At 42.4% G+C, this 144,179-nt stretch overlaps 3 protein-coding genes across 5 annotated transcripts; 1 reads left to right on the top strand and 2 right to left on the bottom strand.

The window, feature by feature from the left end:
• Nucleotides 1–40,576: 40,576 nt before the first annotated feature.
• Nucleotides 40,577–60,635, bottom strand: RBM5 (RNA binding motif protein 5). Its single transcript, XM_081851312.1, has 25 exons — nucleotides 60,480–60,635; nucleotides 59,468–59,523; nucleotides 55,194–55,419; nucleotides 54,576–54,734; nucleotides 54,372–54,441; nucleotides 53,863–53,936; nucleotides 51,691–51,774; nucleotides 50,817–50,877; nucleotides 50,597–50,662; nucleotides 49,316–49,476; nucleotides 48,803–48,900; nucleotides 48,522–48,609; nucleotides 48,311–48,388; nucleotides 47,347–47,419; nucleotides 46,878–46,966; nucleotides 46,414–46,492; nucleotides 45,861–45,952; nucleotides 45,107–45,268; nucleotides 44,488–44,634; nucleotides 44,335–44,409; nucleotides 43,479–43,658; nucleotides 42,768–42,842; nucleotides 41,954–42,051; nucleotides 41,739–41,868; nucleotides 40,577–41,220 (listed from the first exon to the last, which is right to left on the bottom strand). Exons 2-25 carry the CDS (start codon nucleotides 59,482–59,484, stop codon nucleotides 41,095–41,097), a joined length of 2,508 nt encoding a protein of 835 aa, XP_081707438.1. The 5' UTR covers nucleotides 59,485–59,523; nucleotides 60,480–60,635; the 3' UTR covers nucleotides 40,577–41,094.
• A 2,615-nt stretch (nucleotides 60,636–63,250) lies between these two features.
• RBM6 (RNA binding motif protein 6) lies at nucleotides 63,251–121,483 on the bottom strand. 3 transcript variants are annotated; one of them, XM_081851285.1, is made up of 21 exons: nucleotides 121,342–121,483; nucleotides 117,413–117,520; nucleotides 114,645–115,959; nucleotides 114,162–114,251; nucleotides 113,320–113,389; nucleotides 102,325–102,398; nucleotides 78,224–78,298; nucleotides 76,036–76,096; nucleotides 75,083–75,376; nucleotides 74,651–74,811; nucleotides 73,707–73,804; nucleotides 73,225–73,267; nucleotides 72,704–72,761; nucleotides 70,410–70,501; nucleotides 70,168–70,320; nucleotides 68,498–68,587; nucleotides 67,357–67,617; nucleotides 66,387–66,461; nucleotides 64,940–65,037; nucleotides 64,408–64,537; nucleotides 63,251–63,511 (listed from the first exon to the last, which is right to left on the bottom strand). In XM_081851285.1, the coding sequence occupies exons 2-21, from the start codon at nucleotides 117,454–117,456 to the stop codon at nucleotides 63,386–63,388; spliced, it is 3,408 nt and encodes a 1,135-aa protein (XP_081707411.1). In that variant the 5' UTR covers nucleotides 117,457–117,520; nucleotides 121,342–121,483; the 3' UTR covers nucleotides 63,251–63,385. The 3 variants fall into 3 exon arrangements, with proteins under 3 accessions (XP_081707411.1, XP_081707412.1, XP_081707410.1); XM_081851286.1 differs by having other exon boundaries at nucleotides 117,413–117,461; nucleotides 121,342–121,446; XM_081851284.1 differs by lacking the exon at nucleotides 121,342–121,483 and having other exon boundaries at nucleotides 75,083–75,370; nucleotides 117,413–117,461.
• A 3,843-nt stretch (nucleotides 121,484–125,326) lies between these two features.
• On the top strand, nucleotides 125,327–138,301 carry MON1A (MON1 homolog A, secretory trafficking associated). Its single transcript, XM_081851326.1, has 6 exons — nucleotides 125,327–125,845; nucleotides 130,716–130,860; nucleotides 133,147–133,614; nucleotides 135,495–136,260; nucleotides 137,175–137,322; nucleotides 137,790–138,301. Exons 2-6 carry the CDS (start codon nucleotides 130,737–130,739, stop codon nucleotides 137,928–137,930), a joined length of 1,647 nt encoding a protein of 548 aa, XP_081707452.1. The 5' UTR covers nucleotides 125,327–125,845; nucleotides 130,716–130,736; the 3' UTR covers nucleotides 137,931–138,301.
• The last annotated feature ends 5,878 nt before the right edge of the window (nucleotides 138,302–144,179 follow it).

The raw sequence follows: 144,179 nt of genomic DNA, 5'->3' as shown, positions 1-144,179 counted from the left end.
AAGAATTTCCACTTGTGGGAGGGACATCCCCCTCCTTCTCCCTGTGCATGCTCCATACCCTCCCCAAATCTGCTCTGGAGGGTTGAGGAAAGCTCTAGAACAGATCTAGGGAGTGCATATTGAGAGGAGAGGGGGGAAATCCTGTTGCAGAAGCAGAAATCCTTGTGCTGACGGGATTCTTTGTTGGATACAACCCAGAGACTGGGTCTTACCAAACAGGCCAGAAAATCCAAACTGCATTAGACCCCAAATACACAACTGGAGTGCTGCAGATAGATTCTACCAGAGGCAACCAGCTACCTTTTGTATCTCACAAGCCAGATACAATTACACCTCCACTTCTAGACCCCCTTAACATGGAGCAGATTTTATTACCCAGGTTAGATTCCTGCAATGAGCAGCATTTGGACTAGATGACCCCCAAGGTCTCTTCCAAACCCAAATTTATAAAATTCATAGAAAGCAGAGGCCATCCCACAAGAGGAATCTGTATGAGGGAAGCTAACAGGATCTCAGTGACAACTGGCTGGGACCGGGACTTCCGCAGAGGGCATTAATTCAGGCAGATGAAAACCTTACACATTCTTTTGCTCTGCTTTTCTTCTTTCCTCTCCCCCTGCCCCCCGGCTTCAACTCTTTACACATTTGCAATCTTGCAAATATTTTTACTGATTGCTTTGCATCTTCCGTCAGGCGGGTTGCCAGATGAAAATTGCATAACAGATGGCTTCCGTGTCTGGCTCAATGTGATCCCAAGATGTTCTGAAACAAGGCCCACACGTTATATTGGATGGAGTTGTTCTCTTACGGAATAAGGAAACTTCCTTTGGAGCATGGGAGATGCCTTGGGATGCCTGGCATCCTACCTCTTTTAAACAACATACCTCTGAGCTTGTGTGTGAAAATGCAGCAAAGGTTGTGAGCATTGTCACGTCCTCTCTCTTTCTCTTTGGGAGACACTGTAGGTGGGAAATTATAGCTTTAGGAAAGCAAACCATAAAGAATCCTTCGGCGTGTGACCCCCCACCCCACTTAAAATGGCGTCACATGATAACTGACCCCAACAACTTAAAGTTGGCCGAGTGGGTTCAGTGTAGAGAGTATAATCCAGCCCTCCAACCAGCATAAAACAAATGAGTGCTCTTGCCTCCAGGAGCAGTGCTTCAGCCCTCTAGGAATTTTTTTTAACATTGCCCTTTTAATTTGTGGTATAACAGACAATGTCAGCCTCCATTTAAAGAATGACAAACTGTTTTAAGTGTGAGTCTGGTTTGGGACTGAAATAAATTCAATTCAATTCCGTTCAACCTGTTTTAAGAACAGCAGCAATTTAAGAATAGGGCCCTCTGAAAAATTCAGTGAATAAAGCAGGGTAAACACACAACGAAAGTCTCCCAAAACTCTGCTCACTCAAGACTTCCTGTGGCTGAGGTTGGGTTTTACATATAGCAACATGGCACTTGAAGGGTTAAATTAGAACTTTGTATTATGGCCTAGAGTTAGACTCCACATACATAATACTCCAAATGAATTATGGTTGCCCTTATCTCAAATTCTTTGCTTATAATGCTCTCTTTCTCTCTACCGCCCCCCCTTCTCTCTCACACACACACGTTCTGCACATCCCTCCTATTCATTCCACCTTTCCCTTCCTCCGATCGTATTGACTGCTTATCCTGTCGCTGCCTCTGTCTGGCAACACTGGCCCCTTGGCTGGTCCGGGTGCTCAAGAGCAGCTGCCATTTCCTCTCCTTTCCTGGCAAAAGCAGCACAGTTGGCTTCTTCCTCCTGGCTTCCAGCTGCTTTAATAAACCCTTTGACGGAGGGTCTGGCCGCCTGCAAAATAGATGGAAGCCCAGGGGGAGCCAGAACAAGGTTGAACCACCAGATGTCTATAGACCACCAATGAGATCCCCCATAAAAGCTCAGCATACAATGGCTCAGATCTCCCTGCTGGCCACAGCCTTGTGGAGGTGCACATGGATTGTCCTCATGCTCTTGCATTGGCCAAACTTTCTCTTTAGGATGTCACCAGTTCAACTAAGCTTGGCCACTTTCCCCTGCCTTTGAGGGGATTCTTCCCGCTTCCCACATACCATTTACCCAAATGCCATGCTTGACTTGCATTCTGGCTATTGACAATATCAGAACGGGCTGATATTTCAACACTACTACCCATGGAAGCATATCCTGATCAGGGGTGAGGGGGTGGGAGCCAGCCTAGGCTTTCCAGATCAATGAGAACCCATTAAGGAAGGCATTTCCAGTCAACGGTATAGAATATAAGTTTGTTATTCGAAATCGAAGAGGGCTTTCTTCTCGACACAAACTGAGCAGGTTATCTTTGCACCGGGAGTGCAGTTAGGTAATTTCAATCTCTTGTCTTTTGGGGAACCCCACACACTTCTTTAGACAGTAATGTGTGTTACTTCACTTACTTCAAAATGTGGCAAACCAACTCTGATGTTGGGGACCCTCCTGCTTATGCTACTATGTGTGTGTGAGGGGGTAACCAAGCACAATTCAAAGTGTTGGTGCTGACTTTTAAAGCCCTAAACGGCTTTGGCCCAGTATACCTGAAGGAGCGTCTCCACCCCCATCGTTCTGCCCAGACACTGAGGTTCTGCGCCAAAGGCCTTCTGGCAGTTCCCTCACTGCAAGAAGTGAGGTGACAGGGAACCAGGCAGAGGGCCTTCTTGGTAGTGGCGCCTGCCCTGTGGAACGCCCTCCCAACAGATGTCAAGGCAATAAACTATCTTACTTTTAAAAGACATCTGAAGGCAGCCCTGTTTAGGGAAGTTTTTTTATGTTTAATGCTGTATTATGTTTTTAATATTTGGTTGGGAGCCAGCCAGAGTGGCTGGGGAAACCCAGCCAGGTGAGCAGGGTATAAAATTATTGTTATTGTTATTGTTATTGTTATTGTTATAACCTCTTCCCCAAAGTCCTGACTTGAGGGCACCACTAGTTACACCAACTAAGGAAAAGAAACCAATATGGGAGTGCATTCTGCAGGAAGGAAAAGTGTCCGCTACGTCCCCCACAGGCGTTGACCTCAATGAAGTGACGTCTCCTTCAGAGTTGCCCACACTGCTCTTGAGTGGGAAATGGCCCGGAAGCTGTTGTTCTCACCCTTGTCATGGGAAGTCAGTGTTTTTCATGGCAAGGTGCCAACGTCAGCTTCTCTTCCAAAAGTGAGAAAAAGAAACACCAAGTGTTGCGGTTCAGCTAAGTCCATTTTCTGCTCTGTGCTTCAGTCCTCAAGCACCTGACCTTCCCCCGCCTCCTCAGAACATCTGACTTTTTCACAGCCAAAATAGCAAAAAGTTTAGGAATGAATAAAGGCCACTTGGGGCTGTGTGTGTGCACTAGAGATCAGATGCAGGATGAAATTAATCCAATCAAGTCAGGATGGGGAAGCACCTTGACTGGGCATTTTCAAAATCACTTTGCTGTTCCTTCCCCATAAGGAGCTTTACAAATCCATCTTCTGAAAGGGGTGCCCTTTTGTTGCCCAAGATTACATGATGAATTTCTGGATCATTATTGCCATAACCATATGGAGGCTGGCATTCAGAACTATTTTTCAGCTGGAACTCACCAGAGTTCAGTTCTGGCACATCTCAGGTGGGTGCCATTGCCATTCTATTTTTTAAAAAAGTTTTTATTTATACTCTTCAAATTTATACATTTCATTAGTTTGTCAATCACTTTAACATTTCAAAGTTTTACTTCCTTCCCCCTCTTTCTGCAGTTCCTTCTGCTCATTTAATTATCTACTTTAAATATATACTCTTATGAAACTGCAGGTTATTACAATAATCCTGGCAATGTTTTTATCTGTTTGCAATTTATCTGTAAATATTCAATAAACCATTTCCATTCTTTTTCAAAAAGTTTGTTATCTTGGTTTCTTATTTTACCGGTAAGTTTCACCATTTCTGCATATTTCGTAAGTTTTTGTATCCATTCCTCCTTTGCTAGGACTTCTGCTTCTTTCCATTTTGGGGGCAAGTAGCATTCTTGCTGCTGTAATAGCATACATAAATAAATTTCTGTACAATTTAGGTAGTTCTGTCCCTATAATTCCCAAAAGAATTGCCGTTCTAAGAGAACAAGGGAGTGTTCATGGTGAGCACCTCTTTTCCCAGAAAAATAGCACTGCTTACAATAATGAGAGGATGCTAATATTCATATAAGTTCAGAAAAGAGGCTGATATTTAATGTACAACCAGTGCCACTTTCTAGTTCCAAGGCATGGGCAAAAGCAGTGTTGCCTGCTTAGCTATCACGGGTGTTCTCCGGCATTTAGAAGACCAGCAAAATTAAGAACTAATCCTCCAAGAACAATTATGTACAAATCTCAACACAGTGCTATTTCTAATCAAATCCCGGGCACATTCCTGGCACCTGTTGAGATGGAAGAGAGTTTTTATGGGTCAGCTCGTCCCCACCCTACAGTAATGTGTCAAAGTAGATTCCCCCATGCTTAGCTGAGCACTCAGGAAGAAGCAATAGGTCATTAACTTCAATGGAAAGCTAGACATCAGTGGGGCACACTCTGTCTAGAGCACAGTTGTCTGACGGGGCCAGACAAGAGACTAGCTCTTCCTACAGCCAATAGCTGCCTAAAATCAGTGCAAGTCTCCAACGTGAACCAATTCAAAGTTCATCTCACATTGGTTTATTCAACAATGCCAAGTCATGATTCTGAAAATCTACGCTGAGGACTGGACCCAATCTTCAGGATCGTCTCGTGATAACAGATGGCTATTGGCTGGCACTTATGCAGCTTTCTTTGGCTTCATTTTAATAGATGGCATTAGGGGAAACTAATCCAGTCGTTTTAGAGAGGGAAGGGAGCACTGCTGGCTTTGTGGAGCTATAGAATTCTGAAATCAGGAACATATGTGATATTCTGTGAATCCAAAAGAAACCTCCTTAAAATAAGGAGCTTCTGACATCTCTATTCAGGCTGCATTAGGCAGTCACTCAGATACCATGTGTATAATTACATTTGATTTGCCTGGTGATACTCACATAGAGGTCTAAGTAGGCTGCAGTGAGAAAGGAAAGCAGTGATTTATTTCAGTCACTTATACTTCCCAAGGGTTTTGCGCACATGAAAAGCAAGGGCAATCTGAGGTGGACAGAGGTTGCATCTCCCTTAATGGCTTGTATAGACAATCATATTTCAAGAGCCACATCGCCATGAACTTGAGATAGTAATGCAATAACTATGCTAACAAAATAATAGGGAGGGACCTTCTTGAAGTAACCTTTGGACCCTTGATTTTATTTTGAAGCAAAAGCAACTGGCTACCTTCCTCTGGATCTGGATCAGCGGTGGCAGGGCTGTGCCGTTTCCCACTGAAGCACCACCCCTAACTGCTATTTGCAATAAACAGTACCTTCATGGGTGGGGGGGTGGTGGAATAAGATCAGATGGCTTTTCAGCAGAAAACTGCTGTGGGACCCCAGTCCACACTAGGAGGCCTTGCCAGCTGCTTTTGCTTCTAAATTAAATTGCCAGTGCTGAAGACCCTTTTTAAAACCACATTTCATTCCAATGTCTCAATATGTTGTTTCCAGGCTTCCACTTTTTTTGGCCAAAGTTGTAAAAAACAAAACAAAAAAACCCCTGTTTTTGAGTTATTTTTTTATGGAAAATCAGCAAAAATGGCACTGCCAACATGGGCTACCATACATCCAATTTTTTGCAGCCATTTTTCCAATTCCCACCAGGACACTGCTGCCAACTGCATTATTCTGGGTATGTCCAGGAAATTCCAGATGTATGTCAAACCTAGCTAAATGCTCTGATCCAGCAGAACTCTTACTGTGTTTGTATGCTCACAGTATTAAACAGGGCTACAAAGTCACAAACAAAATGCCAAGTGACCAAGTTATAAACCAGGTTATTGCCCACCCCGCTTGAGAAATTAATAGAACTCCGCAAACCAGCTGCTCTTCATCCCTAGAACTCCATTGTCAAAGAGTCAATGCTCATGTTGAATTTCACAAAGAGGGCTCTTGCCTAAACTGTCTATATGGGTATACGGTGCTCCCTGGCTGGACCATTCAGGGAGTAATGCTGCACACTTATGCCATATTCCTAGACCTGCGGAACACAGCAGGAGCCTTAGGCTAACATCTCAGCAAACATGCATATAACTAGAGCACAGGCCTTCTGCTTTTGCAGACTCTGAACAGTAGGAAACTCTGCAATAATAAGTGCAACTCTAATGCTGGGTTGTACCTGAAACGAACTCAACCTGACCTACACCCTACCTTCTAGGCAGATCAGAGATACTCAAGCTATTGCTGCTCCCAGGGTAGGACTTTGGAAAAGATGTCTGGTGCCCCCACAGCTGCAGAATGAGGAGGAGAACCCCAAAATGCATTAAGGCTGCATTTTGAAACAAGTGAAGTAAGTAAGGAGATGGGAGCACCAAGACCGTTAAGTCCGGTGTCTAAACTTACCTTGCTAGCACCGCTGTCTTTCACCTGGGGATTTGATAAAGCTTTTCTTTCCAACAATGGAAATGTGAAATCCTGGGAAACATGCACTGGGTAGGGCGTCCTAAGCCTATATAGGCAACCTTTTAAGGTTTCCTTTCCATATATTAGCCACAGCCTTGTCCTCTGAGCATGGTACCAAGGCAGTTTCTTTCCAAATGCAAACCACAGCTGGGTGATCTCCAACGCTAATTATACTCAGAGTATTGGGTTTACTCTGCGTATGACTTAGTTGGATATCACCCATTAACAAAAGGTTGTATTTGTGTTTTTTTTAAAAAAAGCAATAAATTCGTAGCAGAGGGTGAAGAAAAATAAAACCCAGTGTTCCTAGCCAGGAAAGGAGGTTAAGCAAGAACTGAACCATAAAGAAATCACTTTTCAACTGTAACATAAACCAAGGCAAAAATAGAGGTTAGTTTGCGGCTCTGGTGACCTGAGGTCAAATGGCATCTTAGACTCTAGACAAGCAGGATATCAAACCCTGCAGGTGTCCGCTCTCCCCACAAGGGCCTATCCGCCCTGGCCAGGGCAGGGTCAGCATTCCAGGGCTCTGCCTGATAGGCTCAGGGTTTAATGACATCTCCATCCGATGGCAAGAGCCATCTAAATGCAGAGCTGCAGCAGGGTTGTGTCAGCCAGCCCTGAGCCTGAGAAATGATGTGTTCTCAGACACCACTGGAACCGGCTGCTTCCCCTGCGCATGCCTCCCCCCCCCCCCATATACAGTACACAAATCACACACATGCATCACACTGGGTATTTGGAAACCACAAGACATCCATGCCCCCTACTCTCCCGATTCCTTTCGCGAACTCATGCTGTGAGAGCAGAGCTGTGGTTTCCTGTAGCCTGTTGCCCATGTGTCTGGAGCTGAGCAAGCACCTTGATGGAACCACTGTTTGCGGGGGTTTTCTTCCCAGACTCTGTAGCCTGAAGGAGGGAGAGAGGAGAGGGATCATTGGAAGCTGTCTCATACTGAGTCAGGCCACTGGGTCCAGCAAGCTCAGTATTGTCTGCACAGACTGGCAGTGACAGTGTTTCAGATGGGGGTCTTTCCCCTGCCCTACGTAACCTATGGGACTCAGCTACATATATAAGGATAAAGCACTTTGTATGCATTATAACAGGGATGTGGGTGGTGCTGTGGTCTAAACCACAGAGCCTAGGGCTTGCCAATCAGAAGGTCAGCAGTTCGAATCCCCGCGATGAGGTGAGCTCCCATTGCTCTGTCCCAGCTCCTGCCAAACTAGCAGTTCGAAAGCATGTCAAAGTGCAAGTAGATAAATAGGTACCACTCTGGTGGGAAGGTAAATGGGATTTCCATGCACTGCTCTGGTTCGCCAGAAGTGGCTTAGTCATGCTGGCCACATGACCCGGAAGCTGTACCCCAGCTCCCTTGCCCAGTAAAGCAAGATGAGCGCCGCAACCCCAGAGTCGTTCGCGACTGGACCTAATGGTCAGGGGTCTCTTTACCTTTATGCGTTATAACATCATGACGCCAGATGGAGCTGTGGAGCTCCGTTTTTCGCCAACGGTACTTCCCTGTTTGACTTTTACAACGTTTAATTGAATTGCTTCTTTGATGTGTCTAGATCCAGCCCTAGAGATGTCCAGCATTGAACCCTGGACAGTTTGCATACATGTGCTGTACCACTGAGCTACAGCTCTTCCACGAGGAAGGAAAGAAGAGAGGGTGGAGGGAGAGAAAGAGATTTAGGAAGGGGGGGTTGCTCAGCCCTGTAGTTTAAAGTTAAGCAAATAAATATTTAATGTATTTCACATATATAGACATGACATATACAATAAAGACAGCAGAAAAACAGAAAAAGCAACCAGCATGAGAAGCAGAAGAGGCCAAGATACCCTTGTGAGGAGCGGCTCAAGGTGTTAATTGCCTACTTTCAGCTTCAGAGAAAGGAAACCAAATGTTTCAATCATTTGATGAAATATCACAAGCATCGCTGCTAAGGTAGGAAGATTTCAGCAACATTCTCTGGCTCGGAAAACAGCTTCACATTGTTTTGGCAACAGCTCTGTTGATTCTGGATTTCCCCATCCACCATACACTGGGCACACCCCAGCCCTGTTTGGTTTTCCCTTTAGTTTGTCTGTTTACTTTCTGGTTTGAGAAGAGCCTCTTTTTCACCTGCACAAGTGGCTGCCTGTTCTACTGGGCCCCGTCCATAAGATCCAAAACCCACATCATATCAGTGATGGAGAAAAGAGCTTAATTCAACTCTCAAGAGTTTCCATCAGACCCCTGGCCAGGAAGATTTGAAATCAAACATATTCCAAATTATTCCAATGAAAAAAGAGCACACTGCTTCACTAGTGCTTAAAAAAACCAAACCTTTTTCAGGAGAACTATCTGAAGATGTAGCTTGAGTATGTCACAGAAAGGGAAAGAGATCATAAACCTCAGAATGAGAAGTGAGAGGAATTTTAAAATGGGAAGAAACCAACGTTAGGAGTTTTTGCTTGTGAGACTTTGTCCATTTCTTGGTTCAATCAATTTGTAATGTAAATGTAAAATGGCACTGGCCAGAGAAGGATCATTCACCTTAGCGCTCCTTCTAGTTTTGCATCAGCTGTGATGAAATGTTTACATAAATGCAAGAGAGGCTGAAAGACAGTTTAAGTTGCATGAAAATACTTGCAATTAAAATCTCTTCCCTTTGATGTGTTTTGTTTTAAAGAGCAAGTTATATAATTCAGGTTATATAATTATTCATTGCTAGCTCCATCACCCCAAATCCCAACATTCCTGGTACCCAAAGAAAGAGTTGTTGTTGTTGGCATCTGTCTCAGGAGACAATGGAGTGTGCCTCTGGGGGTGAAGACAAACCACTGCATTAGCAGCACCAAAGTGATGTCCACAAGGTGCAAGCAGACTTTACCCTCATCTATGCATTTTTGTACACATTACATGACTGGAGAACTGCACTGCAAAATTCAAAGGAATGCGAATTTCAAAGGACACCTGTTTTGGTTTGATTCTTGTTTCAGAATGTGCCAACTAAGTAAGCTCACATTTAAATGTGAACCAAATGAAATTTCTCTCGCCTCCCTAAGTGGTACATAGCCTCCTTAGCTGGTTGGCCAGGAGGGAATGCAGTCCTCAGCCTGAAAAGGGTTCCCCACCTCTGCCTTAGATGTCCTAGGGCATGTTCAAAATAATGGCTCCAGAAGAACAGCTTTTGCAGTATAAGATGCTTTTGTGCATCTCTGGGACAACAACAACAATTGTGTTATTTATACCCCACCATCTGGCTGGGTCACCCCAGCCACTCTGGGCATCTTCCAGAATATACAGAAACAATAACAAAAATCATACATTAAAAACAACAAACAAGGATCAGTTTGAAAATGGATGGTGTAATGGATCCCTTCGATTGTGCCACAGGCCACTGGATGCCTGAATTACTGTTCATCCTAAGGCAACAGATACTTTGCAGATGAAGAGTGTGTAGAAAGAAGCTTTGCCCAAAGATTTGACAAGATACTACTGCTCAAAATGAATGAAATTTCAAGGGATGTGTGTGAAACAGGGTTGTGTGGAGCTCAGTGCTGCCTTTCAGGAGTTGGCTGACTCACCCTGGGAAAATGAGCCCTAGCAAATGTCAAAGCTGCCATAATGATCCCTAGCAAAAGGGTAACGACCTGCCCAGCTCCAGGAAACTTAGTGAGCGACTGGCAGCAAAATTGCAGGACTCAGTTCTGTGAGAAATATGTGCACTTTGTAACCTCAAGGGGAAAGACCTAACAGAGCCAGGTATTTAGAGAGCCGAATTCTAGATGCTGCATAACTGTCAGACCCAACCAACCCTTGGTTCATCTGGCTTGCAAGAAGGTATCAAAGCAGTCAGGGGTGGGGAAGCAATGGCAGGGTTGGGGGAGACAATGTTAGGAAGCCCCAGGCCCTGCTGACCCCAGCATTTTGAAGCAGCTCCTGGAGAACAGAATAGAGGGCACACAATGTTTGTAAAGCGTTAAAAGAGATGGTACAATGATGCTCAGGCAGCCATTTTTACCCAGAAACTCACTTTTGCTCCTTTTACTGAAGCAAAGAATTCTGCCCTTACGAGACTCTCACCAGTAATGGTGCATGGATTGCAAGAGACCACTCATTTTCAAACGACTTCTAGCTGGTTCCAAAGGAATTTGGTGAGCAATCAGTTTTATAAGCTAGGTGCAATAAATCATCTTGAACAGTGTTAGAGCAAGTATAAATATACAATATATGCAAATTCTCACACATCTTTGTGGCAAATCAATTACAGTAACTGTATACATTTTAACATGGTCTTTCTTTCTGGAGGCATTTTACGGTGATGTGCTAAGGTCCATACACCAGATCATGTTATTCACACTTTTTAATGCTGCCACTTCGCTTCTGAAGGAAAAGCAGCCATGCAAGGCTCTGATCTAGTGCCACATTCCTGAACCAGATTCCCCCCCCCCAGTTTTCCCACTGAAACCAGGGCCACGGCTGTTAGGTGTCCCCAAAGTTGGCACATGTGGTTTTTCTGTTTTCTCAAAGGTCTTGTTTGATCTTCTAAAAAGCAAAGGCCAAAATCAAAGGAAGCCTAGGTGAATCCACAATCCTTGCATAGTCAATTAAAATGCCTCAAGTAAATTGGAGCATTGTATCTTGCTAAAAGTCGGGATGTTATTTATGGCTAACAGCCAGAAAGCTATTTAGCTTGTGACTGAGTTATTATGTGGAGGAATTTTTTTAAAATGTAACATCTTTAGAAGAACAAAAATGGTTTTCTTTTATTTTGTTAAGCATCTCATGTATCCACCCTTGAAAACTGTGTTTGCACATCTCCTGAACATGTTAAAAACTTCCAGAGGGCTAGTCACACTAGTCACTTGCAGCAAAAATAACAAGGAACACCATAGTACCTTAAAGCCTAGGCTTGAGCTAGAGTCTCCATCATCTAATGGTTCTGTTCCTTCATCTGATGTTCATCTTAGTCCATGAAATCTTATGCCACAATACATTTGTTAAGTCCTTGGTTTCCTAGATAAAAAAGAAAATCCATTCTGTGGATAGCCGGTAACATGGCAAGTACGAGGTTTCATGGTTCTCAACAGTCTACACAGTGCTGAGAAAAATGGCTTCTTAACACTGAGTTTGTGGGAAGAATAAGAATGAATTCAAACCATCCATTTCTGAGCACTGCGTTTGTGATTTTCAGCCAGATCATGCTGAGTTTTCACTTGTGCTGCTATGTGCAGAACTGCCCAGTGCTGGAGCCATGAGCAGAAGTCAGCAGGGAGCAGATATCTGAATGCTATCGCCACTTATGTGAACAGACGGCTTCTCTGTGTGTCATCAGTGGGTCCCCCCAAGTTTTTAGCGCTCTTACAACAATACAAATACAATAACAATGAAACTTTGTGGAGTGGCACAATCAGATTACAATCACACAATGTAAACTGAGTGAAAACAGCACAATGTGTACAAGACTCTACTGCAGCACTAAGACATCCGGGATTCATAACCTAGCTGCTCTATAGGCGGGCATGGGGGCAGTATTATTGCTTCTGTTTATGTAGATAATAAATGAAAACCAAACCTTGTCAAAATGGTCCTGTTTAACCTGGCCTCTCACCACTCTTCAGTGTTTGGACAGGGCACAATCCCAAACTTTCCCTTCCATCTCAACATCCATGGCCCATTGGGGTGGGAAGCAATTTTGTGTGTCACCAATGTTTGCACAGAAGGTCTCCCTGCGTATCACACATTGCAGCTCAAAAGTCAACATACCCTGGTCAAATGGCCAGCCTGTGATGTGCAGAAATGGTTGTGGGAACAGGCCCTGAAAGAGCAAATCCCTTGCCTGTCTTCCTTACTTTTGCTTCCCGTGCTGACATTTTGCAGTGACTAACTATTAACGCATCCTGTTTGATTCTGCTTGTTGTCACCATCCCACGCAGCATCTTAGAGGTGTCAGGTAGGATAAAGATGCTTAGGTTCATCTGGTCTCAGCTCATAAAACCAAAGCCATGGTGTCCAGGAATCAAGCTGTGCACATAGCACTCCTTCCCAAAGGTCTCTCTGATGGATCACAGCACAGCCACCAGCCCATAAGCCCAATTCCCTCCAGCAGATGCCATCTCCGTATTGATTCACCAGAGCCATTTAAGCTCAGACCCCAAGTCCCCCCCCCCAAGTTATGGAAAGGTTGGCCCTTCCCAACTCCCGGCCCTGCAACATGGTTCATCCTACAAAACCCTCCCTCCGCCACCCTTCTCCTATGCCTATGCCTCTGTCAGTTACTTCTCCTTGCATGTTCCCGCTGTTGGAAATGTGTTTTTCCATCTTTGATTCTAAGCCTCCACAATGACCTCATGGCTTTGCTGCACAGAAAGAGCTCTGGACTTGCAAGAGAAAGGGGCCAGAAAGATGCCAGAACCAGGAATGCTGCGTGTAAACTTATCCCCCAGAGACCGGTTAGGAGACTGATTTAATTAACACAAGCAGCACATTAAGAGCGGCCAAGCAGTGTTCCCAGGTTGACACTCTCCAGACACCCTTTCGTCAGGAGAGCTCTGGCTGTCATCACCAGAACCAAATGCTCTTCTGACATGGCCTGGCTACCCCCTCGCTGGGGAGACAAGCCTATCCAGACACACAGGCTGCATTCAGCTCAAACCCAGGTCTCGGTGCTCTTGCTTGATCCGTGGGGATGACTTGTACATCTTTGACACCATCTTGAAGAGCCTCTGACTCCACAGGGGGGAAACAAGGCATTGACCAATGTTCAGCTAGACACTATGTGCAAAGGCCTAAGATGCCATAATGGGGCCTTGATTACCCGAACCTGAATGTGATTGCCTTATGTCAGGGATAGCCAATTTGGTGCCTTCTTTGAGTTCTTGAACTCTCTCATCAGTCCCGGCCAGTATGGCCAATGACCAGGGATGATGGGAGTTTTAGTCCAACAACATCTGAAAGGCAACAGGTTGGCTACTCCAACTTATAGTATCAGGATAGTCAAGCACTCTGGGAATTGGGGCAACCTCTCATTTTCCAATGAGAGAGGATAACACCAGCATGGAGGGAAACAGGTTGCAATGCCTTTTGATCCCATTGGCACTGTTTCCCTGAGTGAAACCACTTAGGGAGCAGCTCTGGCCCAGTCAAAGCCAACAGGTAAGACGCCACCTGCCACCTGGCAGCCACTGCTTTCTCTTGCAAGCCCTGCATGGTGCTTTCAAAGCCCCCCTTGCCTGGAGTCCACACACACACACCCCTCAAATTTGACCCACAAGGCTAGGATCCAATAAGGATCTGCCCCACACAGCCTAAAAGGGATTCCCTGCTCAAGGTTTTCAGAGTTTCAGACAGGGCTTTTCCCAGCTGCTTATGCCACACAATGAACCCTGGAACTTATCCATGGAAAGGATATGCCAAACAGCTGAGCTTCTGCCCTTCCTCAAATATCCAGTACTTTTTCCTTCTGGGCAGGGCTTGTCCAGGATATAGATAAAATTTCTTGTTATGTATTGATTTTGAGTGGATCCAGCAGCTCCACAAAGAAGGTCACTGAGGTTAAGTATCTAATTTCATAAACAACCGAATGTCTGACCACCAGCTCCATTTGTTGCCTCTGTTTCACTACCTGTGATTTTGAGATACCTCCCTGCCTTAGCCTGGGGCTATCTGCCAATAATTAATTGTTTGCATCTCATCAGCTCCCCACCCTGTCCTGCAAACTGCCATGCCAGGAATGCAGCACTCAGGATAAAGCACAAAGCCCACTTCTGCGCACGCACGTTATCCTCTGGAATGCTACATTTTTGGCACAGAATGTGTGACATGGTGAGCTGGCTCAGCGCATCACGCTGACAGAACTGCAGGGGTCATGGCTGGTGCGCTAGTAACTGCCTCTGTCACCAGGTGTGGTGTGAAGGCAATATGGAAAGTGGTTAAGTAGGTGAGAAGTAGCTGGGGAGGGGAGGACTGTGGAAAATATAGCCACTTGCATTTCTGAAGCCGTGCACAATTTGATCTGAGTCCACCATACACAATTTGATTTCCCCTGACATACCTATGCCTCTCCATTTTCGTCATGCTGTGCCTTAAGAACATAAGGAGAGCTTGCTGGATCAGGCCAGTGGCCCATCTACTCCAATATCTACCCTCACAGTAGCCAACCAGATGCATGTGGGAAACCAGCAAGCATGACCTGAGTGCAAGAGCCCTATGCCCTCCTGTGGCTTACATCAACTGACCTTGACGTCACGCATATATTTCAGATGACTTCTTTAATGTGCACCACACAGGCAGTTCTGTCCATTCACATTTGGGATTTGGGGCCTGGTCCAAGGGCCAGAAAAATGATTGGACCAGTTCTCACTGACTTCACTGGAATGCTCTGGGCCAGCCCTTTGGCGGGATGCAGAGGACGTGTGGTGCTTAATTGAGGCTGTTATAGGTTGGGGGGGGGGATTCATGTTAAAATGCAAGAATTGTCTAAGCAGAACGAAGGGCAGCAGCTGCACAAATATAACCTATATGGAATAATTGATCTGCTGGATTGTGCAGCTGGCTTTCTTTGTGAGCCGATCCAAAGTTCTCAAATTTACTCATTATTCCAAAAAATCACTGGCAAAATTCTTTGTGCGAGTCTCCCGCGGGAATTCTTTCGTGAATGTCTGAAGTGCACGCTGCTTCAGTTACACACATATCCGGTTACACACATCTTGGCTGGAACTATCTAAACACAACACAAATTCCAAATACTACAACGCGACGTTACAATCTGAAATTCATTTCCGCAGAACTGTTAATCTTCACCTTCTATTGAAAAAGCTCAGTTGCAAGGATTGAGGCAAATATACTGTGGCAAGGCCTGAAGTTGTCCGCTTTGGCTTTCTGACAGGGAAACCCTCCACCAAAGCTCTTCCTGCGAGATGAGGCCAGCACAGGTGAGGCCTGCTTCTGTGGATCTGGCAGGCCTGAAAGACCCTCGGTGCCTATTCCACAGGTGGCCAAGCAGAAAGGCTGTGGTGATGCTGGGCAGGAGAATCCATAGACCCTGTTTTATCTTAAAGAAGGGATGGGGAATCTGTGGCCTTCCAGATGTTGCTGGAATCCAACAGGTATGGCCCAAGGTGATTTGGAAACTGAGGCGAAACACAAGATTGTGCCTCCTCCACTAGGGGTGAGTGAAGATCTACATCAGGAACAAGTGGGGAATCAAATCAACCTTACCCAATGGTCGAACCTTTCGAGGGAAAGGGATCCGTCCTGAATCACACTGTGTAGGTGCAGAGCCCAAAAGACCTCAGATGGCAGCCCTTGCCATTTCCTCCCTAGGGTTGGGAGGAGACCAGCAGTGCCTCATATTCATCAAGAGGCTGCTGCAGAGGAGGCATTATGGGGGGCTGCTGAAAAATGCACAGCGGCAGCAGTGATGGGTGCTGCACTCCTTGGAGGCCGGATCTGCTGCCCCTGTGGGTCCTGCCACCCAAGACAGTTGCCTCATGGGTTGGCCAGCCCTGGACACCAAATCCCATCACTCCTCACCACTGGCCTTGCTGGCTGGGGTTGATGGGAGTTGGAGTCTAACAACACTTGGAGAAGGGCTATAAATCCTGGTTATGGACATAAGGAGGAGACCCCATTCTAGCTCTAGACCTTCTCCAGGCAGTGCTCAGAAGATGAGTCTCAAAACCAAACCAAGGCACTGGGACTTGGTTTGTCCTACAACTGGCTTCTCTGCATGGCTTTTTGAAATAGTACATGTGGCTATTTTCAGAGAGCCTGAGACTGACCCAAGACCAGCCACACTCAGACTGAGTTAAGAAGAACTCCTGCCTCAAAAGCAATTGAAAACCAAATGGAGCAGTGGGCTTTGGATCAGGTGGTCAACCTGGCTAACTAGGGCCAAGAGGACCAGCACACACAGAGTATATTCTCCAACACATCACGGTGAAAAACCGGGACAACATCTTTCAGGGCCACAGTCCCACATTAGTCTCGTCACCTGCATGAAATCGCAGCCCCCAAAAGCGCTTTTTGGGGGAGTGAGATGTACAGAATCACACAGGATTGTGGTGCCCAAAATAGCCCCTGTGCTCTTGTGGGGGGAAACGGGATGTCCCGGTTTTACCAGCACAGTTGAGGGATAGAAGAAGTCCTTGGGTAGAATGTGCTTTAAGCAAAAGGCTGGCTTTGGATGGCCTCCAAACTGAGCAAAGCTAAGGGGATGCAACAACCCTGAAACGCGGGGTGCCTCTTCGACTCTCTTCTGATGCACCTTGGGGCTCCCTCCAGTCCGACTGGCAGCAAACCAGCATTGTGAAACTCCCCCTTTTACAGCTACAGCAATAATAAATAATAATAATCTGCAGCAGCTCCAGTATGAATCACCAAGAGAGCTGGAAAGGGGGTGGGAATTCATCCGGGCAGCTTTGCGTGTCATGTGCAAAAAAATCACAGCCTAACCCTTTACTTACTTACTTACTTGGAAAAAAATGCTGTGAGGTCATTTGCAAAAGCAGCCCTTTCAAAGAGTTATATTTGGGGCTCCTTTCTGTGGCCATGGTTACTGTGCGCCACGCTCTCACTTTGCCTCAGTGGCATTAAGGCCTTGGGGTTCCAGGAGAAGAGGAGGGGACGGAGGGGCCTGCATTTCCTGCTTTCCCTTGCAAATCACCTCATTCTTTGGGGCTTCTAAATGACTGCAGCAGCACACCGACTCGCACAAAAGCAGGCTTGCCCTCTCTGTCAAAGACATCAAGCTAGGAAGCTGGGAATGAGAAATAAAGACAGTTTCCAAGAAGCACATGCGCACACGTCGGCCTCCCCACAGGGTGTCTGCCGCATTCCATGCTTGCGCCTGTCAAAAACCCTAAGCATGCCCTAATCGCCCCGCTCCTGGCAGCTTGTCCCAGAAATCAGAATTAATCAGGTTGTTAGACTCCAGGCGTACTTTCACTTCTTCGGGACACAGATTCTGCAAATGGAAAGTTTTATGTGCAACGCTTTATTTCTGTTTTTCTTCTCTTCCTTCCTAATTCACAGAAGAACCCAAAGCTTGATCCCTTCACTTTCTACGACGGCAGAGGAGAAGCCTCAGAACCACTTCCAAATTGCACTACTCCCATTAGGGGAAATCAGGGAAGGATTGCTAGAATAGGGTTACCAGACGTCCCCGGTTCCAGGGACAGTCCCCCGGATTTGCAAATCTGTTCCCAGATAAATTCCATCCCCAGAATGTCCCCAGATTTGCAAATCTTTCCCCTGGAAATGTGGCAGTGGCAGTGGCAGCCTCAGCAGTCTGGAGCCAGCCTGGTAGCGCAGTTGGCTCTTGCTGGCTTCAGGAGCTGCCCGCTGCCGCCCGCTATTTTTCCTCGCCAAAAGTCCCCATATGATGTGTCTTGTGTGCAAGGGAAAATGGTGGGCACCATGGCAGTGAGCAGCTCCTGAACCCAGCCAGAACCAACTGCGCTACCAGGCTGGCTGCGGGCTGCTGACTGCTGCTGCCGCCGCCACTGCCAAAGGGGAACTGGGGATGTCCGGCGCTACAGATCTCCTGCCCCCTACCCCCTTTGTTTTGACTGATTAGGGGAGGCTCGGGAGTTGCGGCCAGCCGGCCGTTGCCCAGTTTTTAAAAAACTCTGTGCATTTATGTTTCACAGGGTGCGAAAGAAGGGCTTTGCACCTTTATACAATATGTACGTGTGCTTTGGCCCAGGGTCTTTTGCCTCACCATCTCCACTACTGACTCCCTGTTGCTACTCAGCTTCAAAAAAAAAAAAAAAAAGTGTCCCCGGATTCACTGGAAAAAATCTGATAACCATATGCTAGCGGGTTAATTAAGATATATCCTGCAATTCCTGCACTTGGTCAGTGGATGGACTAGTTCAGCAGAGAGGGGGACCTCCAGCCCATGGTCCTAATTCCCCCACCTGGTCTCCCCATTTGTCCATTTAGCACAAACCATGCCCACTTGCCACATAACATGTGACATCAGGTGCAGGGCAGGTAAAGCTGCAGCGCCAGATTCAAAGAGAAGAATCAAGAGCTTATTCCAAGCAGACAACACAACACTGTTTACTCTGACTCCAGTGCACTCCCACCACTGGTGTCTGAAGCTGAGTACCCATGACACTAGTCACAACCCACAGGTTTCTTGTAGTCTTATAAAGAAATATGGCGTTTGATGCATTTGCCCTCAAACCAGCTTCCATCTGATTTGGGGGGAAAACATAAGCCGCAATGAAGCTGAGGTGTGTACATTTGAGACAGCCATTGCACATGTGCAGGTACCCACTTCACTGACTAGGAGTTTTGGGGGTGCAGCCATGGGGAAACAAGGAGGTGCACATCAGGTGAACACACCACCCACCAAAAAACCTCTCTTGAGTAGCTGGGAACTATCAGGAAAGGCCTGGGGTGTTTGTTGGAGTGCAAGCAGGGAGAGTACAGGGTTCCTCCCCCTAATTTTCTGTTTCCCACCCCTTCTCACCCTTTGGCATTCTCCCCTCCCCCAAAGGCCTTTCTGACAACCACCCCCTCTCCCCAAGCCACGCCCCTAACCAGCCCAGCTCTACCCCCTACCTGAGTGTTTCTGCCTGTCCGGAATGTGTGCTTGAACTCTGACAATGCGCTTTGCTTATGTGTGGTCATGTGGAGAAAACAGCTTAGCGTACAGAGGAGAATTTAGATGATTTGATGTCCTGCCCACTAGTAGTCACTGGCAGGAAGAAGAAGAAGCAGATCGTTTTATGACAAGTCCAGTTGTGAGCCAGACTGAAGCCCCCAGTGATGTTAACAAGAATGCCATGAGGCATTCTTACCCCCATGCTCCTCCCCATACCCTGCAGGAGCTCTAAAGCACCCCCCTCCTTTCCCTCCCATCTGCTAATTAGGTTGCTGGCTAAAGTGATGGCCGACCATTGGAGGTCTCCTCTGACCCCTTGCACTGACACCAACCCCTCTGGCAGAAGCAGACTGTCCAGCTCTAGGTATGGTGCGTGAAGAATGTGGAGCCAGAGTCAGAACGAAATGGAGATGAGGAGATAAGAGGGCTGAGCTGCTCTCTGGAAGGATCTCAAGTGCAGGCAGTTGCCTTAGTAATCTGATGGGCAGCAAGGAACTTGGGACATCTGTTAAGAGTTCAGCAGTATCTTCCTCCATGCTCAGCCTGGGCCCATGTGTAAATAAATCCTCAATCACAAAACACCAGCAAGGCTCCAATGACCTCACTGCAAGGAGACAGAACATGAGTCTACCCTGGCTCCATGGTGCTCTCTCTGCTTGGTGAATTGATGTCACAATGGAAGAGCTAACATTTTGGCCAGAGCATGATAATCCAACAAGACCATTCATTTGGACTGTATCAGTAATGCTGATTTAAGGCACTTTTTTTTTTTACTTTTTTCTTTCAGATTTAATATTGTGCTTGTGGTTCTAATATATCTTGTACATTACCTCACCCAGGGACCTTCAAGTAAAGGGCAGGTTACAAAGAGATAAATAACCGATAGAAAATGAGCAAGGTCCCAACTGAAGAAGAATGGCAACTTAAGCTAACAGACTATGTGCAGCTTGCAGACTTAACATATAGAATAAGAACAAGAAGAATATACGTTTAGAGAAGATTGGAAAACATTTATTGAATATATGGGGGGGATTGTGTATACCTGAAAACGTTGGCAGCATTAAGATAAATTCAACAGTGTAAATAAGTTTTGATGGATGCAATAATGGAATACTGTTTTTGTAAAATATGCAGGGATTCACAATATGCAAAACGAACTATGGAAAGAGAAGAAAGGAAGTCATTGATATTTGAAGGATGTTTAAATGAGTATTTTAAACTGTAAAACAGAAAATTTAATTACACACACACACACACACACACACACACACACGTGTGTGTGTGTGTGTGTGTGTGTGTGTGTGTGTGTGTGTGTGTGCATCCCCAATCAGAAACAAAGCTGCTCAATCCAATGCATATCTACCAGGTTGGACAATAGAATGATGGTGGTGGGTAGCTGCACTTCTTTTGAGCCCCAGGACTTGTTGCATTAGCAGGCAAGTGTGCTCCAGCATTAGGCAGTGTGTGGTGATTGAGATGGAAATGTGCAGAAGCCTCTCGTAGAAGCCTCTTCTGGAAGCCTCTCGTGACGTTCTTCCCAGTAGCTTTGTATCAGGGGGTAGAGGCCAGCGGGTGGGAAGAGATGTACACTGAAACATATGTACTTCCCTTCTCCGAGTCAGACCACTGGTCCATCTCGCTTGGCATTGTCTACATTAAGGTTACCAATAGGGCTCAGCATGCAGAAATCATTCCAGACAGGACAAAATGTCCCTTGTTCAAAGCCCTTGTTTCACGAGCAGCAGCAGCAGCAGCAGCAGCAGCCTCCCACTCTTCTAACCTTAGGCATCGCAAGCACAAAGGCCACTGTTACAATAATAGACTCCTCATGTCTGCACCGTTAGATCAAAGGTCTCCCTCCCGCTCTGCTGGTAGCGTTCTAAAGGTTAAGACTTCAAGGGAAGATTGAGTTCTAAATTTGAACTCATGTACGGGACAAACCTGCAGAGTTGCCTCCACTTATTACTACTAGCCGAGGAAAAACGTGCTCTTCCCTACTCAAAAACAAAACAAAAAATGTGTGTAACGAATGTTTGCTGAGAAAATGAAACATGAGTTCTGAACCAACAGTGACTTTTACAGATAAAGAGCTTTCGACAACTTGTTCCCTCTTAGTCATCATGGCAGTCATTTTAAGGTTTTCATCCTAACGCACAAATGTTATTTACAGTCTTAGGGCCAAACTATATGTTATGTCAACCATGTGGTTTGCCCAGATGTTCATGCTTTTTCCTTCAAATCAAATTAGCCTGTGTTCCTCATCCAGACTGAGAAGGGGAAACTGCACCTGCTGCAGGGGGGACTCTCATTCATACCCCACCCCACTCCCGGTCCAGTTCTGGAGAAGCACCCCCACAGCTGCTATTTGTGAAAGAAAAACCCTGCACTTTAACACCAACCATGTTATCAATGTAATGTGTAGTTTGACCTTTGCATACCTGTGGAAATCTAGACTTTCCTTCAAAATAGTCTTTCTCAAATTCCATTGCTTACATTTTGCTTGTTGGTAGTGTGGTTTTGTTGACTATCCATTGTGTTTCCCTCTCTGTGAATGAAATCATGGGCTTCTTCCTTGTTTCCTTCCTTCCTTCCTCATTTATTTTGCAACACATCATTGACGCAAAAATGGTGTGTGGGTGGTGAATTTATACATCATTTAGCTTTATTAGTGGTTCTGGAATGCTTCCCCTATGCTACCTCATTAGTGCCATCTTGCTCTGTAGGACTGCCCCGCCCCCTGGAACTTTGTGGTATGGAAACTTAAAGGATTTCACTCAGCAGGAAGCTACAGAACATGGATTGATCGGCAAGGAAGCAAGATGTCTGACTGAAACCTTTTGCAGGAGCAAACAGTGTCAAAAACTGGATCACCCCAACAGCATCATGGGCGCAAAACACCACAAATGCACAATAAACAGCATGTCTGGGGAACTCCTCCAAAGCCACAACTATATACAATTGCATATTACCATCAGGACTACAGGGAGGAGGAAGAGGATCTCAGCGAGGGGTGTAGCACACCAGGGCAAGCAGGGGATGGGTAAGTAAGTAAGTAAGTACGTACTCACAGGGTGATGGAGGATGGTGAAGGCATGGAAGTCAATGCACAGGAACCAGAGCAGCAGGACCCATCGCCAGAACCAGAGGGGCCCTAGTCTCCATGAATACGGTGGGCTCTGAGGCATAGGCAGCAGGAGTGGCACTCCAGGAGGCTGAGGCAGGCAAGGGCTGCCAGGTGGGGCTCGCTAGCTCTGGGAGGAGGTGTGTTATTCATCAGTTGGAATAGGCTTGGAACAGGTGAGGGTCACATGCCTCATCAAGCCAGATGCTGCAATCAGCATGTAAAGTACAAAAGGTGCTGTGTCTGCTCAGCTGCCCATGTTGATGGACCTCAGCTTGGATGGTACAGGATCTCTGCAGGACTTTGCTTTGGTTTGGACACTGGAGATGTGGATTGACCCTGGAAAAGGGGATTGGTGGAATGACTTGCTGCCAGGTAGGCCAGGGGTTAAGGACAATCACCTGTTGAATGCTCCCCTAGGTAATCCATTAGACATTAAATACTGGAACCAAGTATCACATTTGGTAACTATACACAGCTAATATCAGAAGGTTGGGTTTGATATTTCAAGTCTGAGGAATATTCAACATCAAAATGTGCAGAGGAGAAATTGGCAGGCCCATTTCAGCATTATTTGCCCTGTTTGATGGGGCGTTTGTGTGTGTTTTTAGAGCTCCGGTGTGAGAAATCACATGATTTGCAACAGCCTCTCCTTTTATTAAAACCAGATGCCTTGAGCCCCTTTGTGGTTGTGGAGGGAGGTTAAGAAGCCAGCCCTTTTGGATTTGTTACCACAAACACTGAAGATGAAGTTTAGGGGTGGGAAAAGGTTGCTACATCCCAATTTCAAGGCTCTCCGCTGTCAGTCACGAGGCTTGTGATGTTTTAAGCAAGTGCAGGTACTGCCTTTTGTAATTCTCTTTGAGAAGCCAGGGCCTAAGGCGCTTTTCGACTCGCGCCACAACTTTGCAGTGAGCTGGAGCGATGTGTTGCTGTAACTTCAAAGAATCTATTGATCCAGGTGGAGCGAGCGTAGACTGTGCCAGCACTTTGTAATTCTGTTTGACTCCCCCCGCACTCCCCAAGGCAGAAGTCATAGTTACGGAGTGGGAGCTGCAGAGGAAGGAAGGAGAGCCAAGTTGTTATAAACAAGGGAATGAGGACTCGGAACTCCTGGAGCCTATTTTCGTCTCCTGGTGAGGAGGTGGTAGAGATTAGTGGCTAGAACATGGAGAATTGGACTCGGCAAAGGCAGGCTTGTGTTCTCTTGCCAGCTCTTGCAGCTTACAGAAATCCATGGATACTAGTCCAGGGTCTAGAAACTAGCATTCTCAATTGCCCAGGATGGGTAAAGGACAACTCAATTCCCACCTCCTGTTCCACATGAAGTAAACACCGGGTTAGAGTGATGACAGGATTGACAAGGAAATTGTCTTTATGTTTTCTTTATTTCTAGAAAGAGAGAAAGTGGTTTTTAGATACAGAAAATAGAATTAGCTGGAGGTCTCTGTGGAGGTCACTGTGGGGTTCGGGGGGGGCGGGCGGTGGTTAACATTTAGCAGAAGCTTAATGAAATCCACAAGCTCTACCTCAAGTTTTAGACAATTCTGCCTTTCCCATTGCCTTCTGAAAACATAAAAGGTAAGGGAGCAAGCTTCTTCTGCCTCCTCTTTGCAATTCAAGCTATTAAGTTGTGTTGCACAAGAGGTTGGACCAGCCCCAGTGCCGTATTTACATATAAGCTAAACAAGCTATAGCTTAGGGCCCCACTCTCTTGAGGGCCCCCCAAAAAAATTAAAGGGAAAAAACAAATGGATGTACATTTCCAAAATGCAAGCTAACAAACAAAATAAAACCTATATACAGCAACAGTGTTTTGTGTTGTGTAGGCTCCTATGATGTAAGTAATAGGCCTATAAATTACCATATAGCATATATTCAACACTGAAAACAGCGACAATTTGTTGTTGACAAAGGACAGCTGGACCTATAAAGGGCCCCATTACCTTCAGTAGGTTAGGGCTTCATCAAACCTAAACCTGGCCCTGACCAGCCCCCACCTGCTGCCCCGATGACCCCCATCTATTGAGCATTCGTGCCAATCTTACTTGGAGGTTTCATTATATCCAATCTTTCTTGAGCATTTGTTGCAATTGTTTGCAGGGCAGTTACAGTGCCATGAACATTAGTCATACCGATTCACTCGCAGGAAGTTAATGCATCTTCCCCTCATTCACCCCACACTTTACAATGCCTGTCACTTTCTGAACCACAAAAAAGTCCACCCTCTTCTTCCTTTAAGATGTTTTTATTTATTTTTATATATTTATAAAACTATATGCTGCCATCTCATGCAAACTATCAAGATGGTGTACAAAGAGATATACGAAGACAATCAAAATCCAACATAAAAACAATACAAAATAGTCATTAAAACAAGCTAATCTTACGAAAATTAAAACGAATAGGCTGGTCAGCATAAAGGGTCAAGACATGCCTGGAATGTAACAGTGAGAGTGCCTACCTAATCTCTACTGGAAGGGTATTCCAGAGCATGGGACCTGGTGACACTAAATGCCTGACTGCTCTGTAAGGCCAGGTGGGTCTCCGTAACCCAGGGGCATTTTGTTGTGTCAGGTAACAAATGCTTTTACCTAGGGTCCATCCAGACCGATGGTTTTTTGCAGGTGTATTTTTTTCACGTATCATTGATGCAGCAATAGTGCACTAGAAATGGATTTATAATGGATTGTCCACACATCATTCCGATTTATTTGTTGTTCTGCAATGCTCCCCCAGTGTTATCGCATTGTCTCATTTCTGAGATCTGGGGAGGGGGAGCCTGGGAGGAGTCAATCTAACCCAGCTGTGCCCACCCAAATGCTTACTGCAGCACCAAACACAGGCTGTGGGGATAGGGTGGGGGTTGGCCAATGGTCCACAGGACTTCCATCACCAGGAAATCCCTCTGTCTTAAGAGCTGGCTGGGAGAGCCTGCACCTAATTTTGGGCCAAGGAAACGGTATACTAGGGTTTACAGTTCCTAGCAAGCAGTTCAGAAATGGACAACAACAGCAGTTGCTGTTTGGAACAGCACTTCAGCACAAACAAAGTAGGAGAACAAATCTCTGGAGAGTTTGATGTATAGCTACATGAGCGCAAATCATTTTGGATGCACCAAAGAAAGGATGCCTGGAAAGGTCCCTACATACATAAGCCCAAAGTTCAGGTATTCAATTAAATCCCTCCTGCAAAACACCAAGAGTCTCTGGAGGTGCCCTGGGTTATTCTCAGTGAATGTTCTGCACCTCAGGTGGTATGGCTCTTATCTTGGCTTGTTCTCACCGTAGCTGGTCCCAGTTGGAGGTAGAAAGCATGCTTCACTGAGGATGAATTCATGTGGGCACAATCCTAGAGAAAATGACATGCATAATATATAAATAAATCCAGCTGAAGTTTGTGAGCACTGAAAAGTGTGCTTAAATCTCACTGCTTTCAGTGGGGTAGAATTGCCATCATCTGGAGATTTTCCAGTAAGTTTCCCCCCTCTCTGTGTGCTGCTGTACCTGTGCTATCTGTGTCTCTCTCCCCCCGCCCCCGAATTGCAATGCTGTTTGTATTGTGTAGGAGTATTGTGTGGGAGCAGAAAATTTCGTGCTCTTTTTTTCTTTTTAAAGGGCTATGAGTGCTCATCTGTCTAACCAGCTAAGGGCTCTCACTGAAACAAGAACTCACTAAAGTAAGAATAAAATGTAAAGCAGATTAAAAATAGTTCTAACACTGCACCTGTGATGAGGGGTGGCATGTGCGCTACTTGTAAGCAGTGATGTCACAAGGACTGTCCAATAGTTGCCTGCAACAGCATCGCAATACGCATTCACACTTCAGCTGCACATGTTGTTGTTTTTTTCCTTTCTGGCAACTTTATTTTAGGGTTTTAGCAGGCACCTTTATTTGTTTGGGTTTTTTTATTTATTTGAAAAGTCCTAATATCAGCTAAGTCCTTCAACTAGTAGGTTGACTCACTGCAAAAAAAATGGGGGCCGAAATTGGGTCTGCCAGGGAGAGTAATAACAGAAACAAACATGTTGTTCTGCACAGTTAAGGAGGGAGTCTTTTGCATTCCTCTCTCCCCCCACCCTTTGTACAAGCCCTAAGACTTTCTGCTGCATTATAATGAATGCATCATAGTCCAATACTAGGCAGAAAAGTTATCAAGTTCATTGTTAAAGTTCTCTCTCTCTCTCTCTCTCTCTCTCTCTCACACACACACACACACAGAGAGAGAGAGAGAGAGAGAGAGAGAGAGAGAGAGAGAGAGAGAGAACATTCTAACACTGAACTTGATTGTCTCATGCTCATTAATTTGGTAGCAAAATGGAACCACAGTTGCTGTATAAATAGGGGTGGGCCTGGCACACAGAAATAAAATTGTTTGTAAATAACAAAAGAAACAAACTTGTCCCATTGGTTCCAGCTGGATTTAGTCATAATTTACTTTCTCTGCTTATCAGATGTAGATCTATGCCCAGCCAGATTTGATCTTCCTTCACATGGCAGATGCAGCAGATTACTTCTGGTGGCGAAATCTTATGGGTTATATAATTTGAGTTGATTCCAAACGGTTAAGGTTTTAGGTATTCCCAAGCAATTTAAAAATGCTAGAACTGCTTGAGTTTCCTGTTGTGAGATCCCCAAAGGGTTGCAGAAGGGACAGCCTGCACACCCATGAAGAAACAAAACAGGAGTGAACACTTTGTGTTCAGGTATACAAAATATAAGAAAAGAAGTGAGTTCAGCACACACATTTCCTCATGCACATGATACGCAGAATGAGAAATACACGTACATGAAGGAATTGAAAGCTGCAGCAAGATTAAACTGTGCAGGCCCAGCAATGTTTAGAGTCTGGGAATTCGATCTGGAAAATGGTGAATAGAACTAACCCACTAGTGCTACTGCATAAGCAAAAATGGGTAATTAAGAACCACACAATCTGGGACAAAATTTGGTGGCAGATAATTTTGTGAGCATCTATATATTCTGGGTGGCCTGTCACAGAAGCGTGGCCTTTCACAAATCATCGACACCAATCAAAGCAGTACTCAAAATGGGGTGCCCCCCCCCGAAAAGGACAATGGGCCTTTTAAAACAGTTTGGCACTCTAGATAACTCCTTCCTTGGGTGACTGGGAATACTGAAAACCTTTCTTAGTCAATCAATTGTGAAATCCCTTTGAAGCAAGAACACAATCAAGGAAAGACTAGACTTGCCGTCCTCTTAAGAGGGCCCACCAGTCAGAAAGCTAGACAAGACATTTATTGTCTCTATTAAGAGCAACAGGAAACTTCTGACTCCACCCAAACACAATGAAGTCCAGTGCTACCCAGTGACTAAATTTTGTAATGACACTATCCATGCACCTTGGCTCCAAGTGAATATGAAAGCAGCATTGGTTTGTGAAAGCTTTTCATAGCAGAAGCAACCTAATCAGTTGCACGTGGTTTCTCTGAAACCAGTATCTGCTTCCTCCCAATCTTAGTATTTCCTTTGTCCTATTCTTCAATAACTGCACTTCTTTAAATTTCTGACTTCTGACTTAAATGCTTGGCAATTCCAAAGAAATACAGCCATGTACATAGAATAGCCAGTTTCAAACTCATCATCTCATATAAACGCTTTGCCACAGTTGTCCGTTGTCACATCCTAGCTCAAACTTTGGCAAAGGAGGCAGCCTGTGGCATTTCCCAGGAATTGGTGAGAGGCAATGCCCTGGAGATAGGCCCCCCTAGCAATTGACACATAATGTTGGTGTGGACAAGTGTGGAAGAGGTCTCACAGCAAATCTGTCCAACAACCTATTGGTGTGGATGTTTCCTCCTGTTCATGCTTCCCTTGAAGGAGTTCATAGACTGATAGGAAAACACACACACACACACACACACACACACACACACACACACGGATAGTGTTACGCCCTGTTAGGGTCCCACATACTCCTCCCCAATGGCTATTTTTAAACTCTTAATGCAAGCGAAGATGCATGCAGACATCTCCGAGAGCCAGTGTGGTGTAGTGGTTAAGAGCGGTAGACCCATAATCTGGGGAACCGGGTTCGCGTCTCTGCTCCTCCACATGCAGCTGCTGGGTGACCTTGGGCTAGTCACACTTCTCTGAAGTCTCTCAGCCTCACTCACCTCACAGAGTGTTTGTTGTGGGGGAGGAAGGGAAAGGAGAATGTTAGCCGCTTTGAGACGCCTTCGTGTAGTGATAAAGCGGGATATCAAATCCAAACTCTTCTTCTTCTCCTCTGTCATATCATGCAATTTTGCCCCAAGTTGGATGCCCCAAAGATTCCAGTTTTGCCCTTGGGACAATTTGATTTGACTGACACAATCCCCATTTTCCTCTTCCCCTCTCTCACTGGGGACGCTTCCAATGTGTGGGAGGGATGGCCCCCATTTCACCACACCCAACAAACAATAGAACCTCCAGACTTTTAAAAGAGTTGGCAGTCTTCGTTCAGAACACTATCAGTGATTGCCCAGACTTGTTCATGGGGCAAGCAGATCATTAAGAACGAGCCCATTGTGGTGACCTGGGTGACATTATGCGTCAGAGCTCTCATTTCAACTCTCCTCTCTCTCCTCGCACATTTAATATTAGAAATGTTACGAATCGCTCTTTGATTGGAGCAGCCTGCTTGGAGATGGAGAAAACTGCCTGCATTAGTCCTCTCTCTTTGTTTTCCCTTTCTTCTCTCTTTACTTTAAAGAAGGAAAGTTCAAGGTCTGACTCATCTCCCCTTGCCAGGAGGAAGGTATTTTTGAGCAAGATCAATAGACCTAAAGAGAGAGTGAGATGAGGAAATGCATTTTATCGACCGGCTAAATCTCCATGCTGGGAAACTCTCGCCGTGAAATTATTTCCCTCCAGTTAGAAACAATCACCAAGAGAATCAAAGCACTTACTGTGTGCCTGGCTCTCTGCCAGTGGGGGTGCTGCAGAAGCTGCAGGACCAGATGCTTCCTGAAGGGGGTGCTGCTGCTACTGCCCAGGCAGAAAGAACTATCTTCTTTTATTCCACCAAGAGCAGAGCCACAAGACCACTAAGAGAAGTTTCCATTGTTACCTCGCTGGAGGCGGGACAGGATGTGCAAGTTCCCAGCATTTCCTCCATGCTGGAGATGCAAATTCCCAAGAACAGATCCATTTTGGTTTGAGACAACACAGTTTTCATTTTTTCATTTTATTTTATTTTGGTTAAAAAAAACAAACAAACCAGCTGAGGGCTGGATTTGTAGTCACCCTCTTTCCTGACTGGTTGACAATTCGGTGAGAAGGAACCGCGTGGGTAGGGTCTGTATTTCAACCCTTTTTGGAACAGGGGGGCTTCTACTGTTAAGTTGTGGGTGAACATATCAGATGACACAGCGATTCTTCAAACAGCTCTTGTTTATTCACAGGCCAGAACAGAACTGAAATGAAGGGTTCAGTCAGCCTGCTTATATAGAGCTCCAGTACAACGTTACTGTAACAACTTTCTAAAACTATCCAATCACTGAATGTCACTTTCGATCCTTCATTTGCATAACTATCTACAGTATCCCCCTGCTGGCCCAGGGTGAGAACTTCAGTACATAAGATCTACCTTGGGGAACACAGTGCCGTGCCACTTGGCAAGAACATATAGATGACCAGCTTAACACGTGGTTGGTTACACATCATAGCAGGCTCCCACTTTTGGCTAAATCTCACAAATGTGCATACTAGTGGGCACGAAACTGCATTTGTTGGCACAACTGGTAGTTGCCATGAGAGTTGCTGATCGCATGCAGCAATCTGTAGCAGCGCAAGAGACTCTGTGATAGCATTTGTCCATTATCTCCGCAGCAAGTGGCTGCTTTTAACTTTTGATCAAGCTACTTGAATCTTTTTGCATGATTGACGGACACCCGCTTTTGTCAGCTATTGAGTTAAATGTTTGGCGTGAGTTCTGTGCAGGGGAGTGTCTTAGTTTGATTGAGGAATTGCCAGAAAGTGGAAAGTTTTGATGGCTAGGATAAGAAGCAATGAAAAGCATCCACCTTTCCCTCTCTTGTCAGTTGTTGCTGGAGCTCCCAGGTAGCAGGGGAATTCGTTGCAAATCAAAAGAATGTGGAATTCTTTTGAATTTTCCCCCTGCACATTTCCCTGCTTTTCACAGCCGTCAACGATGATAAACAGAAGGATTATATTCAATGTTGTGTAAAAAAGGGGGGAGCCAGCACAAAACACACCATAGTTTCCCCCCTCCCCGCTCCCCCCCCCCGACTTTCTGATAGTGCCCTAATGCATTAATTATGAGACCCAGGTATGTATAATTTAAGATGTGTTCAATCTCCACTTCTTTGGAGTGGAACTTTACTTTGCTGAGGTTTGGACTAGTTTTCCATCAGATGCATTTGGAGCTCAATGTGTGATGAGATTGTAGCAATTGCTGGTAACGTCATGATAGCGTGTAGGTGGCTGTTTCGTCTTGTCTTCCTGAGCTTGATGAGTAGCTCAAGATGGCTGGGAAATTATCAATGTGTTTAGTAAAGAAGAAGTTTGAGCTGAGAAGGGCTCTCTTGTTTACACCCCGCTTGTCTGAGTCTCTAATTTGTTTTCAGTACACATCCTTCATTTGATGGATCTGTGCACAGATTTAGTTAGATCATATGTTTTTGCTTCAACACCAACTCTGGATGCCAGATGAAGTCAAACATTTTCTTGAAGTTAATGGCAAATATTTTTCCTTTTACATGTTTGTGGACTATGTTGCAAAGATACAGTCAGTGGTCCCACCCCCGTTTTCCCCCTTCCAGTGAGGAAACTAGTTTGACTTAATTCTGCAATTGATGTGTCAAGGATATTTCATTAGTATTTCAGTAGAACCAGGAAAGAGGAGACTTTTTTTTACTGATTGCTTACTTTAGAGAGAAAATGAATTCTAAGAGTAGCTGCAGACCCAGAGTATGAACCCAGCTTCTGCTACAGACATACCTCACAACACATCAAATACTACATCAAGCAGATTCCCATGACAAAGAGATGTGTCAGCCAATAGGTCTTTTGTCCTTAATTTTGGCTGGATTGAATTCATTGGATTAAATTTTCTATTTGATTTGGGTATCTGCAAACATGACATGAAGGCTGGCAACATCAACCCTGTCATGTGGGTTGCAGGTGACCACAGTGCCTGGAGACAGTCAGGTTGTGTATCCATAGCAGGGACCAGAGGAAGAATGACTGTTGGGAGGAGCACAGAGAGAAGGAATGTCGTGTTGCACCTGAAGCAGCAAAACTGGATGCCTTCACCTGCCCCAGCTGCAACAAAACATGTCTCTCCCATATTGGTCTCCACAGCCACAGCAAGTGCTGCAACCTTCCAACAGTTTGACTTCACCCCCGAAAGTGTACTCCACCATTGTCTCCTGAGACGGATGGATGCCAACAACTTAACAATTGATTTTATCATTTGCAAATACAGTTTAGCTTTTAAAGACGGTAAAATCAAAGGCTTTGAAATGCTGCAGGCACTGGCATTTTAGAACATTCAAATCTTCCATAACTTGATATTTCAGAACTTCAAACTGTGGCAGACTGAAGGTCAGCTTTTAGTGAAATGGAAACTTTCAAACTGAGTGTACAAACACAAGGATAAGCTTATGAATTTAGCCTCCAAAATATACATTAGTTTACATCATCTATTTCTGAAGATGTTTACCCATGATGTAAGAAAGTAAACTACAAGGTGGAAAGTATTTAATAATGTGACTAGCTTGTTTGCTGTAATATAAGGTTACCAAACATCCCCGTTTCCCGGGGACAGTCCCTGGATTTACAAATCAGTCCCCTGACAAAATCCTATTATTCCTACTAAAGTTGAAAAGTGTCCCTGGATTCATTGAAAAAAGTCTGGTAACCTTACTGTAATATCTTACCATCCCTGGGTTGGAGACTAGACTCTGATGTGACTTTTCTCTATCTTTTCACTGTAGCCCATACAATTAGGTTGCGCTCTGTACCCACAGAGAGAGAGAGAAACGTTTACATGAGTAGAAGTAAGATTTAAACTCATCAGGGTCCCTTGTCTCTCAACCTAAGATTATTCACTGAGGCTATATGCACACGCTGTTGCCTAAGATGTTCAGCAATCATTCCTCAGCCTAAGACTATTCACTGAACTCACTTCCAGACAACCTGTTTATACTGATTTGTTAGCACAAAATTTGTGAGGAGATTATATGACGCTGACTGCTTATGAATAGTCATTCTGATTTGTTAGCAGGAAGGTTAGGCAATGTTGTATGCAGTGCATTTTCCTTGCCACAAAATAATTCATGGGCAAGGGTGTGTGGATTCCCACCGCCCCCAGTGGGTTTGCAGGAACACCAAATCCACCTTAATAGTGCAACCTGATTTTGCTGGTATGCCATTAAATCTTACCTGCAAATAGCAACAATCTGAAGGGGGCCTGGGACTATATGGACCAGTTGTTGTTCAATGGCAATTTCTCAGGACTTTTGCAGACTTTTCCTTTAGTAATAAGACCCTGGGGAAATGTCCAATTGTAAGCGCACTTGTTTCGCACACAGATGCTCTGAGGTTCAGTCCATGGCATTTCCAGCTACGGCTTTGAAAGACTCCTGTCTGAAACCCTGGAAGCCCACTGTCAGTTGTAGATCAGGGGTAGGGGGGATAGACTACAACTCCCATCCAGTGGCAGAGCTTCATGCTCCGGCACCAGGGGGCGGAGAGCTGGCGCATGCCCTGGGGGCATGGCACACCTCCTAGGGCCATGGTGCACCGTCTGCGGGGGTGTGGCACCCAGTGCGTTGGGGGGGGCAGCCACGATGGCACCCCACTGGGATCGCACTGCCAGTGACAGTGCACTCCCCCTGCCCCTACTTCCTCTGCCAGTGTTCTCATCATCCTTGAGTGTTGGCAGTGCTTGCTGGGGCTGATGGAGCTGAAGTCCAACAACATCTGGAGGGAAACTCTTGTGTAGACAGTGCTGAGCATGCTGGTCATTAGCCACTTTCTCACTGTAAGACAGTTTCCTATGTCCCCTGTTTCCTCCAGGAGATCCCCTTTCCTGTGCAGTCACACACACAGGCTCTGCATCTCTTCAGAGCCCTCTCAAGGAGCATTCTGCAGCTGTGATCAGGGAGCTTGTGCTCTGAACTTCCTCCTGAGAGGAAAATTTCTCTCTCTCTCCCTCTCTTTCCCCCTCCCTCCTGCCTGTGCAAGCCTTGAAAATTGTGGGATGGCCACCCATTCAGATCTTTTCTAACTGTCAAGAGAGCAGCTCAGGAATTTTTAAAAATATATATATTTTCACAGTGAGATTTAGATTTTAGTTTTTCTCTGTTAGGGATCTCCCTTGTTCTTTTTCCTGGATTCTTTGTGTGGTTTGGCTATAATTCATGGTTTTCCTGATTTGTTCCCCCTCCCCTTAGTTTTTCTGCGTACTGATGGTGCAGCAGTCATCTGTTAAACAGCACTGTGGTCCCTACCACTGATGGGCACAATTGTTTTTTGATTTGTCTTGGCAAGGAGCAGAACATGGATTCTTGCCCGTGCTGTTTAAAATCCACTAAGCAGCACGTTGCAATCACTCCCCGAGGCTTACAGCATCATTTGGAGAAGGAAGTCTTGGCAGGTGCTCCTGCCGAATGGCCCATTGAGCCTCAGATCCTGTCTCTGGAGATGATTCTGTGCTCGATTGGTATTCCTCTGGCAGTGACCTCTGAGAACTCCACCACATTGTTGGTTCCAGCAATGGCTTGGAAGCACACCACTGCCACAGTCTCCATGTAGTCTTTGAAGTACACCTGCCCTTTCTGTGCCAACAGTTTCTCACCAAGAGAAACATGAGTCTAGCATGTCACCTCAGGTCCTTTTTTGGGAGCAGATATTTGCCTAATTGCTCAATCTGAGCCAGCCAGTCCTGGTTGCAGTGGCAACTTAACCAACCACACCACTGGTGCTCATACTGGAACAGTGGCAGAGCATATGCCAGCGCTGTCCAGGGCATGGCAGGGAGTAGCAATTCATGATGTTATCAGATGGATGCCCAATAGAGAGTCAACACAAGCGTATAAACTCCATCCATCTAGTGCTCGGGCCCATGTCATTTGGGAAACTCTTCCCTTGTCTGTCCTTCTATCCAGCCTGCCAGGATCTCCTTCTGCAATATGTAACAGAGTATTGTGGTACATCAAGAGATTTGTGAGCCCTTCACTGACTAGTGGCAGGTGGAGAAGACATTGGACATCTGCTACGGCTGCATCCCAAAGAAGAAAATAAAGGATATTGTGGACAAGAGCCCACAATCCCTACCGGAGCTTGCAGCCCTTTTGCTTTAGTGGAATCGTCACAGGGCGTCTGAAGTCAACATAATCTAATCTTAAAACAATTGGGTCCAAGGGTTTTGCTGTCCCTCCTCTGCCAGCAGTGACACACAAATATATCAAATAGAATCATAGCATTCTATCACAGTAAGTTGTAGCTTATTGAAATAATTTCCCTCTCCTCCCATACACTGTCACACACATGCACACACCCGTACTTTCTGTGGAAGTGAGGTTCCCGAAAGTTAGTGAGAGAAGATGATAGACTTTAGGTCCTTTAAAGTGCCACTTGGGTTGGAGGAGTGGGGCTTATGTTCAATGGCTATTGTGGGTCTGCTACCATGGATAAAGCTATATTTAAGCTCATGGATGCAGTATCTGTTGTTGGTTGCAAGTTTATTGGTTGGTAAAGACAAATGTATCTTTTCTGAGCAAGCCACATGAGAAAGCGCTGTGTAGCAGGGGTAAGGAGGGACTGTCATTCTTGGGAATCTGCTGTCGCCTAGTGGACATTACGCAGCAGTGCAGACGACGATTCTGTGCCAAGCGCTATTCTACCCTGCCTTGTCCTGATTCCATAGATAGGCATTTGGGACACACCCAGATGGAAATCAAATTCATGGGTATTTGAAAAACAGGAACAGAAAAGTTAAGATAAACAAATACGAACACACACAAAAGATATCATTTCTTAACCTCATTTTCATACGCCTCGTTTCTTGGACTTCCCCATACCTCACCCTTTTTGCATCCTTATTTTACAGTTTTTCAACAACCCTTTTTGCCAATTAAATTTAAACTCATTGTCATTCTCAATTTCACCTTAAATCATCAAACAGTTTTAGCTGCAATTCTGCATCTTCCTTCCCCTTGACATTTTATCACTCCTCTATTTTACAACAGTTCTTAAGATATAGTTTAAACTTTTTCCAATCTTCCTCCACTGTCTCTTTCTCTTGGTCGCGGATTCTGCCGGTCATTTCTGCCAGTCCCATAAAGTCAATCACTTTCGTCTGCCATTCTTCCAGTGTGGGTAATTCTTGTGTCTTCCAATACTTTGCTAGAAGAATCCTTGCTGCTGTAGTGGCGTACATAAAGAAAATCTTATCCCTCTTTGAAACCAATTGGCCAACCATGCCCAGGAGAAATGCCTCCGGTTTCTTGTGAAAAGTACAATTAAGTACCTTCTTAATTTCATTATAAATCATTTCCCAAAAGGCCTTAATCCTTGGGCAAGTCCACCAAAGGTGAAAGAAGGTACCTTCAGCTTCATTACATTTCCAACATTTATTATTGGGCAAATGGTAAATCTTCGCGAGCTTGACTGGGGTCATGTACCACCTGTAAATCATTTTCATAATATTTTCTTTTAAGGCATTACATGCCGTAAATTTAGTACCGGTGGTCCATAACTGTTCCCAGTCCGCAAGCATAATGTCATGACCTATGTCCTGTGCCCATTTAATCATAGCTGACTTAACAGTTTCATCTATTGTATTCCACTTCAGCAATAGGTTATACATTCTTGATAAATTCTTAGTATTGGGTTCTAACAATTCTGTCTCTAGTTTCGATTTCTCCACCTGGAAACCAATTTTCCTGTCTTGTTTAAAAGTCTCCATTATTTGGTAATAATGGAGCCAATCTCGTACTTTAGACTCGTGTTCGTGTTCGTATTTGTTGATGTTTGTGTGTTGTTGTTGTTTAGTGTTAAAAATTGGAAAATTAATAAAAAATTATTTAAAAAAAAATAAAAGAAAAGTTAAGATAAACATGTGCTCCTGGATGTGTAAACAAATCACTCACAGAATGATATTATTAACCAAGAGAAGGGGAACACATCCACAAACAGCAGAGCTTATTATTGGGTGCAGCAATGGTGGTGGTGGGTTGTGGGCGTAAATTTTTATTCCATATACAGTGGTACCTTGGGTTAAGTACTTAATTCGTTCCAGAGGTCTGTTCTTAACCTGAAACTGTTCTTAACCTGAAGCACCACTTTAGCTAATGGGGCCTCCTGCTGCTGCCGTGCCGCCAGAGCACGATTTCTATTCTCATCCTGAAGCAAAGTTCTTAACCCGAGGTACCATTTCTGGGTTAGCGGAGTCTGTAACCTGAAGCGTATGTAACCTGAAGCGTATGTAACCTGTATATGTAAGTACCACTGTATATGTAATCTTCCCAACCAGCATGTAGACCCTTTTATCATATGTGGTCTGCATACGTCACATTGTACATTTTATTAGGTGGAAGGGATATTCATACAGGAGAAATGTTTGAGAGGGTGAATTATAGATACATTATGAGAAGCAAACAGATACTGTTAGTGGGATGAACAAGAGTAAACCAAAATGTTAGTGAAACACATGAAGGAAAAAAGAACTAGAGGGAAAAACAGGTCTGTTGATAGAAGAAAAAGTAAAATATTTGGGGGTATGGCTAACAGCAAGGAAATTAAATTTGTTTCAAGGTAATTATGTTAAAACCTGGAGAGAAATCAAGAAAAAGTTAGAAATATGGGGAAGCATGAAACTTTATTAGGAAGGGTTTTAGTCATAAAAATGAATGTTCTGCCAAGGATGACTTTATTTCAGACAGCTCCAGTGATTGGTAATGCAGGATGCTTCAAGGAATGGCAAAGAAACATAATAAAAATTATCTGGCAAGGGAAGAAACCAAGAATAAAATATAAAATTTTAATTGATGCAAAAGAAAGAGGTGGCTTCTTGCTGCCAGACTTAAGACTATACTATGAGGCATCCTGTCTTTGCTGGTTAAAGGAGCGGTTTTTATTGAAGAATATGCAGATCTTGAAGGACATATTTATGGCATGGGAAAACTGGAACACAAAGATTTCACCAGTGCTTTTTTTTTTCTAAAAAAAATGTTTAGGGTACTCTCATTTTCCTAGTCATATTGAAATGCCCAATGAGGCCAAACTTAGATTCACAAAATGTTTAGGGTTATGTGTACCCCCAGAAAAGAAGTGCTGGGTTTCACCAACCATATAATTAGTAAAAAAATTATATAGAGTATGGGATAAATATAAAAAACTTGCTGGAAAAGAAAACAGCAATGTGGCACTCACCAGTAGAAGCCATAGCGGTGGGAGAAAAAGAATATGGAAGTGGACTGGGTAACATATAGGGAGTTGCTAATAGAGGTGGAAGGGGAGGTTAAACTAAAAAAGTTTGAAGAAATAAGTGGAATATTAAGTTGGCCACAATATCGCCAATTAAATGAGATATTTTAGACAGATAAAAAAATGTCTTTACAACTCAAACCTCCCAATTAGAATAATCAAAAGATAGTGTCTAAAATGTATAAATTATTATTAGAATGTGAAATGGAAGGATGCAATGGTCAAATCATCAATGATACATTGGGCAATGGATATAGGTTATAATATTGATATGGCAGCATGGGAAAGAATTTGGAAAGATTTAAAATTTACAGCATGCTACACTTTAAAACTACATGGTGATGTATAGATGGTATTTGACGCCTAGCAAGCTGGCAAAAACGTGTAAGTCTGAATCCAATATATGTTGGAAATGTAAAGAGAAAGGAAACTTTTTCATATGTGATGATCTTGTAAGGTTGCAAAAGCCTTCTGGGAAATGATTTATAATGAATTGGAAAAAATATGTTTAAAAAATGTTTTTAATATGTTTTAAAAAAACCCAGCTTTTCTTTTAGGTGTACTTGAAGAGGTGCCGAAAGACAAACAATAAACAAAAACACATGTATGCCACCACAGCTACCCAAATAATATATGCCCAAAACTGGAAAGAGGAGCTGACCCCCATTTTGTGTACCCAGTGAGTGGTGTTCAGCCTCCTCTTCTGGGGGTTATGCTTCCTCAAAACAATCAGACCTAACTCTGGGGGAGCAGTGTTCATTTTTTGCCACCCAAGGTACTAGCACCGAGTACTTTTTAGCAGTTTTGGTTGATAATGAGAACTTTGCCCCTGCCCTCACATGTAACCTAGCTAGAATAATCCATGCCTTAGTAACCTCCCTTTTAGTTTACTGCAAGGTGCTGTATGTGGGACTGCCTCTGAACTCTCCAGGAACTTCTGTTGGTGTGCAAAACAAAGTCTGCTCCTGTAACAGGACTGTGGTCTGATCCAGCAAGGGTCCACTTTATGTTCTTATTGCTTCCTGTGCAAAAAACAGAGACCCAGTTCTCTTTTCTTTCCTCCCCTGATGTGCCCTGATGGATGTTATCCACATGGGCAAACATGAGATGCAGGAAGACGTGGCTGCTGTGCCATTGTTTCTGACAGCTCCATTCTCAATCAACTGACCCTACCAGACCTGCCAAGACAGGCCTCTGCCATGGAAATCCTCTTCAGAAGCGAATCTCATAACACTAGAAGAGTCTGCTGGATCATGCCAATGGCTGATCTGGCGCAGCATCCTGTTCTCAGTGTGGTCGACGAGATGCCTGTAGGAAACCTGCAAGCAGGACCTGAGCACAAGAGCGCTCTCCTCCCCTGGTTTCCTGCAACCTCTCCCTTCCTGAGACAGGGTGCTTGAGCCACCGACTAAAGGATGTCATCACTGGGAGGGGTGAGGTTGAATTGGAACCCGGATTGACAATCTGACTCTGATGCGGCAGCACGTACTCTAAAGTATGTAGGTAGAACTTGGCCTAGGGCACTACTTCAATTCAGATTATAAATCATAGTTGGAAGGGACCCAGAGGGTAATCTAGTCCAGCCCTCTGCAATGCAGGAATCTCAACAAAATCCTACATGACAGGTGGCCATCCAACCTCTGCTTAAAAGCCTCCAAGGGAAGAACACCACCTCTCATGTCTGTTAAACGGCTCTCACAGAAAGGTAATTCCTACAGGATTTCATGTTTTGTAACTTGAATGCATTGGTTCAGACTCTATAGTCTCTGAAGGAGAAAACAAGCTTGCTCCATCCTCCATGTGAGAGTCTTTTAGATAATTGAAGATAGTATCATACAAAGGCCAAGCAGTTCCATCTCCATGGGAAGGAAAGAAGGGAATAGAAAAAAGACTGGCAGCTAGCTGCCTGCTGCACTCTGGCTTGTGCTTCTCTGCAAGGATACAACACCTGGAGGGAACCTCACTAGGCAAAAAGGTCCACGCAGAAGCCTTCTATTAGAATTTAGAGGGATGCTCCAGTAGATCCTCCATCCAAGACAACACCAACTACTCACTTAAGGAGCGGAGCAATTCTGCCCTTTGCTGAAGTCCAAATTGCCTACTGCATCTGTAGCCAGCCTATTTGTGCTGGCTTCCTAAAGAATGCATTAGGGATTCTACAGACAGCAACTGAATAAAGCTCTTAGCCATGCTCAGGGGCTAGGGAATCCTCTGTTGAAGTGAACTGCACCACTGCAGCTCTAGCATTCAGTTTAATAACTCTCCAATGCACTTTACACTTGCTTGTATCTTTATTCAGGAGGAATGCTTTCTTGCCAAAGCCACCAGAAGTGGAGAAACAGAACCAAGAGAGACAATCCAGAGAAACAAGAGGTGAGAATAAAGCAAAGAAAGCGAAAAACCATCAAACAGGAGCAGAGAAGGTAGGAGAAACCACTATCCCATACTAGGAAGGGAAGGAAATTGATGTGGCAGTAGGGGACTGGCTATATAGTTGCTTGGGCATAGGATCCTGACCCATTTCTTTTACTGGAGTTCTGCTGGCACACTTGCAGTCTTCCTAAATCTTTCTTATTTGTTAATCCCCAGATGGATATATTCCCATAACACAACCCCAATTATGTGATAAGAGCTCAAATAACTTGGTTAGTGTTGTCAACAGGACTGCTGGTGTCATGGGAACTAGGGCAGTAGGTGCCATTTTTTGCATCCATCCATCCATCCTTTTCTCAATACTTCAGAGCAGGACCAAAGGTATTTTATCTATTTGTTATCATCAGCAAACAGGTAGTTAGACATTGTCACTTATTCTTTGCCACAAATCAACTTTCCCCGCTGAGAAACAAAATTTGGTTTAGGCTTTATTTCTTCTTGAAAGAAGCCTGGACTGGCATCTATAATCAAAATCTTCAAAAAAAACTATACAAAGACATTATCTTACAAAATATACAGGAAAGTTTTGCCAAAAATGAGAAACAGTACAAAGTAGGCAGATATAACAGTGTAAAATCACATTAACACTTCCTCAACTGCTCCACAGGACAGGTGTGGGTTTTTGACTACACAAATTTAATAGCATGACACATAAATTTACACTATATACAAAAATGTATAAAGATCCAGCACCCCCTTTTAATCTAGTTATGGTTCTTCCAACATGAAGCTGTGGTGCTTTGTGTTTTATGATCCACAAAGAGAAGCATTACACGCTGGAATTAATGGAAATCCTGTAACTAGAAGTAGTTAACCTCAAGCCATAACTAAAGTAACTGCAATGCCTCCAAGGTCATAAGGTTTTTAACAGTCTGTTTGGGGAAAAATAGGGTGAGATGTTTCATGCTTTTCTGCTTCCAAGATGGACGGTGCTTATTCCATTTCAGTGAATCGAGCAAACATAGCTTTCCGTACTGCATCTTTGTAAGAGTCTGCTGTAGAGACACCGTAAGAACTACCTTTTGCTCCTAGCCCAGCTCCCCTCATTCTCACTTGAGCCTGCAAAGAAACACAGGTATTTTAGTAGCAGCAAAACAAACATGACCACAGAAGTTACGTTTCATTCATCACAAGTCTCAATGGGAGAACACCCCACCTCTGAAAAATAATTTAAACTCACTTTTTAGCCAAACAAGTATGATCCACCCCCCCCCAAAAAAATATTCCTCAGGTATGCTGTCCCAATTCAGCAACCTTTTTTGGGGCCAGTGGGCACATTTGGAAAGTGCCATGAGTGTTATTCAGAAAACATCTGCCGTGGTTAACACAAAATGGCTGTCACATCCATAAAAGCAGAAAGAAACAGGAGCACAAAATGGTGTGAGCAAGTGTGTCCCCCAATGGGAAAAGGTCACCTAAATCTGTCACTGCCACACTTGTTCTGAGCATCTCTCCTCCATTCAAGAGAGATGGAAGCGTGGGCATGTTTAAGATTGTGTACTTAAGTGTAATTCAGATTTTTAAACCACTTTTCAACTATCTAGGATGATAACCATATACAACTCCTCCCTGCTTACCTCAATGGGGGCTGTGATACCTTGACATTTCCTTCCTAATCCTGAACCTTCCCTCCAGCCCATAGCTTGAAGCATTTTGTTGCCAATATTACTATGGTCAATGCCATCTTTTGTGGGCTGTTCATAATTCCTAAAAAACAAACACACAGTTAAACTAAGGAAAATTTAGAGAATTTAATTTAAATGTAAAATGGTAAAGTATTTCAAATACATACACAGTGCCTGCATCAAACACTTTTTTCCGCTTTGGCTCTGGTGGCTCTGGTATGCCGTATTTCTCACGTCTTTCAGCTGCTCTGTCTCTGTATTTCATCTGAAATTATATCAATTTCATCAACTTCTGAACTCATTGTCAACCCCAGCACATACTCTAGTACCCTTCTGCTTCTAAGTAGCAAAACAATGTGGCATCTATTGATGTAGGCAGCACAGAATGCAAGAGAGTCAAGTACAATACCCAAACAGTGGAGAAAAAGAGAAAGAACGGGTGCACATCATACAGACTGATCCCACTCTATTGCTACTGGATTCAATTACTTTCAGAATTAAGAATTGTTGCCCATTTTTAACGCTGACAAAATAAAGGGGGCACAACAAAAAGTTCTGAACCAGATTGCAACAGTTAATACATAAAGTACATGAATGGCAATCATTCTGCAGATTTTGGTTACATAACTAGTTGATCTAAAATCTTTATTCCCCACCCCAAAAGACACATGTGAACGAGATGTATTTTTTTCTGTGTTGCAGAAAACTAGGACACTGGAAGCTCCTAAATGTCAGGGGTTGGCAAGATATATTCCTTCCCCTTGAGATTTTTTCAACTACCAAGTTTCAATCCAGGACTTCCCATATTTTAATTATTTCCTTTTTGAGAACCATAGTTTGCATTTCTATCATTCCAATTTATTTTTGAAAGCAATAGAATTAACCCAAATCTTGGGGATCGCAACAGAATGGTTGTGGAATGATTGCCTGGGGGCTGAATGAACACCTCAAAATCTATTGTCTTGTTTACATACCACTTACCTCTCTCTCACGCATTTCCAAGGCTTCGAGCTCTTGCTCTGATAGTCTCGATCTCCTGTAGATGTCCATGTTTTGCTTTATAGGAAAAAACAATCATCAAAATTGAATAATTGAGACTGGCACAGGAAGCTATTTTTTAAAAAAATATTTTCTGATTTAAGACTACCTCACGGTTTTATTCCTAACAAGCAATATCCATAAGTAATAAAACACTGCAAATGAGAAGCTCAATGCCACATACTATTTTGTGTATCTAAAAAGACAGACAAAATTTGTGCCCCCCCCAATCATGTGGGAGTGGGATACAACCCTGTGGGAAGTATCCCAACAGGAGACATAGACAGGCATAGTAATATTAAGAGTGCACTCCAGCTCACTACTGCCCCCCACCCCGCAAAGCCAGAGCCATTCTATCATCAACTACCCTGTGGAAAAAATACTAACATTTTTTTATGTTGATATTCCTTATTGTGCTTTTTAAAATGGAGTTTAGTATTACTTAGTAGGTGAGATATAAGTAACTATAATTAAGACAAGGTTCGAACTACAGAGGGGAAAAAAGAAACTCTCCACTTGTCTAGAATCCTCCTGACCACTTTCCATGCTTCCACCCCCGCGCCAAGCCAAGAGAACAAGTTGATATTCAGTTATTTTGGGTGGCAACTATAAAATTCTGCAATATTGAGTTTATTGTTTGAAGAAGTTGATTACCTTATGAAGATCAGAGAGCTGTTGGTGCCTGACTAGAGCTTCTTTATTTGGAAACTGTCTTCTACATAACAAACAGGCCATTTTTTTCCAGTCTGTTAGTTTTTCTTCTTCATTTTCCAGCCTTTCCAAGAAATCCTCTTCATTATCACTGTCTCCACTATAAGCAGCCACCAATCCACGCTGGAAGAGGAGTAATGTCATTTTAGCCCAATAAATACAAGCTGCCAAGTTCTATCACACTAAAGGGCAGGTGATAGACAGTAGATTGTTATGGGCTCTACCAGGCTACTAGAGGGTTGATATAGGAAACCTCAGGCCACTGCTGTTCTACAGCTCAACATGCCTGACAAAGAGGCACCCTATGAACATGTAAATTGCATTTGTTTCCCTGACAAGATTAGAACTCTACTGAATGTCCCATATCCCATAACTCTCAGGTGTTGCTTTACTTCCTTTTTAGAAGGAACACCCTAAAAAGAAAGGAGTTACTGTAAAGATCAGTTTCCCAGCTAAGACCAACAAAGTTTCATCACAATGGCCAACAGCCCTTTTGCAACTCCAGAGATTAAAAGCGTCCCAAAATACTCCTTCCTATTTTCAGTACCTGTCTGCAAACTTCTAAATTATTGCATAAAGGACACAGAAGCCTAATTAATTAACATGTTTAGCTGAAATAAGACTGACCACTAAATATAAGCTTGCAAAAAAAAAATCGATTCTGATTCTTGCTCCATCACAAAAAGAACACGTGTTTCACAGCTCAAAGAAAGCACTCGCCAAAACTTATTTATGAATTAGGCATGTTAACAAAAAACTTAAACAACACTAATGTCAGTGCAAGTTTCTATTCACTCACTTTCAGTGGGTTATCATCTTCACCACCATTCTTTATAACTTCTGTTATTATCTGCTGTCTCTCAGACAAGGTACCCTGAAGAAAGAAAGAACTGTTAAGCCCCAAAACTGTATACAATATCCTTTTAAGATATTAAATCCTACCAACCTTTACCTTTTTCTCAAACAGAGCAAAGCCAGCATCAGCTGCTGCAGATTCTCGTCTTTCTTCCTCCCTTGCATTCAGAGGCTGAAAGCTATTCTTGAAGTTCTCCTTCTGTTTGTTTAGACTCTTAGCCCAACGTTCCATGTCTTTAGCAATCTAAATAGGAAAACATTGACATAAATTAAGTCTATACCAATAAAACAAATCTAATTTAGTATCTGCATACAATACCACATTTTCCGCACCTACAGATTTCAGGTTATTCACATGCAACTCAATTTTGTCAAATGAGTTATCAAACTAGTGTGTAAAGACATGTATTTGAAAATCTTTACATAACCAAGGTGTTTAGTTCGTCATTTAAAGGTTATATTACTAAATTGCCTAGGTTCACGAGAGGTGTCATCCTGTTAAGTGATTTGAGCATATTGGGACCCACTGATAGTGTAAACATGTAACCACACCTGCCTGCTTATGGTGCCAAATACTTTTAAGCTATCCAGTTTTTCACTTAATAATGTTAATAAGACATGCAATTTTCATTACGTGATTGAAGTAAAAAGAGTGTTTTGTGTTCAAACATGCAAACTTTGATTTTATCAATTAAAGCTGTCATTCTGATCATCACCTGCTGAGCTGTTTTACTCTTGGGCTTCTCTTTCTTCTCTTTCCCTTCTTTTGTGGAAGATGCATTATTCTGATGGTAAGATGTACCCTCTGCTGCAGGCATGTAGGTCTCTTTCTCACCATCCCAGTAAAGATACTGCTGTGTTATCGCATTGTAGTAATACTGGGGGGGGGGGGGAATCCATATCAATTAATATCCTATACATCAAGTTACCTTTCAAAAAAATAAATTTCCTCATATGCAACTCGTGTAGAGACAGATACCAAAACCAAGAACAAGTTCGAGTTAAATTTGGATTGTTATGGGTTCACATTATTAATCGACAGATTAACTCCCTATGCAGCCTGATTTTCTGAAATATTGTCTGTGCAAACATTGTTTCAGATAAAATAAAAAAACTCCTTCCAGTAGCACCTTAGAGACCAACTAAGTTTGTTATTGGTATGAGCTTTCATGTGCCTGCACACTTCTTCAGATTGTGTCAGATAATACCAAAGATTTGAAAGAGATACCAATCAAATGGCTATATGGCAGCCTGTGAACAGCACATGCATGAATGCACATGTCACTACTGCAAATTAATACCAAGTTGGACAATTGGTACTTCTACCACAGTACTCTCCACTGACAGTAACTGTTCAAGGCCTGGGAAACAGATTACTCTGACACTCTGTTTCCAAAAGGTATGCACGATTTGGCACAGGTTATGACCCCATGTTATTTTTAGTTAAAAAGAGCTGCGAGCACTGTTTACCTGGGAGTTTGGATCATAATAGAGCCCCGTTACAGGATCATAATAGAAACCTGATGATTCATCATATTGGTATGTAGAAGTATCTGGAACAGCTGAAAATTTAGAAATGTGAGCTATTATTAGCTGCGTGTGTTATATCACCATTACTTAGTAGATGTCAAGAAAACCACAAATCGCAACAGTAAATATGATAAAGCAGCAGTTGTCTGGCCAACTTGCTCATAATGAACTAGTCTCGATCAACCCTAGGTCTGAGACACCCACAGGTATCATCTGGAATCCTGCTCATAGCAATTCTGATAATCGTTCTCAACTCCCTTTACCTGTTTTCTGTATCACTCATTTCCTTCCAGCAGTGCCTTTGCCCTTTCATTTTGCCTCCCAACCCCCAAAGGTCTTGGATATTCTCACTTCAGGAAAACACTACAGCCGATTAAAAACAAGTTCATCCTACCCACATGGTTACTTTTGTCCTAAAAATGAGCACTATCAATACATATGAGTGTAAACTGCTGTCTATTTCCATTGATCATTGGAAGGGAAGTTTGCTTACCATACTTGGTGCCAGGGACCACGCCAGTTGAAGATGCTGATGGCACCTGCGCACTAGTGCCTGGCTGTGCTACTTGAGTCTAGGGGGGGGGGGGGAGAGACAATTTAAAAATAGGATCTTTAAAAGTTGCAACTGTTCAGTAACTTAACATAAAAGAACTTAACACTCAGTCCCCCTCAACCTGGTGCCCTCCAGATGGTTTTTTAACTACAATTCCCACCAGCCAAATCAGCATGGCCAAAAGCAGTTAACTGAAGCTGAGGTTCAAAACATCTGGAGTTCACTAGATCTTGAAGGCTGCCTTAAATGAACCTATTCAGTATACTACATACAGGTCAATACTTCCAAAATGGAGTTTATACATGCAAGCTTTACTAAGCCACACCAATATCTTTCAGCCAAATGTACCTTCCAAATTATTATAAGATAAAATCTCACTCCAACAGAATACAGATTATATTTACCGGAGAATCGGGAGAGCTGTTCTGTTGATTATATAACTGAGGACTCTGGGAAACAACAGCTGCTGTAGTAGCACTTGTCACTGGAGTACCTGGCAATAGAGTTATTAAAAGTTCAGCAAAGCAATCTGAAAAACTACAATAGCACTTTGTTACTCAACTAGAGCAGGCATGGCCAAACTTGGCCCTCCAGCTGTTTTGGGACTACAACTCCCATCATTCCTAGGTAACAGGACCAGTGGTCAGGGATGATGGGAATTGTAGTCCCAAAACAGTTGGAGGGCCAAGTTTGGCCATGCCTGAACTAGAGCATTTAGATTTTCTAGACTGTTCAAATGCACAAACTCATTGTTTACCCTTGTATGCCACTCTACTGAATGCAGAGACCAGCACTGAGTATTCCACACAGCTCTTGCACAGGAAAATGGGTAAGTAGAATTTTACCACAGTAATAGGAAGAGGAAACTGTTACCTGATATTGTAGCTGTATCTGTGTCCAATGTTCCTGCTTGATTCTGGTAAAACTGCTGATAATCCTGTGAACACTATGCAAAGAATTAAGACAAAATTACTTGTGTGGTACATAATATAAATACACAGGCTTGGCTCTTAACAGAAATAAATGTATACAAGAAAAGTCCTGGAAGTCATGCTCCCTGCCCTGTGGAATTTTTTCCACCCAGCTTTGGGAGGGCGGGCCTTGACTGACTCCAGCTACAAAAAGCTGAGGCTGCTGAAGAGGTTGGAGACCATTTTGGTTCTCTCTTTAGTGCAGACCCAGGGTCATCAGGCCTGAGCTGCTACAGCTACCACCCACCATGAACCACCCTTGGCAGGATGCGTTCTATGCTTAAGATATTCTCTTGTTAATTATGCTGTTTTAAATGTGCATTTTACATTTGACTTCCTTTAGCAATGTTTTCTTACAAAACGTTTAAGATATTTTTGTTGCATTAAATTTGCATTCTGTGGTTTACTGCCTTTGTAATGTTTTATTTTGAAATCTTCAGTTTCCTGTTATGTTGTTTTGAATGTATACTTTGACTTTCTTCAGTAATGTTTGATTCTGGATTGTTTTATTTGATGTTTTAATGTGTTGTAAACAGCTTTTGAGATTCCCCCTCGTTTAAAATATAAAGTGGTATAGAAAAGAAATGCATAATAATGATGATGTTTTCTGCCTCCTGGAGGGTTGGGGAATCTTATAGATGATCCTGTCTAAGGTTCAGCTTAACTGAAAAAAAAAACAAAAAAAAAAACCACCGGGGAAGAGCCCAATCCGATTCTGGGATGATTCATTATCCTCCCAGAAGCTCATTGCCCCCCATTTCATAGCCCTGGATGGGCTTTTTGGAGTGGGTGGGAAAAGAGAGGAAACTTTCTGACAACTTATTTCCGTTCACTTGTGAACCTAAGATAATATTAGTCATACGTACCTGAGTGTACTGGGTATAGCCATCCTGTCCCAGCTGGAGGTAGTTGAATTCAACTGCTCCACCTTCTCCACTTTGAGGCTATAAATTAAAGGATATGGTAAAGTAAATAAACCAAACCAAACCAAACACAAAGGCTGTTTAGATGGCTCTTAAAGTGATGGAATAAGGCAAGGTCATTTACAACAATCAATTTTAGACTCAGATCCCCTACCTGGGTTGATGACCACTGGGCTGCAGCAATGGCTGTACTAGCAACAGAGAAAGCACTGACACGATTACCATCTGGGAGAAGCAAATCCCTAAAAACAAGAAAAACATCTAAGAACATTTCACAGGCAACCTGCTATCATAAAAAGCTTCAAAACACCTTTTCATTTCTGTTTTATCACTGACATTTGCAAATATAGCAGCAATACCAATTTCCAATTATTTACCATTTGGAGAAAATTTGACATACGAAAATATGAAAAAACAGCAGTTAATGAAACTCACTTCCTGGCACTCTTGGCAAAATCCACACCAATTGTTTTGCCATCTATTTTAAGAGGTGGCTGAAGACTCTGCAAAATTTGCAACAGCTGAGAAGCATCCTAGAAAGAAATTACAGTTATTGGACAAAGCTCAAATTAAAACACAAAATTATTGCTCAGAAGGGCACTGAGCTAGGCAGGCACATCACGTGGGCTGCATACCTTTTTTTTGTCCTATTATGAGTATTAATGGCCTGATACAACACCTCTGACTGATAAAATGACCAAACGCTGTACCCTTCTCACCACATTTAAGAAGTGTTTTGCCCACTCATCTAGTACTATGTAAGCCATAAATGTGGTACTTCAATAAGATGATCCTCCAAAAGTTGCTTTAATTCCACTACCTCTACAAAGCTAGAGAAGGTGCAGTTGCTCAAGATGCTGCACATCTCACTGAACTGGAATACTTTTACTTTTTTCCAGTGACCATATACGAAATTCAGTATCAAAGTGAAATAAAGTATGTTCTCACCATTGCTGAAGACAATTGTACAAAAGCAAAGCCTCTATTCTGTTGGGTCTGTTTGTCTTTAATAAGTCGAATGTTATTTACTGCCAGTGAAGCATATGGTGATAGCGCTGTCATGATCGATTCCACTACTGTGTGAGGGGCTATGTTTCTGAGAATAAGAGCTAGGAGAACAAATAACAAGTTATTACAAGATGCTCCATATATTACCCTTTAAGTGTAAGAACACACCAAATTCATAAATTAAAAAATATTGTATTAATATTTTGTAATAACACCTAAGGTATATGAATATAACCTAGTCATTTATATGTTACACTCACTATCACAGGAATACATTAGTAAAATGTAGTTTTAAATATGAGTACAAGCAACCCCTGATTTATGTGGGAGTTGTGTTCTGGGTTATTGTACACAATGGTGGAGTGTGTATAAGCTTGCCCCACCCCCTCTTTTCTAGCGATTTCTGGGGCGGGCGTGTGTCCCTTGGAATCACATAAATCGGTTGTTGCCTATATGTTAGAACTTCTTAATATAAATATAAAGCTAGATAGGAGGCCTTTCCTATATGTACTAAGAATGGGGAGCAGGAAGAACCCAATAAAGAGAATAAAGTCTTATAGGAAATGACATGATTGCAGGGGAGGAAACAATGAGGGGGGGAGGGTTCTTGTCTACAGAAAGGGACCCAAAAAGGGGAGGGAGAGGCAGTGAGTGAAGGGAAAACATAGAGAAAACCAATTCTCAAAGTGCCAAAATGTTTTATTATGCTCAACATTTCATAATTAGAAAATTTATTTACCAAGAATAGCTTACAAAATCTGCAGCAAAGCTTTTTGAAATCTGAGAACATTTTGAAACTTGAGCCACCGATGAAAAAGAAAAAGAAGAGTAATGTACTAAGGAGGGGAAGCAGAGGAGTATGTGCTCTTAGAGTGGTGGTAGAGAAAGATCAGTTTAAAAAACATCAAAGAGAAAAACATGCTTGAAGACTGAGGAAGGCGGGGAAAAGAATGGGGTAAAGAAAGCCCTGCAACAGCTGTGAGGGCTAAATTTGGGTTTCAAGTGTCCTGAGCTAAAACGATATCAATACTTCTTATAAATCTCTGGGTTACTGTGCTTCAGCACCTTGGATTTCTGCCCTATGGTCTACTCTTCTGAAATGAAAATGAAAATACTGAATCAAATCTATGGGGATCTTGGCAGGAAATGGACTTTGTCTTGCAACACACACTTTGGCCGACCAATCCCACAGTATAACAGAAGACTTGAGACTTTACTCACTATCACAGTAGTAGTCTACAGACTGAACAGCCTCTGGACCTCCAGGTGGTACCTCCTGTTCTGAATCTTTATTGCAAATCAGAAAAAATAATTTTAATCATGCAGTAACTTAGGTTGTTACATCAAGACGCCTCTACTATGTCAGAGTAAGAATAACATGCATAACTTATAATTGTAAAATAAAAATATCTTTAGTTTAAGTTACTCAAATAGAACTTACCAAATTTATCTGCTCCACAACGGAAGCATTTTAGACGCCTCCTGAAGTTGTAAAGGCAGCACTAACAAACAAACAAATCCATTACATTTTTAGATCATTCAGCTGATGAAGCTTGCTGTAGCATACCACATCTATACCAATTAATTTAAAGTGAAACTGTTACCACATATAATCATAATCTGCAGCCTTCAGATACCAGTCTCAACAAACTTTATCCGTTCACACAAATAGCAATTCTGCAAGTAGCCTCTATAAAATAAACTAGCCTATCCTCTATAGCATTTTCTTGGCAATGCCCATCTTTCTATTGAAATATTACAGAATCACTGAATTTGGAGTAAACATTGTTCAGTGTTGAGAAGAGCTAGAGCTCACAGTTCCATCAGCTGCATGGGTCTATAGCCCTGGAACGTGCATTAAGAGCACAGAAGGGAAAACACACAGAATTTCTCATCGTTTTAGAACACTGTACCATCTCTACATGGAGCCAATAATCAGTGGCTTTTGCCTTTAAAGTTTGTTAACCTTTCTATTTTCTCATATTTATCTCCCGCTTTTCTTCCAATGTGGAACCCAGGGAAGTACACTAGTGGTTCCCAGAAAGGTCACCAAACCAGGCACTGAATACTAGACACAGACCTGCTTAGCTTCAGCAAGGAATGGCCTCACACACCTTCAGATCATTCCCTGGGTATGTATATTCTTGCTGAACTGTTTGTACTTGTTTGTGGCAAGCCTTATAATTTATTTAGATTTTGCTGTAATAACTCTGAATTTTAAATGTTACTAAAATTTAAGTCACTTCCATGGGTGTAGTCAATAATGATTAATGAAGTTAAAGAGCAACTAGGAAAGATATGAAACATTGCTTTACCTTGTTGCAAAGCCAGTCTTCAAATTTAGGCCTGGGATTACTGTAGTGCATTGCGATTTGTTTCCCTTGAATCAACAGTTTTTTCTGCAAAAAAAGCACATTTAGTTATTCCTGTATCACGGCACAGATGTCCATTTTCCCATGGCAGAGCACACTTCGGAGGATTCAGTGCTCATGAATTAAATGGACAACATATGGGGAGGACGTAGAGAACCAACCACCGCCTCCTACACTCTGCCCATTCAATCCTGCAGGACACGGGCAGTAAGAAAATGGGATGTGCAGTAAAAGTAAACGAAATCAGGGAGTGTTGATCAAGCTGCCAAAACTAAGCGCTGACATGGAACCAGGAAATGTCTCAAAGGAGACCGAGTCCTACTGGCATAGCAACACGCTTTTAAAAATATTGTCAAGTGATTGCTTCACTTCTTTCCCAACTCCAAACACCCTAGAAATTTAAAACTTCAAAACAAATGGATTGTTTTCAGTTGCTTTCTTCATGAAGCGCCCCTTGAAAGTACAGTAATTTCTCCCAAGAGGACCCTGGTTAGCTTCCTGGAGGCTGAACAAAAGGTCATGAACTGAACACACGTTCAGTATGAATTTTTTTTGACTAATTCATCGGTTCACATAAAAGCTTGTGTAAGAAATTTGCATTCTTCAGATAGTAGCTTTCTTCAAATAACTACAATGCTACTGAAATTTCACAATAGGGTACCAGTTCATTTTGCTCTCAGTGCCCCTTCAAAGTTAGATTGACGCTATAACGATTAGCTGCTTAAACGTATACGAAGAAGCCAAGTTTCTCAACTTAAACTTTATTGATTCCTACATATACATAGTTCCCCTATCCCTCCCCTAATTTCTGTAAGCCATTAACAGCTATTCATTCAGAGAGATGCACCTTTAAGTACGTCAAGATGTGTATGTTAAACCTAATTTTTAGCTAAAATATTACGTCAGAAAATAAAGTTCTAAATATAAATGGCATGAAGAAACTTATAGGGTGCAGATTTCATCCTTTTATTGCTAGAGTAGGCAAGTAAGGGGAAGGTTGAAGGACCCAGAACAAACTGGGTTATGCACACACAAGTTGCTGGCATATTTACACTAAATCATGTTTGTCTGACAGTTAGCAACAGGGCCACTGGGGAGACTTGACTACTTTTCCCTAATGCTAGAGGATGTGTGGTTATTTTTTGGAGTGAATTTGAAATTTATTCAGTAAGATGAATACTGATATAGCTTTGTATATGTTAAAAATTGTGCAGAGTTTACAAGTAAATCCAGTTAATGTTAATTCAGGCACCCATCTGCGCCACCAATGCATGCTATGAACACCATAAAAGTCATTTAATGCATGCAAGGATTAGGTACTCTTTCAGCTTAAGTGTTGTGGTGGTTGCCCATGATTTGAAGTCCAGAGAAATACATATTATACTCCTGGTTATTGGATGTCAGAAGTGGAAAAATTCAGCAAAAGATGCATTTTCAATCTTGTTTTTAAGCCACAATAATTGTATTTCTGCTCTTTATAGATTTTTAATATCTCCACCAGCTGCATAGGTCTAGCTTAACAGCAATTCAGTGGGAGAGAGGTTTTGCTATGAAAAACTGAAGTATTAGTAATCCAGAAGCATACCAATGCACTGGAAATAAGCAGGGAGATATTTCACTATTATTTTAATTACAATTTTTTGTTGATTACATTAGTAATACTCCACAATGTTCCACTTTCATTTGTTAAGTAATATTGAAAAGGCATATGCGTTACTATAAAAGTGCAGCTGCAGTTTAATAGACTGCCCTTTCACAGCTAGTGTTGGCATAAAGCACATACAGTATTACTGCATTCAGAAAAGCCTGTATGGTTTGAAACTTGAGAAGTTACTATGGAAATAATGTTTAGAGACCAAATCAGTCAGGTAAAATGCTACGTTATTATCAGAATAGTAATCTGCTGGTTTTATAACAGGCAGCTTGGCAAATCTACTGGGGCTCTCTAGCACTATAACACATTTTGAAAATTTTAACATATACAAAGCTTTTAATCTTTAGGAAGTCATGGTTTTGGAACAAACCACTCCTTCAGCCTTTCATTTATTCCTTTTTAAAAACTGTACAGACTTGTTCCATTTTCAGGAATAATCTAGACTTTGTGAGTGAAGCAACCTGATTGGCTTCCATCCAGCTGGTAGCATCTTGAAAGTGATAAAACTCCACGAAGGCGAAACCACGGCTTACACCTAGAGACAGCATTCAGATATAGACGGGATAGTTGTGTTAGTCAGTTCCTTTAAAACAGGTGAATCTCTCTCCAACTGCTTCATTACTTCATGACAAAGCAGTTTTATAAATGCGACGTCAACTCTGAATTTGCTTCTTGTTTTGCCATGGCAAGGAAACCAAGCTGCCTTAACACCTGAATGGGATCCATGTTTAAAGGTAACCATGCAATGAACTACTAAAGTTTAAAAACAAATTAACAGTAGGTGTTACTTACCATACCCTTTAATATATAAAAATCTGAAGGCTTCTTCCACTATCTATAGCCTTTCAAAAGGCTAAATTCCTTACCCATGGCAAACCTTTCATTCTGATTGTACTTGCAGGTGTGGGGAAAACGTTTTAGGCCTGGGGAAGAGGAAAGTACTGCCAAACAAATAGGTTAACATTCTCACCTGTCTTTCTCTTCATCAGCCTCACATCTGCAGGCCGAGGGCCTTCACAGGACTCAATGATCTCGCGAATCTGTATGCAAGTTTAATTTTTTAAAAAACTATTAATATTAAAAATCGAGTGCTTTTCAAGATTATATAAGCTGTTTCAGCATTTATTCTAATGCAATCCAAATATTCTAAAGACAATAGTTAAGTATTACTTACATCATAGTCTGTAACAGTGATAGGGAGCCCACGCAACATGATGGTCTTGCTTTCTTTCTCATCATTGTCATTTCGATAGTCATGCTCTCCATAGTCCCCATCAGAATGATATCCATCTTCTGATTTGTCACTATTACGCCGCTCGCGTTCACGCTCTCTCTGCCAAGTAAGCATGTGTTTTAGCAAGCTGACTCTATAGCAGTTTATCCATTAAAAAAAAATCAGGACTTGTGAAAATCATTCAATTCATATTCAAACAATCCTTTCTTTGCTTGAGAAACATGAGATACGTTTACTTTCTACAGTATCCAGAAAAAATATTGACCATACGAGCTCCATATAGTAAGTAAAGCTAGGAAGTGTACCATTTATTAACACAGGAAACAGCACAATACAAAAACACTCATTATGCCAGGGATAAGGAACCTGTAGCCCTCCAACAGTCGAGGTTCTCCAATCACCATCAGTCCCAGCCAGAATGGACAATGGTCAAGGATGATGGAAAATGCTAACCAAGAGTATTTGGAGGGCCACCTGTTTCCCATTTCTGCATAACAGTAACCAAAGTAAAAACATGTGTTGTTCAAAACTTTCCATGTACACAGAAATTACGCTCACCTCAGGACTGTCATAATCTCTACCATCATAATCTCTACCATCATAATCTCTGCCATCATAATCCCGACTATCGTAATCCCGGTAATCATCGTATCTGTCACTTCTGCGCTCCTCGCTAGATCTTTTATAATCAGAATCCCGTCGACGACTTCTGGAGTCCCGCTCATCACGATCATCTCTATCTATGATAGAGCCGTATCTTCCGCTCCGTTCAGTTCTGCTCACACTACACAAAGAGTTGGTCAAGTCAGACAGCTTGAAAAATGTAATTAATCAACAAAGCTTTTAACAGGGTCAGCAGGGTTATGCAAAAAACAATCAAATAAAGCCCCAAGTAGCCCCAACCACACTGGGACATCATAGTACAACGGCTTAAAAAGAAAGAGAAAGAGAGAGAAAGAGAGAGAGAGAGAGAGAGAGAGAGAGAAACACATGGCTATACAAGTAACTCCCAAATTATGTGGGGGCTACATTCTAAGTAATTGCACCTTAAAGTGAAATCACATATGCCATATTGGCCCAAATATAAGCCATACCTTTAAAATTCAAAGGGGGGGGGAGAGAGACAATACCCAAATATAAGCCACTCCCTTAAAATTCAGCAGGGACTCATACCTGTTCTGTTTTACCGTATGTCTGTTTCAGCAGAGATATCATAAAAGCCAAATTTTGTAAGGTTGCAAATTTAAGCCGCACTTAAACTTTTCATGGTTGGAAATTGGGGAAAAAGTGAGGCTTATATTCAGGCCAATACGGTATTTGAAACACCACTGAAAAAACCTGCAAACACCCCACCCCTTTTTGTGTTACTTCTGGGTTCAACGCAATGCACATGTGTGCAGTCACAAACATATCGGATGTGCCTAAAATGGTCACTGTCTGTAATTTGCATGTGATTCTCCCTTTTCATAAAGAGCTACCCAGGAATATATAAAGGTGGCCCAGGGTAATTTCAGGTACAACTTTGACTAATAAGAATTATTATGCACTTGTGACTTTATAGGGAGACATTCATTTTAAGAAATCCTAACAAATGTTAAATTGGGGAAAAAATCAAGTATTTTTTCCTGTGATTTTTACCTCTATAAAAAAAAAATCAAATTAATTGATGACTGACTAAGTAGCTATAGAAGACAGCATGAAAATTGCACTCTCTTTTTGCATGTATATAAAAAAGTAAATCTTGTAATTTGGCTGTTTTACACTTAACAAATAAAAGGTTACTTTAGGATTTTAGATTTCAGAGTTACAATCCCCAAACCAATTGCTAGGTAATAAGCTTTGGGGGAGACAGGACTTAAGAAAATGTGTACAGGATTGTGCTGTAAATTACTTAAGAAGACAACACAGTTGTAGAAATGATTGCTACATTAACTGCTTTTAAAATCTCAATAGCATTTCACCGGAAAACAAATTCCCTACCTGCCTTTTGGGATTTGTTTTTATAGTATTTGGGACACAGCTAGAATGCTAAAAAATTACTTAATATGCATCTTACTTAACATTTGTAAAGACAAAAAATAAGAAATCTATTTGTTAAAAAATGAACTCCAAAATCGTTAGCTTTCAGGGATGATTTAAATTTACAGGGATATATGTCCTTATTTACTGTTTACACTGATGTGGTAAAATATACAAATAGTTGGGTCCTAAGTATTGTACACTCTCTTGCTCAGGTTCTTGTACCTAACGTATTAGCTAATTTTTAGTTGTGTTAGTGTTGTGTATTTCTTTAATATGTTAAATACACAACTGTTTTTCTATGTTAATACATGCACAAAAGTGGTTCAAGTGCTTTATAAAAAACACTTTTATTTATTAAACACATTTTTACTCTTCCTTTCCATCAAAACAATCAAAGCAGCTTTTATTACTTTACCTGTGTAAAGTGAACACATACAGGGAAAGCATCAACACACAAGGACATCTGGCGAAAGGGGTTGTGCATTTAGGACCAGACTCAAAGATTACAGGTCCTCCCATCATCTTGTGACATATACTCTGAAGCAGGGATTGTATTCTAGGTTGCTTGGTTGCAGATTGAAAGCTAAGAATTTCAAGGTAGCTTTCTCTGAAATGCTACATATTCAATGTGCTAGACAGGCACAGGTGATTAATCTCAATGTATGGATATGACAAGTGATGACAGTAGGAGGGATTTAGATTTTTTTAGGCACTAGGGCAAGGGTCAGCAACCTAAGGCCCATGGGCCAGAAGCCCATGAAGCAGCCCATGGAGGTCGTTTGACCGGTCCATGAGCTGCCCCCGAACCGAGTTGCCCGCCCACGCACTAAACTACCACAGTGCGGTGACTCGCTTCCACGGCACTGAAAATCGCAGGGGGGTGCGGTCACGCGCACCCACAATCTGGCCCATGGAGGGATCTCCACAGGACTGATCCAGCCCAGGCAAGATAAACCTTGCTGACCCCTGCACTAAGGGACAAAAGAAAGTGTTTCTCCACAGGAGGCAGTGATTACCAACTGGGATGGCTTTAAAAAAGGATCAGCATAAATTCATAGAGGGCTATCTATGGCTACTGGCAGTGTGCTTTTTTCCATCCCTCATTGTCCATTTGCATTTCTTTTTGCCAAGTTTGTGTTCCTTTTTGTTCTGATTTGGATAGGACTTCTACTTATTTAAAGAAACCTTACTCCATATAATTATTTGACTTTGCTCATTAATTACATTGGCTTGATGGTACCCATTCTCACCTGCAATTTAGCTGAGCTTTTATTATTATAGTTTTGAACAACCCCCCAACCATTGTGACGTTTCTTCTTTTGAAGTCAAGTGTGACTATCTTAGCAATTGTTCACTTACATGTATGTTCAATTTGAAAGCATTATGGTCACTGTTTGTAGTCAATTCAATAACATTTACAAGTCACAAAAGGTGCTGGATGCCAAAGATCAAGTAGAGGGCTCACCACCCTTCTGTTCTTTTCCATGGCCAACTGTTCAAGGGCACTGTCATTTAGAGTAACTAGAAATTTTACTTCTTTGTTGTGAATGGATCTAGTGGTGAGCAGTGAGGCGACCAAATTTGCTGATCCCACCAAATCATTCAAGGTGTTAAGAACAAAAAGTATTGCAAGGTGCTCCAAAAGGATCCATCCAAAATGGGTAAATGGCTATTAAAATGGAAAATGCAATTCAACATAATCAAGTGTAAAATAAGGCACATTGGGGCAAAAAGTATCTCAACTTCACATGTGTTTATATAGGATCCAAACAGGTAGTAACCGACAGGGAAGAGGACCTTGGGGTAATAGTGAATAGTTTGATGAAAATGTGTGTTGTGCAGCAGCGGTGAAAATGCTGATTTTCATATTAAGGATCATTAGGAAAGTCACTGAAAATAAAGCTATTAATATCATAATATGGTTATACGAATCTTTGGTTTGACCATACACAGAATATGGAGTACAATTATGGCTTCTGTTTCTAAAAAGGATGTTGTAGAGCTGAAAAAGGGAGATTGAATATGATCATGGGGATGAAACAACCCCCTATGAGGAAAGGTTTCAACATGTGGGGCCTTTTAAATTTAAAAAGGGAAAGTAAGGGAGGATCTGATAAAGGTGTACCAAATTATGAATGATGTGCAGAAGGGGGATAGAGAAAATCATTTCTCACAGTACTTGGGATCATTCAGTGAAACTGAATGTGGGAAAATTCTGGACAATAAAAAATGTTTTTCCCACAGCATTTAAAACTATGGAATTCATTCCTACAAGATCTAATAAGGGCTATCTTGGAAGGCTTTAAAAAAAGATTTAAACAAATTCATGACACTGGAAGCAATATGCCTCTGAATACCAGTTGCCAAAGATCATATGTGGGCAGAGTGCTGCTAAAACCAAGTGCTGCTTGCAAGCTACCACAGGCATTTGGTGGCTACTGTAAAAACAAGATGCTGAACAAGATGGATATTTGGTGTGATCCAACGAGGTGCATGCAAGCTTCCTACACAATTTAGAACCCCGACTGTCCAGGTTTTTTATACTGTAGAGCAAATAGGCACTCTGCTTCAAAAAGGCAGAAGCAGGGGCTATTCAACTTGGGGCAGGGCTAAACAAGTGACCATGCAGCCGCCCTGGCCACACATGTTCCCATCATGCAAGTAACGCCTGAAGATTGCTAAAGAGATACATTTATATACCACAGATCTGGAACACATCAGGGAAAAAAGTGTTTTTCATATTTCATCAATCTACATCTCTGAAATTGCAGCCACCATTATGTAATACTTCAATATTTGCTTTTGCCTACCGTTTGTCAGAACCCATGGCTTGCCTTCAGTTCCTGCTTCTAGTGAATTGAGTTGTCTATTTAGAAGAAGAAGAAAAACAATCAATGCAGACACCGAACCGATCATTTTTAAAGCATAGTGCAGAAATGCAAGGCTCCAAAGTAAAGCCTACAAAAACCTGGTCAGGCACCCTAGTAATGAATGCCCCTCCAACAGCGTACTTTGAACTAAAAATTGGCTTTCAGTACCCTCGCTCCTAATGCTATGTCTGCAGCAAAAAAGAAAAACAGTAACAAGATAATCAGGGAATCGCTGTAAAAGGGTTACCTGCAGAGGTGTTAAAAGACATATTTAGAAATTCACAAAAAGTGACTCTTAAGGTACGCTTATGTTGGGAAGGAATAGAGAAGTCAGAAGCGGAATGGCCACGCTGGTCTTGGTTAAATTAAACCAGAAGAATCCTTTCTACAACGGGTGCCTCCCGCTGGGCATTGCAAGAGACTGGCTGACAGGGCGGCGTTTGATGGTGGCCGATATTCCGCAGCAGACAGAGAGAGAGAGAAACGCAGGACGCAAGCACACCTGCGGCGACCAACAATAGGGACCACAATAGCAATTATGCGGAGTTCGCCACTAAGGCAATGAAGGGGAGGCGGCGACTCGGAGGAAGGGACGGAAAGGCATTTAAAAAGACACCTAAAACTGAAGCTCCTTCCCACCGAAAAAGCATTTCCTAAGCTTTCCCCTGCTTCAGAAAGCGAACGGTTGGCACTCCAAACCGCCGCGCCCACCTCCGCGCCCCCCCCCCCCAAAAAACCGGGCTCCCTATGGCGCCTCTTCTCTCTCTCTCGCTCGCTCTTTGGCGCCTCTGAAGCTGTAGGAGGCTCCAGTTACGGCTTAAAAGTCTTATGAAGAGCAAAAAAAAAAAATTCTAATTCGTTATTCCCAAGTCAGACTAAGGACTCCTCCCGAGTTCTTCTCTACTGACTATATAGCCGTCTCCGCATCGGAAACCCGATTTTCAGTACCTACCGGGGAGGGGAAATGGGCCAAGGGCCGCCTCTGCCACCGCAACAGCTACAGCAGTAGCCACACCAGCTTCTGTCAAACACCACAAAATGGCGCTGAAGGGGAGCTCGCCGTCTTCTACCCACAATCCCTCGCGCTCCCCGCCTCCTCGCTCCTCCTCCTGGAAGCTTCCAGCGAGCCGCGAGCTCGAGAGGCAGCCTGGAGCTCCGCGCGGCCTGCTGGGTAGCGTCGGTGTGCTGGAGCCCAACCTTCGTTTATTGCGTTTCGCGGGGTGGGGGAGGGAGGGCGAAGAGCGGGATTGTGCCCAAAAATGTTCGTGATGGGACATCAGAGATGCGAAGCTAGACCCACCGCGGCAAGCTTGTCGCTCCCAAGTAGACCCATGACTCAAGCGTCTCCCGGGGTTTCCTCCCCGCCGGCCACGGAGCCTGCTTTGTGCAAAAGTGATGTACAGCGACTGCAAAGATCCCGCTGGGCCGACAACCATTTTGTGAAATTTACATCGCCGGCAATCACGGCCATTTCATAAAGCCGGCGAGCTGAACAGAAGTCTGGAGCGTGTGAATGCACCATGATGATGTTTAATTTTTTTAAAAAAATATATATAATAATGGCGAAATGATATTAAGTAGGCTTTCTAACACACGCCTTAATGGTACATAGCAATTCACATGCAGTCTATAGAAAAGCCTTTTCTGCAAAATTGCCACGTTCTGGAGAAACAAGCGAAGAACGTAATGGGTGCGATCCTGTGCGCATTTACTTGGTATTATGTCTCCTTGGGCCCAGTGTGGCTTACTGTTGAGGAAGCATATACTGTACACAGGAATGGGGAAACGTCTCGCCCGTCGCTCCACTGAGTCGCTTTGTAGCCGGCGCCGCCCCTCCCTCTCCAGACGCGCCTAGTCAAGGCGGATTCTGGTCTTATTTTTGGTCCTATTGCAAATACATAAACGGGCCTTACTAAGTACAGGGAAACAAAAGGCTTGCCGCTTGTTTACTCACCGTATGAAATGGCGGGGAAGATGGTCTCCACATAAGTGGGGCGAGAAAGAAAGCAATCTCCCAATTTTACCACCCCCCCCCGAATTCTAACCCTCCCCAAAATGGCTGGCGCGGGTGAGTAGAGGTGGGATGCCTCTCAATACCAAAATATCTCTCAACAGCCACTTTCAGGAGCGATACCTTACACCGCAGAATGACTGCGCCTGTAGAAATAAGAGTTCAGCCAAAACGGTGACTTTCCAAAAATAAGCTTTGAGCTACTATTTACAAAGGACTAATGCTTAGGGAACTGCAAGTGAAACCTGCAGCAACATTTTGTCATGTGTAGAGATCGTCCTGTTCCTGGTCTCAGCCAGCCCTGAGCTTCTCTAATAGATGTGGCCACAGTGGATCGCTTCCTGGCTGCCACACCTTTGGGGTTTCTTTCTTAAATACGTTTTGTATTTTTGCAAACCCCGGGATTCTCCCAAAGCCTGCCTCCTGTGTGTGTTGGATGGTGCTGTCTTAGCTGCAAAAGGACACACACTCTGAGAATGTGTCATTTTTGGTATTTAGGAAGGTTGTTTGAAATTCAAATTATCAACTTAAAGGGGGGGGAGCTTTATGGTTTCTGTACAAACTGAAAGCATTATTAGCTAAATGTGTAACCAAGCACATTAGTTGGGAAAGCATCCTAAACTTGTTTATGCTGAAGTTGGCTCCAGTGAGAACATTGGCTCTGAGCTCCAAGCACAACTGGATGTGACTTGGGACCTGTGGATGTAACAACAGGGAGGAAAATCTTACTAGAACTGCAGCAACTCAGGAGTTCAGCCACTCCCCATCATTTTTTCAGATTACAATCTCTCACCTGCACAGCCTTATTTAACTCTGAAGTAAGGCTGGTATCATACTGATGCATATATAGGTTTCCCCAGCAGGGATACAGTAGTGGGTGTGGAAGCTGTAAACAGGAAAATGGTGGCCTAAAATGGTTTGTGTATTTCTATTCCCAAACATTTGAATTTGCACATTGTTTAAATGCACCCCAGGTTAATAAGAATTAAACCCTTTGCCCGAAAGGAGGCATTTGTTGTAAAAGCATAGGTTAAGAGGATAGCATAGGTTAAGAGGCCACTCATCAAATGGGCGGAAAAAATACTAGGTTCTCATAATATTGTACCATACTACAGGCTGGAATCCTATACATATTTACCTAAGATTAAATCCCATTGAACACTGTGTGACTTGCTTCTGAGTAGCTATGCTTAGGGTTGCACTGCCTGTGGCTAAAACCAGCAGCATACCTGACTGGTGATCAACTATGATTCTTCTCTTCAGCTTAATGCTAAAATACCGTGTGGCTAGAACAGCTAGGAAACTTACAGTGCTTTAGAAATAGATGGGCTGCAGTGAGTATTAGGAGACTGCAATGTAGAGCTTGGTAATTATATATAATATCTGTATCCATGTATACTTGCTTTATTGTTTTGGCAGTTAATCTTATGCAGTTGCTGTTATTTTCTTTATACATTGTGCTGTATCAATTATTTTGGTAACATTGCACTGCTTTCGATTTCCCTTTCTGTTCTTATGAAGTCGTTTATTACTTCTTTAATATTTCCATGTTGTTCATTGTATATCAATAATCTTATTTTCTTTCACTTTATGAAAGAATAAGGCAATTATATAACAATGTACTATCATTTCAAAGGGATTTGAACAGAAACTATTTCTCCAGTAAGATTCAGCTCAAAAATCTGGAAAGAGGGAAAGAAGAGACCAAACACTGACTTTTTTGTTTTATTCCAAAAACAAAAACACACTTCAGCAGCAAAAAAACATTGATTCAAAAAACAAGACAGACACAAAGAAGGGCCGAAGGGTATGGGGTGTGTTGGGTATGGTGGGATTTCTTTCCAGGTTTATTCAAGTTCCTTGTAGCGGGCAAACATGACTCGCCGCACAGCATCTCGGTACGTTTCATTAGATTGCCTTCTGCTGGGCCTCCCTTGGGTCCCTAATCCTGCTCCCCTCTTTCGACTTTCAGCCTGGAAAAATAAAGAGAGAGAGAGAGAGAGATAAAAGCAGCTAGTTATACTTGCACCTAGAACATTCACCAAGTGCACTTCTTATCACTAGAGAAGGAATAAACATTGCTTGGCATGTTACAGACAGGTCCAGTTCAGGCATTCACCAAACTCATGAGGGTGAAAACTGCCCCTCCCCGCAAAAGCCCACCCATGGAGGCTCCTCATGTCTTTCCACTCATTGGGCAAAAATAAGAAAGGAGCCCCCATGCAGGGACATTGTGGGCAGGACTTGCCTGCACATGCACACACCCCTATCTCTAGACAGTTTTAGCCCTTTGTGTGTTCAAGTGAGTACCTGAACAATCAAAAGCCATTTCAAGCTATTTAAAACATAGCTTAACAATATTGCTTTGAGTAAGGATAATGTACAGAGAATACATAATTTAATACCAGTTAGCTTTGCCTAAAAAATGCTGTAAATAAGGACACTGAGTGTTTGGTCCTTTAAGTGGCCATGCTATGCCACCTCCATTCTTGGGGATTCTTTTCTGAATCCCACCTTCAGCACCACAACCCACCTTGCTCCAGTATTGCCAACCACATTAAAAAAAAACGATACCCCTCACTTTCCACTTCAGTTAAGTGCTCAAGACAGCTAACGTAACAGGAGTTAACAAAAAATATAACTAGAACAGCAATGTTTTCAAATGAAGACTCTGCTAATAAGGAGGACAGATTGACTTCCCAGGGCAGGATATTCCATATCCTGGGTGCTGAAACCAAGAAGACCCTTTACCTCACTTCCACTAATAGCACTTCAGATGCCAGTAAGCAGAGATATTGCAGGGATACTGTTCATGCTTGTAGGATGCAATAATTCAAAACAGTTGCCTTTGCAAACACAAGAATTTTACCTCCACTGGTGACGTCATGCCCTGTTCATTGCGACCCAGACCTGAACCTTCCTTCCAGCCCATAGCCTGCATCATACGGCTTCCTTTGTTATTGCTCTCCAGTCTTCCTCTATCTGAGGGCTTGTAGTCACTGCAAACAAATGTAAGTATGCTGGCATGAATAAACTTTCAGGAGCATATCTGCTATAGAAATTATTGTATAAGCAATAGCGTGTTTTATAGAGGCAAAGAAACTTTAGGAGCCGGGCTGTTAGCTGCCTCAAGAATGAGCATCTAGGCCAGGGTGCGTTAATTTTAATACTGTAGATCTATTCTGAATAGAACTTAGCTGGATACAACCTAAAGCGTTGAGAGGCACTTCAGTTCCCACCATCACCACCATCTGTCAATTCAGCAAAGCCGTTACTATGGCATCCCTGTAAGATAGTCATTGAGCCTCTAACAAAGAGAGACCACACTTTGCAAAGCAGCCTGTTTCACTGTTACGGAATAAGTTGGCAAAAACAACTTTGAGATAAGAATGTCCCAATACCTTTCAGAATTCCTGAAATTCTTCGGTCGTTTTCTCTCTGGAGAGTTCCGTTCCTCAAATCTCTCTCTTCTGTCACCTCCTTTTTCTTTAAACCTTCCCTTTATATTAAAAGGTAGAGTTAGTGAAGATGGCATCCCAGATTTTCCCTCCCAAAATGCATTCATTCACTAAAAATTATACATTTGTGCAACTAACCTAAGGAGTGGAGAAAAATTCCCCAGTACAGTGGTGCCTCGCAAGACGAAAAGAATCCGTTCCGCGATTCTCTTCGTCTAGCGGTTTTTTCGTCTTGCGAAGCAAGCCCATTGACGGCTTAGCAGATTAGCGCTATTAGCGGCTTTTAGCGGCTTATCAGCTTAGCGGATAAGCAGATAAGCGGCTTAGAAAAAGGGGGGGAGGGGAAAAAAGTCGGAAAAACTCGCAAGACATTTCGTCTTGTGAAGCAAGCCCATAGGGAAATTCGTTTTGCGAAGCGCCTCCAAAACGGAAAACCCTTTCGTCTAGCGGGTTTTTCGTCTTGCGAGGCATTCGTCTTGCGGGGCACCACTGTAGTCCCTCAGCACTGCAACAGAGCATCTTGCTTTATTTTCCAGACATTTCCAAACAAGCATCTACAAGAGCCTACCCATCTTATTAACTTATCAATGTAATATCAAAGTACAAGTATCAGCCACTTTGATCTTGCATCTCCATAAAATTGAAACCATTTGGTTATTTTTCAGGGTGTTTAATTTTCTTTGGAAGTGTGGAATGAAGTGCTAGCATTAAGACAGAGAGGGGCCTGACATTCAGATCCAAGAACACTGCTGCACACTGAAAGCAAGACTTTTCTTTGGGCATAAATTTAGCAGTCAAGAGTCTACATCTTCTGACAGATCCATTTTGTGTCTCTCCCTATCAAGGCAAGATGAGAGCCAGTGCAGTCTCTGTGCACGCTAAGAGAAGAATCCCCAGGGCTGGGTGTTTATAACAAACCATGTTCCTACACGATCAGGTTGCTTAATTCTTTCCCACTTGGAGCCTTTATTGGCACTTGACTTTATTTCTAAATAGCAGGTAGACTAATGGCACCCAGAAAAACAAGGTAAACAACAGCACTCTCCAGATGGCAAGGGAAATCTCAGGGAGGCACAGAGGTCACACAAAGGAAAGTTCTCAATATCAACTGATGGTGCTGCTTAAGGCTGTTACGGCATGACAAAAAATTGGATAGATGATGGATGATTGTTTAATTCACTTTCAGGACCTGGAATCTAGATACCTGCTGCACTGTGTGTGTGTGTGTGTGTGTGTGTGTGTGTGTGTGTACACACACACACACACACACACACACACACACACACACACACCCACCCCCAAGTAAGCATTGGTGGGGCACACAGGGAATTAATGTTTTGTTTATGCAGAGCCACAGCTGCACAGGACCATACAAAGCAGATGTAATTACCTCACGTTCTCGCCTCTCCAAATACGCAAGCTCTTGCTCCGATTGTTTTATTTTACGATGAATTTCTAGGTTTTGCTGTAAGAAGCAAAATGGATGAATAGCTTTTGAATTGTCTCACTTCATGCAATGAAAAATATTTATTCTAGCCATGTAAAATGTTTAGCCACTTCTTAAGTTTTGCGAGATAGTAGGATGTATGGGCAAACAATTGGAAATAAAACGAAGTGCTATACTGAATTCCAACAGCTGAGTACATATTACTACAAAATAAATATACCTAAGAGTGCAAAATGAAAGCAAAGAAACTAAATTTATTCATATCCATTCCATGTATTTCTGTTCCTAAAAAGACAGCTTTTCATTCTCTTAAAAATGGCCACCTGAGGCCTTGTTTCGGGTGTCATTGCCAAATGAAGCTTGGGCACCAACTTGATGGAATGCCCTCCCCAGAGTAACTCAGCAGGCAATGACTGTTCCCTTTCAGGTATAACCTGGGATTTTTAGGAAGCCTTTGGCTAATCTAACACTGTTGTTAATTTATCACTGTTGTTCTGATTTTTATTTCTGCTGAGAAGGGGATTGGAAAGGTTTGCACTGAGCTAATTTTTGGGAAAGAGAAAACAGGATCATAATGATCATCTAACACTTTCTGATATCTCCCACAAGCTCACATGTACCATCCTCTTTCCTCCGTCCCTTTTCAGTATGAACCATGGTTTAATGCTACACCTGCCTTGTGGTTAACACAATCTGAAACCAGGATTTGAATCTGTTTTCAGAAGCAGGCATAACACTAGCAGATCACAGCACTGAAAAGAGAAAGGAGTGCATTCAAGGAGGACACAATACAGGAAGGAAAGAGAAATCAGGAAAAATTACATCTTTGAGAGGCACTTGTGAAATATGGAGAAGTTTTGTTAAATGAAGTATGAATAGCAGATGCTCCTGAATGGGCTGCTTTTTTTCTTACTTTGTGAAGATTGGAAAGTTGTTGATGCTTGATCAGGACTTCTTTATTTGGAAACTGTCTCCGGCAAAGTAAACATGCTAACTTATTCCAGTCAGTCAGCTTTTCTTCATCATTTTCAAGCTTCTGTGGCCGTTCCTCCTGTTGCACTGGTGGCCGTGGAGGCTGTGGCTGTGGTTCCTCTTCCTCCTCTTCCTCCTCCTCATTGTCACTGTCTCCACCATATTCTCCTAGGAGTCCTATCAGAGGATTCACCACCTTTGGCTGAAGGGGTGGGAGGGGTGGGGCAGAATGAGAACCACATGCAAACCAAAGCCAATTCAGTGGATCTGAGGTCTTAGATGCCTTAACTGATGTATTACTGGTCTAGTACAGTTGCTAAGTGACTAAGCTACAATCAGGGAAATCCCTGGTTTGAATCTCGCCTCTACCATGAACTCACTAGGGGGGAAACTGATAGCCAAAATGTAAGAAGACAAACGGAAAGCGTGCCTGCATGCAAAATAGAGATAATTGGGAACTGGTATTATTGTTGCATAAATTTGACTTTGACTCAATCCCTGATTGAAACAAGAGACTGAAACGGTACAGGCCATTCAACTAGCTCACAAGTTGAATGCAACCTTCTGCTGCATGTGTAGACCAAATCTAAGTCAGCACTGCTGCCTCTTCTGTCTTGCACATGGTGCTCCTGTTGACATGTTGCTTTTTTTGATGCACATTACACAGACAATTTGAAATCTGTTACAATTTCTCCTCATTTTCAATCAATTTTAAAAAAACTGATATGAAGAGAAATGAAATCTAAACAACTTAGCCCATCAAGAGAAACACTAACAACAAAATCCTATGCATGCAAATTTATTTAGAAGTAAGCCCCACTAAGTTCAATGGCTCCCACTTGAAAGTAGGTTTAGGGATACAGTCCAAGAGGCCCCCTAACCACACAGCAGTCCATTCAGTGTTGCTGCAAGAAAGAGGGGGACAGGGCACTTTCTCTGCTACAATGCTAAGAATTGTGACTGACTAGCTTACTACAACATGCACCCGACAAATTTCAGCAGGACAGTAAGCCTCATACTTGATAAGATCAATAAATAATAATTAAATGTTCCAGATGACAAATGCCAAGTAAAGTCCTTACTGGGGGTGTACTCTCTTCTTTTTTCAGTGTTGGAGGTAGTGGTTTTTTAAAGACATCTTCTGCAGGAAGTTTTTCTTCTGGATTCTCATTCTGAAACATTAAGACTGGGAGTTAAAACTTATTGCCAGCTCGACTTCCCCACTGCCTGCCTCCAACCATTTCTTACTAGTACCTTTACAGCAACAAGCATAAAGGAGATACATGGTTTCTTGTCTCTCCTACTTTTGCTATCCTCAGTTATACTCTTTTGCATCTAAGAATGACAAACTGTGGCTGAGAGTCAGAGGGGTGTTCCAAAGGGATTGTGTAGCTGGTAGATACTTAGCAAACAGCGCATCAAAGCTGTAAGGAGGAACATGTATGCCAAGTGTTGAAATCTGCTACTGGCTGTATGAGATGCTGAAAATATGCTTTCAGCTCCTGTTCTTGAATTCAATTAATGTTGCTCTTCCCTCCCTGTTCAGATCAAGTCAAACTAGCTTTTAAATAAGGGCAAGTGCAATGCATTCATTTACTGGGTAACTCTTAGCACGTAAGATTCTCTGGAGATTACACCACAAGTATCAGACCAGATTGTTCATGGAAACTTGGTATTTTAGATATCCAGTTAACTACTGGAAAATTCTCCTATTTATTCAGGATGAGTCACAGGAAAACTGGAAGCTTGAGCAATTTGAGGAAGCAGCCTGTAAATCAAATTACAGTCCTTTGTCACTCTCAGAACTTTTATCTCAAAAGAAGAAAATAATACAGTGGTGCCCCGCAAGACGAATGCCTCGCAAGACGGAAAACTCGCTAGACGAAAGAGTTTTCCGTTTTGGAGGTGCTTCGCAAAACGAATTTCCTATGGGCTTGCTTCGCAAGACGAAAATGTCTTGCGAGTTCCTGCGGTTTTTCCCCCTCCCCCCCTTTTTCTAAGCCGCTAAGCCGCTTATCCGATAAGCCGCTAAAAGCCGCTAAACCGCTAATAGCGCTAAGCCGCTAAGCCATCAATGGGCTGGCTTCGCAAGACGAAAAAACCGCTAGACGAAGAGACTTGCGGAACGGATTCTTTTCATCTTGCGAGGCACCACTGTATTGACAGTTATACTGAACTATTTGTGCCCATTTATGGACTTACTAACACCTCCCTTGGAACTCTCAGTTCTGGATGTGAACTGGGCTTTGCTCTCTTGGCAACTTCAGGGACTAAGTAGGATTGTATGTTTTCAAGAGTGAATGGTCATTTTTAAAATGCTGTGTACACTCAAGTGGTGTGATCTGCAGTGTACCATCTCAACAGTCCAGTGAATCATAATATTTTCTACAAATAATGATTTTTATATTTTAGTCACTTTGCTTGCATCTTTTAAAATACACACTTAGGTTTAGTGGCACTTGGTTTCTGGATCCACAAACCCATGCCCTCTTTTGAAAGAGTGTTTGAGCTGCTTATTTTTATGATCAAATGAGCTTTTGTGCTCATGAAGAAGCTGGGTGCCTTAAAAGGATTATGAGTTTAAAAGGAAATTGGATTATCTACAGGTTAGGCTAAACCCGATCTATTGCATATTTTGCAAGTTCCTAGACTTGCCTAGCTGCAAAAGCAAGCTTTGACTATGGCAGCATTAATCTTTGGACCATGCCAATTTGTACAGTTCATAAGAATGATGATGGCGCAGATATTTTACCTTGGCCGACTTGTTTCTGTGTCTCTCTCTTCTCTCTCGGTTATCTCTACTGGATGGCTCATCTCGTTCACTTGCCCTATCCTGGCTCCTGCGCCTCCTCCCAGTATGTGGTGGTGGGGATGAAGATGCTTCTCGACCCATTGGAACATCTCTCTGGAAGGAGATATTTGGCACATGTTTACAGAATATTTTTTCCTGGCACTGGAATGGCAAAGTGAGCACACACATGCACATGCCCTCACCTGAGTATTGGGATCATAGTATACCCCTGTAATGGGGTCAAAATAGTTTCCAGTGTCTGGATCATAAATGAATGTGGACACATCAGAGGAAGCTGAGGGGGAAAAAGAAGTAAAGACAAACATCATATACTTCTGAAGATGTCAAACATTATTTAAATAAAAACAGAGATGGCCCAAGACATTCTGGTGTTCGAGGGGGAAGATTCCAAAAGGGTTGCCAGGATAATAAATATATATTAAACTAAATAGTGGTACCTCAGGTTACATATGCTTCAGGTTACATACTCCGCTAACCCAGAAATAGTGCTTCCGGTTAAGAACTTTGCTTCAGGTTGAGAACAGAAATCGTGCTCCGGCGGTGCGGCAGCAGCAGGAGGCCCCATTAGCTAAAGTGGTGCTTCGGGTTAAGAACAGTTTCGGGTTAAGTACGGACCTCCGTAACAAATAAAGTACTTAACCCGAGGTACCACTGTAACTGCTGTTGCTTAAAGATACCCTGAAACTCTGTCTTATGGTAAGGCCAGCCCTGAAAGAATGGGGTAATGCTTGGGTAGAAATTATCCTGCTCAGAGACTAGATGATGAAATTTCAACCTAAAAATTTAATAAGGACGAGGTGACTAGCACTGCACATCTCTACACGTTGTGCTCCAATGTATTTCTCTCCAAGGAGTGAGAAGGTGTCCCTTTTTTTGCTTGATCATTTCCTGAGGCCTCCAATAAGTGTCAATCCAACAGAAGAGAACCAGTCAAATTATAACCAAGCCAGATCTTGGGGTGCATGTAAGAAATTAGTGTTTGCATTTGGTATCACTCCAAATACCCTTTCTAAGCTGGTAATTATGTAGGGCAGGGAGAGCTAACTTTTCAGCCAAAGACATTCAGTCATCCCTCCAAGAGCCACTCAGCAGTTTCACAGAGCTCAGTCTCACACATACACACTCTCTCTCACACAAACACAAATGCAATTAAACACTGAAACATGTACCCTCTCATATACAAACACATGCAGAGCCACATACACAAAACCAGTACTTGCAGCACTCCCCACTCCAGCGCTAAAGGAGAAGGCAAATGCTGGCTTTTCATCTTAAAGACCAGGCGTAATCTTCAATATCAGTGCTATGGTACATAGTGCTGAGATCAGAGATAAAAGATTCCTATGGCTACCTTTTGGAGTAGCTCTCTAATAATAATAATAATAAAAATAAATTTTATTTATATCCCGCCCTCCCCAGCCGAAGCCGGGATCAGGGCGGCTAACAATAATCAAATAATCAAACAATCAAATAATCACACATTCTAAAAATATTTCATTATAAAAATTATTTGTCAAAATTAATTAAAATCAAATTAATGGCAACCAATTAAGCAAAATTCTGTGCAGGTTGCCAGAGGAGGGAGTCAGGCTGCGCCCTGACCAAAGGCCTGGTGGAACAACTCTGTCTTGCAGGCCCTGCGGAAAGATGTCAGGTCCCGCAGGGCCCTAGTCTCTTGTGACAGAGCATTCCACCAGATTGGAGCCGCAGCCGAGAAGGCCCTGGCTCTAAAGAACAAGCAGAGGGATTCTATCTTCCAATCACTCTCTAAAGGACAGATAGCTTGATCTCCTGATCCCATCAGGAGATAAAAGTTGTGGGGACCAATGTCTACTTCCTATGACTTGGTAAGCCAGATATGGCTCACAGGCAAGCCACATATAGCGCAGGGAAGCCTTACGATTCTACACTAGATTTGGCTGAATTTTTCAAGTCAGAAAAAGTTCTTGCAAGATTTTGCAGTCAGAATAAAAGTCAAACATAGGATCAACACGCATTTTCACTGAAAAATCTTCGATGTCCAATACAAAATCCAAAAAACAGGAAATTTCAGGCTGGTGTACACGTTTCATTTTGTTTCAAAGCATACTCAGCTTTGAAAAGTGCATTTGCAAAAACTTATAATTGTTATTGAAAATGTCAACAATTCTATGGTCAGAATTCAACCAAAACATCTTGTCAGCACAAGAATTTCCATTTGCACAACTAGACTTCCTCCTGTACCCTCCCCAAATCTGCTCCAGAGGGTTGGGGAAACCCCTAGAATAGATTTAGGGGGTGCACAGGGGGAAGAGGAGGGAAGAATGTTCTGTTGCACAAGTAGAAATCTGTATGCTGATGGAACATTCACAGCAGTGCTTTGCTGGATATAACCCTATAAGGAACATTTTTTAAAAATGGAATAAGGACACTGAGCTTTCACAAGTAGAAAGTGACCAGAAGAACACAGTAACAAGAAAATGAAGTTGAGTCTTACACTCTGATCTTCGCTTCTGTGAGTCAGCGCCTCTCCTGTCACCTGAGCCCCGCTTGCCCTAATACAGAAAAGGCATTTAAAAACACAAACCAAGAAAGCAGAACATCTGGTGGACATTTCCCCACAATTCAAAGTACTCCAGACTAATCTGCATGTATTGGGTTGTCATGCAATAAAAGGCACCGATGTATGCTTCTCTGACCTAAATGTGCAACTCAGGAAAGCCATTAAGTGGTCCTCTATTGACATCAAAAGGCGCTATGTCAGATCAGATGTGCATTACCGAAATGCCTACAGAAGAGATGACTTTCTTCTGCTCATCATGGAGGAAAACTGGAAGGGCAGTAATCTGAACCAATACTGGAAAATACAGGTAATTTCCCTCGTGGCAACTTCTATAGAATAGTTAAGAATGCCAGTAAACACTCATAAATCAAACTCTTCAATCCCTCAGTGTCCGCATAGCTGAGGCAGGAGTCAATTCCCTCAGAGTGCCATCACAGATTGTACTACAAGCATACCTGGCTATAGCGTGGAACATCACTGTGGTCTCCATATTCATTTCTAGCAACAGAAAGAGAACATCTGAATTAATACCAGTTGAAGTTTTCTGAAGATTCTACATACATGGCAAGTGTTACTTTTGCTTCACTCTAACGTTACTAGTTTCAGTGGGCCATTTGGTCAACAAGAAACTTGGCTGTATAGCTCAGTCGGCTGTTGCTCATGTTCACTATGACTACCTTCCAATGGCTTAGATGTGATATCACCACATTGTTGCAAAGGAACTATGAGCTGAGTTCACAGCCACGTTAACAAGGAGATTCAACTGCGTATCGTCATAACGCTACTGTTTTGTTTTGTTTTTGTAAACAACGTCCTCTGCAAAACTTCCCTCAAATGTTTAATCAAGCATCAATCTGAATGTTTTGATGCCTGGTGTAAAAGCATATGTTGATAACATAGAGTCATAATTGTGTATTTTTAGTGAGGTTTCTATTACCTCCTCTTTCCGGTGGCTAGGTTTACATCCACAGCACGGCCATCTATGCTGATTGGGGGATCCAGATCTTGTAAAACCTTCACTATGCGGACTGCTTCCTGTGGAGACAAGAATCCAGTTGGGGGTGGGGGGGAGACAAGTTTGAGCCACTAAGCCAGAAATAAGTTGTCACAATAATAATAATTTTATTATTTATACCCCCACCCATCAAGTTCCTCTAGCGGCCCTAAGTCCAAGTGAGTCCCACCAGTCCCCAAAGGAGCTCTCACTTTCCTCCTCTTGGTCACCAGTTCCCTCTGACACCAGTTGATCCGAGGCATACTCTTTCTCTTGGCCCAGCCTTTATGCCCTGAAGAAAAAGCTCAAACCCAGACTATGATACATAGCCACGAGGAGTTCAGAAGTTTGACTAACTATAGCTCAGAATTACAGGTGAAATCAAACAAAATAGGTACTCTCTACCATGGTTTTCTAAAGCAAGTCAGCTTCAAACTATGGTTTATGAAGCTGGCTTGTTTTTGTAAACCATAGTTAAGGTTAACCACAGTTTTGTGTTTGGAGACAACACTGAGCTGTGCTTAATAAACTATAAAGTAGAAGCTTTATGGCCACATCAGGAGGAAGAGCATCCTCTTAATGCATTAACTATCAACCACTGCTGGCTAGCCTTGGACAGAGAAGGCAGAAGAAGAAGTTCCAATATTGTAACTAAACATTATACAAAAAAACACAAGCCAGAAGGGGGCTCCGTCACATAAGAAGATAAAGGCACAGGAAAACATCGAGGGTTGCTCCAGATTTGACAGAATTGTTATTCCTCTCCTTCCCCATGAAGCACATGGGGGGGAGCTACAGGACGGGTGACACTGTTTGCACAAGTGTATGTCTACCATAGAATTGTCAATACTATACTGTGTGGTGGTGGGTGGCGAATGAAAACATACAGCATGAGAGTCCAGTTCAATGAAGCCATAGGTGTAGCCCATCCGACCGGCTTTGTTCTTCATGACACGCACACTTGAAGTAGACAAGCGGACGTAGGGTGCCAGAAGTCCTACAATCACTTCCGGCGGAGTGAAGCGAGGGATGCGTTTTAGCATAATTGCTGTTACAAAGTTACAAGGAGAAAGTGAAATATTAATTCAGGAGGAGAAATGTACTTCATCTTTTCTGTCATCCTGTGTCAAAAGCTCCTGGTATTAGGCTCAGCTGACTTGAAGACTACTCAGTGTTAAAATCAATAATGCTGCAGAACACAAAGAGTATTCTAAACTGCAAGCTTCAATTCAAGCCTCTTTTTGCAAGTTACTCAAGTCCAAGTATCCATTATGATCTCAGCCAGTGAGACCAAATGGTTGCAAGCATAATCTACTTACTTTTACTCTCATCCTCCTGATGTTTGGTTTCCATGGATTCTCTTCTTGAACCATGTTCTTGGTTCTCCCTTCGAGGTGGGTACAATTCAGAGTCCCTTTTCTTTTCTTGTGAAGGCCATTGTTCCCTACTTTCATCCTTCTTGGGTTCCGGTTCCTGAGGTTGACTTCCCTGCTCAGTGGTAGGTTTCTGAGGAGAAGGTTCCTGTGGGGGAGCAGGGTCCTTAAGAGGTTCTTCCTCTGGTGTTGGTTCCTCAGATAACTCTTCCTCCCCCTTTTCAACCTTTTCTTCTGTTACTAGCAAAAAGTAAAACAAGTGAAACCCTGTCTGCAGTAACCACTGTATTAAAACTGTTCTTTTAGTCCCTTATATGTACTAGTGAAAACTGTTTTCAGCTTAGCCGTCTACATATTATAGACTTGTTAGGGATTTACACCAGTGATAGGCAGGATCACACTAACAAACCAGATACAAGGATCAGCATAAACATGAGTAGCACCACTTGTTCCTCTAAGTCTCCATCATTAGCCTTTAACAGCTTGGGAGGTAATTTCTTCCCTTCCTCTCTCTTTGGTAGTGCCAGCTTGCCAACATAGCATTACTGAAGAGTCTTTAGATGAAACACTGCACTTTCAAGAAAAAAAAAAAGTATTGCAACTCATACAAACTTAAAGACTGTTCCAAGTCCAGACCAATCGCTCTGTCAAGGACAGTGCTTGACTAGTTTTAAGTTAACCATCTGCAGAAAGAAACGCAATAACTCTACAAATAACGCTGGCAATATTTGCTAGCACATCATAGCTGAGGAACCTACAGCCCTCCAGATGTTGTTGGTGCCAATGGGAGTCGCAGTATACAACATCTGGAGGGCCACGTGCATCTCAGTTTTTTATTCACTTAGCATTCACACTACTATTTGTTTATTTAAATGTCAATTAAACAAAAGTAGGCTCACCATCTCTTGGGAGTCTGCAGTAATAACAGGATGAACGATACCCTACTGTGGACACTTTACACTGCAATGAAAGAGGAACAGCATGAGGGAAAGACACTTAAAATGTTTTTCTCCATCCAATATACTTCGTAGCTCTTATACAAATGCCATTGCTTTGTTAAAGCATAAGCTGAATGTTGCATCAAAATGTGTGTGTGTGTGTGTGTGTGTGTGTGTGTGTGTGTGTACTACCAACTACATCTCCAGGGCTGTTGGCATCTGTCTGTTTTGAGAGACAATGGAGTGCGCCTCTAGGGATGAAGTGAAACCACTGCATTAGGCAATACATATGGTGGTCCTGGGCTGCCCAAATGACAAGACCTCGCTGATGTGGTCCAAAGGGAAGCAGAGCAATATGTTTGGCACCAGTTTGGCTGTAGGAGTTCCCAGAAGGAGGCATACAAGGCACCATCCGACCGTCTTAGGGCTCCACTCCGGATTTGTGTAGGGTTCACTCCTAAGCCTTTTCTTGTCCCAAAGATATTCCGCAAGAGAGCAGAGGTTTGAGACCAGAGTTTTCCTTCTCCAAGATTAATGAGGTTCTTCTTCCCAGGTTGTTGAGCCCCATCTGCCCCAATCTCCATGGTATTGTGCAGATAAAAAGCATGTGTTGTCATGCTAGTGTTTACCCAACTCTTGAAAGTGGCAGCTAAATGAATTGGGGTGGGTGGGGGAGGGAAGGAGGGAGAGGAAGGATACTTACAGAATGACACATTATGCTTCCCCTGCCCCCCAAATTACACATTATTGGAGAGACGCAAGCAGGCAGCTCCCATGCATTTGCTCATAGTGTGGTTTAGGCCTTAGGTAAGCAGCACCGGAGCCTGTGTCATGAAGAGGTCTTGAGTTCAATGGAACAATATCTCAAAGCTATTATCATCACTCCTCAGTGGCAACATCCAAGTCTTATGTTCTTCACTGAAATTTACTTGTAATAAAACCTGCTCTTGATCAAGCTACCTGGGAAGCTTATTATCTTCATTGTTTACAGCAGCCCTATATATTACAAAACATTTTGCAGTAGTGCAGGTTCCTTACTTTTAATGTCTGTTTTTAAAGTACTGCAGGTGCCAAATAATGCCCATTCCGCATTTGTAAGAGCTTGATCATTTAGTATGGCAACTCCTACACTTTGGAACTCCCTGCCTATTGAGATCAAGCAGGCGCCTTCACTGTATTCTCTCTTTTTTGCGCATACAGTGGTGCCTCGCAAGACGAAATTAATCCGTTCCGCGATTCTCTTCGTATAGCGGTTTTTTTCGTCTTGCGAAGCAAGCCCATTGACAGCTTAGCGGATTAGCGCTATTAGCGGTTTAGCGGCTTTTAGCGATCAGCTGTTAAGCGGCTTATCAGCGGATCAGCTAATAAGCGGCTTAGCGGCTTAGGAAAAGGGGGGGAAAGGGGGGGAAAACCCGCAGGAACTTGCAAGACATTTTCGTCTTGTGAAGCAAGCCCATAGGGAAATTCGTTTTGCGAAACGCCTCCAAAACGGAAAACCCTTTTGTCTAGCGGGTTTTCCGTCTTGCGAGGCGTTTGTCTTGCGGGGCTCCACTGTACTGAAAACACTGCTGTTTAGATAAGCCTACCCAGATACTTAGGAAGTTGAGGTAATATTAATCTGTTTTAGGACTTCAACTTTTGTATGTTTTAAAGTAGGGTTATAATTTTTTCTTTATTTTACTGTTTACCAAAGTTGTAAACCACTTTGAGGGGTTGTTTTTTTTTTCTTCTTACAGTCAAGTGGTGTATAAATTTTATGAAATAAACAAATAAATAAAGCAAATAAACGGGGGAAATACCTCTGGGATTTTTATACTAGACACCAATTCACAAAAGCCTCATTTAATTCAAGAAAGAATTCTCAACTCAGAAAGCGTCTGGTTTTGTGCACATTCCCTCCCCTGCCAATGGGGAAACCCTGGCAGCACCATCCCATGTGGGCTTAGGAAGATTCCACATCCAAAAAAAAATCACATTTATTTTCTCAGCAGAGGAATGGTACACATATACCCAGGACATTCTTAGCAGCTGGAGATCTCTCCCCCAAAAAGTAGCACACCAACAGGATAGCATTCAATACACTGTATCTGTGGTCTAATTCTCAATTCTCTTTCTGAGATAACTTGCAGTTCTCTTTCCATATACTCACACGCCTGCAGTGCCAGAATTCAGGCGACTGGCTGTATTCCAGAGTCACTTCTTTACCACCAATCACAAGGTGTCCCTATTAAAATCAAAAAGAGAAAGGAGAATTTACATGCCAAACGTAACAAAAACAAACAAACCTGAAGAGAGACTTTATTGGGGAAAGTCATATGGCTGATTTAAACACCTGAAATGTTGGAAATGAATGAAAACAAACAAGGAAAAGGTGACTTGCATTTCAGATACATCGATTCTATACTTCTATAAGCTGACAGAGCAAAAATCTCAAGTTAACTCTACAAAGAAGAGGCAAAATGGTATTGCCTTTAATAAAGGTTATACATGTGCGTGTTAAGAGAAAATGGAGATGATCAAACTAAGTTTTAGCCATATGCTACAAATACAGGCTGGACTTAATAAAGCAAATTTAATGGTAAAGACATTGTGGTAAAGAAGCCACTGCTTGTCTAGTTTGCCTGCCATGTCACTGTGGCACAGACATGTAACAGCATGTTTTAGTAGATTTTTGGAGTTGGAAGGGACCATGAGGGTCATCTAGTCCAACCCCTGCAGGAATCTTTCACCTTGAACCCACAACCCTGACTGAGCTATGTTGTGCTGATATGACTGCTACCCAGTCATATGAGGTACAGCTCCGAGGGCTTTCTGGCGGTTCCCTCCCTGCGAGAAGTGAGGTTACAGGGAACCAGGCTGAGGGCCTTCTCGGTAGTGGCACCTGCCCTGTGGAACGCCCTTCCATCAGATGTCAAGGAAATAAACAACTACCTGACTTTTAGAAGATACCTGAAGGCAGCCCTGTTTAGAAGATTTTTTAATATTTGGTGTTTTATTCTGTTTTTAGTCCTCTGTTGGGAGTTGCTCAGAGTGGCTGGGGAAACCCAGTCAGATGGGTGGGGTATAAAGGGAAAGGGAGCCCTGCCCATACGGGCCAGTCGTGTCCAACTCTGGGGTTGCGCGCCCATCTCGCTTAAGAGGCCGGGGGCCAGCGCTGTCCGAAGACACTTCCGGGTCACGTGGCCAACGTGACAAGCTGCATCTGGCGAGCCAGCGCAGCACACGGAAACGCCGTTTACCTTCCCGCTAGTAAGCGGTCCCTATTTATCTACTTGCACCCGAGGGTGCTTTCAAACTGCTAGGTTGGCAGGCGCTGGGACCGGGCAACCCCGCCGCGGGGATTCGAACCGCCGACCTGACGATCGGCAAGTCCTAGGCGCTGAGGTTTTACCCACAGCGCCACCCGTTATTACCCCTTACCTGATCCTAAATGGTGTGTGGTAGTGCAGAAAGTTTTAGGGCTTAAAAAATAATAATTACTTTTTCCTTACATGTAGCTTAAAACTTGGATGCATATTTATTTCATTGGCAAGCCAGATGCTTGACTTGCAGGCTGAACACAAGGCTTAAGCAATATCTTAAAACACGTCTCCTTTTAAAACTTTGTCAGAAAAGGTAGGTTACATCTCAAGAGATTCTCAGGAGAGCTCGTCTTATGATGAAAGCAAACAGGTGACACTTTGCCAGTTAGAATCTACTTATGAAATATTAAGCACTAAAAACTTGTGATGGCCTACATAAGAGGATTTAATGTTCAGCTGATAGGTGGTACTCGAGTTTATTAAAACGAAAGAAATATCCTGTAATCAGAACAGTCGGTTGCTTCAAAGGATGACTAGAAGAAAGTAAAATACCCGCCTCTCTACACTTTTAACCTGTCATCGATACAATTATGATGAAAAGGTGACGGCCACATATCTAGCACCATTTTAAAAGGAAGTGCTTCTGGCACTAACACATTGCTCTTTACCGAAATACAGAAACAAACAAAACCGGCACCTTCTTTTGACAAAACACAAAGGAACGATCACTCCAGAGTTCTGTTATAAACTCCAGTGGATTGGCGGACCTGCCAGAGCAGATAGGGTGTGTGCATGAAGGGTTACAGGAAGGGGGGGGGGAGTCCTGTCACATCTGATGGTACAAAACTGGGTCTTACCATATATGACAGCCCTTCAAATATTAGTTCCATGGAATAAAGGCAAGAGAGTCGTTTTAAGAAAAGCTCCCAAGATGGGCATGTTTAATGTCTATTTACGGGAGATATGCATATGTCCCATGACAGTAAAGATAAAAAGGTGCCTAGCAGATATAATTTGTTTTTCTTGATTCAATTTCCTACTCACTCCCTAGATAGATTTGTAATTTCCAACCGAAGTGGTATTCACAAGTGACTCCAATAATATTCTATTTAGCAACAAAACCAGTATTCCCCCCCCCCAATGGATATCCAAATCCAAACTTGTTCTCTATAATTTGGTTCAGACATCATCTCCCTTCAAGTTCCATTAGTCAGTTTTATCATCTGTGAGGATTCTGTGGTGAAACAGTAAAGTGTAGCCCCAGCAGATATCCTACTACCATATTTGAAGACATGCATTTCTGGAGTCAACCCAAACTAAAGCAAGCTATGACAGATCAAGCAAGTTAAACTAATTGTAAAGTTTTATTAAGCTAAGACTAAGCAACATACACAGATATATTGCTTCTAATTCCAGGTCAACCCTGAGTTTAGTTTTTCTTCCTTCCTTTCTTTCCCCACTAGCGCATTCAGACAACAGCCTTTTATCTACTCTGACCTTTTCCCTTCAAAATTTGAGGGTCTTTTCTGATTGGCTCCCTAAATTGTATCTTCCTCTGGGGATAACCTCTGGCCCGGTTGTTAGCTCATTTCACAGACAGGAACACTGTACAGCATGCCTCCCCCTTAACCTAGACTTTGTCAGACTCTGATGCTAAAACTCTGGTGCCCGCCTGTGCTCATTAATTTGTTAAAGGGTTGGGCCTATGCAAATTTGCTACTAAATGTCTGTATTGTATTCATCAAATCTTTTAGAGGTCTTACGCAAACATGTACACTTCTAAATAGGTACCAAACATTACTTCTGCTAATTTTGTTATTTCCAAATGCTTTCAGCTATCATGCTTACTCAAAGCATGATTTATCAGTCATATATTAAATGAAAATGCATGTATTCTTCTAGTCCTACACAAATGAAAGAAAAACCAGGAGCCTTTGTTTTTACAACAATTTTTTACTTAAGTCAGATTATGACAACCAAAGTATTTTCTGTCTATCAAGGCTAATTTGTTAACAGCAGTAATATACGAATTTCTTCGGTTCGTTGTGTTTTTATACTCTGATGTTCCAATTCAGATTTTCAAACTGAAGATCACAGTTTCGTTGCGCTCCACATATTCCTAAATGTGAGGTGGATTCCAACCTGGAAACAGCTGATCTCCTGAAACACAAAAATCATTCATGAACAATAACATAGCTATATTACTTATTAGCATATTTTTATATTACTTTATTAACAATCATAGTTACTACTTACCAGATGCAGTCATCAACAACAAGCTTTTCTTTCTTTATAAGAACCGCTTAATAGTGGCTGTGTTAGCAATGCTGCATTGACCTTGGATCCCTCAGAATTTCAAGTAGTCAGAAACTACATTAGCCTGCTCACCAACTTCTTGCCATCACAGGAAAACACTCCAGGGAAAAGGTGTTGGGTGGGTTTGGTTTTTTTGAACCCTTTTCTATTTCTATCTCAGAGACTATAGCTTTAAAACTCATTTCTGTACTTTAGCACATTTTTAAAGGAAGGAGAATGAAGCACCTAAGTGATGTTTAACATTTCACTTCTTATTTTAAGAATAATTTTTCTTATTACATTTTTATCCTAGCCTTCCCCCTGCTCACATGCCCAAGACGTGTCTTTATGCTGCTTCTATTTTCCATTCCCAAAACAGATTATACACAGAGATTTTCAAGCAGTCTCTGATACACTGAGTTTTATTCCCAGACAGATCATCACCATAAATGGCACATTCTGGTAATAGTCAAAGGGTGAGAGCCAATGTAGCATGGGAAGGCATCTGCTCACGCTAAGGAACTTCTCCTTTCTCTCCCCTCCCACCTGCAGCCCCCAACTGCCCTGGAGGGTTGGGGGACCCTCTGTCACAGATTTTGGGGGCACACAGGACTGTAGGGGGAAAGAAACAGGAAGTCCCATTTGCACAAGTGGATGTCACTGAACAAGTGGGTGGATATTACTGGGTATCAACCATACTCACATACTCTTTCTTTTTAAAAATAAGAAATAAGAAGAGCTGATGGGTGGGTGTGAAATGTACACCATTACATTTCTGGATTATAAAGCATTAATAACAAGGGCCAAATGACATGTTAAACACAGAGATGCATAAAACAGCTTCCGGCGCATTCCATTTTCAGCAGAGAAGCACAGAGAGTAAACCTTTTTCACCCACTACAACCACCCCTCTCCTTGCACTGCCAATATGCTTCTAAAACCCCATGAATGAGGTGAGGAAAAAGTAACTGGGGAAAAGAGGCACGTGCAGGTAAGTTTAAGTGCAGTACAGAATTGTCCTTCCAAACCTGCTTTGCTCTACAAAAAAGCAACAACTAGGAATTAAATACCTGGAATGTTGTGAACTTAATTTCAAAGATCTGATATACACACCCATATCTCAAACTGCTTTGAAGATCGTCTCATGGCATGTAATATGGATGAGTGGGGGGACGGACGGACTGCTGCTTAAGAAAAGCAAGCCTAAAGTTCACTTCCATATACTAGCAGCTGTGTGATGCTTGGTGCCCTTGCCATTGTTTCGTTAATTGAAATCTAGATATGTGGTCTTAATACATCTTCAGGAATTAATCATTCAGGTTTAAGTGTAAATTGGTTTACAACACAGTTACCATACGACTGCCATTTTGAAATAAAAATTAGTGTCAAGAAATAGTATTATTTTCACAGAAAAATCCTTCTGAATTGCAATGTTAACAGAAAATGTTGCCCAACTCTTCACACTATATCTTAAAATACTTTCAAAATCCATGTAGTCTAATGCTCAGGGCTAAGGTTGATTAATGTTGAATCATTCCACAACTTTTAAAAATGGATGGCACACTTTGATCATTACAATTTGGGCCCTATTAATAGAAACCCGCACAATGCGGCTTTCCACTCTCCCACCCACCCACAAACTGGCTTGGGGAAGATCAGACAAACCCCCAGAACAGCATGTGGCGGGAAGAGAGGAGGGATTGATGCATGTAGTAAGCTGAAATGTTTGTGCTGATGGAAAAACTGAAAGTGTGACATTCCTCCCTCTGTTCTCCCTATCTGATGGCTGGCTGCTAAATTCATCAGCTTGCCTTTACATCAATCCAGACATTTGGGACAGGTGATAACTACACAGGAAGGGGTGAGAAGAGGAAACTGCTGCCTGTTTAACCAAGTGGGTAACATGTTTATAAAACTGTACACAATAGGACATGCTAGCACCCAGTTTCTTCAGGTGTTCTCCCCACCACCACTCTGTTAAATTATGGCAAGGGTGCATTACTGAACAGAATAGGGAAAGCCTAGAGTCAGTGTCAAGCTAAATGAGGGTGTTTCCAGGCAGTTCCTAATACTGTGAATTTTATATTTATATACTGTAGGCTAGATGTGGGATGTTTCACACTGTCTCGCTTTGTGTCTGTGAAGATCTTGCTATCTTTTGTCCACGCTAGTATCTATGTCATGCTGGAGTTAGGTTAGGGTACAATTCATTTGAACAGCTCCTATCTTTAAATTTGTCTCCTTTTTTTGCCCAAATCCTCTCTGGCTGGTCAGTTCAGCATGAGTCTTGTGCTGCCAGAAACTCTGGCTGATCACTGTGAATTCTCCAGGGCTTCCAATCCAGCAGAAAAAAATCCTCTTTCTTCTGTGCTCCACACAGAGGAAGCTCTTTTACTCACACAGGGAAGATTTTGAGGGAATTGGATGGGAGAGCACACACATGAATGCCAAAACAATTAGAGATTTAAAGCAACTGCAGCTGCTATTCAGTGTTGGAGACACTCTTACAAAAAGATGGATAATTAGTCTCCTTAAAGCAAATAAGAAAATGTACTTATTACCACAAATGTGGCTCTCAAAAGTCCTTCTAAATATTACTAAAACCCTTTTCCCATTCACCACAATTTTAAAAGGCAGTGATAGGAAACTTTTTTTTAAAAAAAAAAAAAGCATTACAGTCTTAAAGAAGTATCACACTTGTTTGTTTAAGCAGTATATTTACTAATAGCTCAGGGTGCAATCCAGTCATCGTTGTTGCTGTTGTTAAAATTTGTTAGTCACTTTATATTGCCCAAGGCAACCCAAAATGATTTACAACCAAGCCCCCCACAGATATATTAAAACCAAGTGCAGAGCGTTTTACATTAATACATCCCACCCATTTCTAAAAGCTCACAGATAGTTAAAGACCTGGTTATAGAGATGTTTTTGCCTGGTGCCTAAAGATATATAATGATGGTGCCAGGCAAGCTTCCCTGCGGAGAGCATCCTGCAAACGGGCAGCCACTTATTGCTTAGGTGTTCCCAGAAAGGCTTCTGATCCAGCAAAAGCCTCTGCTAATAGAAGACCCAATTTGGGGGGCTGCAGGGGCACTGGCAAAAACTGCCTTCCTCTCTTAGCAGATGGGTCCACTGAATCAAAAGCCCTTCTGAGAGCACAAGAGCACCAACTGGATTCCACCCTTAATATTTAAACACCTTATAACCAAAATAGCATTTTAGCACTTGCTTTCAGACATTTTCCCATTTTGCGTATGGCCACTCCCTAATACAAATATGTTTTCAGCCATTTTGGGGTCTTCTCCGTTTTTGTAAAAGGTAAAATTTGGAAACGTTCCTATTGAATTCAAGGGGACTTATTCCCAAATAAATGTGTAAGAATGTAAATTCAGGAAATATTTTACACTTCAACACCTGCTGAGCAACCCTCAAACATATGCCTTAAACCCTGTCAGCTGCAGAAAAATCTGGAGTGTGTTTTAGCCTGCACATCTTGCTCAGAAGCAGCACTTGCCAGGTTTACCAATACTCAACATGGTCCTGTGTGAAATAACAGTGCATTTTAAAAGACACCAATGCACACATCCCGATCGCTGCACATCACAGGGGAAGAGAACTTCTAGTGGGCCAGTTTGTATGCCATTATCTTCTTCTCAATGAGGAAGTCCAGGTTTCATCAGAACACCACTTAATTGAAGTATTATGATTGGATATTTAATTGGATGTTTTTTACTGGAAAATCAATAAAAATGATTTTTTAAAAAAAAGATCACCACTTGAAAAACATAGGGCTCAAATATACAAATTCCAGAATGCTCTCCAATGAAGAATACTTCCAACACTCCTTTCTCTTGCTTGCACTCTGAGAAGTGCAAGGAAGTGGTTGAAATGCTGGCCAAAGTCATGCTTGGGAAGGGGCAAATCACCAAAGTCATAATAGCAGAGGAAGGTTCTCCATGCTGTTCTGGTATGGAATCTTAACAAACATGCTATAATAAAATTTAGTCATAGACACATACAGAGAAGCAGCAGACATACACAAGTTACAAATGGAGCCACAGTTTGGGGCTCCTGGGAGAGAGGGCATTAATCACAGCAAAATGTATAAAAAATAGAATTTATAGCTCAACATCTCCTAATTTAGATTCTATTTTCAGTCACCCCATACTATGTGGGCACACCATTATAAAGGACTTACTGTGATCATGCAGATAGGAATTAGATGGATGTCAAAGGACAAAACACAGGGTCAGCCTAACAGAGCATTTCAAAGATTTGAAAATGGGGGCAGGGAGAGGTTCCTGGACTTCAGACCCAACCCCCAAAGATTGAATGTTCACTAATTTCAACTTGTACAGTGCTACTCCCAAACACTTTGTCAATGAAGAACCATTGTATTTTCAGTATATACTATTATCAGTTCCTCATTTAGCCAAGATAACCATGCCAAGGCACACAGATCTTTAGCAGTGTGAACTCTGCTTTGTATCTCTCTTGCTCTTACACTGCCCTGTGATATTACAGGAAAGAAGACATAGCAGGAAAAGGCCACCTCATTATGACTTACTCTAGTTGGGCCACTCCCAAGGCTAATCCACTGTTCTGTGTTACAGAGAGGTAGCCGTGTTGGTCTGCCATAGTCAAAACAAAACAAATTCCTTCCAGTAGCACCTTAAAGACCAACTAAGTCAGTTCTTGGTATGAGCTTTCGTGTGCATGCACACTTCTTCAGATTTCGTGCATGCACACGAAAGCTCATACCAAGAACTGACTTAGTTGGTCTTTAAGGTGCTACTGGAAGGAATTTGTTTTGTTTTGCCACTGTTCTGTGAGGAGACCTTCTCCAACCCCAAATGCCTTGTGGTAAATGATCCTGATGACTTCTAATATTGTTTGGTCAATGGGTGGTATTCATCTAAGTTTTACTCAGGGCAGAACCACTGAAATTAATGAACATGACTAAGGTAGGTACAATGATTTTCAATTGGTCTGCTCTGAATAAAACCTGAATACCCCCTTGTTTGTGGTGGTGGTCTTTTTTTAAAAAAATGCTGTTTGTAATCCACCTTGGAAATATGTTCAAACTAAAAGGTCAAATTTAAATAAAAACAAAAACACAAAAATACAGAGTTTGTTCCCAAATTGCGCATAGGTTCATTTTAAAAACAAACTTTTAAACTTCTAATTCAAGGAGTTCCCTTTTGTCACAGGAGGCTTAGAAACAAGTACTGTAATCTGAACCTAAGATGATAAAGTTCCAAACTCAGATACTCAATGGGGGCCAAAGTGCCCACTATGGGGAATTAGTTCTTGAGGAAGACTTAAGGAGATGTGACAGTACCATATTGGAGAATCCAGAGAGATAACTTACAAAGCACTCTCAGGTTGAGCAGTAACAGAATTTTAAGAATCTTTTTTAATGGGAGGAGGGTGTCACAAGATAAGCTTAGGGTCTCTACAGTTGCAGAACTATTTGTTGCTTTATTTCTTTGATGGTGTATTTTACTAAGTCTTGTCTATTTTATAAATTTGATTAGTTGGTTTTTATTTTGTGTTCTGTACCCCATCCTTGTATCTGCATTCACAAAGGGCAGACTATAAATATTTTAATAAACAAAAATAATGCCTCTACCAACAGATGAGCACTCACTCAATTGTGTTGCATGTTAAAACTAGACCTTTGTGGATCAAAGGGCCACAGCTGAACTAGTTGTTACTAGTGTGAGCTTTCATTTTATTGCCATTGCCCAGATCTTATGGCAACTATGGAAAATGTAGGACAAAGCACATAGCAGCTCCAATAGTCCCTTGTGCTCTTGTGAAAAAAGCAGCATTCTCTGAGATGCAAGATTCGTCTTTTGCTAACCTGAACTAGTCAACTATAGTCTGGAAGAATATTATATACAGGAATCCTTGCCGTTATATTTGGTACAACTTTTGTGAGCTCTCAATGGTATTTTTAGAATTTCACTTACATCTTCTGCAAGCCCTGCTCAATTGCAAACACCCAGGTTCACACAATCCTTAGTGCAAGGGTAAGGTGCTCTCTAAATGTTACAGGACTACAACTCACAACAGCCACAACCAGCATGACCAATGGTGAGTGATGTTGGGAACTGAAGACCAAAAATATATAGAGGGCATCATCTTGACCATTCCTGCCACAGAGGGACTTCTCAAAGATGTAACAAATTTATTGCGGCATACTTATTTTCCAGACCAGAGCCCAAGAAAAGTAGGGGGGAAATGTGTGACTGTTGTTTTAACAAAGCTAAGACAAAATACAGAAGAGATAGTGGTGGATGTGTCACTCCTATGCATGGTACAGGTTGCATGGAACCCAATAAAATTATTACAAGATCCACGTTTCCCACTAGTGATGAACAGATATGGCAAGATCAGTTGTGAGTAAATACCTACAGAGGGACAATATTTGCTGCAGTGATCTAGCCATTTGATGGACTCTACAAATCCTAAGAACAGCTTACTCATTAAGGAAAGTACACCTTCTGTAGGTGTCCACTTAAACTGGTGACCATGCTACATCTTTTCACCAGTGGCTGTTAGTCATGAGTGGATGTCCCCACACTGCTTGAATCTTCCATTTCCACTCTCCTGGGTACTGTTACATACCAACTTCTACTGACTCTTTGACCTTTCATTTTAATGCACACATTTCCCCCTTCTCGTCTCTGAACTTGGCATAACTTGCTATATACTAGGCCCCTTAAATTACCACTTATGGATCTAACAGTGGGTTTTGTCCTATGGAAAGATAGGCTACAAATACATGTTAGTGTTTAAGCTTCCGCCCAATTTTGTTTTTGTTGTGACAGACCAACACAGTTACCCTTTTGGAATTTGTCTCCATTTGCAACAGTTGTACTTGTCTTTCAAATGATTAAGTTTTCTCATTATCTCCAAATAAATAAAAAAAAGGTAAAGGACCCCTGACAGTTAAGTCCAGTTGCGAACGACTCTGGGGTTGCGGTACTCATCTCGCTTTACTGGCCGAGGGATTTGACGTTTGTCCACAGACAGTTTTCCCGGGTCATGTGGCCAGCAGGACTAAGCCACTTCTGGCGAACCAGAGCAGTGCATGGAAACACTGTTTACCTTCCCGCCGTGGCGGTGCCTATTCATCTACTTGCACTTTGACGTGCTTTAGAACTGCTAGGTTGGCAGCAGCAGGGACCGAACAATGGGAGCTCACCCCATCACGGGGATTTGAACCGCTGACCTTTCGATCGGCAAGCCCAGGCTCAGTGGTTTACACCACAGTGAACAGTTTGCCCTTTAAAAAGACAGTAACGTCTACAGTGACTTGGATTTTATGCCCTTGCTTCATTGTTGTAGCCAAGGAAAAGGCCTGATCATTACTTCTTTTCAGAACCCCAATGAACAACTACATCTAACCCACAATATGTACCCAGCATTGGACCATGAGCTTTCAAACTGGTCTTTTAAAAACAGTCCTTAATATTCTTGTGATTAAGGAGATCCCAGATGTCAGTTACTTGGATCCATGTGATAAAAATCCAGGAATAGACAAAGATGACAGCAATAACTTTTATGAAATGCAGGCGCAAGACGGCGCCAGTGAAATGAACAAATATGTGTTGGCAGAACTCCATCCATGAGACTCCTCTGTTAAGAGGTGGGGAGGCACTCATTCCCCCTGTCCACGGAAAAGCTACTCAGGAGTAAGGTTACCAGATTTTTTTCAATGAATCCAGGGACATTTAAATAAATAAATAAATAAATAAATAAATAAATAAATAAATAAATAGTGTGTGTAAAGTTATTTTTTAAAAATTAAGTAGTAATATCTTCTCTTCTGTGGTCTCCTCTGTTGCGCTGCCTTCCTCTGGGTCCCAGCCTGCTTTCTTGGAGGGCTAGCTGTGCTTCCACTCCCTCCCTCTCCCTCCTTGCACTGCGATCCCCTACAGGCTTACTCAGGAGTAAGCGTTAGCATAAACCCCTTCCTCCTGCTGCTGCCCTGCCCGCACAGGCGTCTCCTGCACAGACACCAGTGGACTTTGAGAAAACGACTGTGGGATGATCACAGAATCACAGATTTGGAAAGGACCTCTGAGGGGCATCTAGGCCAACCCCCTGCAATGGAGGTACCTCAACAAGAGCAGCCACAACTTAAAAGAACATAAGGCTTCCCTGCTCCATTTACACCTATCGTGACACAGAAAGTACCCCCCTCCAAGCCCCATCCCACCAATCTCTCCCTTTTTATCAAAGGGAAGGGGAGGGAGGCAAGCAAGCAGAGGTAGCCTCTTTTAATTTTTTTACAGGTTCATTTTAATTTTTTTAAGGTTCATTTTTTAATAAGAAGGGAACGGGAAAGCTGTTCAGGGGGAACCAAACTAAACACCCCCAAAATAAACATAAAACATTCCTCACCTTTTATTTTTTGCTAGTAGGGGTGGGTGCAAGGGAAGAAAAATGAAGCAGCAGCACATAATGATATATAGGGTTGGGGAACCAAATGTGTGAGAAGACAAAGGGAGAATTGGGAAGAGTTTATGGGTAAGGAGGAAAAAATGGGGAGACAGACAATAACACAGAGAGAGGGGAGGCAAGACAGTCCAATGTAGCTCACAAACATGCAGAATGGAGCAAAAGAGGCAAGACAATTTCCTCCACCACCACCACCCTTAACTTTGAAGCAACAGCCTCTGTCTGGGAGAGTGAAGGGAAGGCTTAAGGCAGCATCCCGCTTTCTGCCAGCTTGGTAGCTCAGCTCACAAGCAGGCAGAATGCAGCAAAGGGGGCTTTAAAGGCGTGAAAAAGTGCTCCTTCTTCCTCATGAGCAAGCAGGAGAGACAGGGTAGCTTGCAGAGATGTCATGCAGGGAGGCTTCTTCCCTGCACCTCAGCTCTGCCTCTCCAAAGAGCAGCCTTGCCTCTCCGGCTCAAGCAAGCAAGCAGGAGGAGCAGGGCTGTTTGCAGAGCTGATGGAGAGGGGGGTTTCTTTTCCTGCGTCAGCTGAAAGACAGGAGAGTTGCAGCAAAGCCCAGCTGCACCTCCAGCTCCAGAGGAGACCCTCTCTGAAGCGGTAGCGGATGATTGCTTTGGGCTCTGGGGAGGGTCTGGAAGCCCCCAGGCATATGATTAATCCGGGGACATTACATTAAATCCGGGGACACTCAGCGGATGGATTTTGTCTGGGGATAGATTGGTAAATCCAGGGGCTGTCCCCGGGAACCGGAGATGTCTGGTAATCATACTTGGGAGAGTTGGAACTTAACAGTGTGGAACTGCAAAAGAATATGCCAAAAAACCACTTTCTCTGCTCCCCCTTCCCTTCAGCGGTACCCTCTGCTGGAGCTTGGTCCTTCCACAAACAGAAGTCTAGATCCAACCACAATGAGTGTTGATAATTCTCAGAGCCCAAACTGGATTTCACCAGATAGCACTGTATATCATTATCTTGAGATCTGAATGCAAAACTGTTTGTGGTGCTTACTTTCCACAGTTTATTCAGCTTGTGACAAAATAGAAAGGAATTGTGGAGAGCACTGAAGTAGAGCACTGAACTTCTAAACATTCCCCATACACTGGACACACATTTTCAAGGTGGCTGAAGACCTCTGATTTCAGCGTGCTTCTACTGTTTGATTTAGTCTTCAAGTTTGCTATCTCTGGTTCTTAATCTGGCTAATTGGTTTTAAACTATATGATTTTATTTTTTAGATTTTGCATACAGTGTATATTTTATTGCATATTTAAAAACTTTTGTAAGCTGCTTTGTTTACTTGCCAAATGGAAAGGGGAGGCTAGAAGCAGCACTAGTAATCCCTCCAAGCACAAAGGCTGTGGAGCATGCTATTTCTCTCCAAAGATAACTAGGTGGCCAGTAGCCGTGTGCCTGCAGATGGGTGGAGAAAAGGCAGTGGGCAGGGCCACACATACCCCATCACAATTATGCTTATTCACACATACACAGCCACCCCATCACAGTTAAACACATCCATTTACACCCACACTACCAGTCAGTCCACCTAACAGCTGTATGATGGGCTGAGGAGAGCACAATTTACATGGAAGGACAGTTCCCACCCAGTTCTCCTCACCAAAAAAACAAAACAACACTCCTATTTGTTGAGCTGGGAGAGGACAGCATGATTTGCATTAGGAATTTTGCAGTGGGAGTAACTCGGGCACCAACATAGGGCACTCCGAAAGGTTCCAACTTGCAATCGGCAAGTTGCCCACATGTGAGTTATAGCACCTAAATATTTTGGCTAGCATCCAACAACGTCAGCAGAATCTGCTTGAGAAGGTATTCTGACATTCAGGGTAGCTTTTGAGGGACACAAAGGTAATAGAATCACAGAACTGTAGAGTTGGAAAAGTCCATGAGGATCATCTATTCCAACTCCCTGCAATGCAGGAATACAGTATGCAGCTGTCCCATACAGGAATCAAACCTGCAACCTTGGAGTTATCAGCACCACGCTTTAACCATCTGAGCTATCCAGAATCCTAAATGCTAAAGGCAGAAGGCTAGAAAGCCCTGCCCAGGAGGTTACAAATGGCCCTTTAGATTCCTGCTATTACCCTTGCATAATTCCTATATAGGATTTACTCAGTCAGTGAGGGTAATTCAAACTTACCTCTACAGCAAAGAGGACTCGCTCGCTTCTTGCTACAGGAAAGTTGATATTGTCCGGAATCCCATGGGTAATCTGGATATGACCCTGCAAGCTCTTTTCTGTAATGTGCTGCATGATTGCAGCCAGTGAGTAGTTTCTGTAGAAGCACACTTTCTGTCACGGATTGCTACCATGTAGTTCACTGCTACTTGGAGCCATGTAAGATTTTAATTCCTTTAACCATGCCAGTAAATTAAACAAAAAAACCAGGATCCACTAGACTCCTAACAGCCCAAACAATCACTTGACTACAACCAATACACAGTAAAAACGAGCTGCAGCAGGAGCAAAGTTTTTCTTCAGTTGTTTCACTAGGCATGTTTACACCACACATTTCATCACCAGACAGATTCTTGTGAAAAGCTCAATCAGGCAATCAGAATGCACACTAATTTGCAGTCCAACAATGGAAGGACAGTCACAACAGGATAGCTGTATTGCAGCTACTCAAATATTCATTTCTCTACCAGCACAGAAAGCACAGAAAAGGAACAGCCTGGATTAATTGTCTCAAGAAAGCAACTTGACTGGACAGAAAGACATCCTGTGCTGTGTCTTCTAAATTGTGAAAGAAAACAATGCTATGGGAAATCTGCCAAGGTTCTTCTAATACGTTACAGCATGTCATAAAAAGGATATCAAGGGACTCTTCACCATGAATGCCAAACACAAAATAAAAGTGATCTATAAAAAACTGAAATGTCTCCACACTTGAAGTCCTTGCTTTCACTAAGATTTTCTAAGAAGCACATTTTTTCCTATGGCACAAGATGCATAGAGTTTAAGGAGTCAATGAATAAGCTACAAAATGAGATGATTTTGTTTAAGAATGTTCCACCCTATATGTGAAATACAACAGAATAGCCTTAAACGTATACAGTCATACCTCGGGTTACAGATGCTTCAGGTTGCGTTTTTTCATGTTGCGGACCGCCGAAACCCGGAAGTACCGGAATGAGTTACTTCCGGGTTTTCGCGGTCGCGCTTTAGGCATGTGCCGAAGCACCGAATTGCAACCTGCATGTGCGCAGACACTGGTTGTGAACGCTGCGGGATGCGAATGTGCATCCCGCACGATCACGTTCGCAACCCAAGATTCCACTGTATAAGAACTTAATCATCTTCATGGCTACAACCTCCGCCTCAACAGTAGATCTATCATCACCTCCAAGCCTTCAAGAGCTACTAGTTCCTTTAGGTGGACAAGAAGAGTCCCCTGCACACTGCTTATGTACTATCAATCTGCACACGAGGGACTGTACACAGGGCTATTTTTCTGCTTCACTGCAATGCATTGTTTTGGCCTGAGGGAAGCAACTGTACATTCAGTTCTCACAACTGTGTCCTTTATTTATTAATAGGCTTGCATTATGAAAGTTCCATGCATAGTTGTGACATCCTACTTTAATGCAGGGAAAGTTATCAAAGACAGCACTCAGATGAATGGGCCAGGGGAGGCCAACACCCTTCTTTATAAGAAGTGAAGAAAGTTTTATGAGAAGCTATGCCAATATTTCACAGTACACAAACACGTAGTCTATATATGTTAGCATTGTCAAGTGAAGCTAAGATACCCATATAAGATGGTGAACAATGACCAGTCTGCACCCTGACATTCACTGCTGGTGATTTGCATATTGCTTGGTTTTTGCACTTATTGAATAATGAATTTAAAGGGAGGGGGTCATCAAATTGACAAAACTACCAATATGATGGGACTTCCCTTGGACACTGCCATTCTGTGTCTTAGTATGGTCTTAGTTGATGTTCTGTCAAGACAGGAAAGGGTTTTCATACTCTCTCATTCTGACAATAACTAAAATACATTCCTGTATCATCAGAAGCAGGGCTTCATTCTTTTATATAAGGTATGAAAGGATGATTCCAACCAGAAATGTTTTTTGTAAGTTGCAGCATAGTAGGCTGACCCGCACAGCTGTTACCCTGGAGCAAACCTGGTCATTACTCCAGTACCCCAAAGGGGAGGTACAAGAATCCTTCAGAGCATCTCTCCAAGAGATTAGCTTCTTACCACTCGACTTAAGTGTGTGCCAAGGGCAAGCAGCATGTCCAGTCATGCTGTAGTACAAATAAGGCTTAGAAGCATGCACTTTAATGCCACGTATATTACATGGGAAGAAAACCGTTCATGTTTCTTTGAGCCAGGGGGTGGTGCCTAATGCCTTGAAGGGGGCAGTAGTGTGACTGTTCCTACAAACCCTTACTTGGACTCTGAGAAAGTTGAGAATTATCCCTTAGTCACAAATACCACTTCTGGTGGTAAAGCACTGTACAACTTTAGATTTTGGGGTGATATTGGTGGCCCTACTAAAGACCCTCCTGAAGGACCCATTTTAATCCAGGACTGGTTTGGGGACAGAATTGGCCTTGGATTACCTTCTATGGGAGAGATATAGGGGAAGCACAACCCTGTTGTTCTTGCTTGATCTCTCAGTGGCTTTTGATAGCATTGACCATGGCATCTGACTAGAGCAGCCTTTCTCAACCTTGGGTCCCCAGATGATGTTGGACTACAACTCCCACCATCCTTGACCACTGGTCCTCCTAGCTAGGAATGATTGGAGTTGTAGTCCAACAACATCTGGGGATCCAAGGTTGAGAAAGCCTGGACTAGAGGGTCTCCAGAGTTGGGGATAGTATTTTACCATGGTTCCACTCCTACTTAGGGTGGCAGGTTCAGAGAACAGCATTAGATAACCGGGTTGGACGGTGATGCCTATCAGTCAGGGCTTGTGAACCTTCTTCAGCCCAGTGACCACACTGACATAGGCCACCCCTCTAAGGGTCACATACCAGTGACTGACATGGTCAATGTATACAGAGAACATGCAACACACATACAAACCACTCAAACAGCACACACTCACCACCATGCCACTACCCAATGCACAACTCATTCCTCTCCCTCGCCAAAATGCTGTGTTTCAAAGAGATTACTGCAATGTGTTATACAAGGAGCTGCCTCTGAAGACTGTTCAGAAAGTCCAGCTGGTGCAGAATTCAGTGGCCGGGGTGCTCACGAGGGCAAGTCCATTTGAGCATATTGCGCCAATCCTGGCCCAACTGCATTGGCTGCCAATTAGTTTAGGGGCCCGATTCCAAGTGCTGGTTTTGACCTATAAAGCCTTAAATGTCTGCGGACTGCAATACCTCAAGGACAGCCTCTCCTCATATAAACTGACCCAGACACTGTGATCATCATCTGATGCCCTTCTTCATGTGCCTCCTCCACGAGAGTGGAGAGGTCCAGAGGGGCAACACAAGAACAGACCTTTTCTGCAATGGCTTTCCAGTTTGTGGAATGCTCTCCCCTAGGAGGCTCGCCTGGCACCTTCATTATATATTTTTAGATGCCAGGCAAAAACATTTCTCTTTAAACAGGCCTTTGGCTGGTTAACATTCTATGTCCTTTTAACTGTGTTGTGGGAGGGGGCTACTGTATTAGTTTGTGTTTTTGTTTTAGCATTGCAGATGAATATGGTCACTATTTAGTGGTCATATTACTACAGTGGTACCTCAGGTTACATACTCTTCAGGTTACATACGCATCAGGTTACAGACTCCGCTAACCCAGAAATAGTACCTCAGGTTAAGAGCTTTGCTTCAGGATGAGAACAGAAATTGTGCTCCGGTGGTGCGGCGGCAGCAAAAGGCCCCATTAGCTAAAGTGGTGCTTCAGGTTAAGAACAGTTTCAGGTTAAGAACAGACCTCCGGAACGAATTAAGTACTTAACCCGAGGTACCACTGTACAGCGTGGACACCTCTTCCAAATCCCACAGCAATAAGAGGTTCCCCTAACCAGAGGAAGAGGACAGAAAGCCTTTTTAGTGCAATCTCAGCAGGATCCTATATTGATATGAGATTTTGCTTTACAAAAACGATTGCCGAAAGAATAACAAGAGTGACTAAAGAAGACAGAAGTGTAAAAGCTACATGGAAAGGACTGTTGTAATCTCTTGGTTAATCAAACGACTCCCCCTTTGTACAGAGGCAAAATATGCAACACAATATTGCCAGCACACGCAATCCAATTATGCAAAGATACGATCGCCAAAGTATTTACACATAGATGAAAGCAAAAGGCAAATATTTTTCTCATGCAATTTTCCTAACATTGTCCAACTTGTATTATACCAACTTCTCACGCATTTGACCCTAGTGACATTTTTTTTTAATTCCATTATATTTATGTCCTGTTTTTCCATGCTATATACAACACTGTAAAAAGGTAGCTATAAAACAATGAAACCACTGCAAAACATAAAAGAGTATAAGTAGCCACATTAATAGGACACAATAGTCAAAGATTAAAAGGTTGGGGGGGGGGAATGGCCTTAGCTGTGGACCTGCATGAAAGTAGGGAAGGAGTCCAGAGCTTTCACCAGGGACAGCATTCGACCATCTAGGCACTACTAGAAAGAAGGCCATATCTCCGCTGCTCACCTACCATACCTCTGATAGCAATGGGATATACAGACAAGTGCTTTTCACTGTGTCTTTAACACTCAGGCAGGAGAGTATGACACTTAAAATATCCTGGTCTTAGTCCCGCCCCCCCCCGTTACAAACTTGTTTCTCAGCTTAATTCAGGTTGATTGTACAGTGGTACCTCGGGTTACAGACACTTCAGGTTACAGACTCTGCTAACCCAGAAATAGTACCTCGGGTTAAGAACTTTGCTTCAGGATGAGAACAGAAATCACGCGGCGGCGCGGCGGCAGCGGGAGACCCCATTTGCTAAAGTGGTACTTCAGGTTAAGAACAGTTTCAGGTTAAGAACAGACCTCCAGAACGAATTAAGTTCTTAACCTGAGGTACCACTGTATTAACTAAAGCCCTCAAGGGCCTATCTTTTCCTTGTTGAGGGTACACTCCCTCAGGAGTAAATCTGCTATTTAAGAGGGAAGGCACATGCTAGTAGTAAGCAAGCGGAAGCAAATAACTGACAGAGTCAGAGAAAAAACTGTTTTGGATTAACTAGCCCAGAATAACCACTGCCCTGCTTCAATTTTCACCATGGCTATCTCAGATTAGAATTCCCAAACCTAAATGCCACTGGGGAAGGAACAAAAAGCAAGAAAGGAACTGGTGGGGGTGGAAGAATGGGCCAACTTCAGATGATGTCCGGGGCTGTGCTTACATGGTAGCTAATGGAGATGTTGTAAGACAGGACAAGCTGCATTCTGAGATCCCATCCTGAAGACCATTTTTACCGGTGGATGAGGCTGCCCACCTGTCAATCATACCTCATCACCATGGCATCAGGTGAACCACTTAGCCCTGCTATGGCTGGGGATTGTCTGCACAATGGAGTTCCCATTGAGAAATCCTAGCCACTTGGTGCCAACAAAATTAGCTGCAGGAGCAACTTGTTGTCTCACACTGTTTTCCACAGTAGTTCCATAGATATCACAAGGATACCCAAATAAATGCTCAGTCTGAGACCTCAGATGCACACAAATGAAGTTCTTTACTGGAAAAAGATATTGGGCTGTAACTTATGATGCCTTGTACTAGTGGAAAGCGCTTCTGCTCATGCAAGTTGAGCCATCCAGTTTTTAGTATTTCCTCCTCCCCATGACAGCCTTCCATGCCATATCCCATGTTTTCAAGAGAGTTCCCCAACCTTTAGGAGCAGCATAGAAGGCATGGAGTGGAGCTAGCAGGATCAATCCCAAAAAGATAATGTACCCCACTATGCACAATCATGTGCTTTCTGCTAGTGCAAAACCACTGCTGGATACTGCAGCTAACAAGTGAATGTGCCACAGACTGCACATAAGAAGTAAATGAAGAACTGCAAGAATTGCAGCCACACACTTCACCAGCCTTTTTCCCCAATAAAGTTCTCTTCCTTTTTGTCACAACTGGTCAAACGTATCATAGATGAGCTGCTGGCCTCAATGTTTCATCCTTAAGTCAATGCTCTAAATTGCCTTAATCTGCCTGCATCAGTGGTTCATGGACCACAGTTAAGAACCACTGTTGGCAAAGGGCTTCAAACTTAACATGAATCAGGCCTCACTGGAAAGATAAGAGAACATATTTTGTGGTTTTTCTACAGTTCCTTATCCAGCTCATTCTAATGATTTATCAATGATCCAGAAAATGGTAAGAGAAAGATCTGGCTGTGCTTACAGCTACTCAACAACTGTGAGAAATTGAACATGCTTATCAATTTGGTTTATGGAATTTATATCCTTTGTATTACAAGGGCTATAACTAACTTGAAATGGATCACCCAACTCAGGCATAGCAAATAAACCTTGTAACACAATCTTGTGTCAGCTCAGTCGTTTCACTGACTGGCAACAGTATCACGACAACTATACTAATGCCATCATCTAATACAAATATTCTTCAGTTTTAAATCACAGGTAATCTATGCTTAAAATAAATGACAGACATTGGCTATTTTAGAATAGGAACCAAGACAAGGCAGAACTGGCAGCATTTTAATCTTCCTCGGCTCCTGGTGACTATAAAGAATAAAAGCGCATGAATACCCTGGATAGCTGAGATTTTGAAAATTAATACAGGTTGCTCCCTCCATCCCACACAGGGAGCTAAACATGTCCTCAAAATGAAATAACCTTTTGAAATAATTGAATTCTTCCATTAAAAAAAGGCATACTCAGTAGTTTTCTATTAAGAAGAAATGCTAAATTCTTTCCTTTTCAAGGCTGTTGTCTGAAGAAGGAAGGAGCCAGTTCATTAACTCTGAAGTCATTTTGGTAGTGAGATAACAATTCAGCTCCGTGTATGCAGGCGATGCAAATTAGATAAGACATGTTACTTTCCGCACCTCTTCCCTACCTAAAAAGGCATCTCACCCCAAGTGGACAGCAGCAACATACTAACAGAGAAAGTGATGTCAAAACCAAATGACAAGACAACTGACCACAGACCACCATGAAAGTCATGGTATTAAAATTTTACAAATATCACACAGTGGGTGTTCTATCAGTGAGAACAGGAGACACATTCAATTATCGTTTGCTTTACTCATTTCTCTACCCTGAATTAAATGGCACTGCACTTGCAGCAACAAGAGTGCATGGAATGCCACATAAATCCCTCTGGTGACAAGGACAACAGTAACCCTGTGGATTTCATCATCATCAACAGATCCTGCTTAGTAGCCCCCTGCTCCTGTCGCCTGGGTGCCTTCACCAATATGGCCAGACACTGAATCAATTTCTGGGCTTTTCTCTGTATCTGAATAGGAGAGGGTTCTAAAACTCTCCTGGCACATTAAAAAACCCCCACATATTTTAACTGGTTTGGCTACAGCAGTCCAAACTGGCAGAAGACAGTACATCAGGCATACTTCCTACAAAAAGTAAAGTAGCTTTTTGAGGGTGAGGGGTCTTCATGTACAATACGTCAAAGAGAAATTCTGCCCTGATATAGAGCACACACCCACACACACACAAACTCTACAGTTAATGAACAGGCAGAAGCTGAACCTGGTCAATCCTGAGTCAGAAAGCATCCAAATATTATAAATCAAAAGTTGATCCAAAGGAAGGGAAGGGGCTCTGCAGTATGCCCTCTGCTTATGCTTGACGGTTAACCTTGTGCCAGTGCTTTTGTGAGCTATGTGTACACAAGAGGCCACTGCTCAGATCAATTTGGGACTCTCTGCGGAATAAGAAGCTTTAATGGTGGGAAACTTGTTTATGGCTGCACAGCTACTGGAAACAACATCTGAGTTTGCTGCAGCTTAAGGGAGATGAAGAAGAAACAGGGAAACTGTTTCCAGGCCACTGGTGAAAGAGAAATGTGGGTTTTGAAAATAAAACCTTGTTGGTGGGCAGCACTGTGGTAAATGCCAATCATATTTAACACAAATCTAAACTATGCTACCAAAACAGCTAATCAGATCTCTGTGGGATGCCTGCAAGTTGAACCTGAGCCAAACAGCACTTTCCCCACTTGTCACTTTCACTAACTGGCATTCAGAGGTATATTGCCTCAGGTAGTTGGGTTAACACAGCCATTGTATCTAGTAACTACTGATAGCCTTATCCTCCTTGAATTTGTCTAATCTTCTTCTAATGTCATCCAAATTTGTTGCCATCACTTCCTCTTTTGGGGTAGTTATCGTCTATTATCTATCCAGAATAGGATGAACTATATAATGGTATAAATGCAAATAATAAGAAGAGAAAAAGACCTAGCTACAGCTCAGAATAAAGCTGCAGACAGACTACTGCAACAGCAGCTATGAAATGCTGCTAAAGGAATAAGGAATTCTTATTCCAAAGTAATATTTCAAATTCAGTCGTGATTGAGAATTTAAGGAACATCTGAAAGAGTTAAGAAACAACCCCCCCACAAGAACTACAGAGCTTATGTATGTTATGTTTCTCAAGTATGTATTTTACATTGCCAAGTTACTTTGAGACTTTTTATTGTACAAAGTGACTGATAAATGGTGCCAAGTCACTTTGAGACTTTTTATTGTACAAAGTGACTGATAAATGGTTCATAATAATGAAGTATCATCTTCCTTATTGGTTAAGCCAATTTTGAAGAAAGAAAGAAAATTCATATTCTGTGTTATAATCAGGCTTATATATAGTGCTGCCCTGAGTTTTTGAGCTACCGGGGACAGTAAACAAAAAAAGGATGGGCAATAACAATATCTAGAAGGACAATCCGTAGATTCTACAAAAATAGGATGCTGTCAGAAAATAACTACAACATTCAAATGGCTGCTTTACTTTAATATGTATAAACAAGTACCTGACAGCTGTTGGACAGGGAAGCACTCTGGTCATTATATCTGATAATCATGTTATGAGAACAGATTCGTGGCGAGGATTCCTAAATTTCATTTCTCAAATTACTGGGTATAAATCATCACATTTAGCATCAATCTGTTCACTGAGATTACCAAGGACACAGTGTTTCCAGCTTACATTATTTTTGTGAGAAAATCACTTCTAGAATTGTAGCAGCCAGAAACTGTAAGAAATTTCTCAAGCTGGATATGAAGAACCGAGTAACAACAAGTTAGAATTTACTATGTAAAAATAGTTGAGAATCTGATCAATTTCTTAAAAGTGGGGGGAAACATAGGGCTTCTTTTCTAAAATTTCCAAGCCATGGGTATTATTGTAAGATCCATTTTCTGCTATAATTGACTACTTTTTATTTATAGCGCTCAAAATATATATATATATATATATATATATATATATATATATATATATATATACCTAGCCAAAGATATAATTTGGAGCTATGCTAGCGACTTTCTATTTCTAAGAAAATGTTAAGACATTCAGATTAACCAGGTGCAGCTGGAACAGACCAGACTTCTCTTATGCAGCTCCAACTTGCATAAAAATATAAATATGAATACTCAAGGAAACAGACAAAGCCCGCCCCTCCAACCAGATGAAAACACATAGACAAATGAGGCATGCAAATTGGATTTTTCACTCAGAGCTGCATATTAGTGGTCTAGCCCATGAATACACGTAGAGGGGTGTGTGTGAGTCTGCACTCCCAAGAGCATATTCAAACATAACTATTTTGCTTAGAGGAAGTACAGATTTTCATTTTACTGTACAATCAAGAAAGTGAAACATCTGACATTAGCAGTTTAGCTACTGTCACTTGAAATCTACCACATATACAAGCTCATAAGAACAACCACCAGAACTGGAAACCTTTCCTTAACTACCACACTTAGGAACTATCAAGCCTGCGAAGCATGCACAACTTGAGAGGCAGACTATTTAGGGAAAAAATGAACGCAAGTTCTTTCTGTGGAACATTAAGCCTCTCCAGATTTCTGCAATACATCAGCATATAGGCTGTTACGCTGTACAGGTTTTTTGGGGGGGAAGACTTTCTCTGAATCTTTATTTTTAAAAAAATCACTAGGTGTCAACCCTCCCCACAAAAATATTCTTCTAGCAGCATTTTCGACCGAAGTGTAAAGCAACCTGGTTGGCTTCCATGCAGGCGATGGCCTCTTCCAAGAGGGAAAACTCCACGCAGATATAGCCATAGTCGTAACCTGGGGACAGCATTTAAATACAGACGGGATTTGCGTTAGTGCCAGAAAGCCACAATTTCAGTACCCAGTTTCCCCTTCCCTTCAGCACACACCCATTTACCGCCACCCTATGCTCCCCATAAAACAAAACAAAACAAAGGCAATAGTTGGTGCTTTTAAAAATTGGTCTTAAACATTGTAAAATTCAGTAGGCAATGTGGGTTTCCATTAAAAAGCCAACAAAAGTGTAAAGGGCCAATTCTCCTAGAAATTAAGGAGATACTGAACACTACAGAGTTACACTTATTAAAAAAGGATAACACCCATTTCAAAAGTCCAGGCAGCAGAGTCTGGTTTCAGTGGCATCATTTCAACCCTTGTGAAACCAAGAAGTCAAAGTGCTTAAGTTTTTGTTAATTTTCTACTACAGTAATAGTATTAGTCTCAGAATCTTTTTCACCTCAAGTGAAGATCATTTTTTTAACCCTTTTGATTTTGATTTTTAAACTGATCTAATGCAGTTCTAAAACACTGCAAGGAAATTAACAAGACTACCCTAAAATGTTATTGTTCCTTTCTTCACAGGTAGTCCAAGTTAAAGGACAAGCAATTATTGGGAGGGGGGGTTCCATTTGTAATCTCTTTAACCATATTGTAAAATGGTTAGTTAACCATATTCCACTAATAGAATAGTATTTTCTAGCGATGAAAGTTATTTCAAGAAGCGATGCACCCATCTGCCTGAAACGGAGGCCAGAAGGGTACATAAAGATGTCCTTACCTCAAAATTATCAAGGATTCATAACCATCTAAATTAATACCAAGGCTTACTCAAGGGAAGATGTGTCACTTTAAGCAGGGAACAGTGTGCAAAGTTTCCAAGGCTGAAACTGCAAGAACTGGTTTGCAATGGAATAATTCACAATGAAACAAAAATAAAACATTTTGTTTTGACTGCTTCATCTACTCAGATGCTTCAGTTCTTTTCACAAATAACACAAAACATAAACATTATGTACTAACTCTGTCCGATCTGGTATTGCAGATAGAACAAATTAATGCAACAGAAGGCCTTGTGTAGCACAGATAAGTAACTGGCACAGGAGTATGAATAGGTTTTGTTTTTGTTTTTTCTTTAAAGAAAACAAGCAAACAAATACCAGAAACTCTATGTGACATACACACACATCATCCTTGTCTATCAGGAGATATCCACCTTCCTCTGACATGAAATCACTGGAAAGATGCTATGTCCTAAAACTAGTTTGCAATGCTTTGGTCTCCTTATCACTCAGCGCTGAACATTTTACAGGTAGCATAGTGATGTGTGATGTGAGAACCTATGGAATTTGGCTAAGGTGGGGGGAAGGAAGAACACACAAGTTTCCCGGGGGTTGGAGGATCCAGAACTATGCCATCTGGTGGGATTTTCTTTCTTATGCTTTGGACCTTGATGATCAAGATTCACCATCTACATCAGCTCAGGACATATGGATGTCTTGAGTTATATTAGTTTCTTAGCATTTCCTTTTCTTACTATTTATTGCTTCTTTTGCTTTCTATATACCATGATGTAACACCCTGCTACTGCACTTTTGGGTTGTTAATAATGACAATGATTATTATTTTTTAAGCAGCATTTCATAATATACAACAACATTTATCCATATTGTGATGTCATCACATTGTATGTTGTGTGTCCATCCCTAACCAATATTATTGGTGGCGGCTGTTAAGCAAATTTACAGCAAGAGGATGTCATGACATAACTTGCTACACAGCTGAAGGGCAAAGAGGGCAGAATATTTAAAGGCAATATCATATTCAGCAGTATCTCCATGTCACTAATAACTTCAATTTTGGCTAACAGTGTTAGATTTTATCTATTTCCTCGGGAGGCACGGGGACCAGCAGATTGAGTCATGCCCATGCCCATGTATGTGGAAGATGAGCTACTGAATTCTGTGCAATCAATTAAGCAGCTTTATAAAGGTTTCTTAAGGCAAAACGACATTTTCTTTTATTTTTATTTAACAGAATTTATATGCTGCTTGATTGTAAACAAAACCAGGACTTCCGGGTCGGCGCCATCGCCGAATGGCGGACTCCCTCCGAGCTCCGGAGGGAGCCTGCACGGCAGGGGCTGGGTCCTACCGCACCGGCGATGCGGGGACCCTTAAAAACCACGGCCACGGGGGCCGTGGACATGGAGACTCGGCTGACACCGTTAGCGCCCTCCCGACTCGTGAAGGAGCCTTTTTAAAGGCTACGGATCGGGTGCCGGGGAGAAGCGTGGTGTTTTGAGTCCTCTGCTATCCCTGCCGTGCGAAGCCGCATGCCATTCGGCGGAGAGCGCTGTCTTCTTCCTTTGAAAATTCGGACCTAAAAGAACAACCTGTAAGTAATTGGAACTTGGATTAAAAAGAGGGACAAAAATTTTAAAAATTTCGGAGCGAGCGGGGGAGGCGCAAAAAAGGAAGTCAGCCACCCCCTCCATTGTAGAAGGGTCAAAGCAAAGGATCTGATAACTAAGATCGGAGTAACATCATTTTGGCAAGTTTTTAACCTCACGAGTGAAGAACATGAGATTGAGCTGGAGGAGGAAAGTAGAATTCGGACTTAAAAACAACCCCCCCTGGAACCCCGGGAGCGATCGATGACGGAGTTTGGAGAGGAGAAAGGCAAGTTTTGACAGCTGTCAAAGAGCTGTCAAAGCGGAAAATAAGATAGAGACTATGTTACAAGGACTTTGCTGGTTATATTTGTTATAAATTGGATACAAATTGTTTTAAATAAGGATTACAAAGTTACTAGGGCTAATGGATGTGATCTGGAAGAGAACTCAGCTTTTGCAATCCACCTAGAGGAGCCGAGGGACATTACAAGTTTTAGCTGGAAATTGGAACTGAACTGTTTATCTCCTGGGAAACTGCAGAAATGGAACATTATTATGACTACAGAGGCCACTACACCGAAGAAGACAATGGAATCATCTGTTGTGGAATGAAAGGAACTTGACGTAATGTTTTGTTTCTGAATAACAAGCCTCTGTAAAGGAACTAACTTTTGGAATTAGGACATTTGTGCAGGAAAACAGGGACAGAAAGAAATAGAAAGAGGAGTGTGATCAATAAGAACAACAAAATAACAAGAATTGGACCAAGTTAAAAGTGGGGACATTTGGGACATCCAGATTTGACAAGCTTAAGGATTATAATTTGGAGTTTTTCACTCCTGGATATAAAAATCTGGATGGAAAAAATGGGCCTCTCTTTGAGACAGAATCCTTCCATGATTGGACATTCGAAACTAAAGAGGACTGGCAAAGGACTATGATTTAGAGAGACGTGGAAATATCGGACATTGAGGAACATTGGGAACGCAACCGGGAAAAGGGGGGGTGGGAAATGTGGAATCCTTAAAGGCGTAAACTACGTTTTATTTAGGTTATATACATCTACATGGTATTCTAAAGGGGGGAACTCGTGGTGGGAATAAGCCGATTTTAGGGGAATGGAAAATAATGTTTTTTTAAAAAAAAAAAAAATTTGGGTTAAGGATAACAAGTTTGAATTGAGGAGAAGAACTTGTTGAGATCATTTGAGAGATTGGGAATACAAGGGGGGGAGGGAAGGGGAAGTCCTGAAGGGATGTAATTGGAAAAAGATTTGAAATTGGATGTTTTATTAATTTGTAATTAATTGGAAAACTTTAATAAATATTATTAAAAAAAAAAATGATTGTAAACAAAACCTCTAAAAACAGTCTCATGCTATCTGTCTACCTACTTATAGTGTGAAAATTTGCATTCTGGTGAAATACGTTTGCAAGCAGTAGATTTTCCTCTGCCTCCACACACCCCAGCAATACAGCTGCCATCAGGTAAAGATACTAGGGAAAGGATTGTACAGGTCTATAAATTCCCAATCGGAAATAAAATTTGTGACACATTTTTACCACAAGACTAACTGTTGTGACTTTCTATTAGAAACAAACACCATTGCTGAAATTAATCATATTCTACACAAACAATAGATAATGCCTTCTGTCATTAAATCTATTTTTACTTCCATATACTGAGACAATCTCCCACTTTAAGATCTTAATAAAAATCAAATGTTTATTTATTATACCTCTCATAAGGCCAGCAAGAGTTGCATGCAATTTTAATGAATTTATATTGTAATTTACACTGAAATATGGAAATAGTTTTCTTTTATCCCAATAACCCTGAAGTAAATGTTAGGTTGGCTTCCCACAGCCTGTCCAACGCCACTTGTAAGCTTTGTGACCAAGCAGCAATTTTCAAGCTCATTCTCTGCCATACAAATTTAGCACTATCCACACAGCACCCCCAACAGATTTCTCAGCAATTCAAAGCAGGATGAAGATGACAACTGCCTCAAACTTTCTATGCACTGCCTATTTGGATTTTGGTTTAAGCATATTTTTAAAAATTTATTTGCTTATTAACAGGATTTTTAGACTAGGTTTCACTTTTCAAAAATACCAAAGCGGTTCAAATCATAACACACAAAACCTTTAAAAAACCCAGTAAGTCACAGTAAAAACATCACAGTAAATACAAACAACAAGTTTTCGTAACAACGTCACAGTAGCCAACGGCAACAGGAAACAACAATAGCAATCAAGAAAAGTTCATGGCAGGCAACATGCCACCTTTAGTGCCCACCAAATCTGAACAGAAAAGCATTCTACAAGGTAAGTGCCACAACAGAAAAGGCCCTTCTCCAGGTGCCCACCAAACAGATATTTGTAGGTTGAGCCGCAGTAAGGAGGGCCCCTTCAGCAGACAGTAATGACTGGGTCAGTCTATTGGGGATATCCATGTCTTGAGCTACTCAGGGCTATAAAGGCCAACACTAACAGCTTAAATTTGTTTCAGTAACTGATCAGCAGCCAGTGCAGTTCTTTCCACACAGATGCTGTGGGTGAAACAGGAGACTCCACTCAGAAGTAGAAACAATTCTTTGCTAGCTGCAGATTTTGAACCAAACCTAACAGCAACCCACAGAGATTGCATAATAGCAATCCAACCTAGAGGTTATGAACACATGGATCACAGCCAGTAGTTTATCCCCATCCAGAACCCATTGTAACTGGTGCATCAACCTAAGATGGTGAAGGGTGCTCCTTACCACAGAGGTTAGTTGAGCCACCAGTAACCAAGAGCACACCCAGACTATGTATCTGCCCCTTTTTAGGGTAAGCGCAACATCAGCCTCAATCCCCAGACCCAGGAACCACCTCTGCACAGTGCCTCAATCTTGTCCAAATTCAGCTTCAGATTACGGGCCCTCACCTGGCCCACCACTGCATTCAGACCAGTCTATGTCAAGTACTAGACTAAAACACATCAGAGAACTAATTCATTGCTTCAAATCCCCTAATGACCACTCCCAACAATGACATACAAATGTTTTGGATCATGGTAGGGGCCTAGGGTTAAACTCCACAATTTCCATATGTTCCCTATTTCTCCACTCCATACTAGTTATTTTTTAAAACAACAAGTTGTTGTTGTTAACAGCAACAACTTGCTTAGTTTGTGCTCAGAAATTCATGGCAGAGGAAAACCTCAAAAAAGTGTTATGTTAACTATAGAACGGTATGAATTTCTCTAATGGTGACTATCATCTTACATATCTTTCTAAACACATATTTATCACAGTCATCACTGGTATTTGAGCTTATGGGTATTTTACATAAAGGTTCAGATTGGTCTGTGCATTATAGGCATAGCAGATTGCTGGAAATGGCCTCCATACAATAGCTTACACTTGACCATATGTAACTCACCATATCATTTTTAATAAATTGAGAGATAAGGATTCAGTTCAGACATAATGGTTATTGGCCAGAGAATTGATCACATGACTGCACACTCCCTCCTAGTCCCTTGGCTTGCATTCACAGAACCTGGCTTATTTAAGCCACAATTATCCATGATATCAACAAACAAACAAAAAGAAACTGTAGTTTAATCTCTTATTTAAAAAATAGGGCATGAAATTTTGTATGCAGAAATTACATCACATGTAATTTCTATGAAATTGAAACCATGGAACTGTGGTTTGATAAATCGAATGGAATATGGCTGTCTTAATTATATTTCAGACAAATGGCAACACTGGGAGTTTGGCTTTTTTAAAAAAAAACTTTTATTCAATAATTTATTTAGTTTTAGACTTGATAATCACATCATTCTTGGGAGTTAACAAGCAATCACAATACTGGCTAGAAAACGAAGTGACTTGCTCACAAGCTCATTCACTGGATATGATGGCACTGGTCAGCATTATAAGAGACAACCCACTCCTTAAAATATTTCTTGATTCGTATGAAACAAAAGGCCGTATGTCCAATTTCAAGCTGCCTGCCATAAATATGACATTAAGTTCTCTCTTCCTGTGATGTAAGTAAAGGTAAAGGGACCCCTGACCATTAGGTCCAGTCGTGGCCAACTCTGGGGTTACGGCGCTCATCTTGCTTTATTGGCCGAGGGAGCCGGCGTACAGCTTCCGGGTCATGTGGCCAGCATGACTAAGCCGCTTCTGGCAAACCAGAGCAGCGAACAGAAACACTGTTTACCTTCCCGCCGGAGCGGTACCTATTTATCTACTTGCACTTTGACGTGCTTTCGAACTGCTAGGTTGGCAGGAGCAGGGACCAAACAACAGGAGCTCACCCCGTCACAGGGATTTGAACCGCCAACCTTCTGATCGGCAAGGCCTAGGCTCTGTGGTTTAATCCACAGCGCCACCTGTGTCGATACCCTAAATAGGGGAAATGAGATGCTTCAATGCACCAAGGCATGAACTGAAAAACCATCCCAACTCTCCCCCAAATTACTCATATACAGTGGTACCTCTGGATGCAAACGGGATCCGTTCTGGAGCCCCATTCGCATCCTGAAGCGAACACAACCCGTGCCTGCACATGCACGGGTCGCAATTTGCCGCTTCCGTGCATGTGTGTGATGTCATTTTGAGCGTCTGCGCATGCGATGAAACCTGGAAGTAACGCGTTCTGTTACTTTCGGGTCGCCACGGAAAGCAACCAGAAAATGCTCAACCCAAAGCATATTTAACCCAAGGTATGACTGTACAGATCTCTTCTTCTCTTTGAGTTTCAAATCATCAACAGTCTACCATCATGCTCAAATCCTCTAGCTTGCTTAAACATCCTGTCAGATCTAGGCTGCCAAAATATATGGCAGAACACAGACTGAATTATAACTAGTCAAATCCCAGAAACAAGAGCATGAAATTGATCATGTATGAAGTGGCTAGGTGAAGCGTGCATCCTTAAGAGAAGTAAGAACAAATAGCTTATGTTACGTTATCAGATAGATTCAGGCCATACTTGTTCACTTTTCACATGGAGACTTACAGTTGCTATCTGGTCACATCAACATAGCATACCTGCCTAAAGAGGCTACATGAATTATGAACTAAATATGCCATGTTTTCAACAAGCTGCAAACTCCCTGCCTACCAGAGCTTTAGCATGCATTACACAGAGGAAACTCAGTTCCACATGCAACTATTTTCTAATTGAGTTAGAGAAATATCAGGGCAGCCAAAGATGAGGGGCAGAATTCAGTTATGGCAAAAACAGGTAAGAGAAGGACTGAATGAAGATCTTTCATCGAACAGATATAACCTGTAATACTCACTATAACCTAAAGTATTCATCAAACCTTATTTGTTAAATTTATATTCCACCTTTTCATATATATTTTTTAACAAGGCAGCTAACATGAGAAGTTCTCAACCTACACAGATTGTGATAGAGAACATTTTACGAACTCTTGCACAAACTCTACCCTCATGCCACCCCTTCAGGGCTTACCTCCTGAGAAACCGCCCCAAGCATCAGTACAAACATCAAATCATAGTTGCAAAATACGTATCTCAAAGTGCTTTCAGTTGCTCGTAATTCAAGAACACATTTGACTATCAAGATATGAAAATAATTCAAATATTTTCGTCCCTTTCTACATCCTATCATTTTCAAAATATTTAATTTATTGCTCTGACAAATATATAAGGTGGCTTAAAATAGAATTTTCTTCCCAGAAAACCTAGATGCCTGTAGAATACAGAACTTTCTCTGCACCCAGAATCCCCTCTATATATTATGTTTTTCTGCTGTATTGCAGCAGCACACAGAACATGGCATTCAATTTAGTTTTGGCTGAAAACTCTGTAAATGGTTGACAGGATTTCTCAGCTCCCTAGTTTGGGTACAGCTTCTCAAGCAGTGGTGAGGACTGTTGGAAATCAAACCCCACCAGGCACATTTGTAATCCCCCCCCGTCATAATCCAAAGAGAAGTTACACCTTAATACAAATCAAACACATATTTTATGCCTGCTTATACATACCAGAGTGCTAAAATAAGTTTCTCTCCTCTAAATTCTATTTTACTAATGATTTAGTGAACTTTTCATTCAGTGTAGTTACTCATGAAATGGAACTCAACCCTACTTTATCCCAATTCTCTATTTCCCAACATACTTGTCAGAAACATACACTGGGATTCAATTCCAATGATTTGTTTTTCAGCTCAAAGGGTTTGCTTCAAACATTTCAAAAAGAAATCTGTTGACAGCGAAAGTAAAACAAAACTGCACACACCTATGCTTTAATTCTAGTTTTTCAATATGATGCTGTATTGTTTTTAACTATTTACTACTAGCAGTCAACCTCTCTGGGAGTAGAAATACAGAAGGGTGTGAAATTATCATTTCCAAATAAATATTTTATAGTAAATATTTCATTAATTATTATATTTTTTAAAAAATCATAAATCTGAACAGAATTATGTTGTAAACAGCAATACATGAAGGAAGCAGAGAAGCACGGATCATGAGATTTCCCTCCCAGTTAGGGGTTATTACGCTGGATGGCCTCTTTGTCACTGCGATTAAGAACACTGTAGGGAGAATCTCCATATATTGACAAATGTTTGTATCCAGTAGAACAGACTTACTTAAACTACTCAGACTTAACAGCAGAACATGGGGTGGTTTTCAACTAAATAATTGTGCAAACAGAACACTTCTGGTTGCACAATGGATCTTTCTCCCTACACGCACCCCATGCCAGCATCAAATCTGCTCCAGAGGCCTGGGGAAACCCATAGAACAGATTTAGGAGACACAGGGAAGAGAGGTGGCGGACAGAATGTTTGCCTAAGTGCTATATTGAATTTCACCCATGGTTTGGCATCACAAAAACAAGCCTTAGGCTTTCACTTTGCTTCCTACCCCCACATGAGAAAATAAGGAACTTCCAGCCATGATCTGCATCAAGCCACTATTTGCAGTTTTGCCCAAACATTAAACTATGGATTTACTGCAAGCAATGTTCAACTCAATAGTTTGCAAACCTGGCTTACAGGCATTTTGCAGAAAGCTTAGTTTGCTGGGTTCAGACAAACTGTAAATTGTGCTTTGCCTAAAACGGTGATCAGAAGCTTCTGATCTCCATGTGCAAGCGAAGGAGGAACTGCATGATGCTAAGGTACATGTTCAGAGTGCCAATGATGGCCTGCTGTTACATCTCCTCACAGCCCCCCAGTTTCCTTCAAAGAAGCAGCCCTAATAGCACAAAGACACTGCTCTTTATACACCAAGTTCAAAAAGCAGTTTGAGTTTTGCTTCCCTTTAAACTGATGCAAAGTCTCCAAACAGATTCTGTACTCAGGATACAGTGGTGCCTCGCAAGACGAAATTAATTCGTTCCACGAGCTGCTTCGCCTTGCGATTTTTTCGTCTTGCGGAGCGCGGATTCCCTGGGTATTAACGGCTTTAAGAAAAAGGAAGCAAACCCGCAAGACGTTCTCGTCTTGCGAAGCAAGCCCATAGGGAAATTCGTCTTGCGAAGCAACTCAAGAAACGGAAAACCCTTTCGTCTTGCGCGTTTTCCATCTAGCGAGGCATTCGTCTTGCGAGGTACCACTGTATTGAAAGCAGTTTGGAGGTACTCCAAGAACAACTTCTGAAAAGAAAAATTTGCAACTTTGTGGATATTTTCAGTGCCCTTACCCAGACTGAGGGTATATAAGCAAACTATTTGATTCCCACATCACAGCAGCGCAGGAAAGACATGAACTAAGGATGTAGCACACACTAGTAGGTTACAGGACTGTTTGCTTTAAAGAAGCTCCAGATTTTAAATCATTATAGAGATTTCTGTTACAATCAGACTGGAGCAGGAAAAGGAAAGGAAAAGTTCCAGAACATCTCCCCATTTTTCCTCCTGCATCTCTCACCCCTTCTGGAACTATAATATAAATGTCTCACATTCCCTACCTTCATGTTTAACCTTGTCCTTCTTTCTTTGCCTCCCCAAACCCCACCAAGAAAACTGCTAATTATTTCCTAACCAAACTTCATTTGGACAAGTCAGGAACTTACGGATTGAGGCCAGGAAATTTTAATGAAGTGATCCTCTGAAATGAGAAGTCCAACCCAACGTATAGAAACTTGGGAAGCATATAAGTATAGAAACATTTCCACTGAGCTATTTAGAGCTATCAGTATTTGAAGATACTGGAATTAGGTGCCACAACATCTCAAGAGAAGACTATTTGTACATAGGATGTTACAGGGCAAGTAATCTTGCCCAATGAGAAGATTTAATAAGGAACATCCACTAGAAACAATCCATTGTCATCTCCAGATGGCTTCCTTTAGGAGTGTTTTTGGGGTGTTTTTTCCATGGCTAACGTAGAATTAGCAAGTCAGCTGTAAATCACCTCTGCTAAGCCTGGGCTCAATCCTGAAGAAGGCAAGGGAAGACTAGATGACCCAAAGGCCATTTAATCAATAGTAGTAAGGATGTCAGAAAAGGAAGCCATAATTGCAAGGTGAAATGTAAATCCACCCAACAGACACTGAATAAATTCTCACCTGTAGTATAATCTTTCAGGCGCATATTCTTCACTGGTGTCCCAACACACGCTTGGAAAGCATTAAGAATCTACAGAAGAAAACAAAGTTTCAGGTTAAGTTTAAAAAAAAAAAAACAAAAACTACACGATAACATTTTTTTAAAAAAGGAACATTCTGTTCTACCGCAGGGCTGCTTCTGAAAAGTTTGGAAACTTCAGCTGGTGCGGAATTCAATGACCAGGTTGCTCACTGGTGCAAGGCAGCTTGAGTATATAACACCAATCCTGGCCCAACTGCACTGGCTGCCAATTAATTTCCAGATCCAATTCAAAGTGCTGGTTTTCATCTATATAGCCTTAAATGCCTCAGATCCTCTATGGCCGCCTCTCCCCCTATGAACTGACCCAGACCCTGCAATCACCATCTGAGGCCCTTATCTGTGTGTCTCCTCCATGAGAGGTCCAGAGGGCAGCAACACGAGAATGGGCCTTTTACACAGAGGCCCCCCACATGGAATGCTCTTCCCAAATTCCCCACATGGAATGGTCTTCCCAAGCTTGCTTGGCGCCCATATTACATACATTTAGGTGCCAGGCAAACACAATCCTCTTCAAATAGGCCTTTGGCTGTTAAACTATATATGGCCTTTAAATGTGTGTGTTGGGGATGTTATTGTTTTCACTATTATGTTGTGCATTTTGTGCTTTTATGTTGTAAACTGCCTAATGATCTTTGGATGAAGGACAGCATATAAATTTAATTAACAACAACAATAAAAATAATACAACATATGGAGAAAACTGTTACTGTGGAATACTGGCTGTTCTAATTAAGTTTCAAGAAGCAAAATAAATACTTACATCATCTTTTGTTGCAGTTTGAGGCACTTTTCCTAGTCGAATCAGCTTGCTTGGTTTTATATCTTTGAGGCCGGTTCTATAATCCTGGTCCTTAAAGAAAAAGTTCAAGATAACTTTAAAGACAATAATGAAGACCTATCATTTTACTAAACAGTTTACAATGATTTAAAATAAATAACACTGTATTGTTTTTATATAAGATGTTCACGATGTTGAAGCATAACCAGCTTCACATGTAAACTGTTTGAAGTCAGGAATGTCAGTCAGGAATGTGGAATTTGAATTACTAGTAAGCAAAGGAAGACTACTAGATTTGAGAAAGTTTCAACGTTATAAAATATCATTGCAATATTACCTTACAGTAGCTTAACCAGGTTTTAAATATACAAAGGAGGGGAGGCTGTAATTAACATATTCTTCCAAAGCTTTCATAAATATGTTTACACATGATTATAGATACAAGCTTTCCAACAAATCACATACCTGAAGATCTGGCTGAGAATCTTTAGAAGACTTGCCCTCTGCAAAAGACTTGCCATGTTCATAGTCAAACATCTGACTTCCTGGCAGTCGATGATCTACATCTCGATACTCAATGCCCCTATAGTCTGTATCCTGCCTTCCAAGGAAATCCAGGTCACTTTTTTCCTTAAGTCCAAGAGCAGATGGTTCAGATACTTGCTGTTCACGCGCAGGGAACTCCTGATTGCTAACAAAGGCCTGAGAAGGCTTATCTTGATCCTGAAGAGTAGGAAGAGGACCACAGCTACTTTGGAAGTCTAGTGACGAGTCAGTCTCGGGCTTCTGTCTTTGAGATTCTTCTTCTCTGGCTCTTGGTTCTGAATGTGGAAACTCCTTGCTTTGAACACTAAAGGAAGACCGCTCCCTAGCAGCAAGTCCAGCCTCATCTACCTCACATTCTCTATCTGTTGGCGTCACTGTAGAAAGGCTATGCTGGTAGTCCACAAGGTTTGGGTCCACCGAGGGCACATCTCTGTCTGCAAAATCCACAGGAGGTGGCACATCCCTACCCCTAAAATCCTGATCAGTCTGAGATTTTGGCCTATTTCTGAAATTTGAATGGGGTACATCTCTGTCTCTGAAGTCTAGGTCAGCCGCACCCACACTCCTCAAGTCCATATCAGGCATTTCTCTTTTCCTAAACTCTGAATATGGCTGCTCCCTGCCCCTATAATCCTGTTCAGACATGTCCCTTGCCCTAAAGTGTGGGTGAGATCCATCTCGGTTTCTGAAGTCTAAATCAAATGTTCCCCTTGCACGAAAATCAGATGGAGCGTCATCTCTGCCTCTATAGCTCATATTATGAGCTTCCCTATCCCTGTAGTTCATACGGAAAGAATCCCTATTCCTGTAATCCATTGGAGGAATGTCTCCTCCACTATAATCCATAGACTGCCCCTCCCTATCCTGGAAATCTCCTTGATACATCTCCCTGCCTCTAAATTCTGGAAGAAGTGGCACCCTGCCCCTGAAGTCCAAGTGTGACTCATCTCTATTCTGAAAATCAGGTGGGTAATCTCTGCCTCCAAAACCATGCAAATGACCCTCCCCACCTCTGAAGTCACTATGTGGTCCATCTCTACCTCCAAAGCTGAAAGTAGGTTCCTCTCTGTTGGCAAACTGAGGATTGAGGATGCCTGGGTGTCCCTGGATATCAAAAGGAAGTGATTCTCTGCCAGAGAAGTTGCCAGAGTGTCTTTCTTGAGCAAGACTATCAAGGGGAGGAGGAGAGTAATCCCTGTTCCACCCGGGAGCAAACCTTTCTTCTTGGCTCCCACTGTAGAAATAAAGACAGTGTTATTCATAATGTCCTTCGAGTTTGTAATCTACACATCAGCATGTCTTCTCTAAACCTTTTACAGAGCTGTTCAACAGTAAGATCCGCAGAAGATATTGATGTTTGGTAGTTTAAGAGGAGGCAGTATACGACAGGCGTGACAAGTAAACTTGCGTACTCCCATTTCACCATAATTCCCAGTTGAACTCAACATGGAATACCTGAAATATTAATGAGTCATTGAAGGTAACAATCTACATAGTCTCACAGTACATACAGCTGGGGCATTTGGAATTCTCCATTAAGGAAGCCACCGCATTTGTCCTTGATGCTCCTCCAAATAAAGAATGTCCATTCATTAAATCTGGTTTTATCACTATCTTAAGCAGTTGAGCAACTATACTCATGCTGCTCTATTCATAAAACAAGGCCTTTGTAGACAAGCTCAATACTGTATTTGAATGACACTGCCCAGTCTATGTGTTAGTTGTACTAACGTACTATCAAGAAGGGGAGACAATTATGAGATTTTATATACTTTCTCGACTCGCACCATTGTTTTACTTGGATCTCAATTTGCAGTAGTGCATATTGCACCTTCCTCATGTGCTCCTTCATCTGCACCATAACAACTGCATACCCATCTAACATGTCTCATGCGTATTTAGTAGGCAAACCCATGCATAAAAGCAAAGCATCTCTGTCGTCTGCTGATGGCTACTATCCATTACTCTTTGAAGACATTTCCCCAAACCTATCAATGTGGTTCTGTCAGTATAGCTGTTTCGCTCAAGATTTTTCATTGTGTCAGAGCATATGCATGCATGCCATAAAGTTACCAGGAGCATTTGATCCTAGAAACTCCAAGGCCCTACCATAAACCAAGGCATAATGTACAGTTCTAGTAGCCTAGCAAAGTAGCTTTGGCCATGAGAGTCAAGTTCATGGCCTGCACATATAAACACTCTTCCATGACCTTATAGTGTCCCAACATCGAGTGGAATCTATTTTCTGGAACCTACTTTCTGCCAAAACAACATTTAATAGTTCCTGTAGGCATTTGTTAATATAACTGTCAATTTGACAAGGGAAATGTTCATACCTTCCAAGTGTACACTGAGTTATATGCACCAGCTACATCTGCTTCCAGGATACTCCATTCTATCCTCTTCCTCTCATCAGCATTCCATGACCATGGTTCCCCCAGAACTAATGGTACCTCCCTCGTGTGTACTCGAGATGTTATTTTGACTACATAAAAAGCAGCACTAGGAACCCTTGGGGAGGAGCTGGTGGAGGGGAAGGGCAAGCCCTGTAAGGATGATGTGCAAGTGGGTTGTCACAAGTGGCTACCAATTATGAAGCAGAGATTTTGTGTCATCTTATTACATGGTATCTAGCCTAATGCAGGACAAATATAAATACAAAAACTTATTTCATGTTAAACACTTACCGAAAAGGACCCATTCTGTTGGCTGGTCGAGGGTTTCCCCACATTTTGTCTGTGATAAGACAAACAGAAGAAAGAGTTCTTGTTTTTGTCAAACTGCAGCTGTGTTTTCTGCAAGATAAAAATATGATAAAAAGCCAACTAAATTAGCATTCTTCTGGCTAATAAATTTTATCTTTTAAACCAGCAAATATTACCCAGTTCAACTTCTTGAATGATTTGAACCTACAAGGTAACAGTCAAAAGCTAAGCAGTTGACCACTGTGCAACTGAAAGACAGTGCGAATTTCCATTGTAAACTGTGAGACAACTATTCTAAATCAAAACATTTCCCCAACACCTCTACTGATAAGAGGTTTGCAAGGTCCTATGTTTCACAAGAGTGGTTGAATCAATAACAGTCTAGAACGTTCATCAGGTCTTTCAACATCTCAGTGAATCCTGCACATCTACAGACAGCATTTAACTCAATCAGAATTATAAAATAAGCCCATTCTGATTAGAGCAATTTAAAACATAGCATCAATACCACAACATAGGTCATATCCAAAGAAAATCAACAGGTGCTAATTTATTGTGTGAAGTTGCTCCATAATTTATTCAGAAGTGTCAAAGGAGATGAGATATGGAGAGTGGAAAGAGCAGAAGAAGAGGAAGTAAGAGTAAAGAAGGAGGCCCAGCAAAGCACATTGCACATCAGAGAGAGGAGTTCTTATCTAATCTTCACTGAACTTTACACACACCTAGCATACCTGAAATTCAGAACCACTTCCAGTCCATCCTAACTGCCCACAAATAAATCACCTGTGTTTTGCCAAAAACACTAGCAAGATGCTCTTTATTCTGGATATTGGCAAATGTACAGCACTTCCTGAACTCCACCACAATTTGCCTTAAACACCCACTCTATAAAGAACAAAAGTCTGTATGTATCCCAATTTAAATCGATGTACAATATGTTGAAGGTGAAAGAAGAAGAAAGATCAGATCCACCACTATTAATCATACGGGAACAACCATGATACTAGTTGCATTATGTCTTCCTCAGAAGAACTCTGCAAATGAATAATATGACTCAAAAATGGGCAAATATGTGGCCAGCACTACGCCACATTGTCCAGTTGGGCTGTTTCCAATGTTTATATCAAAAATACTTTTGTTTCCAGCATACATTCTAGGGCTTGGCTTTAAAAATAAATCTATAAATATGCATTTCCACAACCAATGGGTGGGTTTTCACTTCATACAATACACATTCCAGTCCAGGGAATAAATATTATTATTCTGATACTGATAAGTAAAAAAAAACCTGTGCTAGCATTAATTCTGCATGGAAACTTGTCTTTTTATAGATGGGGAAGTAAATATGATAATCTAGTAAACTAAAGCAAAAATGTGCTGAGTTCTAGATACCTTGATCCCAAGTGTACTGGGGGAAAAACATGTTTAGTATACATTTCTACCTGAATTATAGGTAGAATTAACAAAGATAAATTGCAAAACAGCACAGCTGAGTGTTAGGGTGGAGCAGTCTGGGAAGAAAAGACTGAGCAGCAGGATAAATAAAGCCTCTCTTTATGTGTCACTTCCTATACATGTTCTGTGCCTCAACTAGCCTGTGAACAGTTTGTATTGAAAGAAAGTCACAAATAACCTTATGACGTGCATTGATTTGAGCATTGTAAGAATAACTACTGAACTGATAACTAACTGCATGTTATCCTAGCAACAACCAACTACTACATTTTCTGACAATGGCAAACAACTTTCCATCACTTGCAACAATGAACTGCTATAGTTTACACAGGACAAACAGGATATTTTCTGCACAACAATGAAAGGACAGAAAGCAGTGATTAGAAATGGCAGCACAAGAGAAACTAGGTAAATATTTCAATCCAAGAATATTCCATTTTTGCCTTGAAGGTTACTGTACACAACTTTTTTAAAAAACAACAATTTTTAATGGCAGACAAACTATTTGTAGAGGTATGTCCTTTGTTTTCCAAGAACTCAATGTGATGCATTTTAAAATATAACTTTTAAAATAATAATTATACTTTAAAAAGTGTTCAATATATTGATTTCCTTATTTTGAGTGTTTTTGATGCTGATGATTTGTAATAATTAATGCTTGTTTTAAAACTGGTTCTTTTGTTTATTTGCATTTTCAGTTATTTATTATATTAAATTGCTTAAAGCCAGTTTGGAATGGGTGTCTTCTGGCAGCATATAAGTGCAGCTGTAGCAAAATTAAAATATGGCTACAGAATTAGGTGTTCCCAAGCCAATGCTCAAATAGAGTGTGTTGTGAATAAAAATTATACCATATTAAAACTAATAAAAACAAGAATATGCTCTATATCCATTAACAAGCCTTTCCAGATATTCAGTAAATATAATGGGGGAAATGCCATTTTTATTTATTTCATTTCTTATCCCACTCATATTCTAAGGAGCTCAGGGAGAGGTAAAGGGTTATTGATGGTTTGCATAATTAGAATCTGTCATTCATTTATGTGTTGCCTGCAGCAGCAACATGTCACTGGAACAAAGTGTGACCGCATTTGCTTTGATTCCAAGACTACAGTTATTACTCATAGCCAATTAATTAAGGCCACACTCCTAATTCTACCATCTTGGGGGTGGATACAATGGAGTTCAACAGAAGTAGCTTCCAAGCAGACATTTTTATTTAACTTATTAAATTTCTATCCCACTCTTCCTCCCAAAAGGCCAATTAAGGATGAGATGTAAAAATGATATGATTACATCTACACAACTTCACATAAAATTTTAAAAAATGTTAAAGGGAAGAGCACTAGCTTTTCAGATTATAATAGAATTATAGAACTGTAGAGCTGGAAGAGACCTCGGGGGTCATCCAGTCCAACAGCCTGCAATGCATATGTGTATGTATGTGTTACTGCTAGCATTCTGTCGTGTGAGACATGGGAAGGCAGGAGGCCCCCTTCTAAGATAGCCAGTGATATCTACTGTTTTCACAATTAACTATATAAAATAATGAACAGATTTTTAAAAATAAAAACATATTCCTGAGATCATTTAAATTTACTAACTTTTCATTTCCTCCCCAGATGCTTGCACAATTATTCCTAGAGCCAGGGGTTTTATTTTTGTTTCTACACCTTCAGTTCCAATCATACTTCTGGATCACAAATCTGCAAGCGCCCCACATCTCCTTGACAGAGTTTAACAGCACAGGAAATCTTACTACACAAGCCAATCCAATGGTACACCCTCAGCTTAGCCTACACTGGCAGCAGCTCACCCAAGTGCCAAAGAAGAGAGGCCTCTGAACAACCCTATCAACTGAAGATACCAGTAACTGAAGGGGAACCTTCCAAAGGCGTTCTCACAGGAAGCTTGAAACCCATCGCACCCCCCAATTATTTACGAATTTGTCAATTAAATGTGTATACCGCCCTTCGCCCGAAGATCACAGGGCGATTCACAACATAAAACTACAGAGAAAGGACACAAAATACATAATAAACCAACAGTCCTCGCCGTCGCCGGGTGCAGAACTTGGGTCTACCTCCTTCACTGTTAACAAGCGGACACCCCTCCAGGCCCGCCTCTGCCGTGAGAGCATTTCTACGGCCCAAACGCCCCCCTCTTCTTGCCCCCCACCCAGCAAATGCCACGAGCTGAGGATGCGTCAGAGTCACCGGTATCCCTGGCAAGAGGCTCCCCTCCCGGCCGCCCTGTCCCGCGCGGCCCTGTCAGCGCCAGGCGCATTTCCCGCGTGCGGTCTCTCTGCTCCAAGAGGGACAAAGGGGGGGGGACCCTTTCCCTACCCGCCTCCCTCACGACCCAAGGCGGACGGGAGTCGGCCGCACAAGCCCAGCGAGGCAGGCTGGGCCTTCCGTGCCAGAGAAAGAGCGGGAGCGCGAAAGGGAGATACCCACCACAAGCAAGGCAGGCAGCTCGGCCACTCTGGGCCTCCACAGCCAAGCCGCAACGCCGAGCCAGAGGAAACCGGAAATTCCGGTGCGCTCCACCATGTGACCTTGCAAAGAGCACCCAGCCATCCCAGGGCACGCGCGCAGCGGCCTATACGGCTAACCATAGACTTAAGGCGGATAGAGCGGTCCCCAGATAGCTTCGGAAGCCATCTTTGGGGGTCTCTCCAAGAGGCGGAAGTGGGAGCTGCCCAAAGAAAACAATGGAGAAATCGAGGATTTCAGCGTCGCTGGGGTTGGGCTGCGTGTGGCAGCCAAATTTTTTTTAAAAAGCAAGCTTTCTTGCGGAATTTTCTTTTTATTTTCTTTTTTTGGTCGAGTGCTTTCAAACTTTAAAGCCCCACGGGTCTGCAGTCAATGAAGCATACGTTTTCTTATATGCAGTAGGATGCTGGGTGGGGCTTATTAACGTAGGTAGCCCTTTGTTGCAAGAAAGCTAGAGCAACGTCAGCCCGCCTTTCACTGAAAATATTAGTAGGGAGCTTCACTAAAGCTGGTATAAGTTGCATGCTTTTCAATTTGAAAACAATGCATTGGCATGGGAACCGCTTTAAAGGTTTTTCTTACAGTCAGTGGTATATGAATTTCATCAACAAAAACTTTTAACTGTCTTAGAAAAGGCGAGATTTGCTGTGGGGTGCTGGAGGTGCAGAAAGTGCTGCTGCTGCTGCTACCAAATCACAGCTACGCCAAAATCCTGGATTTCTTTATTCTATATTCCAATTTTGTTATCTGCGTGCTGCTACCAGACAACAGCCACATACAAGAGGGAACTCGGAGTAATCCCAAGGTTTGAAAAAGTACACACACAAAAAAGGCAAAAGAAAACCCTGGGGGAAATAAGAAGTTAACCTAGTAAGGACTGAGCATCAGTAGCTGCAGGACGCTGATCGATTGTTGCAGGGGTGGGGAAATGCAATGGAGTTTCGTGGACGAAGGCTGGGTTGAACCGCGAACAAGATCACTCTGTACTAGAATATGGTGAAGAGCAGACTGTAAATCCATAATTAATAAACATTTTGTTGCAGGTCCGGTCCCACTTGTTTTGTGTGGACAGCTCTCACTTATGCCCCATGGAATAAGAAAAAGATAGCTACAGAAGGACTCGGGAAATGAATCATCAGACAACTGAATTATAATTCTAATATTTGTATTTTTAAAATGCTCCTATATGCCCTAAATGCTCTGCTTGGAAAGAGGAAATAAAGAAAAAGAACTCACTTGCTCAATGCGGAGGAGTGTATGTCTTATAACTACATTTCCCAGGATGCTCCGCAACCCACTTCCTCCTTTTCTCTAGCGTCGATGTGTAATACTGGGACTTGCAGCTTTATATTCATGGTTTGAGCCTGTTAGAACGATGACGGCGGCGACAAGATTTGTGCTGTTAATTTTTGCTATTGATGAAGTTGGTCAGTACTGCGGTGGTACATTCCAGTCGTATAGAAGAAGGGCTGAAGCAGATTTATTTTGAAGAATAGCAGAATTTTATGTGAAGCTCTCTGGTAAAGTTATCATACTACTGTATATCGAAGTTTGGGCGGACATTCTACACATGATCTGAAACACTTTTGGTATTCCACGTGTTGTTTGGACAAGGCTTCTCATTGAATATGTTTGGAGGCTGACCTCAAGATTCTTCTTTCACCCTCCTTTATTTTTTCAATAAAATTGATAAACTAAGGCATGCTTAATGAAGTTGCAGTCAGTATTTGGTTCTTTAATTGTTGCAGTGCTACCTTACATTTTATATAATTTATTTGTTTAAGTATTTAAACATTGTAAACCATCTCAGGTACCTTGGAAGAAGGGGGTGGAGAGTAACAAAATAAATAAAATAACACTTGATAACACTTGTGGAAGGTTTATGTATTAGTCACACACCATCATGACTTGGATATGGGTCTGGGTTGTGCAAGTAAGCATAGTTAGCAGAATGCAGTTAGGTTTGCAAACCAGAAGGGAAGGCGGCACTAAGACACAGGAAGTGGAGGAGGCCTTCCGCCTCATCAAGCACCCCGGGGCAGGAGAAGGCCCAGTAAACCCGTCCCTGTCCTTTGGTTTCATTGTGCTGATGGAGGCTTGAATGTGTAAAGTCGTGGAGTGGAATGCACACACATCTCCCCCAGAAACCAGTAGGCCAAGCCCTGCCATTTCTTCACAGAGGTGATGGAAATGGGTATAACAGTAGAACTATGTTTCCTTTTCCCTCCACTTTAGGCTCCTCAATAAGCATTTCACACCTTACCTGTCTCTCTTGAAAGGCGTACACCTAGTCTTTCCTTTTTCTTAAAGCCGCTAAGCCGTTAATAGCCGCTAAGCCGCTAATAACCGTGCTCCGCAAGACGAAAAAACCGCAAGACGAAGAGACTCGCGGAACGGATTAATTTCGTCTTGCGAGGCACCACTGTATTTTGTCAAGCAGAGGTAAGGAAGCATTGTCACCAGTTTCCCAGTTCGAGAATGAGATACTAGTGGCATGTTCATAAAATGTTAAGTTCATTCTTTTAAACCACTTAATGGCAGCAGACCTCCAAATGCCAGTTTCTGGGAGAGAAACTGAGAGAGGCCTATTGCCTGCTTTTGTGCTTTCCAGGCGCATCTAGTTGGCCACTGTAGGGAAAGGGATTCTAAACTAAATGGGCCTTTGGTCTGATCCTTAAGTTCTTAAGCATTTTCACATCAGATGTTGCATTTCTGTATCTTCAATTGATATAATCTTGCCTACCTTCACCAGTTTTTTTTCTGCACCAACCCTAAAGTGCCTAATTACTGTGATTTCCAAAATAGTGCTTTAAGGACAAACACAATAGGTTTTTTGGGGGCGGGGATCCTTCACGAGCAACATGCTGCTCCTTCAAGAGCTTTGTACCTGTGGAGGTTATTTCACAGATCATAATTTGGAACTGGTGCAAGGAAGTAGCTATGACTGCCATTCCACACATACAGTGGTACCTCGAGTTACATACGCTTCAGGTTACACACTCTGCTAACCCAGAAATAGTGCTTCAGGTTAAGAACTTTGCTTCAGGATAAGAACAGAAATAGGGCTCCGGCAGCGCAGCAGCAGCAGGAGGCCCCATTAGCTAAAGTGGTGCTTCAGGTTAAGAACAGTTTCAGGTTAAGAACGGACCTCCGGAATGAATTAAGTACTTAACCTGAGGTACCACTGTAGTTACTTGGGAGTAAGTCCCATTGTATTGGATGTGGTTTACCTCTGTATAAACCTGCAGCAGATTGAACTGAAAAGTTGTGTGAACTGTGATTATGGAAGTTGTAAGGACTACCAAGGTTGAGTTAACTGAGCTGAATTTATTTATTTATTGCATTTATATCACACCTTTCACCCCAAGGAGCTTAAGGTGCTATACATGGTTCTTCTCATTTAATCACAACAACGCTGTGAGGTAGATTAGGCTGAGAGTCAGTGACTGGCCCAAGGTCGGCCAGTGAGCTTCCTGACTGAGTGGAGTTTTGAACCATGGTCTTCCAGGTCCTTGTCCAGAACTCACACCACTACAGTACACTGGCTGAATGTGAACATTCTGATTTACAGATCTTAATGCATACAGCTCAAAGCCCTTCAACTTATTTTTGTAGCAGACTCAATCATACATGCATTTCTAGGAGTAAATCTGAATGAACACAGGAGAATTCAGTTCTAAGTAATGTGGCAGCATGGCTGTAATCACAAACATATTTATTTGGAAATAAAACCCAGCGAGACTTCTGAAAAAACATGCCACATGTTTGTTATGGCTTTTTTCCCTCCTTAACATTTAAGAATGTGACTTAATAAAAACATTACAACAGAACATTTTACAGGATTTAATAGTTTGAAACAGGAATTCCTCTCCATTTCCCCATCTTCATCATGAGATTAATAGTGTCAGCTGACCTTACGAGGCTGTCATAAGGATTCAAGATAGAATGCATGTAGAGTGCTTTGAACTAAGTGATACTTAAATCACTCCTATTTTTATCATCAAACACAGACACCAAGGTTTCCTATGTTGAGAGAAAGCTTAAATCTTCACAGATTTTCACATCTAGGCAGATGTGCATCAACCAGAGGTCTCTTCCATTTTCTGTGGAGATCGTATTTTGTCCACTGAAACACCGTAACTGCAAAGTTTGGAACTACATTCCCCAAGATGCACTGGGACTTGTGGCCCAGAAAGTGACCTTTGAAAGGAAAAGTAGGTAGTGCACTGTACCTTCCTGGCTATAGCTGGTGAGGGCAGACTCAGCTGGCTAGACTGGGAAGCATGCCTGTGACTGTGCAGCATCAGAGTCTCCAGAGGAGATAGCAGCATGCAGAACCCTCTCTCCTCTTCCCCTGGAGGCTCACGCTCTTCCCTTTCTGCTTAGACATCACCGGCAAGGCAGCTGCAGAAGCAGACACTCACTGGCGCTTTCCACTCCTCCGCAGGCTGTTCCTGTCAAAGCTGTAAGTATCCTTTGTGTGCTGCTAGACCAAACAGGAAGGCACATACAGGGGCTGGGCCTGTGGATTTCTTTCTTCAGCCTTGCATATATTCCACGTTATTTGAGCAACATAAATGGCCCGCTGTGGAATCGGGGAAACTGAAATTCTTCCAAACTGGATTTTGTACAAATCCGTCTGCTGTACTACCAAAGCCAACAACAATAAGGTTCCTCAGGAAACCAGAAGCAAAGAAACCAGAGTGGTTTGGGATCACACTGTGCTCCTTAGGAGATTCTTCTCCGACAGAGAGAGGGAGCCCAGGAGGAAATGTAGCAAAAGTAAAAGTCAGGGACATTTCCTGAGAAGGGCTGGCTATGTCCCCACTTCTTAAATTGTGTGCTGGGCTCTCAGGGTGGCTTAGATGGTGTCGGAAGTTGTACAAAAGCATAAATAATTATTTGATTTAGAGCAATGTGCTGGGCTGAATGTCTGTCTGCAGAGCAATTAACTCTACCAAGTAGCAGCAGGTCAAACTTGTGGCCCTGTGTGCCTCCTCATCCTAGAGCCAAAGGCTGTAATACTGATATCAAAATGCCTATGTTACACTTTACAGCTGCAAAAGCACTTTATAACCATTATCATGCTGATACCTTTTATTGTTATAAATGGCCATTATTGTCATTGTACAAGGAAACGACTGAGCCTGAAAGAAGAGTAGCTTGTCCAAGTCCACACACTCAGTCTGTACTCTGTAGCAGGGTGAGAAACTCCGATATATATGCCCAGCACCAAATGGCTCCATAAACCAGGGTTACAGTTGCCAAAACGGAATGCCTAGTTGCCTTTTTGGGGCCAGGCGGCTCAAAAGTCGTATTTTTCCATACAGTGGTACCTTGGGTTAAGTACTTAATTCGTTCCAGAGGTCTGTTCTTAACCTGAAACTGTTCCTAACCTGAAGACCACTTTAGCTAATAGGGCCTCCCGCTGCCGCTGTGCTGCCGGAGCACAATTTCTGTTCTCATCCTGAAGCAAAGTTCTTAACCCGAGGCAATATTTCTGGGTTAGCGGAGTCTGTAACCTGAAGCGTATGTAACCCGAGGTACCACTGTAAGACTTTTTGGTTCCTGTAATTCATTCCGATTGTGCAGATAAAATATCATGGATCAAGTTCTACAGGATGTGTTGCTAGTGTGTGAAAACAGACCAGGTCCAAGGATCCCCAGGCATGCACCTCCAGATGGTGGGGACATCAGGCGCCATCCTGGCCCCCGGGCATCTTCACTTGATCGCAAGTGACCAATAGCCAGGTGCAAAATGGACCTGGCAGATTTCGAACGCTGCTCTGTAGCAATGGTAAAAACTGAACTCAGGTCTCCCAGGTCTTTGTGGGTGTTTGGCAGCTCACCCAGGAGAAAGTAAAGCCAGTGTGGTGTAGCTGGAGTGTCAGACTAGAACCAGGGAGGTCTGGTTTAAACCACAAACTCACTGGGTGACCTTGGGCCAGTCACTATCTCTCAGCTTAACCAACCTCCCAGGGTTGTGATGAGGATTAAAGAGGAGAGAATATCATGTGTGCTGCACTGAGAACCTTGGGAGGCAAAATGGAATAAAATTGAGTGTGTGTCTTAGCTTGCCCATGTTGATAACAAAATCTGGATGGATGGGCAGGTTCTCACCACCACCCCAAGTCTGGCCAGTTGGGGACCATTTACTTTGTGCTACACAAGACAGTGAGTTTCTTTTATGTAAAGACAAAAAGTTTGATGCAACTGGGGATACAATTTGGGGTGACCCAAATGTCTTGGAATAGAGACAGGGATTGTTTCCTCTCATCTCTGTCCTGTTGAAATAAACATTTTGGTAATTTCTAAATAAGGAGTTAGTTGGCCTGATAAAATGTTAGGGCTTGATTAATTACAGTTTATAGAATCTCAAACTTGCAAGCTCTTCAAGGCTGTTAAGGAATAATCATAAGCTACACTTATCTTAATTAGTGGTCTGCTGAAGATACTTCAGCTCATCAGTAAATTTTATTGTTTGGCTGTATGCTTTTATATTGTTGTAAATTGCTGTGATCTTTATGTGTATCTTTATGATACAGTGGTATATAAATATTTTTATAAATAAATAAATTAAACTGCAGGCCGTCCCAAACCACCCTCTGAAGGGTGTGTCGTGGGACCTAATTGCAGAATGTAGGTAAAACACACCTAGGGACGTTGGAGGAATTCCTAGCTCCTGGCATCTCTTCACTATGCTTCTCGCACATCACCCAGAGTTATTGTATGGAATAATACTTCCTCTCTAAAAAGAGACAAACATCTGTCATATGATTTATCTGATAGACCAGAGAGGAATCTCTGACCTCTAGATGATGTTGAACTCCAGCTCCCAGCAGCCATCCCTAGCATGGTTAATAGCCAGGATTGATGGGAGTCACTGGTTCTGCTTTTTCTTTTTTCTTTTTTTTTTGTAAGAATAGAGTTCTCCTGTCTAATATAGGAATAGGGAACCAGATGTTGCTAACCTATGTGTTGTTCCCTATTCCTGTGTTAAACCACAAAAGCCCAATTTCTAACAAAAAATGCAGAACCAGTGACTTTTCCACTGTACTAATACAGGCAGATTAAGTATGTATTCTGAACCTAACACCTATTAAATAGTTGCTCTTTTCATTTGCTGAATTTTGTGTTGCTCTGTTTTGCCAAGAATTTTTTTAATGTAGCTATTTGTTTTTAATATATATTGTGTACATATATTATTTTATTTTTCTCTGTATGTCATTTAAACCTTGATAGATTTTAGTAAAATTCATGCTTAAATGTTCATTGTATTTTACTCAAATTCTTTAATATGTTATCTTTCATTAAAGCCTATTAGTATTTAAGCTAGTTGTATTTTGGTTTTTGTTGTTTAGCAGTTTTTCCTAGGGCCAAGCATTACTTCAAAGCGTACAGCTGGCTATGCACCATTGGTTTCCTAGAATTCTGAAACAGCATGCAGTTCAAACCTTTGCATGTTTATTCAGAAGTAAATTCTACTGAAATTGCTTGGTCTTACTTCCAAATGTATGCATAGGATTGCACAAATTTGTGCTGAAAAATTACATTGCTGCACAAGGGAAGAAAGCAAACCAGTCACAAAAGCAGGGTAATGGCTCAAGTCAGTTAACCATTGTTCCAGGAAGATGGATGAGAGAGCAGGAGAAAGGCACAAGGTGGTAAGGAAACAGACCAGCTTAACTCATACCAACAGTCAAGTACAAATTTAGTTCTGGATTTCCATTTCTACCTATTTTTTAATCTTGTTTAGTGGGAATTTTCCCCCTCTTTTAAAAGCAATGCAGTTGAAATTAAATTCAGTTCAGCACTGATCTATAATAACTTTATTTATTCTGTTAACCACTTGCAGATCCTGTGCACCTTGGCTCAGAAATAATTTCCATTGTGTTCATTGGGATTAACACCCAGAAAAAGTGTGTCAGATGGTAGCATGAGTTCATTCAAGCTGTAATCCTATAATAATAATTTATTATTTATACCCCGTCCATCTGGCTGGGTTTCCCCAGCCAATCCTATACTTGCTTACCTAGGAGTAAGAACCTCTGAACTCTGTATCACTTATCTCAGAGAACATAGGTTTAGGTTGCACTGTAACAAGTTAGCTCAGCACATTCCAAAGTCTAGTGGTAGATGACAGATATTAAAAATAAGTAACTACAAAGGACATACCGGTATGTTAAAATAAAATAAACACCCTGCTGCCAACCAACTTAACATAAACACTCATCTTCAATACATGGCACTTTTTTTTTTTTTACATGATCAGTAGGTGAAAATTCCCCAGTGTGTAGAGTTCTTCAACATGCTATGGATAGCAAGGTATCTGGCATGCAGCTTGTAACCAATTCTGCTTTAACTGAAATAACCAGAATGTCTTTCTCATCCTGTGTGTGCCATCAAAAGTTTGAAAATATGGAAGTTGTGTGCTTTAATAGCTGTGAAACCTAAAGGCAAATGAAAGAACCCATTTTCATTTGCTTTTGAGTCTTTTTGTGATTTGTCCACTTAATCGCATAAGGATTTGACTCCTCCGTCATCATTTGACTTTAACAACCATAGGCAAACACCGATGGGACACGGTTGACATTTAACCAATCAATATGAACAAGACACATTTTTATTGAGCCGGTGTTAACATGCGGAGGTTCTTGCAGAAGCAGAGTGTTCAACAGTGAGGAGAGATATATCACTGAGTACATTACCAAACCCTCCTGTGCTTCACGGTTTCAAATAAAAACATTATTCTGTACATATAATACTTTAATTGTCCTGTGAATAAGGACCACTGCCCTGCTTCTTGTTTGATTGTTACACATTGTAGGAAAAGACTGACCATTTTACTGCGGGGTCAACAGATCTAGCCATCCCTACCAAACACTTGAATCATGTGGTTTTAGTGCCGTTGCTGTTGAAACATCTGTCCCCATTGCTTGCTGGCCAGAGCCATACTTCCAGGTCTTGAGAGCATTGTTGAGTTCAAATATCTGCTTAGCCATGGATTCAGAGGGTGGTTTTTGGGCAAGCCGCTGTATCTTAGCCTCCCTTCTCCATTTGTAAGGTGGAAATGATAGTAACTTTTCTCATAAGGAGGTGTTGAGAAGAAACAAACGCTGCATTACGCAGTTAGAAAATGCTCACTCTATATGGGATAACTATGGCGTAGTTAAACCCGAAGCATTTCCAGGCTGACTTCCTGCTTCCTATAAATCCGATGCTATGGAAGTGCTCCAATGCACTTGTTTTGTCACTCAGGTTAGGTAACTGCCTAAGATCTGCACTGCTTTGGGGAATAAAAGCTAGCAGGTCTTTTTTTGTTTGCTTGTTTGCAGGTCCCCACAAGCTTCCAAGGGATGGCTGCTGATGTTCACAAGAAGGATGGAGATGTGCCCAATGGCTCATTGGTCCCATGCGACAGAAAGCAGGCTGAGAGGTCAGAGAGTCCCACCCCAGGTCTCACACAGGGAACAGAACCAGGTAGGTGTGGGCAGAGCAATTCAGAGGGGGCTGGGGAGGGTCAAGCAAAGGCAGAGGGACCACCCAATCCAAAGCTTTGCCAGGCAGGTGGGGCTGTTCTCTGTCCCACTCCCCTTTATTTGGGGGCCAGTGTTTTAGCGCTTTCCCCTGCCACCGACACCTGTTTTTGCCAGTTCCACAGTTGGCATACTTACAGTGGAGTGGTAATGCAAAAGGGTGCTGTGTTTAATCTACAATTTTCTTTGTGCACCGCTTTGACTGTGTTCCCCCTGCTATTTCCTATGAACTCACTGCCTTTTCAGTACTGGGTTTTTAATCTGTGTTCACATGAAATTATCCAAATGCATGTTATCCTGTACTTGGTTATAAAATACTACTCTTCGATGCATTGTTTCTCAAGCTTCACACCTCTTGCGAATACCTATTCCGCTCCCTGGTGTGAACAGAAACAAATTGACACTAAGGAAGCTGTGCTGATGTGAACAGCTAGGGAGGCATGAGGTGTGAAATGCACCAGGGGGAAAATCAACATCACTATGCTCTAATCTAAGGGATGGGTAGGCAAACTAAGACCTGGGGGCTGGATTCGGCCTAATCACCTTCTAAATCCGGCCTGCAGACGGTCCGGGAATCAGCATGTTTTTACATGAGTAGAATGTGTCCTTTTATTTAAAATGTACATCTGGGTTATTTGTGGGGCATAGGAGTTCGTTCATTTCCCCCACCCCACCCCAGAAAAATATAGTCTGCCCACCCCAAGGTCTGAGGGACAGTGGACCAGCCCACGGCTGAAAAGGTTTGCTGACCCCTGTAGTCTAAGGGGGTGATGGGAACACACCCTTAGAGACCTCTTTGATTAAGTGGTTTATAAGTCTCCTACTTTTTAAGCTGAGCCGGAATTTTGTTTAAAATTGGAAATTCGTATTCAAATCTATTTTCAATCAAGCATACATCATATACACAAAAACATTTTTTCTGTGATTTGGGCTCTTCACTGCCTGCTGATCTCTCCACCCCACTTCCCAAAATTGTTATGAACTTATAGTCAGGCACCATTATCTGATCAACTCTGTGGACTGACAAAAAAAATCTCCAGCCAACAACGCTCATCTGAGGCTGGCATAAACAGACTGTGTCATAATGACAAAATCAGAAGTTGCTGACCTGTTCCTTAGGCAGCATTTCCAGACCGCATACACCCACACCTTATGCCAGCAATAATAAATGTCATATTCCCTTGATCAAAACAAGGAGAGGACACAAAACAGAGCTAACTAAATTCTGCACTGCTGGAAAGCAAGAGGTGTTGGCACTCGTCTGTTTCAAGAGAGAATGGAAGGGTGCACCATTGGGGGTAAAGTGAAACTGTTGGAGAGTTACAGTGCCTACATTGACTGTGGAGACCGATATGGGAGAGACATGTTTTGTTGCAGCTGGGGCAGATGAAAGCATCTGGTTTTGCTGTTACAGATGCACCAAGGTGTTTCTTCTGTCTGCACAGAACAGGGTATAGACCAATAGACCTGTTGCAGGTTCAACATGGCTGTATGGTGAGAATAAACCTGTCTGAGGTCACCTTTGTAATCAACAAGTAGCCAATCCCAAACATGCTTACTTTGTAATGTAAATTCTACTCTTATCAATGGGACTTACTCCAAGAAAGCGGTCCTAGGATTACATCTTTAACCTGCATGTACTTTTCGGCTGCTTGCGGAGAATTGTTTTCTCATTTCTTTCTTTGTAAAACTACTACAAAAGGCTCAGTGAAGCAGTTCCTTTGTGATAGATAGTGAATGTACCTAAAGAATGCACATGCTCTGCTTTAGTATGGAAGATAATGAATATCAGATACTTAGATGGGAGTCAAAGGGTTTCAGGTACAAGGACCTCAATTTCCTGCTATCCCACAGTGCAGTTACCACATCAAAATGTTAAAATGAAAGGCCCTGTGTGTTCTAAAGAAAGCTATAGAATTGGAGTGCTTTCTAAGGAGGAGCATTCATTATGGATTAGGAAGCATGCATGCTATTTAACTAAAGGATATTTCTTTACAGCATGGCACAACCACTGAAATCTGCGGTTTGCAGCTTGTAACCCACTGGATGAGGAGCACAGGAAACTCTGGCATAAGGTTAAGGAAAATGTTGGGAGATTTTTGCCATCGTATGTGTCTTGTGGGCATTTATGAGTTTTCCTACTCACTCTTTGATTATGCCATTGTCATAGCTTTTTATCTGCTCCTTCCGGAGAGTAACTCATTATCTGTTCTGGCATGTTGTTTACAAGGGGCAGGCCAGGAGGGAGCCATGTTTGTTCATGCCAAGTCCTATGAAGACCTGACCAGCACCGAGAATCAGGATGCGACTCCCCAGAGCCCGGAGGAAAGCGAAGAGCGCCAAGGTGAGCAGGCAAAGATGGAGGAGATCAGCAAGGACTTCAGCGAACTGAGCACCCAGCTCACTGGCATAGCCCTGGATTTGGAGGAAGAGATAAGGCACAGCAAAGAAGACAAGATGGAGCTGTCGCCGCAGGCCTCGCGCCGAGACTCTGTGCTGTCCGGGAAGGAGGAAGAAGACGTGACCATGGATGCCTGGCGCACGCACCAGAAGCATGTCTTTGTTCTGAGTGAGGCAGGCAAGCCGGTGTATTCCCGCTATGGGTCTGAAGAGGCACTGTCCAGCACCATGGGGGTGATGATGGCTCTGGTGTCCTTCCTTGAAGCACAGAAGAATTCCATCAGGTCTATACATGCAGGTACTTAGGAGTCACATTGACAGGGTTTTTTCCCAAGAGACCACTATCTTACTGTTTTTCATTTGGCCTCCCAATTGGAAAAGAACCTGAGAAACAGGAGCAAGGAGTGCGAATGATCTGTCCCCAGGATAGCCCCCTGCCAGAGTGGCATGGGGACATGTTTTTATTATGCTCCTTTCTAACCCAGCAGCTTTAGGAAATATTAGATGTCATCAAATATCCGATTGCCAGTCCCAACTTGTACACAGAATAATCAGAAGAGAACAATATGCCCTTTTCACATTCTGTTTAGAAAATGCTTCAAAACTAAGCCAGAGAAGGAAGCTATAGATTTCTTTGAAAGGCAGGTCTCAAGCCAAAGTGTAGTAAAAATGATTATCTAAATCAATGTTTGGTCAAGAAAGCCTTTCCAGACTGCTAGCTATGGATGTTGATAACCATGTTGACAGTGCTGCAGTCTCTGAGATGGGGAATCTACATGTAGATACGAGTCAAAGGCAATATTCTATAAGTAAAGGTAAAGGGACCCCTGACCGTTAGGTTCAGTCGCGGACGACTCTGGTGTTGCACTGCTCATCTCACTTTACTGGCCGAGGGAGCCAGCGTTTGTCTACAGACAGCTTCCGGGTCATGTGGCCAGCATGACTAAGCCGCTTCTGGTGAACCAGAGCAGCACACAGAAATGCTGTTTACCTTCCCACTGGAGCAGTACCTATTTTTCTACTTGCACTTTGATGTGCTTTCAAACTGCTAGGTTGGCAGGAACAGGGACTGAGCAATGGGAGCTCACCCCCTTGCAGGGATTCGAACCGCCAACCTTCTGATCGGCAAGTCCTAGGCTTTGTGGTTTAACCCACAGCACCACCCGCATCCCTATTATATAAGTATGCTTCCTTAAATCCTGACAATCACTGCCCTAACCATTAGCAATTAACTTAAGATGCTCTCCCTGCCTTCTTTCATTGTTTTCTTACCCCTAATTCTCATTGAGCAGGGAAACCCAAGCTTGGACCATATCATTTTAAATTGCTGATGGGGATCACAAAAAATCCATGCATGTTAAACACACACACACACACACACACACACACACACCAGAGAGAAGGCTAGGTTAGAACCCTTCTCCATGACATCTAGGGATTTTCTTTTATGTATAGGAACTTTTTTTAGTAGAGTAGCTGTCAGTCACACGAACCCTCACCTGCAATCTGAAATAGTAGAGCTCAGATGCAAATTGATCAACCTGGTGAGAAGTAGATATTTAAGAATGGGAAGTCACTCTATGAAATTAAAATATGATCCCCTGGTAAAGATGGTTTCCTTATGCCATAGCAAGGCAACCTTGCTAACTGCATATGCAACAGAGTTCTGTATTTCCTATTCTTTGTTAGGTTTTAAACACTGGGTTTCCAGGAGAGTGTAAGCTTTTTATCACACTGTTGCAAGGAAATTTGGTTTGTAAGGAAATTGATTTTCTTCCCACCATCTGTAATAAGGTTAGGGAACTAGGTCTGGCCAATGGGCTGGAGTCTTCCTTACCCCACTTGACATGGGCCAACTTTGATAGGCGGGTGGGACTGCTCACCTGTCAATCATCTGACATCATTATGGCATCAGGTGACAACTTGAAAAGGGCTTGCTGCAGACTGTGGGATAGGTGGGAGTGGCTTGTGGAAAACAGACTCCAAGACCAAATTAGGACCACTGCCAAGCCTAGTTAGGCCTGCAGTCCAGAGATTCCCCCACAAGTGATCTATGGATTCAGAGGAGTTGCCTCAAAAGAACCATAGCTGCTTTGTGTTCAGGACTTCCCACTGTGTTCTAAAGAAACTGATGTGTTTCTTCTCGCTTTCTCCCTCCCATCCCTGCCTTCTTGGCAGATGGGTACAAGGTGGTGTTTGTGCGCAGGAGCCCCCTGGTGCTGGTTGCTGTGGCTCAGACATGGCAGTCAGAACAAGAAATTGCTCAGGAGCTTCTTTATATCTACTACCAGATCCTTAGTCTCTTGACGTGGACCCAGCTCAGCCGTATCTTCCAGCAGAAGCAGAACTATGACCTGAGGAGACTGCTGGCAGGCTCCGAGCGCATCACGGACAACTTGCTAGACCTGATGGCGAGGGACCCGAGTTTTCTGATGGGGGCTGCACGTTGCCTCCCTATGGCTGCTGGAGTCAGGGATGCCGTGAGCTCCTGCCTCCAGCAAGCCAAAGCTAAAAGCCTGGTCTTCTCCATCCTCTTATCCAAGAACCAGCTGGTATCTCTGGTGAGAAAAAAGGACCAGTTCCTGCATCCAATTGACCTTCACCTACTCTTCAACCTCATCAGTTCCTCCTCCTCATTTAGAGAAGGAGAAGCCTGGACTCCCATCTGCCTGCCCAAGTTCAACTCCAGCGGTTTCTTCCACGCTCACATTTCCTACTTGGCGCAGGACACGGACTTGTGTCTCCTTCTGATCTCCACTGACCGTGAGGACTTCTTCACAGCGTCTGACTGCAAGCGCAGGTTCCAGGAACGGCTGAAGAAGCGCGGTGTTTATCATGCCCTCGTGGAGGCACTGTGCACTCCTTTCTACACTGTCTCCCAGGTGGGAATCCCAGACCTCCGACACTTCATCTACAAATCAAAGAGCTCAGGACTCTTCACCAGGTGAGAATCTGTTTTGGGTCGCATCTTTCTTTCAGCTCATAAATATTATCTGATGCTTTGCTAAGTGGCAAGGGTAGGTGGGATTTATCTATTTATTTAAAACTATTTCTAAATGACTTAAGTGTTAAAAGATATCTAAGTGGTATATGAAATGCAACATAGAAACAATAGGACAGAATCATAAAAACAGAGAGTTGTAGGCAATGTTAGTCGTTCACAGAGTAGACCCATTGAAATTAATGGACAGAGTAACTCTGAGTAAAAGTTGCTTGGATACAACCCAGAGATACAGAATAAAAAAACCCCCAGTATTATAAAAACAGGAATTCAGTACAGGGCCCAATTTTATGGGTCAGGGAAAGTGCCTATTTTGTATTGATTTTTGCTTTAAATATACTTGCTGTTTGGGAGGGTTTGCTGGTTTTGTGCCTTAAAGATGATTGTGTAGAAGGTGATCAAAAAATTAATGATAATAATAATAATAATATTCAAGGGCAGGTGGTCTTTCAGGTAACCTTGTTCTGATTGGTCTACCCTTCTCTGTGGCACAATAGTCAATACCAGTCAGGATGGCATCCATGTTTGGGGCGCCAAGCTACTACAGAGCTCATAGGACGCATAACATATCACTGTGACACTGCATGGCCCACTGGTTTTACCTCTAGAATCAAAAGTGAGTCCAGACTTTGAACTGCAAGAATTCTGTTTCACTGACAGCTCATCTGATAACCAGGAATGCATTTAGCTAGTTCCTTAGCTCTGGCTTCTGCCCCAGATCTTTTTCTTTCTGAACTTGTTTCTGAATTTCTGAATAGTTTTCCTTTTGTCCTATGAAAAGAAGCTATTCTGCTGTAGTCCATTTTCATTTCCATTCATGACGAGAGGTTTAACTAAGGGGAAATTTCTTTTTCCAGCCCAGAGATTGATGCTCCCTACATCACTGAGGAGGAAAAAGAGAGACTTCTGGGATTGTATCAGTACTTACACAGCCGGGCCCATAATTCTTCCCGTCCTCTGAGCTACATCTATTACACTGGATCTAATGAAAATCTCCTGGCTTGGGTAAGTTACACCTCAGTGGCAGTTGCTAGAAAAATCACAGTAAAAGCAAAACCTGGGGCTGTAACTGGATGTACTAGCTTATTATCTGGGTTCACCAATTTAGAATTACAAGATCAGAAATGGATGCTAGCTTGTATTGCAAAAAATGCTTTGTTTTTTGTACATTTGCTCTTTGCGGGTGTGTCCTCTGGGTACATTTCCCAATGTCCATTAACTTAATCTTTAAAAATTGCATGGTAAGTGTGATGGTTAAAAGAGCATGCAAGGTTTAAAGCAGCAAATAATTCTTCATCAGGTTTCTTCTCATTTCTTCTTATTAACATCCTCTCTCACCAACAACATCTGAACCAGTGAAAAATACCAAAACCTCAATCTTGGCAACCACCACGACAACAATTCTTCTTCTAGAGGAGTGGGCTTGCACTGTTGGCATGTTGTAACAGAGCTTTAACATTTCCTTTTTTCAGGTAACTAGTGCCTTTGAGCTCTACGTATGCTTCAGCCCCCTGGGAACCAAAGCAGCAGCTGTCAGCGCTGTCAACAAACTTATGAGGTGGATCCGCAAGGAAGAAGACCGACTCTTTATATTAACACCCCAGACTTACTGACTGCCGCGGCCTGTTTTCTGCCTGGGGTTTCTCAGTGCCAGTGAATGCCTGAAGGGACGTCCTCTTGCCTCTGGGGAGACTAAACCCTCTCTCAGAGATTCCCTCCCCAACCAGAAATGGGAGGAGGAGAAAAGGTGGGTCAGAGGAGAACAGAGTTTTGTGCCTACAGGGAGCATCTGAGAAGGAGACTTACATTTCAGTTTGTACTATATTTTAAACATTAACCCTACTGCGTCTGGAACTGAAACATGGATCCTCCTGGCCTTAATCCATGTGATTGCTACCCAAGATGCTCTTCATCCCAAACATAGAATGTAATTTCTGCCACTTTTTTTTTTTTAGATTGTCTTAAAACAAATCCTGTCCACATCTCCAGAGTGTGTTTTCCCCTCCTCTCCTAACAAGCTTCTGTTGGGAGAAATTCAGGCAATTGTTTTCCTGTATTGTTGCCCAAGCCAAAGCATCAAGGAGTCCAGTGTACTTCATTGCCCATGGCTTCCCTAATCTTTAATGACTTCCCAAAGGTCCTCTGTGTCCAACTTGTGCCATGCTGCCTTGCACCTGAAGCAGTGGGTCATCAAAGCAGCACGTACTGTGGAGCAGAGAGAGCATTTTATGAACAGTCTGGCTCCCTGCTGCACACTTCCCTTTGGAATTGGCTTAGGTCACTGATTCCTTCTAGTTTTTATGCAAGTTCCTAGTTTGCAAAATTCTGATGTATCCACATCTCTGCTATTATACTCCACATGCTGCCCACACAGACTGGGGCGTAGGAAGGGGTGTGTGGTGGGGGCGGTCCACCCCGGGTGTCATCCCAGAGGGGGTGACAAAATCCTCCCTGGGTGGATCGCTGCCGTGCCGATCACCCCCTCAGGTGAATCGCACCACCCCCGGGTGCATGGCTTGTGTGCCGCTCTGGGTGCCCGATAGACTTTTCTTTATTATATTACTCATAATTTCAACCACAAAGGAAAGCTGCAGGTTCAAGGATAGGTGTGGATAATGGAAGACTCTTTTAATTGTTTAACAATTGTTTAGACTGATCACTTTCAGACTGAGGACATACCAGAAAAAAACAAAAGCTCAGATTTTATCCATCCCAAGGACAGAATGATTTACACTGTTAGATGACAAAAAGGCAAAGGTGTTTTCCACATCAAGCTTAAACCACCTTTTTCTTACATCTGTCTGCAATTATATTTTGCATTCTATCCTTTCGTTAATAACATTCCTACAAAGTGCAAATAGGAAGAGAAAAGACCGAGATGCTTTTTTGGCCTCGTGTTATAGGAATGCTCGGAGGCGATGCAGTCTACTCAGGAGGCAGACTTGCAAATTTCACGAGTGACAAAGGAGCTAAGTTCTACTCCCCATGCCCAACACATCTGTGATGTAACAGGAGATTATTCCCATCCATGGTGAAGCAATCACCTTCCACGTACCGTATACACATATTTAAAGAATGCGCTGTGCTCCAGGAATAACAAATAGTCGAGTGAAAAGCATACATATGGAAGTGGCAATTCTGCCTGCAGTCCACTCTGTAATTGCTTCATTATAAGAAATGTAGAGACAGATTTGGAGGGAGGCACATGTATAGCTGATATTCAACCCAGCGAAAAACATAGCAAACAACAAAATCAGGAAAGAAGGTGTGGACTACATTTGAGAGGTTTGGGAGAATACAAAGGATTGTGCTTAGGTCTTCCAAGTTCCAAAGTAGATCAGCAAAGAGAATTCTCTCTCTCGGGTTGACCTCTGTAATATACACAAAGAGAAGACCATACAGTTATTCTAAAGTCTCATTTACCTCAACCAAATACTGAGCATTATTTATCCTTGGCCATGATCTCAGACGGGTAGTAAACCTTTGCCTGGGTTGTACCACCTCAGATTGCAGGTGGGGGGGTTGCTCATGTGACCAAACATTCTTTTGTACAAAAGGAATATAACATTTTCTAGCACATGGAGAAATAGCATGTCAGGGAGAAGGCTAGGCTGGACCTCTTCTCCCTGACATCCAGTTTTCCATGTGAATGATGTTTTTTGGAATGATAGGTATTCAGTTTTTGCATGCATGCTGCAGTTGTACAGCCCTAGGCCCAAGTTCGCTGTCTCCATGTGACCCCAGACCTAGATGTGAGACTTTGTAGGAACTCAATACTTTAAGCTTGTTTAAGCTTGTGTGAGAGTGGGGGGATGGTGGGGGGAGAGAAGCGTAATGTGACATACCAATAGCAATGTAATTCATTAAAGCAAATGAGCAAAAGCATTGTGTCAACTCCTGTCTCTAAAAGGCTGGGAACACAACAGCCACAGGGTGGCAGCAAAGGGTCAGAAGTGTGAAAGCTTTCTTACTGATCAGGGCAGTGACAACACAAACAAGAAATCGATCCAAATGGAATTTTTAAAATGAACAAATTTCCTGTGCTTACAGTGTGTGAGTCCAAGGTCACATCTTCTGCTACACATGTGAATTAGAAAGTCATATAGTTGCTTTAGATTTCTACAGTTACAATATTCATGATCAATTCCTTAATAACTTTTACAGTAACTTTCATTTTCAGTATATTGGAACCTCCATTGAGAAAACTTCAATTACCCAACTAAAAATCCTACTTAATCCGCACTCATTTTTGTCCTTCATATATCATGTCAAATCTCTCTAAATGGTACTTTTAATAGTACTTTTAATCCAAAGTACATCATTTGAGTTTTCTGGATAACATCTCCCCTAACCTTTTGCTAATTAAACCATTTGGTTTCAGGAAATTTGCAGTAAAATTGTTACTTTCTTTGTTGGGTTGTGCAACTTGCAGTTTGTACATGTCGTATCAAGGGTGAGCCCAGATAGGGCTTGCTTTAGGATTAGGCAAAGATATCAATTCCAAAAGAGTGTAAGAGAAGTTTTGTTGTTCATCCCTTATGAGCACCCCTGCTTGCAGTTCTTTTGCCAAAGTTTGTGTTCCTTTTTGTTCTCTTCTCATTTGGACAAGACTTCCAGTTTTTGAAGGAAGACTTCTGCCTCTAATAGCTCATTTGACTACTTGTTAACCCCACTGGCATCCTCTTGCTCCTTTCCTGACCTGTAGTATACATTTCAGTTGAGCTGCTAATATTGTGTTTTTCAACAACACCCTGCCATTTTGGAGTGACAAAACCTTATCGACTTTGACTTTCAGCTTCCTTTTTATTAATCCCCTCATTTTTGGGAAGTTTTCTCTTTTGACAAATGTGACCATGTTGAATTTTCTTGGCAATTTGCCACTTACAGGTATGTTTACTTTAATAGCGCTATGGTCACTGTTCCCAATTGGTTCTGCAACACTTATAGCCTGCAGCAGGTTCTGGGCACCACCAAATATTAAGCCCAGGGTGCTGTCCTCTGGTCGGCTCCATGACCTTATGTACTATAAAAAGGTAAAGGGACCCCTGACCGCTAAGTCCAGTCACGGATGACTCTGGGGTTGCGCCGCTCATCTCGCTTTACTGGCCGAGGGAGCCGGCGTTTGTCTGCAGTCAGCTTGCGGGTCATGTTTCCAGCGTGACTAAGCTGCTTCTGGTGAACCAGAAACACTGTTCACCTTCCCGCTGGAGCGGTACCTATTTATCTACTTGCATTTGATGTGCTTTCGAACTGCTAGGTTGGCAAGAGCAGGGACTGAGCAACGGGAACTCACCCCATCGCGGGGATTCGAACTGCTGACCTTCTGATCGGCAAGTTCTAGGCTCTGTGGTTTAGACCACAGCACCACCTGCGTCCCATATGTACTGTACTAGAGCAATTATTAGGGTTTCAATAAATTTCACCCATTTGTCATGACTGGAACACATGTGTAGCCAATCTATGTGATGGTAGTTGAAGTCACTCTTTTCTGGATGCTTCCTTGATTTTATTCTTCATCTCAAGATCTCCCTGATTATTTTGAACGTGGATGATCGCACATCCCCAGTATTAAATTACTCTTGGGGACCCACAACTATCCTGTGGGGGAATCTGCCCCTTTGGGGATTTCTAGCTTGCTGAACTAAATCTCCTGTTTGCATTGCTTGTTCTGTCCTTCAAGGGAGGGCACAGCAACTACTATGCTACCCCACTAAAGAGAGATTCCCATAAAATATTTCACGAGGGCATTTAAAATGCCTGGAGAAAAGCTGGAAGGAGCCCTACAAAGAAACTGGAAATAATAGTATGAATGCCAGAGATGGATGATATAATCATGGTTTTGATTTTGCTACTTTAATTCAGCGCAAGCAATTCCTGTGTAGAAAGGAGCTCTTGATGCCTTTTGTAAAATAGTTGTCAGCTTTAACAACCCTTACATTGCCTTATTTAAATCTTCTCAACACAAATCACATTTTAATAAGCTTTATTAAGAAAAATGTAGGGCAAGATTGTGAAACTCTTTGCAGATCACTTGATAACTAAAACGTTTATCTTTTGGGATGCAGTTACTGTTATGGTAAGATGATGGGAATTAGTGTCTGCCGCGTGTGGGAGAAAACAATCCCCGATCTGTAAGGTTTCTTTATCTATTTAGAGTGTGTCTACCTTGCAGCCTTTCAGTCCCCACCACAAAAACCTTTCAGGGCAGCTTATGTGGAATAAAGGAAGACAGCCCCTTCCTGTGGGCTTACAAAAATACACAACACTAAAGGAAGAGGGAAAGCAAACTCAGGCACCAATTCTTAAAATAGTGGTTCTTATACGTACTAGCTTACGAATGGAAAGAGTTCAGAAGTGGGTTGGGGGCAAGGGAACCTAGTGGAGCTGGCCTTTCAGCAAAGCTAATGGAATGGGGCCTGCTCCCATCTTGCTCACAGAGGCAGGCAGCCGCCTTTGGAATGGCTGCTGTCACATGACATTTGTGGGGGATGTAAATAATTCATTTGCAAATGCACAATAGGGATAATAAAAATATATACTGTACGTGGAAAGGCAACAGAGGTAAAGAAGCCAAGAAGGAAATGGATCAGAAATAATCAGGAAAACAGAGAAATAAAGACTGATAAGATGCAATTTGATTTATGGGTCATAAGATGCAGTCATGTTGCATTAATACTAGTTATTTAAAAATCTACTACCATATAGGAAAAGAAAATAATGGTTTGAGATGCCTGGGTGACCCCCCTCTTTGATAGTTCTCTTCTTTCATAAAATGTGTTAGATTTTTAGAGCTCAGTACAGTGGTACCTCGGGTTACAGATGCCTCAGGTTACAGACTCCGCTAACCCAGACGGACATCCAGAACAAATTAAGTTCTTAACCTGAGGTAATACTGTAAATAAAAAGTGTTCCCGCAAGCCATCTTAAAGTTAGAACTGTTTCCTTCTGTTCGCTGAAAGCAACTCTGCTCCTTATGCACAAAGACGGAAGGTTGTAGACGGACCCCTCTCATGATTTCAAAACACAGAATAATCCTCCCCTCGTACTTGTACCCTCTTCCCCCATGATGCTGCTGTTGCTGAATCTAGCATTATGTAGTCCACCAGGCCATTGAGGGCATGTGTGCTTGTGAGCATACAGATGCATGTCAAACTGCCAGGTGTGTTTCTCTTGTGAACATTATGGTAATACGTTATTCACCTGGAGATATTACTTGCTGCACAGAGTGCAACTCTCAGGTTCTGGCTCTGCCTTGTCTGGCAGACTGTGCCTGGGTGGGAGGAAGTGTGCAAGGGAGGGAATAACACTGACCGACTTTAGGATCCATGTGTGGGTCTTTACCTTACCCATATTACACAGTAGCAGCCCACCTACCTGTCCATTCTGTATTTACCACTGCATATTTCAAAAACAAGAACGGCTTTGCCTTCTGTTGGGCAGCATGAGACAGCTGCCTGAGGCAGCTGATTTGGGGTGTAGTAAAAGCGCAGCGAATTGTTCCTTATTTATATTAATGCCTTTTGTTCCTCTCAGCGAGAGGCTGCTTGTAAAGTTTTCAGGAGCCAAATAGCTAAGTTGGCCTTGAATGACTACTATGCTTCTTGACTGGGGATGGGGAGGGGTAAGGGGGAGACATTGCTATTTCTCCTCAGGCAGCAAAATGTTTTAGGAGTGTCCCTTTTCTCCCTCACCTGTGAGAAAACCAATGGGAGAAGGTGATTTGGAGCTGCAAGGTGGCAGGAGTGGAAAGTATTAATCAGGATGCATACACATCATACATTTAAAGCATCCCCCAAAATAAATCTTAGTTCACCCCTCAGAGCTATAATTCCCAGCACCCTTAAGTAATCGTCAGAGGGCGT

The sequence above is a fragment of the Podarcis erhardii genome, assembly GCF_964252035.2.
Source record: "Podarcis erhardii genome assembly, chromosome: 2".
Lineage (NCBI taxonomy): Eukaryota > Metazoa > Chordata > Lepidosauria > Squamata > Lacertidae > Podarcis > Podarcis erhardii.
This window is presented reverse-complemented; position numbering and strand designations above follow the sequence as displayed.

Excerpts from the sequence above, each read along its gene's own strand:
- RBM6 (XM_081851285.1), bottom strand. The coding sequence starts at position 117,456 with ATGTGGGGAAACCCTCGACCAGCCAACAGAATGGGTCCTTTTCG. Across the intron at positions 72,762-73,224 it reads ATGTTCCACGCTATAGCCAG|GGCAAGCGGGGCTCAGGTGA; the intron begins GTATGCTTGTAG and ends TTTCTGTATTAG. Across the intron at positions 67,618-68,497 it reads AAGAAGAGAGTACACCCCCA|CCAAAGGTGGTGAATCCTCT; the intron begins GTAAGGACTTTA and ends CCACCCCTTCAG.
- RBM5 (XM_081851312.1), bottom strand. Across the intron at positions 48,901-49,315 it reads TACAATTGTCTTCAGCAATG|GATGCTTCTCAGCTGTTGCA; the intron begins GTGAGAACATAC and ends ATTTCTTTCTAG. Across the intron at positions 48,610-48,802 it reads TTTGCCAAGAGTGCCAGGAA|GGATTTGCTTCTCCCAGATG; the intron begins GTGAGTTTCATT and ends TCTTGTTTTTAG.
- MON1A (XM_081851326.1), top strand. The coding sequence starts at position 130,737 with ATGGCTGCTGATGTTCACAAGAAGGATGGAGATGTGCCCAATGGCTCA. Across the intron at positions 130,861-133,146 it reads CACACAGGGAACAGAACCAG|GGGCAGGCCAGGAGGGAGCC; the intron begins GTAGGTGTGGGC and ends GTTGTTTACAAG. Across the intron at positions 133,615-135,494 it reads CATCAGGTCTATACATGCAG|ATGGGTACAAGGTGGTGTTT; the intron begins GTACTTAGGAGT and ends CCTTCTTGGCAG.